At 46.1% G+C, this 121896-nt stretch overlaps 1 protein-coding gene across 2 annotated transcripts; it reads right to left on the minus strand.

Annotated features, from left to right (window-relative positions):
• Positions 1-30732: 30732 nt before the first annotated feature.
• BRINP2 (BMP/retinoic acid inducible neural specific 2) lies at positions 30733-119615 on the minus strand. 2 transcript variants are annotated; one of them, XM_081915078.1, is made up of 8 exons: positions 119412-119615; positions 71703-72043; positions 52970-53160; positions 47747-47946; positions 43393-43498; positions 41777-42013; positions 35812-36034; positions 30733-33178 (listed from the first exon to the last, which is right to left on the minus strand). In XM_081915078.1, the coding sequence occupies exons 2-8, from the start codon at positions 71966-71968 to the stop codon at positions 32065-32067; spliced, it is 2337 nt and encodes a 778-aa protein (XP_081771204.1). In that variant the 5' UTR covers positions 71969-72043; positions 119412-119615; the 3' UTR covers positions 30733-32064. The 2 variants fall into 2 exon arrangements, with proteins under 2 accessions (XP_081771204.1, XP_081771205.1); XM_081915079.1 differs by lacking the exon at positions 119412-119615 and adding an exon at positions 116970-116991.
• Positions 119616-121896: the final 2281 nt, after the last annotated feature.

Raw genomic sequence — 121896 nt, forward strand, 5'->3', positions numbered from 1 at the left:
CATGAGATCTCACCAGAAGCCACAGCTGCATGACCCCGGTGGGGTGGGCAGGGTGCCTTCAGGAGGGCCATTCTGTGGGATTCTGCCACCTGAGGCAACTGCTGCACTCTGCCTCATGGTTGGGCCAGCCCTGCCAATGAGAATGAGAGCTCAACCCACTCTGTACAACCACTGAGCCTCCACAGAGACCTCGAGCAGGCTTTGCTGCCACAGGCAAATACCGGTAACACACACTGACCAACACCAAAGATCTCATGCATGGGTTCACCCCACTCGCCTTCCCTCTCTTGTAAGCTCCTCTCAAAGGCAGTTTATTCACTTAGCAGAATCAAATGGTAAATATATTCCAGGATTATACTGAGGCATCTAATCATAGCCTGCATTTTTATCAAGGCTTATATATTGATCAGGATCTGTATTTTAAAATGAGCTTAAAGATTTTCAAATGTTTTATGCCAGGCAGAAGACCAGCTGCGTAAATGTTTATCCTCCTGGACAAGGGGGCCCCCTGATTTATAGCAGAAAACAATTCTCAAAGTCGTAAAAAAGGGAATTACAGGCTGAGAGCAAGGTTACACTGACCCTACAAATTAAGAGTTGGTAAATAGTAAAATGAGCCATATCTTCCTAAGGTTAAATGGCCAAGAGCAAATGGAAAAGCAGCTGGCTTGGCTGGAGAATGGGGTGTAAACAGAAGAAGAGATTTCTTCCTATTTTATTTTGAGGCTGTAAACTGTTCCTTTTTACTTTGAGAAGGTTTATTCTTCTAAAAAGCTATCTATGATAATGTATGAAATATATTAGCTTAAATGTAATTATGCAAAGGATCTAGAAAGAAAGAAATGTTAAATTCTTATTTCATAGAGTCATATTGCTGTAGGAGACCAGAGGGGCAAACGAGCCCAGCCCCCTGCCAGACAGAAGACGCCATCGAGCACTCCTGATATATGGTTGTCAGGCCTTTGTTTAAAGACCTCCAAAAGAAGGAGATCTTTCAATGATAAACTCAAGATCTCTGACATCTGTTTAAGATAAAAATTTAAAACTATTAACCATCTGTTTTGGAGGGCAATAGGGCAAGGAGGGCAAGAGGTGAGCTGGTAATTAAGGTTCCTTGTTGAGACAAATGTAAGATATATGACTACTTATTTGTCATTTATAGATAGAAGAATATATAGCTTTTTGTTTCCCATAAAAGGCAAAAGGAAATGGGTGTATCTTTTAGGATTGGTTCTAGCAAACAGCCAATGGGAATTTCAACCAGGCTGATTGGACAGAGGCAGCCAAAGGAGGAGCAAGGAGGCTGGGCTGAGGGAATATAAGTGCTGGCCATAACGGCAGGAGCCCAGGCCAGAGCTTGGTAACCATATACCACTGTGCCTCTCATTTATTTGTCTGACAAATAAATTATTATTTTAATTTCTCTATTGCTGCGTTGAATATTTCATTCCAGCTAAGCGTTAACCACAAGCAGGGTGCTACAATACCACTTCGTGCTGCATGTGAGCACTCGGCGTAATTACAAGATGGATCCATAGCTAGAGGCAGATTTAGAGGAGTTTGGTTAAACTGAGTGCAGAGCCTCGGGGGGGCCACTGGGGGCGCCACAACTATGATTTACAATGGAGCAAGAGAGATGGAGGGGTGCCGAATTTTTGCATCCCACGGGGTGCTGCTGAAATTTGAGACCCCAAGATCTGCCACTGCCACAACACATTCATAGTCAGGACCCAAAGAGTGGCTTTAGATGTGTTCAGTGCAGTTTTTGACACTGCTCTGTTCTTGAAACTGCAACCCCCTCTGTCCTGTGCCATCTCACAAGTTGCACTTTAAACTCCCATAGGTTTCACATGGCGGTGATGTTTGTATGTGTGTATATATTGTGTATAGATACATAAACACCTGCCCAAACCTCCCTTAGACTTGTGATCCTGGACAACATATTTTCCCACTTGCCGCATAACAACCTGCCTATGCATCCGTTGCCTGTTTTGGCATGTGCCCAACACATGCCAGGAGTTCTCTTAATAGGGAAAGAGACTTGCATGCTACCACATCAATTAATTTTCCATCCTGCCTTTCAGACTCAAGAAAAACCCCTCCCCACAAGGCAGCTTGTACGGCCATAAAACCTGCTAATGTTCAAAAACATAAAATAACAATAAGCAAAATAACCAAATAAGAAATAAAATGTAATGGTAATAACACAAATGCCTAACAAAATGAAAACATGCTGTTGTAATTCTAGAGGCCATCTGGGAAAGAGCTTGGCAGGCTTGCCTGAACAAGGAAATGTCCCAAAAAAGCCCTGCCACTCTTCACCTTTTAGAAAACTGGGGGTCAAACGACTCATGGTGGTTAACGCATCACTTGCAGTTGTGCGAATCTCTTTAAAACATTATGCAGGTGTGGGTAATAATAGTCCCTTTTCTCCACCGTGCATAATATGATGGTTTGTGCAGTTATTTATTTCCTTTTTCTAAAAATAAACCACTTCAAATTGCACCCAGAAGCAAAATGGGGAACCAGTCAAAGTCTCCTCGAATCACTACAATAGGTTGTCCGCAATGCATTGCAGTCAGCAGTGCTATGAATTGATCATTAACAATCTATCTAAATCCATCCTCTATATGCAAGTGAAACAGCAGCACGAATATTGTAGAGTGGCTTAGTGTGAGGAGCATGTGTGTGTAATATCTAAACATATCTAAACATGCAAAAAATGCTGACTGACAGCCTCCCTTTCCCACTGCTGCTTGAACCCGTCTGTCTTTTCAAAATTTAAAGCGAACAGCTGCCAGGCTTCCCCTTGCTTTCTACAGGCACAATCTAAAGCTTTAAGCATAGCAGAAGCCTGTCTTATTGACACTGAACATCCACAGGGCCTAGCTGAACTGAAGACTGATTAAGCCAGGGTCACTCCTGGAACAGAGGAATCTGTTCCAGATCAAAAAGATCTGAGCGTCTCTCTCATTCACCCTGAGAAGAATTTCCCATTGGTGTGCAGGCTTTTGTGAAGCTCTTTGCAGTCAATATTGTAAGAACCTGCATTAGCATAATATGAAATAACAACCTGGGGAATTTGTACTGAAGTGGTTAGTTCAAGCTCACTGCCACGGAGGAAAACACAGAGATTAGAGTTCATCTTTCCATAAAGCTGCTCTTACGCTGGGGAGAAAGCAACTTTGGCTGACAATGCTCAACAGAATAATTACTTAGCAAAGGGCTTGGTGCATAGTCTAAAAATATCCCGCTAGTGGCAAAGACCACATATCTAAATGCCAGGTGTGTTCTGCATCAACAGCCAGGTTGGTTTGCCCATCGGAGAGAAGCTACAGGCATGGTGTTGATCATTTTTGCAAGGCAGAATGATCTCCGCCCTATGTGTAACATAGCACAGGAGGCAATGTTCCATGTTGGCACATGATCCATGTAAACCCCATTGGCTTTTGCAAAAACAAGTCCCGCCTCTCTACCATCCTTAGAATTCTTGGAGACCTTGATCACATTTTGTATACTAGGGTGATCCCGTCAATGTTATGCACAGTATGCTATGTTTTCCCCACACAAACGTGGGATGGGGCAGAACACAACTTGCTTAGCACAGGAACCCCCAGTTACCCACATGCCAATGACATCAACAGCAGTAACTGGTTAGGAACGTAACATGCTGGGAATCTGACACAAGGAAGACTTGTGCCAGTAGATACCTTGTGTTTTTAATGCTGCTGTGATGGGCACAGACCTTGATACATTTATTTATTTTGGCAAGGGCTGGTTGGAGTGGGAGGTTTCGTTCACCCTCCATGCTCTGCCCCTGGTCCCTCCCGGTGGGCATATGTGCATTTGCACACATGTGTGTCTGCATGTGCCGCAGGCGCTGCCAAAGGATGCAACATTGTTGCATGGTGTGCAGCCTGGTTCTAAGCCTAGGCTTCTTGCTTCCATACCAGAAGTCTTGTCCATGTTTGATTTCAGGAATTCTGGTATCTGGGTTGGGCTGGGAGTGCATTCTGGGGCAATGCATGGAAAAGTGAGCATGAAACCAATCCATGCTGCTAGTGTGTTGCTCAGTGCTAGCCTTTGGATACCCTGCCTTCCTTGACACTGTGAAACCTGTGTAGGGAACTGCATGTACAATGGTAGTGAATGCAGTGATCTGGTACCTGAGATACAAGGTTCAAGCATGTGCACTATATGAGCAGCGGCGGAGGAAGCTGCTCAGGCACCTGGGGCAGCGTGCCCAGGGGTGGGGTGAGCCGCCCATAGGGGCAAGGCGCACCGCGGGGCCTCCGGAGTCCTCCTCCCTCCTCCCACTCAGCCACCCTAAAGCTGGGGGGAGGCAGCGGGTGGACCATTTGGACAGCGTGGAGCCTGTGTGCGCCGAAGCCACTGCGTCTCTCCCATGAGAGATGTGTGTCTTGGGAGCACTGCAGGCACAGTAGTGAGTGCCGGCCGGCATTTTGTCACACACCCCCCCCAGTGGTGACACCCAGGGAGGCTTGCACTCACCACGCACCCCTTCCTTCACCCCTGTATATGAGCATGCTCCTGGCTGGTTTTTACTCTATGACACACACATGCTAGCTAAAATAGTGATTTCCCTTCGTTGGTCAGTTTTGAAGCCTACATGCAGCAGGGGCAGTAGGTGAATCTAGCTAAAGCATCAACCAGGCATTAGACACCCCTTATGAGGAACGGCTAAGGGAGCTGGGCATGTTTAGCCTGGAGAAGAGGAGGTGAAGGGGTGATATGATAGCCATGTTCAAATATATACAAGGATGTCACATAGAGGAGGGAGAAAGGTTGTTTTCTGCTGCTCCAGAGAAGCGGACACGGAGCAATGGATCCAAACTACAAGAAAGAAGATTCCACCTAAATATTAGGAAGAACTTCCCGACAGTAAGAGCTGTTCGACAGTGGAATTTGCTGCCAAGGAGTGTGGTGGAGTCTCCTTCTTTGGAGGTCTTTAAGCAGAGGCTTGACACCCATATGTCAGGAGTGCTCTGATGGTGTTTCCTGCTTGGCAGGGGGTTGGACTCGATGGCCCTTGTGGTCTCTTCCAACTCTATGAATCTATGATTCTATGATTCTATGATCTCTGGCCCTGAGTTCTGCTGTGCTACAGTCCAGCAACAGTTACCTCACACAGGAACCAGCTGATGGTGTGCTTTATCTCAGTCCCATTGCAGAGCCGTGTTGAGGATTTGTGAAAATCTGGGAGAGGGGGGAGAAAAACCTGCCTCTAAGCCAGAGAGCACAAATTTCTCTCATACTAAAAATGCCACCGGCAATCTCTAAGAGAATCCAAGAGACCGGGCGAAAGAATTTCTCATGACTTGGAGGGTGGCAGAAAATGTAGGCCAGCAAGAGGTTAAGGAATGGCTCCCCTGGAGACAACATAAGGCTATTAAGAGCAAGAAGAAGGAAATACTAATGCATCAAACTGTGTGTGATCCTCCATGCATCTCTTGCCATTAAACAGTCTTCAACAGGAAAACAAAACACAAATTGCACGATTTTGATGAAGGAAGTTTCCGCAATAATCCTGTGGCTGGCAAGCGGGGGTTGGTTGCCAAGTGATTCCAGTTCCAAATCCTTTATTTGTTTCTAGTCCCAAGACCATTGCAAAACAGTATAGAAGTAACAGTACAGAAATAAGACAAGGTAGCAGAAATAATAATGAATAATTAACCTGGGCACAAATGAATTATAACATGAACAGTGCTGAATTTACTTGGCCTATTGTCATAAAAATCGATGACAGGAGATTCTTTTAGGTCAGAGCGTTTTCAAGAAAGACAGAATGACACAAATCTCTTCAGAATGTTGTTGTTTTGTTGTTGTTTAGTTGTTTAGTCATGTCCAACTCTTCGTGACCACCTGGACCAGAGCACACCAGGCACTCCTGTCTTCCACTGCCTCCCGTAGTTTGGTCAAACTCATGGTAGTAGCTTCGAGAATACTGTCCAAACATCTCGTCTTCTGTCGTCCCCTTCTCCTTGTGCCCTCCATCTTTCCCAATATCAGGGTCTTTTCCAGGGAGTCTTCTCTTCTCATGAGGTGGCCAAAGTCTTGGAGCCTCAACTTCACGATCTGTCCTTCCAGTGAGCACTCAGGGCTGATTTCCTTCAGAATGGATACATTTGATCTTCTTGCAGTGTGGTGTAGTGGTTAAGAGCGGTAGATTTGTAATCTGGGGAACCGGGTTCGCGTCTCTGCTCCTCCACATGCAGCTGCTGGGTGAGAGACTTCTTTGAAGTCTCTCAGCCCCACTCACCTCACAGAGTGTTTGTTGTGGGGGAGGAAGGGAAAGGAGAATGTTAGCCGCTTTGAGACTCCTTCGGGCAGTGAAAAAGCGGGATATCAAATCCAAACTCTTCTTCTTCTTCTTGCAGTCCATGGGACTCTTCAGAATACAACCATTCATTAATTAACAGTTAATAGCTAATAAGGACTTATTCACTCATTTCATTCATACATACCAGATGTCCATACCAGACCCACTAAGAAAGGTGATCAGTCTTTCTTAAGAGTCTGTTGGGCGGCTACCTCTGCAGCAGGTGAGCAACGCAACTGTGCCAGGGACTTCCCAGCCATGATATAGTTTCAGGTTTGATCCCCGTATTGTCTTGTATTGCAGCGGGTTGGACTAGATGATAGCTGTCGTCATGCTGATTCCCCAAATAGTTATGAATAGTTATTTGTCCCAACATGTCTTTTGAGAACAGTGGCTGCTGTCTGCTGGGCCAGGCAATCACATTAAAAACAAAACAAAACCAGCCAGCTCTTCCTCTGGGTCAACCCAGAGGTGACTTGTCTCAGCATGTCCTCTACATGTCCTGTGACTCATCCAAGCATCTGACACATCCTGCTTGTCCATCCTATTTTGTCCATTCTATTAACTAGTTCAACAGTCCATCTTTCCTGTTTTCTTCAGATTCAAACAAGCCCTATCTTCATCTTTATCTTCAGGACATGCACATCTCCATTCATACCATTAGGCTTACTAAATATATCTTCAATTATACCATGAGGTCACTTTTTAGGTCCCTCACTATCACACATTGTCCTGTGAAAGGGGAGGAAGTTATTAAAAAGATTAAAATGAAATAAAGCATAAGTGATGCAAATCTGAATATAAGTATGTCAAACCAGAATATACTTGAAATTCTGTATCTCCTTGACAGCATTATCTCTTAAGAATGTTTGTTCTCTTTTCAATTTCTCTTTTCCACCCAGAATATGAAACTCAACTTTCCTGAAAATCTGCCTCGGATTTCACTCTCTCGCAGGCATGTCCAAAGTCCATTTGGGGGGCTTAATCCGGCCCTCTGATCAGTTTAATCTGGTCCCCACGGGCAGTTCCTTCTCTGGATTCTAAAAAAAAGGTCAACAACTTCAATCCTAAAAAAAAAAGCTCTACACCTTTGGTCGGCCTTCATGCATGTTCAAATCTGGCCCTCTTTGAAAAATGTTTGGGCACCCCTGCTCTCTCGAAACATTATATAAAGGGCAGTATAGAATCCCACGTGGAAGGTCTTCAGCTTGGTGTAAACCACATGGATTTAAGGCTCTGGCATATTTCTGTACCTTCCTTCTAAGCCAGCTGAAGGTGACAGGTCTAAGGAGGCTTTAGCTAAAGCCACCCTATCCCCCATATTGATTTTGCAATATGACTCTTACATTCATATGTTTATCAGCTTTTTGTAATTGCAATATTTCAGAAAGGGGGGGTTGTTAGATTGACACTTCAATCTACAAGTTGTACTGACCACTTATTTTGTCTATCTGTTGTAGTTTGCCAAGTGTTACCTGGTAGTTACACTGGCAACAGTTCTCCTGCTCCCTTCCCCCTTTGTTTTGACAGATCGGGAGAGGCTCGGAGGTCACAGGCGGGCGGGCGTTGTCCAGGAGGGCCACAAGACGTGTGGTTTCTCTGCTGGGCAAGGTGCAAAGCCCTTATTTCACACCCTGTGAAATATAAATGTGCAGAGTTTTTTTAAAACTGGGCAATGGCGCACCACCTACCCGTGACTTCCGAGCCTCCCCCAATCTCCTTCCCCCTTTGTTTTGACTGATTGAGGAGTCACGGATCAGTGGCCATTGCCCAGTTTTTGATTCCTATTTGTAGCATTCCAAAGGGCATCTGTTTAACTATCTGTTTAGGAGCAGGGTGCTGGACCAGACCATTTTTTTATCTGATCCAGCAGTGACACTCTTACGAGAAGTGCTGTGCTCTTGGGGAAGTGGGTTGTTTTCCAGTCCTGGTCTTGGAACCTTGACCTCAGTACCCTCTGAAGCTGATCCTCCACAAAATATTCACTCTTGGGTTGCTTCCAAACAACCCAGTTATGGAGCATTCAACCTGATTTATCTACTCAAAGTTTGCAGGTAGGTTATAAAATGTTGGCTGTTTTTTGAGGTTCATTCTTCTTCACTTGCAGGGGTGCTACACAATATTGTGTTAAGCAACTGCTACCCCATACTTCCCAGTGCATTTCTATATCACTTTTTATACTGCCAAAAGTGAAGGAGGGTGTTGAGGTGTTGTTGTTGCACAATAGTGTGGGAAATTGCGGTCAGACATAACTATGCCTGAGTGCTAGTTAGTGCATGAAGGGGTTAATACAATAGAGCTGGATTCCAGCTGGTTCATGCTTTCTCCTCTGACAGAGAGGAAATGAAGCGCTCACTTCCTATTCTGTCTCTTTCCATGTCATGGAGCATGCCGAAGTGAACTCCAAACTTTGAGTACGTGTTTGAAGCCATCTTTCCATAATTTCTATCCGAGAGTATTCTGCCTTTGCTCTTCTTGCTGCTTGGATAGATGCATGACTCTGACATTTGGAACATTTTGTAAGTAAAGCATTTTAAACTAACAGTGTGTGGTCTGTTCATTGCAAGAGGGGTAGAAATAGAGGAGTGCTGTTTCTGGATTAAATGAGATTATAGAGTTTAACAACCTATATTCCCAGCGCTATACTGCTTCTTGACTTTTATGTGTTTAAACTCTGCTACTGGGGACTCTCTCCTGCTGGAGAGTAAGTTTAGCCCAAGGGTAGGCAGACTAAGGCCCGGGGGCTGGATCAGGCCCAATCACCTTCTAAATCTAGCCCGTGGACGGTCCGGGAATCAGCATGTTTTTACATGAGTAGAATGTGTCCTTTTATTTAAAGTGCCTCTCTGGGTTATTTGTGGGGCCTCCCTGGTGTTTTTACATGAGCAGAATATGTGCTTTTATTTAAAATGCATCTCTGGGTTATTTGTGGGGCATAGGAATTCATTCTTTTTTTTCTTTCAAAATATAGCCTGCCCCCCCACCCCCCAAGGTCTGAGGGACAGTGGAGCGGCCCCCTGCTGAAAAAGTTTGCTGACCCCTGGTTTAGCCCCATGTTTTGAATCCAAACACCCAGCCGATCCTTTTGTTATTCACCCCACATATGGGACACAGGGATCCATATTCCGCTGTCTGACAAATAGCATCAAATCACTACAATTGTGCAACCTGAACTTGCCATTATGCTGTTGAATCCCATAAAAGAGCCTAGAAGGAGTAGGCATCAATGCATGTTCAAATATTTATCGGCCCAGGAGATTTGTTAAAAATACCCTGAGGTTAGACTACCAGATCCCTCGCAAACTATGGATTGTGCTACACTTTAAAATTCAGTGTTTAATCAGAGGCAAGACAGCTGTTCCCCTTCATCCTCTTCCTCACCCCACCCAGCTGCCACCTCAAGTCCTTCTGTCTACTGGCTCCTGGGTAGAAGGAGCAGAGAGAGAATAGGTGGGGTGGGGAGCTGTGTCTGCCTCCATCTCCCAATTCAGAGGTTAATTGTAAAGGTACAGTGAGAATCTCTGCGTTGTGATCTGGCAATGCTGTGCTAAGGGCGTCTCTCCTTCTCCCTGCAGAGTCTTGAGTCAAAGGTGTTTCTTCACATGTGGCCATCAGCCCGCCATGGTAAGCAGCTTCTCCTTGCTTGGACGTTGGGGCAGCTGCCATCAGAGAGGCAGGGCGGAGAGCCGAAGCAAGTATAAATAGAACCACTCAAGCTTTGTAACAAGCACTTCTTAACATTCCAGTCAGGTTCTGAGACCTACAACAACAGCCGCAAAAGAGATGGGGAGGTGAAGAAATAGCAGAAACTCTCCAAGCGCTCTAGCTAGCTGTCAGCTGGCAGGTTTCTTCTATTGACAGTGCTGTCAAGACCCCCTCCTGGGAGAGAGGGGTGGCTAATCCGCCTTCCCAGCCTCTCCTCCCTCTCACTCCACAGCCTGTCAGGCAAGCGGCTCAGCTAATCAGCCAGTCACTTCCCTCAAAAGTTGCTTTTGATTCCTGTCCTGGGATGGAAACGTGGATGGCTAAATGGTTATGGTGCCCCTGGGCGTTGGGTTGCCAGCTCCTTTGCAGTGGCCCTGCTCCTGTGGCCTTAACAAGCAGTCTGGGTGGCGGGTGGGGATTTCTCAGAAAGGCTTTCCCACTGCCTTGCATGGCATCTGACTACGTCCTACTCAGAGCAGGCCTACTGAAACTTCCCATCCCAAGAAAAGTGTCACCTGCTAAATTCCTGCATCTCAGAAATTTGTAGAGCAGGTAGACACCTTTCTGTTACAGTGAAGGGCGAAATGTCCCCTTTTTGTTCTTCCAGACCTATCAGTGCAATGCACAGCTCTTTTGCTAGGTCTCTGCACCTCATTGTGCTGAGCACGGGGAGGCTTATTTCTGAACAAACATATACAACGCCATGTGTTTTGTAAATTTGTGTTTTGTAAACTGTCGGCAAGCACATATATTGCACATAAAATATGTAATTAAAACATGTTTTCAGCATGAACTGATTTTGCATTAACAGCTATATATAATTCATGAGGAAAGGAAGATGTTGGGGGGAAATGGCGTATAACTTTTACATTTACCCATTAAACTAGCTGGTGTTAAAATATGCCTTAAATGTAGGTAACATCCTGTTTTGACTGCCTTGAACCCTCCCCTCTCCCTTAAAAAATACTTCCTGGATGAGGTGGCAGTCTTGCTCTGTGGTCTGCACCACTTCAGATGGTAGGAGTGCATATGAGGAGCTACCTGTTCCCTTCCCCGTTCAAAAAGAAAGAGAACATCTTGGTGCTTCAAAAACTGGAAGGTCATGGAGAAGTTGCAGAGTCCGGGGCCAGCCCTCCCATGAGGCAGACTGAAGCAGCTCCTGTGGGCAGCAGAATCCCTGAGGGCACCTCACCTGCCGAAGAAGCGAGACATGGCGGCAGTGGCTTCAGGTGAGCTCTCGTGAGAGTCCCACGAAATCTCGTGAGATCTTGCGGGCCTTTGTGTGAGATCTTGCTGCTCTGCTGCTTCTCATTCCTCTGGTGAGATAAGTGATGCTTTGGCAGGTGGGTGGGTGGAGCTGGGAGCGGCACCTTAACATTTTGCCTCAGGCAGTGAAATGGGATGGGCTGCCCTTTGCCAGGCATAGTTTTACCCAGTGATTTATTTTTTAAAAAATGTGCCAGTACTCACCATGAAATTGTTACAGTGCCACATTTGTTGTCAGGAACTCAGCCTACACATGAGTAGGACGCTGGGGGAGGGGTGTCAGTACTGTGTACACTTGAGTACCCCCAGGAAAAAGCACTGGTTTTACCACCTCCTCTGCTGCTGGTAAGAATCAGGCCTGAGAGATGCTGCCAATCTCTGGAAGCAAGTCGACTTTTTATTCTGTGGCTCAGAGGTCAGCGTTGTTGTTTTTTAACTTCTCACAGCAGCTGTCTGACCCCAGCAGTCACCTAGTGCAATTTCTAAATCATCGCTTTTAGAGAACAGCCAAATAATGTTTGCTGAGAACGAATTGCCTGCCTTTGCTGCTTTGATATTATTTCAAAGAAATTAAGAAGCAACATTAAAAGCATTCTTTGACGAGAAGAGCCTTGCAGACATCCACTCTCCTTGCTGATTTCTCATCAGGGGGGCATCTCTAGCAGTTTCAGTAGTTACCAGTTTCTGCCTCAGTGCAGAAGTTACGTATCATTGTGTCTGTCCCCCCCCCCCCCCGAATAAGAAACAAAGCATGAAGAGTAACTTTTTACTGTACCAGCTTTCGTTAAGAATATCTTTTTTCTCGAATGGAAATGAATCCAAGGATTCCAAAGATCGCAATGGTATTCACTTTGTTGGTCACTGCAATGGCACCTTCTTCCCAGCAAAATGTCCATCAGCAAATGAGGGACTGAGGCCGAGGAAGAGACAGAATTGTTTGTCTAAGGCTACTGATGGCACAATCCTGGGCACGTCTATCCAGGAGTCCCACTGAGTTGTATGAGATGTTATCTGTAATAAGCATGTTCAGGATTGCAGCTTCAAGGACTTCATGCACCAAGTCCCTTCCACCTCTTAAATTCCATGATCCTATGAAAACCCACCATATACAGTGGTACCTCGGGTTACATACACTTCAGGTTACATACGCTTCAGGTTACAGATTCCGCTAACCCAGAAATAGTGCTTCAGGTTAAGAACTTTGCTTCAGGATGAGAACAAAAATTGTGCTCCGGTGATGCGGCAGCAGCAGGAGGCCCCATTAGCTAAAGTGGTGCTTCAGGTTAAGAACAGTTTCAGGTTAAATACAGACCTCCAGAACAAATTAAGTACTTAACCCGAGGGACGTGGGTGGCGCTGTGGGTTAAACTCCAAAGCCTAGGACTTGCCGATCAAAAGATTGGCGGTTCGAATCTCCATGACGGGGTGAGCTCCCGTTGCTCGGTCCCTGCTCCTGCCAACCTAGCAGTTCGAAAGCACATCAAAGTGCAAGTAGATAAATAGGTACTGCTCCGGCGGGAAGGTAAACGGTGTTTCTGTGTGCTGCTCTGGTTCACCAGAAGCGGTTTAGTCATGCTGGCCACATGACCCGGAAGCTGTACGCCGGCTCCCTCGGCCAATAAAGAGAGATGAGTGCCGCAACCCCAGAGTCAGTCATGACTAGACCTAATGGTCAGGGGTCCATTTATCTTTACCACTGTATTAAGATTGTGGTGATGTTTTATTTCGCCTTCATGGGACATGTCAGAGAGAAATTCTCCTGCCCCCTTTCTATGAATGGGGACTGCACAAAGGTGCTGGAATGGGGCGGTTGTCCAAAAGAACTTTCCACTGAATTGTGCCTCGCGAGCCAGAGCTCCTCAAATCCTGTTCTGCTGCCCTAAACGGCATGCAAAATTGACTCCCTGAGTCCATAATATCCCACCATAAAATTTATTCTCTGGATAGTGACGCCGACAGCAGCAGCAGCTCTGACAGTCATCAAGAGATGTATCATATCAGCTGGCAGCAGATGTTGGTGCTCTGGCTGGCTTAACTTCCCTAGCATGTTAAAACATACAGCACAAGAGCTGGGCTAAGTGGATGAATAATAACCCCCGCTGGTCAAAGCCAGCACACAGCAGCCCGCAAGCTCACAGAGAGACTTAAAAGGGTCTCCCGGATTGGCTGGGTCAGACGGCGCCCGGGGAAGGAGGATTTTTGCAGGTCATGAAGCAACTTTAAAGTTCAGACAAATTTTCCTGCACAGATTTACAGTTCCCTCTCGCAAAGGAAGGTGGGCACTCCCCACCCAGCCTTGCAATCTCGATCAGTTCTCTTCCCCTCCCCGCACATGCCAAAAATAGGGACGGGATTCAGTGGTGACAGAACACCTCTCTGTGCTTGTTTGTATTTTACAATTTGAGTTTTAGCGCAAGGTGACATACAAAGCTAAAATTGTTCTGGTATTCAATAAAAGAACTAGGGTGAAAATTTGATTGAAGTGTTGAGTTGCTTTTTTGCAGGGGGCATGTTCGGCTATTCAGGTTGCTCAGCTCATAAATATTCCAGGTCTAGGATTGCTTTCCCAGCCACTACCTGGGTTCCACTTAGAGACTTGTAGATGAAACTTTTCCTAACATAACTTAAAGGAGATGGAAAATTTCTGCACATCAGGCCGTTGTTAAAAGGACAAGAGCAGGATCAATGCTATCTGCAGATTCTACACCACCAGTGAGGCATCTGTGGCCTTCCAGATGTCGCTGGAGCACAACTCTTATTGCCCATAGTAGCTGGAGATGAGAGTTGGAGTCCAACAACATCTGGATAGCTACAAGTTCCCCACCACTGATCTATCTACATCAGGGAAATGATGTTGTCCCATCAGCCCCAACCACCATAACCAGTAGTCAGGACTGATAGGAGCCATAGTCCATCAACCTCCACAGGTTTCCCATCAGCAGTCTATCTGCACCATCCTTTGTGTGGGATGTCTCATGTAGCCAACAAGCTTAAGTCTAATTAAGGCATGAAGGGGTTAATATCACAAAGTAAGCTGTCCTGCCAGGCTTAGCTATGTTCCACCTTGGGAGGAACTAGTCTCCCCCCCCCCCCCCAGGAATTGAGAAGCTCAGTGTACGAAGAGGTTCTGAGCTGGTTGTTGCAGCTTAAGCCACATGGCTCTAACAGGCCATTCTTTAATTCCTATACTAATAATGTAGGAACTTTCATCACTTTGTAACAGCTAAGTTTCATCGCCTGTGCAACCTATTATGAAGCACATTAATCTGACCTTTGAAGAGTTTGCAAGTAAACCATTTTATAAACTTACAAAATGTGTGGCTTCTTTCAAATAGAAACTTTGGAAGGAACTTAGAAGGGAATATTTTAAAGATCTAACAGCCTATATTCCAACTCTTTACTGCTGCATATTTTGTGATTTTCAATCTCTGCTGGGATTCTCTCACCAAAAAGGACTTGCCCCAAACTTGGATCTTGGCATCCAGAAATTCTCCTTTTATGCCTGTTTTTTCTCTTCAACCAACACTTTGCTTGCGAGTATGTCTCAGTTGTATGCTTATTGATCTCGTTTCTCGAAACAGGGAACATGAAAACACTGTTTATATCTCCCAACTAAAGAAGCTGTGCGAAGGGGTCATGGTGCAGCCTTGCATTTTAAGATGCTGGACTTCTGAATACAGTTTAACAGCATAGCACTTATTTCTCTCTTCCATAGATTCACATTGGCCTCTTCCTGCTGTATTCTGCCAACAAAAGGAGGCTGTAAAAGTCGTTCAGATGGAAAAGCATTTAGTCCAAAGCCTTTAGACAACCATTCATTTGCAACCACCTACAACTTAGAATTAGCAAAAAGCTGGGAAATTAGGGTACTTTAAGGACTTAGACATAAGGGCCATCACAAAGCCTTCCTGTGCTTGAATTGCCACACTCTCCATTTTGTCCAGAAAGACATGGAAGTTGGTGCCTCTTTTCTGAAGGATAATTCTTCCTTCTTTTTGCCTTCAAGCATGGCAACGGTGGAATACCTTCATCGTAGACTTGTTTAGTTGGAAGGGACCTGGAGCGTCATCTAGACCAGTGTTTCCCAACCTTTTTTGGGCAAAGGCACACTTGTTTCATGAACAAAATATCGAGGCACACCACCATGCCAGATGGGGAAAGGTCACTTTTTACCTATGTAAAAAAAAAAAAAAAGTAACAGCATAGAAGGTAATGGTAAGCTATAGCTTGTTTAGCTTATACCTAAATCCGACACTGATTGGTCTCCCTTCCAAGGCACTCCAGGTCCCACATGAAAGCGAGCCCCCAGCAAGGCCTCGACGGCCTGCAAGGCGCTTCCCCTTGCGAGTGGGAAACGGACGGGCGGCGGCCCGAGCACGACCTGGCGCCCTCTCAGCTCAGTGAGCACGACCTGAAAGCTCTGGCCGCCTCCCTGCACGCCCTCCCGGACCTGGAGTACGGCGGCAGCAGCGCGCCTCCTTCGACTGGCCCCGACGGCAACCGCGAGCGGCCCCGTCGGCGGGCCTCGGCGGCGGACCTCCTGCAGGACAGCTCCGGCTTCGCGCCAGACTACGAGGGCTTCGAGTACCGGGGCGACCCTTACGAGGAGGTGGAGCCGCTGCGGAACCTGCCCGCCTTCGAAGCGTGCTCGCCGGCCTCGTCCGAGTCCAGCATCGACATCTGCTTCCTGAGGCCCGTCCACTTCACCAACGAGCCCGGCAGGACGGAGCGCACGCTGCAGCCGCTGCCCAAGAGCGCGGCGCCGACGCCGCAAGCCAGCGGCACCTACAAGCGCGAGGTTTTCCGCAGCAAAGGCAAGCAGCTGAGCCGCTCGCTCAAGGAGTTCCCGCGCAGCAGCGGAGGCGGAGGCGGCTCCGAAGGCATCGCCAGCAGCAGCGGCAGCCGCCTGCCGGCCCCGACGGAGAGGGGCTTCCCGGCCCACGGCGCCCCCTCCGCCGCCTCCCGGAGCTCCCAGCAGCACCACTTCCCGCCGCCGAGAGGAGCGGGCGACCAGCCCAGCTTTCTGGAAGTAAGGAGAGCAAAAGGCAAGGGCAAAGGCGCTTCCTAGCCAGGGTCTAAGCGTGCCTATGTGGGGCACGTTACAGCCCCGTGACGTCAGCGCCACGCAGGCAGCCAGGCAGGCAGACGGCGAGAGCCCCGCGCTGGGCGGCCTCTCCTCACCGCCGCCGCCCCGCCTCTCGCCGCCCCGCCTCTCGCCGCCCGACTCGCCCGCCTCCCTCCCACGGCACACCAGGCAACGTGTCGCGGCACACTAGTGTGCCGCGGAACACCGGTTGGGAAACGCTGATCTAGACCAACCCGCTGCAATGCTTTTGCTTTTTGATCTATCTTTAAGAAGGTAATGTCAAATGATCTTAAAGTGCTTACCATACTTACTTAACGCAACTTTTTACGTCTGATAACTTATGAGAGGTAAATTTTATTTATATTTTTATGAATATTTATTAGCATTTTCTATAATAAAACAAAAACAAAAGTAAACAAAAAAATAACAAACATACAAAAATACAAAACTTAAAAACAATTAAAAACACATAAAATTTCAATTGCTTATTTTATTTTAAATTATTTCTCAGACCTCCTCACACCTTCCCTTCTTGTATTCCAATTCAAATTATTAGCTCAGCAAATCCTTATTACTTATTTCTCAACTTTAACTTAATAATTTATTTTAACATATTATTATTTTGCTTTTTCTCTTTCCTCAATTTCCTCAATTTATTTTTGCTAACCTTATTTTCATTTAATTTAGTTCATTTTAAAAAACCAATTTTGCCTTATCCAAACTTAAACATCAATACTTATACATCAATACTCATTCTTAAAACATTTTTTCTATAGTCGACCAAAATTCCCTTCCACGAATTTCCCAATTTATGAGAGGTAAATTTTAAATGCAATCAAATAAAATATGTTTAAGGGCAGAACATGTGCTTCACCTTTGCTCAACCAATGGAGGGGCTGCCTCCTTCAGATACTATTTGCATACTTTTAAGCCATTTTGTTGTGGAGCTGTAGGGTTTGATGAATGAATCTCTTTCTGTTCCTGTACGTTTGCCCATAAATCTGTTCTCTTCCATTTGCACATTAAGCTACAACTTCTTTTAACTGGCACCAAAACTGACATTAAATACATATACTGTTAATGAATGAATGAATGCATGAATGATTTGGGACCTGGCTAGCTGAACAATTGTCTCCTTGAACAGGATGAACCTATTTCCATGATGTGTCCATCTGAAGAGGGCCCTTTGAGGTGCAGATAACAGGGATATAAACTCACGAGCTTCTTGGCGTCCAAAGGAGCCCTGGGCCACCTCTTCCCTGAGCCTTCAGTTGTCAGGTGAAAACTGTTCTTTGTGAACATGCTTTTCAATAGGCTGCTGGGTGATTTTTAAGCTTTTTGCTGTGTTGGCTCTGGTAATCATTTGCTTTTGTGATTCTTTCTTCTTCAGGTGGATTGTGAGCCACTCTGAGGACTTCATTTTGGTTAGATGGCATGGGGTAAAAATTAGTTTATGAATAAATAAATCTCTGTGTACTGTCTCATTTTGCCCCTAGGGTAGGATTGTAGATATAGCTGGTGCTGTTGTGTTTTTAGGTGTTCTTTGAAAGGCTGAAGTATTCAAAATTGTTAATGACATTTTGGGTCTCTCTCTATGTGTGTGCTGGCAGGGAACACTCAAAGCCTAGTTCTCACAGAGGCAGTAAAACCTGTGTCTCAGTTATACCACTTCAGACTACAGGTTGAGGCTCGTATGACTGAACGTTCCTCTTTGCACAAATAAGTAAATAAATCCCTCTGCACAAATAGTAGGTTTATCTGGGAAATAGCTAAAACTCCCCCACCCCGCCGAGATATACTAGCTCTCCATGCGAATGTCTTTTTATTTATTTGGTTCTGTGAAGGAACGTTCCATCACCTGAGTTCTTACCTATACTCTGAAATGGTGCAGCTCAGGGATCTTCTACTGAAGTGAGAACCTGGCAGGCGGAGGAGCCCAAATATATATATTCCACAGATGACATTATCCTGCAATATGCACTTGGGAGCTCCCACCGTATTTTGTGGGCATAAAGGTAAAGGGACCCCTGACCATTAGGTCCAGTCGTGGCCAACTCTGGGGTTGCTGCGCTCATCTCGCTTTACTGGCCGAGGGAGCCGGCGTACAGCTTCCAGGTCATGTGGCCAGCATGACTAAGCCGCTTCTGGCAAACCAGAACAGTGCACAGAAACACCGTTTACCTTCCTGCCGGAGTGGTACCTATTTATCTACTTGCACTTTGACGTGCTTTCGAACTGCTAGGTGGGCAGGAGCAGGGACCGAGCTCACCCCGTTGCGGGGATTCGAAACGCCTAACTTCTGATTGGCAAGTCCTAGGCTCTGTGGTTTAACCCACAGCGCCACCCGCCTCCATAAAAATACATAGGTCATCCTGTAAATAGAATTGCGTGGCCTGTTTCCCATCAGTGGTTAATAATTTCTGCTGTGATCTTATGCATTAATTATTTTTATCTGTGACCCTAAAGTATTAAAGTCAAACTGAGGGAAGAGAGTAAAAGAAACTGAAATGGGTGGGGTGTGTGTGTCACATTCCGCCCTGTCGCTAAAACGGCAGGTTTCTTTCCCAGCCAGAATATGGTACGCTTGCAAGGCTCCAGCATGTGTTTAAGCTAGGATCTGTCTGGCCTCCTAGATCATGGGTAGGCAAACTAAGGCCTGGGGGCTGAATCTGGCCCAATCGCCTTCTCAGTCCGGCCTGTGGACAGTCCAGGAATAAGTGTGTTTTACATGAGTAGAAGGTGTCCTTTTATTTTAAATTCATCTCTGGGTTATTTGTGGGGCCTGCCTGGTGTTTTCACATGAGTAGAATATGTGCTTTTATTTAAAATGCATCTCTGAGTTATTTGTGGGGCATAGGAATTCATTCATCCCCCCCTCCAAAAAAAATATAGTCCGCCCCCCCCAAGGTCTGAGGGACGGTGGACCGGCCCCCTGCTGAAAAAGTTTGCTGACCCTGTCCTAGATGACTGGTGAAGATTTAATCTTCCTTCTTGATGGATAGCAGTTGCAGTAAAAGGGACAGCTGCTTTCTGTCCCCTTAACTGGACAGATGAGTTTCTGAGACCTTGGCCAATCAGAGTGCTTTCCAAAACCTTCCTGACAAACAACCCCAGGTGCCCCGGCTGCTTAGCCTGCTTGCTGTTGCTGGACATATTTATTTTATTTCCCTACCTGGATCAATAAACGCAAGTCATCTTTCCGGCCCTCCAGTTTAATTGCAAGTGATGATTAAAGGCCTATTTGCTGAGGTTTAACTGCTTCTCCATCCAGAGTCATTAAACCTTCACTAGGGGCCTCACGCTTCAGCTGCCATGATCTGCTAAACACACTGTCATTTACCATTGTGCTACCAAGCTAGATCATCCAGGTGGCCGCAGTAACACACGGCTTGCACCCTTGTTCTTGCACCCAATTACAGGATAGATGCACAGAACATTTAAGCTGGTCAAGCTTTTTCTGGCACAAGAATAAGTAATGGGGAAAGTATAACCTGCCATTTGTTTTAAGCTACTGTTAAAGTAACAGCTTAAAGGGGAAAAGCCCCATATGGTTAAGTCCAAAGGCAACTATGGGGTGCGGTGCTCATCTCACTTTTCAGGCCAAGGGAGCCAGCATTTGTCCACAGACAGCTTTCCGGGTCATGTGGCCAGCAGGACTAAGCCACTTCTGGTGCTGAACACTGTACTGTAACAGAAACCAGAGCGCACGGAAACACCGTTTACCTTCCTGCCACAGTGGTACCTATTTATTTACTTGCACTGGTATGCTTTTGAATTGCTAGGTTGGCAGGAGCTGGAACAGAGCAACGGGAGCTCACCCCGTTGCGGGGATTCAAACCACCAACCTTCCGATCGACAAGCCCCAGAGGCTCAGTGGTTTAGACCACAGCGCCACCCACATCCTGTTCAAGTCATAGGGCCAGCTAGAAATAAAATCAAGGGGAAAAGAGGGAGGATTCTGTGTTACTGGAGGAAAAATGTTGCCTTAGGAGGTGCTTCTAATATTTACCCAAAACTGCATGTGAACATAGAAAAGGACACTGTTATTCCTCTTATACCTAGAGCTACTTGAATTCTGAATGCTTATATATGCAGAGTTAGATGTACTGCAACATTTGGATTCACACACAAATCTTCTTTCATATGTATACAGTAGGTTTATAGTCCTCATGATTTCAGGTGCACCTTTAAAAATACTTCTCACTATCCCCTACATTTTGGGGGGATCTTAAAAAGCTGCTTATAAAGAATTTTAAAACTATATTTTTCTGCACATTTTATATCATTTACTCTAGTGGCAACGTAACTTTGTCTAGTAAAAGTGGTAAGTTACATTGTGGGTTTTTTCCCCATTTCTGAAGATGTTCTGTCCTGTGGCTTAGCCAGAGCTATCTATGCTGCGATTCTGGGAGAGTGCAGAAACACCCCCGCCCCCAATGTAATATTGGATGCAGGATTCAGCTTCCTAGAAGTTCGGCTTAAAATTTCAAAACAGCACATTTGTAGCCTTTATGCCTGTAAAAATGTATGTAATGCCTGCTGAAATTTCAGAAGTGTAAAGTCTATTGTAGTAAGATTTTCTGTGATTGGGCAGTTGTTTAGCTCCTTATCAACAAGTAAAAATATAATAAACAATAATGCAAATTATAGTACAAACTGCAGATAAAATTAAGCAAAATATAAGTTATGCAAATGTGTTTTATTTGCTTAATTTATACAAGTTGCAGGATTAAATTTTCTTGGAACAAAATGTCAATTAGCTGGCAGAGAAATTTTAGCCAGCTCTACTAAGCTCTACTATGAGCTTATTTTATATAACATAGTACAATGGTAGCTCTGTTTTTGAACATAATCCATTCCGGAAGTCCGTTCATGTTCCAAAATGTTTGAGAACCAAAAACTGAAAGCGGAAGCCTCAATATGGAAAACTCAAAATGAGAGCCGCGTTTTCTGTTCTGTTTCTGAAGCACATTCAAAAACTGAGGCATTTACTTCCAGGTTTTCGGTGTTCAAGTTCCAAAATGTTCGATTATGGAGGTGTTTGAAAACTTGAGGTACCACTGTACACAGTGGTACCTCGGGTTAAGAATTTAATTCATTCTGGAGGTCTGTTCTTAACCTGAAACTGTTCTTAACCTGAAGCACCACTTTAGCTCATGGGGCCTCCTGCTGCCACTGCACCAGAGCACGATTTCTGTTCTCATCCTGAAGCAAAGTCCTTAACCCGAGGTACTATTTCTGGGTTAGCGGAGTCTGTAACCTGAAGCGTCTGTAAACCGAGGTACCACTGTATAGGCTGTGAGGTGAACTGGAAAGTAAGGGATGCACAATATCTCTCTCTCTCTCTCTCTCTCTCTCTCTCTCTCTCTCTCTCTGTCTCTGTGTGTGTGTGTGTGTGTGTGTGTGTAAACACTTGGTCCTGGCAAGTATTAACCACTCTCAATTCCAATCTGATAATTGCCAATGTATTATATTATTTATATATATTATGTATATATTATGTATGTATTATTATGTATATTATGTTGTTTTTATGTTGTTAGCTGCTCTGAGCCCGGCCTCGGCTGGGGAGGGTGGGATACAAATATTATTATTATTATTATTATTATTATTATTATGGTGGTGGTGGTGGTGGTGGTGGTGGTGGTGGTGGCAGGTTTTTTTAAAGACAATAACCCCCAGATTCTGAATTAACAGAGCTCTGCTAAATTTCCTGCAGATTTGTTTTTTTGGTAGAATACATTTAAAGCAATGAAACTGAAATTTGTACCCTTCTGGTGCAAGAGTTTGAGATGCTAACTTTCACACTTTTTATCCTATGTGGGCCCAATGACTGGAAGAGATCCACAGTGTATTGAAATAATTTGTGGGAACATCGTGGAGAAGATGCAGGATATGTGTGCAATAAAGCGTAGGGTTTCAAAATCAATCAATCAAACTTGGTTTAAGGGTGGGGTCCAAGGGTGAGCACGGTTTGAATTTTGCGTAGTTTCTGATAGCAGGCTAAACAGAGACCATTTTGATGTATAATGTGCAGTTGAAAGCTGACACCCTGAGGCGTTGGGATTTTTTAATTATTTAGTGAAATATGAAAAATAAAAGTTATTCACTAGTTAGTATACATTTTGCAGTGTCTGTCCTACATATTTTCCACGATGCTCCCACAGATTATTCTTACTGGGCAAAAGGGTACTAACTTCTATTTTAATAATTATTAAAATTATTATTATTATTATTAAAATTATTATTTTAATTTTAGAGCTGTTCATTTAAATGTACCCTTGCAAAAAAAAAGAAGGAAATTTTGTATGAAGAATTTAAAGTAACATTCTGGAGCAGTATTGCCCATCTGAAAGAAAATAAAAACAAAGAATGCATGTTCCACATGGAGTTGCAATGAAGTGAGATTATTGTGGTCCTTGCCTCGCAGCCTAATAGCCCTTGCAAGAGAGGTTCATTTCAACGACTGGCTGGTCTTATTTGATCATGGAATGTGAATTTCTTGGTAGAAACTGCTTTGATCTCTCCAGTGCAGAATATGAGCAGGGGAAGTTCAGCAGGGAATAAAGCATCTGAGCAGCTGCATAATAATTATGTATCATCTGAGTGCAAAAAGTGCTTGGCGTAAGGCAGGCAAAGGCGATTGCTGTGCCCACATTTAGAAATCAGAAAGAGTGGCACATCCAAAAACCTTCAACGAGAAATTCCAGCCTTGGCCTAGTTTTTTAAAAAGAGATCACCTCTGTCTGCCTACCTGAGCAATGGCGTAGCAGGGGGGGCCGGCCACACCGGGCACAACATCTGGGGGTTAGGGCTAGGGGGCGCAAATCCACGGGTTAGGGGGCGCAAATCCACGGGTTAGGGGGCACAAATTACTTGCCTTGCCCCGGGTACTGACAACCCATGCTACGCCACTGTACCTGAGGACTTGGAACAGAGTGGGATTGTCTCTGGCTCCTTATTTTATACCCTTCCCTGGTTCTCGGGACTGGCCTTCAACCACAGTTCCTCCCACAGCCCCACTGCACCTGCCAACCGACTCCATCATCTCTGCCCCACAGAAACTTCTAGAACCCCACAAGCCCAACCTGAGCAGAGCCCCTCCTTCTGCCCCAACTCCCTAGCATATATTTGGCATTCGGTGTTATACTGGCTGGAGGTTCTGAGTTTCACAACATGCACCCCCACTATACCTAAACCAGCCACCCACATATATACACCCCTCCATTATCACACCCCCCCCCCAAAATATGCCATAGACTTTTAAATGTCGTGGGCTGCATTCATTAGGATCAGAGTACAGTGATACCTCGGGTTACAGACGCTTCAGGTTACAGACTCCGCTAACCCAGAAATAGTACCTCGGGTTAAAAACTTTGCTTCAGGATGAGAACAGAAATCTGTGTTAAAAAAGAATGTTTATATTACAGTATAATGAGAAGGATGGAAAGAATTGTGTTGATGAACACTTTTATTGTGTAAATAGTGTTGTCTTTTCTTTACCTCTTTTGATTATTTTTACTTCGTATCTTTGTTATTTCTTTTTTCTTTTCCTTTTTTTTGTTCCTTTATAAATTTTCTATTCTCTACATAATTTTCTTTTTCTTCATATGTAAAGAGATAGCATATGTTTGTATAGATATGTAAATTTTTAATCAATAAAGAATTAAAAGAGAGAGAGAGAGAACAGAAATCGTGCAGCAGCAGTGGGAGGCCCCCATTAGCTAAGTTAAGAACAGACCTCCAGAACGAATTAAGTTCTTAACCCGAGGTACCACTGTAGAAGCATTTCCTCCTATCTCCTAAACGCCCCTCCTGGACTCCCTTCAGATGCAAAGAGGACAGCCTTGTATAGCTTTCTCTTTTTCTCAGGATAGGGGAAGGTGCAGTGTGAGGTGTGCATTCTTAGGCCCCAATCTCCACCTCCATTAAAACAAGTCCAGGCAGCATGTCATGGAAGAAGTAAAATGATTGCTCTGGGCTGCACATTACGCCACTCAGGTTTGGGGTTTGATGAACTCACATGGGCTTACTCTCTAGAGGTCAGTGCCCTGCATGGAGAGGCAGAGCCCGGGGTACAAGGAGCTCATCTATTAGTCTCACACCATTGTGCAACTTAAGGGACGCAGGTGGTGCTGTGGATTATACCACAGAGCCTAGGACTTGCCAATCAGAAGGTCAGTGGTTTGAATCCCCGCGACGGGGTGAGCTCCCGTTGCTCGGTCCCTGCTCCTGCCAACCTAGCAGTTCAAAAGCACGAAGTGCAAGTAGATAAATAGGTACCGCTCTGGCGGCAAGGTAAATGGCATTTCTGTATGCTGCTCTGGTTCACCAGAAGTGGCTTAGTCATGCTGGCCACATGACCCGGAAGCTGTACGCCGGCTCCCTCGGCCAATAAAGCGAGATGAGCGTCACAACCCCAGAGTCGGCCACGAATGGACCTAATGGTTAGGGGTCCCTTTACCTATTGTGCAACCTGCAGTGGAGGTTTTCCCACTGACTTATCCATGTAGCCCCTCAGCTTGTCTGATTTTCTTTTAAAAAATGAAAATTTGGTTTTGCTTAGTCATCTCAACGGAAAAATCTTGCCATGGTTCAACCAGGACTTTTAAAAATATGACTGCAGATGCTATAGCTTAATTTTTCCATTGTTGAGTTCTGATTAAATAAAACAATTCTGCACTGTGTTCATGCCTACTTGGTGCATTATTTTGTCCCAAGCAAAGGAAAGTGTGCCTACTGGAATCATCTATGATAATGTAGGTTCAAGACCCAGCCTTTTCTGAAGCTAATAATACAGCAACTTTGGGGTTAAGCATTTCTACAGCACTTTTGAAACTATACTGAATCCTCTTAAGATGAGGAACTGATTCAAGAAAATGATTAATTGTATTAGCCAAGCTGTGCATCGATTTGGAAAGCACACACGGCATTGCCCAGTCTTGAATTGCATCAGCCACCAGGTAAGGAGGTTTAGGGATTCAAGGGAGGCAACAGTAATGAATGCATTTTAAAATGGGCAGGGGCAGCTAACATATCACAGCATGGTTTGGCATGGCCAATCTTAATCTGAATTGTGCCTGGAGTTCACCCATCACTAGTCCCAAAGCCTCCGCAGCCTGATCCAACCCTCACTACCTGAAAGCTACACCTATTCTGTGCTACCCGTGGTCTCCTTTGGGAAAGGCTAGTGGTTCAGGCCCAGTTGCAAACCCCAGCATCTCCAGGCAGAGCTAGGAAAGCCCCACCTGCTGCTATCAGTGCTGACAATATTGAGCCCAATCGGGGTCAGGTAAACTGAAGAAGTTGCTGTGGACTACAACTCTCATCATCTGTGAGCATTGGTCTTCATGCCTGGGGCTAATGGGAGATGCAGTAACAACATTTAGAAGGCCACAGGTTTCCCAATTCCTGTGCTAGGTGGACCAATTGGTCTGACTTTGCATAAGGCCGCTTCTTGTGTTCTTGTCTTCCGTGTCTTGTGGGCACTCAGCAAAGTGAGGTCAGGACAATGGTATTCCTCGGTGGGTTGGAGGAAAGGCGTGCAAGACCCTTTAGGCTTGAAAGAATTTCCATCCCAATGGAAGCTCCTTCCAGTAAGAGCTCCTGAAGCCCGCCCTTCCTTCCTTCCTTCCTTCCTTCCTTCCTTCCTTCCTTCCTTCCTTCCTTCCTTCCTTCCTTCCTCTATGCAGGAGTACTACATTCTGCACAAATCCCTTGGAAGTTGAACGCCCTCTCAAGAGAAGACCTGATTTGGTGGGTTTTTTGGAGGGTTGCAACAAGCAAGCAAACAAGCAAGCAAACACTCGCCTCTAAAATGCCATTGGGCACAAGGAACATTTAAGGGTCTTGATTCTTGTCTTTTTCATAGAATCACAGAATGGTAGAGTTGGAAGGGACCCCAAGGGTCATCTAGTCCAACCCCTTGCAATGCACAAATCTCAACTAAAGGCATCCATTATAGGTGGCCACCCAACCTCTGCTTAAAAACCTCCAAGGAAGGAGAGTCCACCACCGCCCAAGGAAGTCCATTTCATTATTAAATATTTCTTACCATCATAAAGTTCTTCCTGATGTTTGGTCGGAATCTCCTTTCTTGTAACTTGGAAGGCACTGGTTTGAGGCCTACTCTCCAGAGCAGGAGAAAATAAGCTTGCTCCGTCTCCCATGTGACTATCATATCTCCTCTCAATCTCCTCTTTTCCAGGCTAAACATAAACCCAGCTCCTTCAAGGACTCCTCATAAGGCTTGGTTTCCAGACCCTTGGAAATCTTGGTTGCCCTCCTCTACACATGTTCCAGCTTGTCAACATCATTCTTATATTGTGGTGCCCAGAACTGGACTCAGTATTAGAAATACTTTAGCTGCTTTGTGATGGCTTTATGTTTTATTGTGTTAATTTATGTCTAAATCATATTTCTATTATTGTCACAGTCAGCCTGCCAGCTTTGATAAATAGATAGATAGATGATAGATAGATAGATAGATAGATAGATAGATAGATAGATAGATAGATGATAGATAGATAGATGATAGATAGATAGATAGATAGATAGATGATAGATAGATAGATAGATAGATAGATAGATAGATAGATAGATGATAGATAGATAGATGATAGATAGATAGATAGATAGATGATAGATAGATAGATAGATAGATAGATAGATAGATAGATGATAGATAGATGATAGATAGATAGATAGATAGATAGATAGATAGATAGATAGATAGATGATAGATAGATAGTTAGATGATAGATAGATAGATGATAGATAGATAGATAGATAGATAGATAGATAGATAGATAGATAGAGATAGATAGATAGATAGATAGATAGATAGATAGATAGATATAGATAGATAGATAGATAGATAGATAGATAGATAGATAGATAGATGATAGATAGATACATAGATAGATATAAATAGATGATACATAGATAGATAGATAGATGATAGATAGATAGATAGATAGATAGATAGATAGATAGATAGATAGATAGTTGATACATACATAGATAGATGATAGATAGATAGATGATAGATAGATAGATTAGATAGATAGATGATAGATAGATAAATAGATAGATAGATAGATAGATGATAGATAAATGATAGATAGATAGATAGATGATAGATAGATAGATGATAGATAGATAAATGATAGATATAGATGATAGATAGATAGATAGATAGATAGATAGATAGATAGATGATATAGATAGATGATAGATATAGATAGATAGATGATAGATATCCACTTGAAATAAATGTTAAGAGAAATCAGTGAAGTCCCAGCTTCTCTTCCAATGGAGAAGAAAACATGAACAAGAAAACACAAACCTTGATCCACACACACATCAACACTTAAGGCTCTCCAAGTAGGGATTTACATGAAGGTATCTAACACCCTGGGACCACCCAAAACATTTTTCCTAGGCAATCAGACTGAGCTTTGGGACAGAGGCAGACCTGTGTATGGAAAGAGCAAGCCGGACCTGGAAGCTTTCCCAGGGGGGTCAGAGAGTATCACCTGATCCACTGTGACCTATTGTGCAAGGTAGTTTGGTACGACTGGTCTCCTGGCATTTTCCACCCACCTCTGGGAGACAGTGTGCAGGCTGAATCTTGCCTGACGTTGCCCACTGTGGGTTGGTTTTCTGACACAAGCACTGATGCATGAAAGTTCAGCATGTAACATTGGACTATTTCAGTGCTTCAAATGGAAAAGCAAAAGGAAATGCAAAAGGAGAGACTTCCATGAGCTAGGATGCAACAGAAGGAGTCACAAGCATTCCAGTAAAAAAATAGCTAGTAAACATGTGAATAAATTGAGCGCGGTTCCAAGGAAGTGAAAAATATTGAAGGGGGCTGGATAGAACTTGAGTAGGGGCTCATTTTGCCACCTGGGCCACCCCCGAGCTAAAAAAACTCAGCAATGGAGTTCTTAAGAGGGTGTGAAATCCCTTACCTGGTAGTTTCCAAGAAAAAGCCAAGTAGCTATGAGGCTTGCTTTAATTACAATGCACCCTTTGTTTATAGGAAACTGAACGGCTGTGATGATCTATCAGGATCCTTCATGATTCCATGGACTGTTAACACAAACATGTTCTGCAAACAGTGCAAAAACATTCCCCCCCCCCCCGGCACTCCTAGAGAATTTTAATTGGACGCAGTGCTGTGTTCAATTTCATGGCAGGCAGGTGAGCTCTCCTGGGGTGTAGCTGGAACAAGCAGCAAGTGTGTATTACAAGGATACAACTAGAGTGTGCAGCTGCCTGGCAAAGTCACAGCAGCGGGTCATTCTTGGCACACACACACACCGTAGCCGCTGTGTGTACTAGAAGGGGAATAACCAGGATATGCAGCAAGAGAGCAGGTGTGTTTTCTTGTGAGATGGTTAGGTCCTCCGGCATCGGCTAAGGGAGCTGTTTAATTGCTAATCTCAGCATATCTCAGGGATTTCAGCTTCAACTCAGAGAAGGTGAAGTTTAGCTTGCAGGAATACAGCAGAGTACAGAAGACAGGACAGAACAGCAGGGTTGCATTCTGGCCCCTGCTACATATTGTGGTGGTTAGGGAGTAAGACAAGCCACAGAATCAATTGGGAGTGGGGCTTGTGGAAGATTGCAGTCAAACATAAATAGGCATGAGTGCTAGTTAGTGCATGAAGGGGTTAAGACAACAGAGCTGGATTCCTAGACTCAGCTAGGTCACACTCCCTCTTCTCTGATGAGGGAGGAAGTGAAGCCTTCTCTTCCTGTTCCCTCTCCCTCTATGTCATGTAATTGTGCCTAAGTGAGCTTGCAAGCTCAGAGCATGTGTTTGAAATTATGTTTCTGTGTTGTCTATTCTATTCAATAATATTCTGCCTGTGTTCTCCTTGCTGCTGCTCGAATAAATGCATCAATCTGACATTTGGAAAATTTTGTAAGTACAGCTTTTAAAACTTGGCAATGTGTGGTCTCTTCATTGCAAGAGGGGTAGAAAGAGAGGAGCCCTGTTTGCAAGTGGACTAAATGGGATAAAAGGGTCAAGCAACCTATATTCCTAACACTATACTGCTGATTGTGCTTGTGACTCTACTGCTACTCAAGGCTCTCTCCTGCTGGAGAGTGAGTTTAGCCCTGTGTTTTGAATCTAGGCATGCTGCTAATTCTTTTATTATGTACCCCACACTCATGGGTCACAGGCTTTCGTTTTTTCCTCCCACAAGACTCTCATTGGCTTTTCATATTAGGCCTGGAACATGCCATAAAACTGTAGCTGATCAGGTGGCTGTTAGAACATTCATTTACTTGCTTTGGCAAAATGTTACCAGATGGTTGTGGATAAATTGGCAACTCTCAATGTCACCTACTACCAGAGAGGTTGCTTTGAGGCTAAAAAAAAAAATCCCCCTTGATCTTCTTGGTGAAATAGTGGGATACACTGTGTGAGACGATATTTATCTAGCTCCCTTATCATTATTTTTACATTTTTCACCCAGTGCCCAACATTCAGTATTAGTTCCCTGGAAAGGTAAAGTTGTGCTTCCACATTCAAATGGTGCTAGTTTACTCCAGCAACAACTACATCTCTACTACTTTAGGGGGGAGTAAACTGACAGTTCAGAGGCGAGGTGCCTCGCTGCCCAAGTTTCTGCTGGAATAAACATTTGCATGAGTGTAAATTTGCAAACACATCTACCCCATACTACATATTTATATCATATCATACTACTCCTCGAAAGATTCCATCAACCGTGTCTCGAAGATTTTTACACATCACTTGGGAAGACAGGTGAACTACTATCAGTGTACTGGAAGAAGCAAAGATCACCAGTGTTGAAGTAATGATTCTTCAACATCAACTTCGTTGGACTGGTCATGTTATGCAACTACTCTATTCCGAACTTAAAAATGAAAAGCGTAATGCTGGTGGTCAACAAAAGAGGTTTAAAGACTGTCTCAAGGCAAATCTAAAAAAAGTAGTATAAACACTGACAACTGGGAAACTCTGGCCTGCAAACGCTCTAGTTGGAGAACAGCCTTCACCAAAGGTGTCATGGGCTTTGAAGATTTTTGAACTCAAGACGTGAGGGAGAAATGTGTTAAGAGGAAGGCACGCTTGGCAAATCCACACCATGATCAACTCCCGCCCGGAAACCAATGTCCCCACTGTGGAAGGACGTGTGGATCCAGAATTGGCCTCCACAGTCACTTACGGACTCATTGTTAAAACTGTGTTTATGGAAGACAATCTTATTCGGCTGCGAGTGATTGCCAAAGAAGAGAAGAAGACATATTTCTTTGCACTTGCACACACACACTCCAACTATTAAAGAAGCCATTTAGTCAATTTTGATTTGTTTACTGCTTTCCCTTTTTCCCCCTCCAAAAAAACCAAACCAAACCAAAACAACATAACAATTTCTCCCTCATCCCACCCCTTACAAAATATATTAAAACAAACGCTTGGATAAGATGTGTAACTCAGCTGGAGGAGTCAACTGAAAATGAACATCCCACTCAAATTTTAAAAAACACAAAAGCAGAAATACTTTTTTTTTTTAAGCCAATCAGTTAAAACCAATACATAATAAATAAACGCTTGAAAGGCCAATCATCCATTGGGCTCTGAATACCCATTTAAAAACTGCCTGTGTGCCACTGGGAACACTCTTCAAAAGTGTATTTCCCCCCTGGTGAAATTAGCTTTGTGTGACGGGACCATGTGATGTGAATGGAACAGAAGAGGGTGACATGTTCCCTGGGGATGGTTGAGAGAAAGGGGCAATTTAGGCACACTTTTCATGTGCCAAACGCTACCACTCACCAGTTACTGAAAAGATCTCACCCCAAAGGGGTGGATCAGGAAAGAAAGCAAAACTGTGGATCCCAGGTGGTGGTCAGGCAGCTGAAATCAGGGCTCTGCACTGTGTCCTTAAACTCATTCCTTTAAGAGGAGCAAGATTCACTCATTCCTTTAAGAGGAGCGAGAAACGGACTTCCACTAATGTCCAAGAAAGCGTGCTTGGGGTGGCAGCTTTAGAAAGTAATGCGGAGAATGTGAAGGCGATGACATTGTTAGAAACACCCATAAAAACAATACAAAAGTAAACTGGGCCAGGGGAGTCTAGGGCCAAAGAACGGTTCTCCTAAGTGGGTGTTTTCGAAGCACTTGACAGAATCCTCGTTCAATCCTTTCGCTGCTCCTCTCGCTGTGTTTAAGGGCTGCTGACCAGATCACAAAGGCCAAGTCTTTAGTGCCATTCCCACAAGTTCAGCCCTCGGTCATGTCTCTCTCCCTCTCCCTTCTATGTCTCCATCTCCTGGTTTCTTCGTGGGCCTGTACATTTTCTTGCAAGCTCCACAAACGCAGCCTGCAAGAAAAGAGAGGGTGGAAGGCAGACTCCTCGGCAACTGAAGCAAGACGTTTGCAGCAGCAGCCCTGCCATTTGGTCTCTTCTTAGCTGCTGTCGTGCCAGAGATTTGTGCCGCATCTCATCCCCTGGTTTGGTGCCACAGAGTCTGCAAATGCTGGAGTCTTCCAGGCTGGCAGCTGGCTGTCTCGCCGAAGAGCACGGCTGGCATGAAAGTAAGGCCTTTGGAAGTCTCGGCTTCTCATTCCCCAGTCCTCCCCTCCGGGAGCTACAAGGACAGCCCTGCCCCACTCCCAAGGCTAGCTGCACAATTTACCAGTCTCATACTCCACTGGGTTTGGCAATTTGGCATTGAAGGCCTGCAGGGTGGACTGGATGCGACTTACCTCGTTGTTGGCCAGCTTGAGCCTGTGCCGGAGCAAGCAAGAGAAAAGATCCAGGCGGGTTTTCCCAGGTGGAGAGAGGCGGTTTACCCGGTCCCTGATCTCAATCAATTGCAATATAGCAGAGTCTTGAGACCCTTGAGTATACGGATAATCCAGCTGGAGGACAAGGTCCCGAATGGCATCAGACTCAAAGGGCAGGCTGTAGCCAAAAACCTGCAAGGTATTGATCCTCATGTAGCCTAGGTTCTTAGAAGAATCCATCTCCAAAGGCTCATAAAATATGGTTTCGTTTGAGCTGTCGTTGAGAGACTTGATGCGACTCCTCAGGTAGACATGGACTGTCTCAAAGAAGGTCTTCCACTTGCTGCCTAAAGTGAGGGTCCAGTTTTGGCACTGGCCAGAGGCATCCACGTTAGTCCTTTCCCAGTCGGGAAAGCCAGTTTCATTGGTGGGCATGAACCAGCTCTCTGAGTGGCTGCCCCCAAATGGGTTGACATAGATTGCCATGACTGGCTCCAGGGTGCTGTTCTTGGTGAGACAGATCTGGAGGGAGAGGGCCAGCATGAGGTGGACCAAACCTGGCTTGTACTTGTTGCTCTTCAGGGTTACCAGCATCCTCTTCCTCCAGGAGGGGTCAAACCAGGTCCCCAGGCGCATGTCATTGCTGATGAAGATGGAGTGCACTTCAATGCGGCTGTCCCGCTTCTGCAAAAGGTACTTGAGCTCCAAGTCCTGAAAGTCAGTCTCCAAACCTATATAGTGCTCCAGGGACTCGGCCACCTCTGGGCGGCACAGTCCCAGGGTGAGCACATAGCCATAGTTGCAGGACCCACACTGGGTGGCGTTGTCCTCTGCACAGGCGGCACATCCTGGTCCTTCGCCCAAGGCACATGGGATAGTCCCCTGGCAGGAGGGCTGGTCATGGGGGCAGCTGCAGCTGTGGCTTTCTTCCACAAACGTTCCTGGCACAGAGGTCTCACTGCAATAGAGGAGGGACTGAGCGTGGCTCCACCAGTAGGTCAAGGGCCTGACAGAAGAAGGCACAAAGCAGACGAAAAGTTAACTTTGCATCAACATAGCAAAGACGTGTATAATTAGTTTGAACCATTTCCCATGTTTCAATCACCCCCTAAAAAAAACCACAAAATCCTTCTGCAGTAAACCTTAGTACTGCATAAAGTATACACACTTTCCACATAGAAAATCAGGGGGCTGGAATTCCACTTGAGAGGGATGCATGCATGTGTTCTGTAATTATGGAACCTTCTCCGCAGGTGGTAAACTGGCAAGTTGCCAGTGGCTGGTAGTGTTTGATGGAACTCAGTCACCTGAAATCCCTTTATGTAATTATGGGAGAAGCCTGCTCTAGGGATGAAAAGGAGCTGGCCCCTTTCCCCCTGCCTTTCTGTGCCGCATATAGGAAAAAGGAATCAGTCGTGATAAGTGTGAGCAGCAGGCTTTGAGCTAAAATGTTCGCATTGCACTTTTGCATAAATAAGAAACAATTACTCTTGTTAATTATTATTTTAGACTCACTAAGTTGGGGAGGAGGGAGCAGGGTGGGGTGGCCAGGATCCTGCCCTCCTGTTAAAAAATAAAAAAAAATCAACCCTACCATTGGCAGTTGTGGCCTGGAAATCAATGAAACTGAGGTATACAGCAGCTCCTGGGTTGCATAATTCAATCCCTAGTTTGGGGGCATGTCAGGGAACAGGGGAGCTGTTGGCTCCTTCAGATGGGCAGTGATGTGTGTGTGCATGTGTATATGTGTATATCTATCTATATCTATCTATCTATCTATCTATCTATCTATCTATCTATCTATATCTATCTATCTATCATCTATCTATCTATATCTATCTATCTATCATCTATCTATCTATCTATCTATCTATCTATCTATCTATCTATCATCTATCTATCTATCTATCATCTATCTTCTATCATCTATCATCTATCTATCTATCTATCTATCTATCTATCTATCTATCTATCTATCTATCTATCTATCATCTATCTATCATCTATCTATCATCTATCTATCTATCTATCTATCATCTATCTATCTATCTATCTATCTATCTATCTATCTATCATCTATCTATCATCTCCATCAATATCTATCTCTATCAATATCTATCTATCTCTATCAATCTATCATCTATCTATATCTATCAATATCTATCTATATCTATCTATCTATCATCTATCTATCTATCTATCTATCATCTATCTATCTATCTATCATCTATCTATCTATCTATCTATCATCTATCTAGCTATCTATCTATCATCTATCTATCTATCATCTATCTATCTATCATCTATCATCTATCTATCTATCTATCTATCTATCTATCTATCTATCTATCATCTATCTCTATCCATCTATCATCTATCTATCTATCTATCTATCTATCTATCTATCTATCTATCTATCTATCATCTATCTATCTATCTATCTATCTATATCATCTATCTATCTATCTATCTATCTATCATCATCATCATCATTATCTATCATCCATCTATCTATCTATCTATCTATCTATCTATCATCTATCTATCATCTATCTATCTATATCTATCTGTCTATCATCTATCTGTCTATCATCTATCTATCTATCTATCTATCTATCTATCTATCTATCTATCTATTTATCTATCATCTATCTATCATCTATCATCTATCTATCTATCATCTATCTATCATCTATCATCTATCTATCTACCATCTATCTATCTATCTATCTATCTATCTATCTATCTATCTATCTATCTATCTATCATCTATCTATCATCATCATCATCATTATCTATCATCCATCTATCTATCTATCTATCTATCTATCTATCATCTATCTATCATCTATCTATCTATATCTATCTGTCTATCATCTATCTGTCTATCATCTATCTATCTATCTATCTATCTATCTATCTATCTATCTATCTATTTATCTATCATCTATCTATCATCTATCATCTATCTATCTATCATCTATCTATCATCTATCATCTATCTATCTACCATCTATCTATCTATCTATCTATCTATCTATCTATCTATCTATCTATCTATCTATCTATCTATCTATCATCATCATCATCATCATTATCTATCATCCATCTATCTATCTATCTATCTATCTATCTATCTATCTATCTATCATCTATCTATCATCTATCTATCTATATCTATCTGTCTATCATCTATCTGTCTATCATCTATCTATCTATCTATCTATCTATCTATCTATCTATTTATCTATCATCTATCTATCATCTATCATCTATCTATCTATCATCTATCTATCATCTATCATCTATCTATCTACCATCTATCTATCTATCTATCTATCTATCTATCTATCTATCTATCTATATCTATCATATGTATGTATGTATGTATGTATGTATGCAGCTCCTTCCCAGTCTGTGTAACATGTAGAACATCACTAAGCCTCTTGGGGGCTTCAGATTCCATATCAGATACTAGTTCCCATGACAGATCCTTCCCACTTGGACTCCAAAAGACAACGACCACAATCCAAACAGAGTTTAGACATGCTTCAGCACACAGAACATAGTGGGCTGGAGGCATCTCTATCTTTGTACTGGATTGTGCCCAAGCAAAGCTGTCCCAAAAATATACCAGACCTCTCCTTGGGAAGTCTGAAGTGAGGTTGCCTGTGGCAGCGTTTGGCCAGATTGAAAAGACGCCGGACAATCCGATGGGTCTTCTTGGAGAGCATCTTCAAGGTGCTGCCCAACTTCTGATAGCGGTGCTGAATATCAGGATCCATTGCCCAGTACTGGGAGATGGCTGTTAAGTTCAAGAAGTGGTCCACAGGGAACTTCTTCACCAGGGACTGTAGTTCCTCTGCCAAGACAGAACAGGATGTCAGCAGGAAGGATAACACTGGAAAGCAACACTCAACCCCTGGAAAGTCATCACTCCTTTAAGAAAGTAGAGGACCAAGTGCTAATTCTTGACCTGGACTGTATTGCTTTGGGGCTCCTCCAAGGGAAAAAAATCCCTGGCACATAACAAACTCGAGTAACAGTGGAAATGGGACAGTTTTATCATTTGATTCCAGGAGGTTGTGGAATCTCCTTCCTCTGAGGTTTTTAAGCAGAGGTTGGGTGGCCATCTGTCATGGATGCTTTAGCTGAGATTCCTGTATTGCAGGGGCTTGGACTAGATGACCATTGGGGTACCTTCCAACTCCACAATTCTATGGTTCTATGAGTCACCTAGGACTCTAATCCTTCTCTCCCTTTTCACAACAAACAGGTTGCAGACTGGGCTACAGCACAGCCCTCCTCTCCCTGTCCATGCTTCTTCTATGCAGAGACTCTTCCATGCCACACTTTGTGACATACCCGTAGTGCACTCTCTCAGCAGAAGCAAAAAAGGGCTGCAGGTGGTGCCCTGGGGAGAGCAAGCCCCTAGATCATTGGTTCTCAACCTGTGGGTCCCCAGATGTCGTTGGACTACAACTCCCATCATCCCTGAGCTCTGGCCTCGCTAGCTGGGGCTGATGGGAGTTGTAGTTCAACAACATCTGGGGACCCACAGGTTGAGAAAGGCTGCCTTAGATGCTCCAAGAAAAAGATGCAGAAGGAGCTTGAGGTTGTGTGAACGACCTGGCTGTACCCTAGGGGACAACTGCAAAAATAGAGGGCTGCGCCAGCAACAGGCAAAACCAGGTAGGTGTGAACACAGTTACTTGTTGTTTCCCAGTACATTTTGGTATCTGTTATTCAGAGGCAAATTATGCAGCAGTGATATACAGTGGTGCCTCGCAAGACGAAATTAATCCGTTCCGTGAGGCTCTTCGTCTAGTGGTTTTTTCGTCTTGCGAAGCAAGCCCATTGACAGCTTAGCGGATTAGCGCTACAGCTGTCAAGCAGCTTCCAGCGATCAGCTGTTAAGCGGCTTATCAGCGGAACAGCTGATAAGCGGCTTAGCGGCTTAAGAAAAGGGCGAAAAAGCGAAAAAAAACCGCGGGGGGATGCAAGATTTTTTTCGTCTTGCGAAGCAACCCCATAGGGGAATTCGTTTTGCGAAGCACCTCCAAAACGGAAAACCCTTTGGTCTAGCGGGTTTTTCGTCTAGCGAGGCGTTTGTCTTGCGGGGCACCACTGTATATATTCCCTGCTAACGCTCCATTTGGGGAAGGACTGTGTCTTTAAACCACTATCTCACAGTGAGGATGACAGAAGTGAACGCAAGGTTGTTTCCCATGAATTGCTACTTCAGAATATTTCGTATTTTGAAAAACTTGGGGGGGGGACTGATTAAATTATATAGCAAATATAGAACAGAGTGGGTAGCTCAGTCTTTAGAGCAGGAGACTCTTAACTCACAGCTGTGGGTTCAAGCCCTACTTTGAGCAAAAGAAAATTCCTACATTGCAGAGGATTGCACTAGATGACCCTCATGGTCTCTCCCAATTCTATGATTCTAGGAAAACCATTGCATTTCTCTACAATTGCCGCTCCTGTTCTGTGGAGCAACATTCCTTGTCAAGACACAACAGACACCTACTTTCTGGAAACAACTGAATAAAAAATTTTGCCCCGACAGACGTTCCCAGCTGGGTGAACGGGCATCTTTTCTTGTTTCTGTGTGTGTGTGTGTCCCCAAAAATATACTGTATCTGCTGTTTTCAACTGTTTTTTAAGCTTTATGGATTGTATCTTGTATGCGTAGGCTCAGAAGCTGACTGCATGTGGCACACCACATCCAGCACCACTTATAAGCTGGGCTCTGCCCATGGAGACCAGCAGAGGAGACAGGAAGGGACTGCAGGCAAACACGCTGGGAGGCAAGAGCTACAGGCTGCCTCTGCTTGCGAAGCCTTGACTTATTTTGCCTCTCCTTCGGCCGCTGACAGTCCCCATGTGCACAGGATGGCAGCGTTAATCTCCAGCCATACAGCCGTGGTGAAATAACTGCTGGCTTACAACAGATTTATTAAATCTGACATCCCATATTAGATTGTAGGGATGGTGTGATATATATATCACACCATCACCTTGACATTCTTTGGAAATTCAGACAATATTGGGAAATAAATTATTGGAAAAACAATTTTTGTCGGATTAATGTTATTGAAGATGAATCCAATATTTTGTCTCTTGTTTTAGGAGTTGGGATGTCTGCATGCTTTTTATAAACTCTGTAAGTATCCTGTATTTGAGGCTATTGTATTGACTAACTTTGTTTTTAGATTAACCCATATTTACGGTGAATAAAAATGTCATCAGCCCATCCCAAATATGTGCAACTGAACTGAATATATTCTTTTTCCTCCTCTGTTATCCTTCCATCCACCTCGCTTTGCAGCTCCCTCCTGTGTTGAATTTAAGACTGTAAGCTCCTTGGGGCAGGGCCTGTCTCCCCCAACCCCCAACCCCCGCCACTGTTGCTCTGGTAAGCACCTCGCGAAATGATGGAACCATATAAATAATAGAAAACTAAGATACCATTTTAAAAAAACAAATGTAGAAATTTACAGTTCAATTTTTTTTTTAAGAATTCAGCCCAGCCCCACTCATAACCCAGATTAATTTCCAAAAAAGTGTGAGGAATATGTTAATAACTGGTGTTTTTTGCAAGGCTCCACTCTTCCGTGATGGAGGATTCATCCACTGTCTCCCTGTATGAGTTACTGTACTCCTCTTATCTCTTTCCAATCAACCTCTGTTTGTGGAAAGGAATGGCAAGTTCTGTTAACTCTCAGATTTTCATTTCAGCCCACAGCATAGCATGGGAGGGCAAGGGAGCCATGACTCTTTTGGGTGCAAATTTCTGAGGGGGCACAATCAGGTCCTCCCACAACAAGCTCCCTCATTGAAGCCAGAGCTGCAGGAAGCAAGCGCTGCCCAGGCTGGGCCTTTGGGGTTGGGGTGGCGCTGCCTCCTCCTCCTCCTCCTCCTCCTCCTCCTCCTCCTCCTCCTCATGGCCAGTGAGGGGGCACCCTGGGACAGCTGGGAGGGAGGGGAGGGTGCCGCTGCTGCCCACTGAAGAGGAAGGTCAGAAAGCACTGCCAGAGCCACGTGCATTGCCCAGAGTGCCTCTCTGCAAAGGCAGGAGGGTGAGGCAACACAGTGGTGTTCCTGTTTTCGTGTTTCTGTGCCTTATCTCTGCTCCCAGGTTGGGATGAGTTTGCAAGGAGATACTCCCTTGATTAGACACTGGTTGGTGAAGGGACCATTGCCCGGTCAATTGGAGGCGGCGCAACACTTGCCCCGCCCTGGGCGCCGGCAACCCACGCTACGCCACTTATTTCAGCCCCATAGTACCATTGAATCACATACTCAGTAATTAGAAGAACAAGGTTTGCTACTTTAGAATTCGCCGTTTCCAAGAAAACGTTAGCCTTACAAAATCACAGATTGCAGCCCCTACTCCTCCTTGCCAGCACTGGCTGGCAGGACCTCCCCATTTTGTTTCCCCAGCTATCACTAAGATTTTGGCTTCTATTGGGTTTCTTTCTTACTTTCTTTTCATTTTTTATAGCTTTGCTGTCATCTGTCAGGCCTCAAAATCCTGCAAGCCCTGAAGGAGCAAGTAGAATTCTTTTAGAACAGAGGGAAGCGGAACTCTGCTCCAGCTATTGCTAATTAGCTGCACTTTTACTGCCTCTCTCCTGCCTTTACCTGATGACTGTGCCATCACTTTCTTGGGAGCTGCAGAAGTCTTGCATTCACCCAGTACAACCAGTGCCTTCCCCTGCCTTCTGTCCTCCACCTCTCCACCCTCCCCAGATCCTTAGTGGTGGGGGTGAAGAAGGGCTTCCTTGGTGCCCCCTTCATTTGTTGTTGTTTAGTCGTTTAGTTGTGTGCGACTCTTTGTGACCCCCTGGACCAGAGCACGCCAGGCACTCCTGTCTTCCACTGCCTCCTGCAGTTTGGTCAAACTCATGCTGGTAGCTTTGAGAACACTATCCAACCATCTAGTCCTCTGTCGTCCCCTTCTCCTTGTGCCCTCCATCTTTCCCAACATCAGGGTCTTTTCCAGGGAGTCTTCTCTTCTCATGAGGTGGCCAAAGTCTTGGAGATCTCAGCTTCAGGATCTGTCCTTCCCAGGAGCACTCAGGGCTGATTTCCTTCAGAATGGATACGTTTGATCTTCTTGCAGTCCATGGGACTCTCAAGAGTCTCCTCCAGCACCATAATTCAAAAGCATCCATTCTTCGGCGATCAGCCTTCTTGATGGTCCAGCTCTCACTTCCATACATCAACTACTGGCCCCCTCCATATCTCCCACCAAAGTAAGGGCTGAAAACGTCTCAGCCTCAAAAAGCCTGCTGAAAAGCACACACACACAAAAGACTTTTGTGCTCCACACAAAGTGACAGCAGATTTGTCAGGAAAAACTGGAGGAAGCCCAATGAGTAACAGCAGCTGGAGGAACAGTTACCATCTTTCTCCAATTTGCTCACTTAAGAGCTTAACAGGTGACATGAGAGCTATGAAAGGACCGGGGGTGGAGGTGGGGGCCTAAAAATCCAACAAAATAGCTTCAAACGTTCAGCAGTAGCTGCGGGAACAAAGGGGTGATGAAACACTCCTGTCAGCCAATAGTGTTTTCCCCGCAGACTTTCTTCATGATTTCAGCTACCTTTAAAGCACTTTTTTTTACTGAAAATTATATCAGCAGATGAGTCGTCGTCTTCTTCTTCTTCTTCTTCTTCTTCTTCCTCTTCCTCTTCCTCTTCTTCTTCAGCTATTATTAAAATAATTGCTTTGCATGTGTATTTATCTATTTATTTGCCTTGATAAGGTTCATACTTATCTTCTGATCAATTTATTTTTGGTTTTATAATACACCGATTTAGTGGTTATATGTTTAAGCTGTTCTCAGCAGCTGTTTTACTTGTAGTGTGATCATGAACATTTTGTTTTTCCTAACTGACCATGCTGGAAATATGCAGAATTAACCTGGGGACTGGAAAAGATCTATTTGTACTGAACACATTGATGACACATTTGAATTAGCCCCACGACTCTAAAAAATAATGCTGTGTCTACCTTCTTCTAACATAAAAGTTTAGGAAAAGCCACTGCTGTTAATTTACTTAAGGAAGCCCTCAGAGCCCCAGAACTGCCACTCTCCCTCAGGTTCAGCTGGTCGACCGCCAGATGTCAATAACCATCAATGGTCAAGCACTTCCTAGCTGGCTCTTTTTACAAACTATAGGTTCTGGTTTCCAACTGAGTTTAAAGGAGGTTCCCAAAATTGCTTCCAGTTCCTCCTGCTGTCTTTCTCCCTTTCCAGACGTTTATCTTCAAGCTTAGCTCCATCACCACACACTCAGCCAATCTTTGCCTCCCCACATTTTCCTAGTCTTCTCTGGTTCACTTAGTAAATTTGCCTGCCCTTCTTGTGGTTTTTGCAGTGGCTGGCATCTCACAAGACCTGCCTTCACTGCTTCCTTCGTCTTCCGGCTCATCTGCATTCTCTGCCAGGCTGTTCACAAGAGAGGTGCAACAGTGAATGGCTCCTTGCCTCAGTCACCTGTCATCCTCCTTCCTTGCTGAGTCAACTGGATGTGGGCAATCATCCATCCATTGTCCCGTTCCCCATGAGACCCACGTTTCCCAAGCTCACCTGATTCCCGAAACTGTTGGTTGTGGTTCTCCCAAACTCCTTGGATCTGAAAAAGGCTCTGTTCCATAGCCTGGATGTCAGCCTCGGGGCAGTTGCATTGTGGGAAACCGAACCCACAGTAACACCAGCAGTCATTCTCTCGGCATATCAGCTCCCCCTCCGAATTGCAGGTGATGTAGCTCAAGGCAGCAGCCACAAAGCGTTCACGCAAGTACTCGGGCAGCAGGGCTTGCAGGCCTGCAAAAAGTAGGCAGAGACATTACAGGCCTCAGCTCAGCCATATCTGCATTAAGGAAAAACAGGTACTATGGAAACTTAGGAGCCATCTCCTAGCGGCCGAGGGGGTGTTGACCCCCCAATAAAATATTTGAGGGTGATGGGCACTGCCATTCAAATGGTGTGCTTGCACCGCATCATGTGATTGATTACATGGGGCGGGGCTTACCTGGGTCCCCACAATATTTTATTCAAGTTGGTACCCCGTATGGAAACCGAAGAGCTACACTCACTTCCCTAGCAGATTTTTTCGACCTATGGAACACCCTATGGAACAATGGCTTCTTTCATGATATCTGCCCTTTAGATGTTGCAAAAGAACGTAACTCCATTGATTTGTGAGTTTTATCTGTTTGTGCGTATACTGAAAAGTCCCACACCTCCACATGCTTAAAGTGAGTTGGCTAGAGACTGAGGACAAGCCCTGGTGACTGTGCACACATCAAAAGAAGGTGAATTAAGGGAGGACTCTGACTTCCACAGCAAGCTCCAGCTTCTCTGGCTAAAATGGACCTCATGGGAAAGTACTGGACATGGCCTCTGTCTGAATATGCTATCTTCAGCAAGATTTAGACAAAACTAGCCCAGTTGCCTGCCGGAACATTGCATGGGCAATATACAAAATTTACTGGAGGCAACACATATTAACAAAATGATGTACTTCATGTCTTTGGTCCATGATTCTATAGCATCCATTAGTGTGTTTGTTTGTTTATAAAAAGCACTGAATGGATGATATTCCAAACTTCTTGTTGGTTCTTATAGATTATGGATTTTCTCCACATCTTCATAAAAATATGCAGAATCCTCAGTATTTAACCCCAATTTACCCCTGTAACATACACAAGCACTGTGTGTTCTTCAATGAAAGAACACACACATTCAAATAACTTTGTTTCTGTGTATGTGGTGCAGTCATATGACTCACCCAGGTGGTCGGCAGGCCTGCAAGAGTTTGCATGATCCAGCTCTTGACTTAAAGGCGCATCCTCTGATTGATTTTGAGTGTGATCAGAGCTGAAGGTAAGTTACAGATATAAATGAAGGGATCCCTATGCAGAATCTGCCTTGGGCCAGGAAACAGTTCCAGCCATGGCAGCTGGGCTTAAGCCTTCAACTCAGGGTGCAGAGTGATCTAACTCAGTTCCCGTTCTGAGGCCTTCTGCCATGGAAAGAAGGTGAAGATTGTGAGCCAAGAGCAAGCAACACACCAAGACAAATGCATTTTAACTTAGGATTGCGATTTCCACCTTGTCAGCAAGTTAGAAGATGAGTCCAGTTAGTGTCCAGTGGATAATGTGGATGCAATTCCAGACAGGTGGAAGGAGAAAAATCCTTACCGAGAAGTTGAACTTTGTTCTCAGGGCTCTGGACAAGAACAGAGCTCACAGAATCCAGGTTGTCGTAGTTACTGCAGCCAAGTGGCCCCGTTCTGGTTTCAGTGACCTAAGCAATGGAAGAGGGCAGCTTTACCATAAACAACTGAAATGCAAAGATAAAAGGACCTTTGCCCATCCTTAACATACCTGCTCTGAACATTAGGTTGAATTGTGTGCATATGTTTTGATGACAGAATTTGGTGCTAGTAACGCCAAGGTTGCAGGTTCGATACCCATATGGGACAGCTGCTGAAGGAGCTGGACTAGGCAATCCTCATGGTCCCTTCCAACTCTACAATTCTACCATTCTACCTGGAAAGTAGAGCCCTTTCCCAATGTTCTCTTCGACCCTCACCTTCCCAAAAGGCTGGTTTTCTCCCAGTGGAGAAATAAAAAGGTAAAGGTAAAGGTACCCCTGCCCGTACGGGCCAGTCATGACCGACTCTGGGGTTGCGCACCCATCTCGCTTAAGAGGCCGGGGCCCAGCGCTGTCGAGAGACACTTCCGGGTCACGTGGCCAGCGTGACGAAGCTGCTCTGGTGAGCCAGCACCAGCGCAGCACACGGAAACGCCGTTTACCTTCCCACTATAAAGCGGTACCTATTTATCTACTTGCACTTAAGGGTGCTTTCGAACTGCAAGGTGGGCAGGAGCTGGGACCGAACGACGGGAGCTCACCCCGCTGCGGGGATTCGAACCACCAACCATACGATCGGCAAGTCCTAGGCGCTGAGGTTTTACCCACAGCGCCACTCGCTGGAGAAATACTCCATGTATTTTCAAGATCCTCTATTGCTCTGCTCACATTGACACCACGCCCTCCTCACAACTGCATTTGTTTTGGTCCTTAAACGAAAACCCTCCATTCAAGTCCTCCAAGAAAGTGTGTGTGTGTTTTTGTGTGCGCGTGTGTGTGTGTTAACTGTGAGCGTTAGCGTGACTTCAGCCTAGCCACCTCACATTTTAGTAGTCATCTCTAAAGCCACAAACAATGGGGTGAACAGAGAGGCAGAGATAGAAACACGTTCCAAGAAGGCGAAAGTGTGTATCTCCACGTGCACAAGACTTAAGCTCCAGATGGAGGGAAATCAGGCAATCTTTAGAAGCTTAGCCAGGGATATTTTGAAACTACTATTTAGGCTGGCTTGCCGGGAGCTGGGGTTAAGCCAGGCATAATTGCTTGTATACATTGATTTGCATTTTTGTATGGTTTGAGTTTCGTATGGTTTGAGCCATTTTGCACACAGAAGCGGTCCTACGACAAAGCATGGAAGCAGATTTTGTGTGCCGTTAAGGCCAGCAGAGTGAGAGACAGAGAGATATGTGCCACTGGGCACAATCCACCAGGATTGTCTCCTGTGCAAGTCTCATCAAATTGAATGGGAGAAAAACAGGAAGAGTGTGGATTCTTGCACAGCTCATGTTTGTTTCAATTGAGCCTCGCAGGCAAAACATTGCTGGTGGATGGGACCCATGTTCAACTAGCGGGGGAGGGGGGGAGAGGACATTTGGATTTTCTACACTGGACATTGAAACCTCATGAGCTGGCCCTGTTGACACTGAATTACCCTCAACATCCTCAAACTGTGGGTGGGTGTATAAACACAGAAATCCAACAAAAAGTGACATTAAATGCGACAAAACAGAGAGAGAGAGAGAGAGAGAGAGAGAGAGAGAGAGAGAGAGAGAGAGAGAAAGAGCTTTGAAACAGTAAAACTTGAGCCAAGCACTCCAGGCTTATGAGAATGCAAGAGGCCACTTTGCTTCTAAAAAGGAGGAATAATTGTGCAGTAATTGGCTTGCTGATGGAGAACAGCCCTGCCTCTAGCCACCGCCCCCCCCCCCATGAAAGCTCACCATCATTAGCATGGCCGATTTCCCACAAATAGCACAAAGGCGCCAATTGTGGTCTGACTCCCTGCTTGCTGCCCCTCCTGTTTCCTTGGCGGGGGGGGGGAGTGGAATGGGAGAGGGGAAGGCTGACTAAAGCGATAGGTTTATAATTGCAGAGCTGGGTAGCAGATCTCAGGGATGGCAGCCTTGCTTAAGCAACCTGCAAATTAAAATCCAGGCATATGTGATGGGGCGGGTGGGCAGGCAGGCAGGCAGGCAAGCAGGGGGAGAGTGGCTAAGCGGGGGGGGGGGGGAATAAAAGCAGAGTTGTTGCACAAAATGAAATGGAACAGGAAAACAAGCGTCTTTTCTGGTCTGAGTCTGACTGTTGCAGTACATTGTTGGAGGGAGCTGGGAGATTGGAATCCTGCCCCCCCCTCCAAAAAAAGGAAGATAAAATCAGTTAGTGGGGCTGGGAAAGGGATTTCTTGACTTTGCCTCTGGGGTGCAGTCTTGGGTGAGGCTGATCAGCAAGTGCCCTAGCAGGGTCAAACAACTGTTGACCCCTGTCCTTTGGGCTCCCCCCCATATGTTTTCCACATCTGCAAGCCCTGCTGATCTCTCCATCTCATAGGAAGATGGTGCCATTTTGGTTACATAACGATCTGCACTCAAAGAACGAGGTCATGATTAGGATGTAGGAGACTTTTCCAATATCCTGCCACACTGTCATGTGACGGAGGAACCAAATCTGGAATGGGATGACACAGAAAGGAGCAGGCTTAAATGCTCCTCTATACCTGGGATCAACAGGGGCAGGCGGTGTGCTCAGCACCTACAACCCCATTACCTTCCTCCGTTTAATGGGGACAATTTCACAGCAAGAATGAAACCTGCTCCATCCCTCATACAAGACAACGTGTCCTGATGGATGTGGGTCCTTCAAAAGCGTGAGATGGTTTTTCTGTGAATCCTCCAAGGGTCCCTTGTGGTACGTATCTTGCTTATCCCACGCACAATAAACCACCCTCAACAACAACAAAAAGGACATTCTGTGATATAAGTAATAACCAGTGCCAAACCTCCTCTCTATTATACTCACAGCCCATACTCATATCCCCACCCCCACACAAACAAACACACACACACACAGACCCCAACCTGCAGTTCCAATTTCAAGCAGCAAAAATAGGACAGAAAGGCAATTTTTCAGTGTGTGAAGACCTCTGAAGGCAGCCCTGTTTAGGAAAGCTTTTAATGTTTGATGGACTATTGTATTTTAATATTTTGTTGGAAGCCAACCAGAGTGGCTGGGGAAACCCAGCCAGATGGGTGGGGTATAAATAATAAATTTATTATTATTATTATTATTATTATTATTATTATTATTATTATTATTATTAGTGTCAGCTGTGCAGTTTCTTTTCCTTCTTTTCCTCAGACCTCCTTCTCTGCAGTGGCCTCCCAGCAGAGCATTTGGGGTGCGGAGGAATGATGGCTACCGCACAAGCCCCCCTGCATTTAACGGCGAGAGTTGCCATCTCCCCCATTCCCCAGGAACCAAACAACCTCATGATTGAGTTTCATTCTGAGAAATGACATGCAGTGAGCCCTGGGACAAGAGCCAGTGCTACCACCATTTTTGGCCGCAGCGGCTGCCGCCCATAACAAACCCCCTCAAATGCAAAATTTTGCTCCCCGCAAATCACCCCTGTTACAAGTCCTAAGTCTAGCCAAAGCTTCTCAAGCAAGACCAGTCCAAGATGGTGTGCATGAGGGGGAGGAGCAAACATAGCCCCCTCCCACTCATTCCCAGTAACAGCAGAGGCCTGTTCATGCGGAACCTTAACCTGGGCAATCTTCTCCCTCTTTCGAAGATGTTTTTAAAATGTTTCTAATGTTCCTCTGTTTTGTTTTTGTCAGGTTGATGTTGTTTAAATGCTTAGTTGGGGTTGGCGGTTATTTTAATTTGGGTATAACTGTGAACTGTTTATTATTGTTACTGTTATGGGTTTCTATTGATTTATTGGTTGGTTTGTTGCTTGTATAGGATATTTTGTTTTTTAAAATATTTGATGCTTTGTTGTGGGTTTTTTTATATGTTGTAAGCTGCCCACAGTGGCTGGGGAAACCCAGCAAGATGGGCGGGATATAAATTTATAAATATTATTAAATTATTATTAAAGAAGAGGAAGACTCAGGTGAATTGGGCAGCTGCATAGGGGGCCTATGTACCGACACGTAGCACTGCATCATAGTTATCACTGCTAAATTTACACCTTCACATATAAATTAGCACGTGCATTTTTAATGCAAATCTGTGGCCTATTCTGCTCTCTCTCTTTCCCCCCTGATGCTGAAGTGGTGACCCAATCAAGGGCCTAGATTGCAGCAACACGCTCTACACAGAGATGCCTTGGAAGCCAATGGCTTCATGTGCTAGGGAACATCCCCCTGCTTTTTGGATCGCCTCCAGGGTTACCTTGATGGCAGCTGTTGCTATCTGGATGTGATGGAGGCGCCGCAGAGTGCTCTCCCGGTCAATGAAGTACGAGGCTGCCAACTGGTGCAGGGTTTCCAAGGAGACGGTGGCATTGCTCCCCCCACTTCCTGCCAGGCCGCCGGCTTCCGCTTTCCGACTGAGCTTGCGCTTGTCCACAAAAATGGTCAGGGACTCTTCTCCTGCAAAGGCATGAGGCACAGTGTTTAGTGAGCTGCACATCAGGACCCAGATGCTCTGGGCTCAGTGTCCCTTTTGGGTGACTGTCCAATCACCAGCTTAACGAAAGGACAAAATGCACATCTCACAGAAGAGCATCAACCAGAGCCAGATCCCTGGAAAACGTTGAAAAGTTGACTGCCATCCCATCACGATCACCCCTTGCCTCTCCTTGTCTGTTATGTGAGGCTCACGGCTTTGTTTTCCGGCAGACTCGCTTCACCCACACTCTCCACAAAGCTAATTCACTCCCCCTGGCTCAAGTCCTTCAATGGTCACCAGTCCATATCTGGAGTCCACAGGTGGGCAAATACCTTTAGCAGGTGAGTCAAAGACTAGCACAGAGGCAATACTGGTAGGGTATGATCTGGAGGTCAATAGCCTGCCGGTGATTTATGGAGTCCCTGTGACCATATCTGAACATCTGGATGTATTCCTGGACTCGGAACTGCTTCTGAAGAAGCAGCTTAGAGTTGTTAAGAGCACAGTTTCCCATCTTGAGCTAATGTCCCAACCACCCCTGGGTTAGACAGATCAGACCTTGCTTCAGTAATCCATTACCTCTTCTCTAATCCAGTCCTGGTTTGACAACTGCAATGTACACTAGATGCGGCTGCCCTGGATGGTAACGTTGAATCTTCAACTGGAGCAGAATGGTATTGTCTATCCCCTAACAAGTGTTAAGTGTTAAGTGCATGCTCAACCTGTTCTGTGCCAGTTACACTGGTCACCAATTGGTTCCCATGCCCAGTTTGATTTAAAGCCTTGCATAGCCTGAGATCTTCCTACCTCAAGGACCATCTCTACTTTATACAAACCACTCACTAACTGGGAGCTAATCTGCAGGCTTTACTAACTGTTCTGGCCTTGTGACGGGTCCAGACAGGGAGAGCCAAGAGATGGACTTTCACTGATCATTCCCAAATGGTAGAACCTTCTCCCTGAAGAGGTTAAGAGAACTACCTCTTTATTTTATTTTCACACTTCTTGTACCAGGCTTTTGAATTTGCCTGTCTGTTTGAAACCACAGGGACCCCTGATCATTAGGTCCAGTTGTGGCCGACTCTGGAGTTGCAACGCTTATCTTGCTTTATTGGCCGAGGGAGCCAGCGTGCAGCTTCCAGGTCATGTGGCCAGCATGACTAATCCGCTTCTGGCAAACCAGAGCAGCACACGGAAACACCGTTTTACCTTACTGCCAGAGCGGTACCTATTTATCTACTAGCACTTTGACGTGCTTTTGAATTGCTAGGTGGGCAGGAGCAGGGACCGAGCAACGGGAGCTCATCCCATTGCGGGGATTCAAACCGCCGACCTTCTGATCGGCAAGTCCTAGGCTCTGTGGTTTAACCCACAGCGCCACCCGCATCCCTTGGGATAGAATTGTTTTAATAAATTAATAAACCTGGTGTCCTCCCTCAACTATACGGATAGTTTTGACAGAGGAACGCGGCAAATCCAGAAGTTCTGTATCAGGGACTGGCATCTGATTGGCTCCTTGCTTGTCACCTGACTCTCCAGATCAAGAGGATTCTAGGCTGTTCCAGCAGTGTTCTATAAACATAACTCAGTCAGTAGAGCATGAGACTCTTAATCTCTGGGTTGTGGGTTTGAACCCTACATTGGGCAAAAAGATTCATGTACTGTAGGGGGTTGGACTAGATCACCCTTGTGATCCCTTCCAACTCTAGGCCTGCCATCCCTTCCTTTGACCAATCCCCTTGGTGGCACTGGGCGGAATGAACCAACTCCTGATCCACACAGTTCCTGAGCCCCATAATGCTTGTTGGTGCCCATATATTAAGCTTTATAAAGCACCCTAGGTGTCTTCTATGGAAGGTCCATTTAAGCCAACTCTCATTGAATAAATTAAAAATGATTATGATTATGGCTATGATTGTGATTTTTATACTGCCCTTCATTAGAAGATCTCAGGACAGTTCACAAGATAAAAAAAAACAAATAATTAAAACAAAAAAAAAACAAAACAATAACCCCCCTCCCACAAACACATTTAAAACTAAGGATATCCTCCTCCTGCCTCTGGGCAATTTCTACACACACACACACACACACACACACACACACACACACACACAAAATCAGATCCATTTATAACTTGAACATGCTAATTCTATATATGGATGTCAACAGCAGTTCCACAGTGGACTTTTAATAGACCTACAGAAGATCAAAACACAGAAAACACACGTTCAGACTAAGGAGGGGAGAAGAAAAAGCAGTCTTGGCAAGTGAGGAGGTATTATTTAAGCCAATTGGTCACTTGCACAGCAAAATGTCACTAATTGTCTTTAGCTGTCTGGCAAGCTTGTTTTGTTGCTATTAGTAGACATGACTTATGGATTTCTAAAAATCCATACCGCTACTTTAAGCCCTGCCTTGAACTACGGCTTTAATCAATAATAACAAAGTCTTCACGCCAATTTGTATTAGTGTGAGAACTTTGTTGCCAGATTCTGGGGAAAGGGCGATTCAGCGGACCCCAATGCCCTACGTGAGGTTCCCAAAGTTGCTCGGTGTGACAAGAGGCGTGGGGAGATACATGGGAAGACTGAGAAGGGGTGTGGGTGGCTTCAGCAAAGAGAAACAGCCCACCACAACACCACAAAGAGCCAGGATGGTACAGCTCATCCATGGAGCTCCCTCACCTTTGGCAATGTGCCTTCTCTCAGCCGACCCCAGCGCAGGGCAGTTATGGGGAGGGCTATACAATAACAGAACACACTAAGCAACTCCTGTGACTGCCCACTGTGGCTTTTTTCATGGTAAGTAAACATTTCATCTGCTTTGGACCACAGTCTTGTGGTTGGTCTGATGGAGAGTTAGTGGTGGGAAGACCTGGTCCTTGGGCTTGTGGAATCTGTGCTGTCCCATGGAGCCAAGGGGGCCTCTTTGTAATCTGCCTGTGCTGGTGCACACAATGCACTGGGGATCAAGCTTACCAGACAAAGTGTCTCTCACCCCACCAAGATTGTCAGATGAGGCCAACCTGGCGATGCTGCAACTTGCAGAGGTTCGCTGCAGCGCTTCTCAAAGGATGTGGCAGGAAGATTCAAGAACAATCCAATATTATAGTTCACGAAGGATTCATGTTGTTATGTAGATGCATTATTTTATACTTTCTGGATGCCTCGTGATGATATTTTAAGTAGTTGTGTTTTCTGCTATAAATCAAGGGCTGCTAGGAGTGGTTTCTTTTTTGTTTTCAGATCTATTTTTTATCAATTAAAAATTTGGTGTGGTGTGAGCCAATTTTTATTCCAAAAGTGTGGCCCAGAGAACTTTTTTTGAGAACTACTGCCTTCCTGTGGAACTGCCTGGGCTCCAAATGCAATTTCAGTGCTTGAAGAAAACACATTTGTGGAGGCCTTTCCTGACCATGTAGTACCAGTTGGATTTATTTCCTTTTAGTTTCCTACCATTGACTTAATTTGAGATTTATTATTATTTTTTGTATTTTTTTTGTACACCACTTGGCTATTATGTATGAAAAATGGTATATAGATTTGAATAAGCAAAACAAAATACGACCAGCGGTAACGAGTGCAGGATGGGGTGGGGGACCCACCAAAGCCAGGGTGGCAGTGATACATGCCCGCCTCTGTGACTAAGAAGTTATGGAGTGGCTCTTGAGTGTGGGGAGCCTGGGTTTTCCCCATGCCAGGCCAGTTTTATCCACCTTTGAACTTTTCCATTCAGCATGATCTCCCCACTGAGTGCCCATATATATATGTATGTGTAAAAATCAGTAGGATTCAGAAGCTGTGTTGAAGTGTAGGGCTCTTGGCCACCTTCCCCTAGCTGCTGCCCTAGAGATATTTCAGACTTCACCTTCCCTAAGCTTCGGTCTAGGCTGGCTTTGGTAGTTGTGGTCCAAAACATATGGAGGGCACAACTTTGCAAAAGGGCCATCTTGACCTTTGTGTAAACAACTCTGGAGTCAATGTTTGTTTCTGTCATGCCCCCCAATCTTTATGCTCCTTCTGCTCCTGATGCTTTGAAATGTGTGGCTGCTTCTCCGTGGCAGTTCTGCCTTGAGCTGAAAACATGTGTGTGGCCATAATCCTTGGGCTGGGAAGAGGAATTTGAACAATTTTAACCCTGTTGTATGAGCAGCACTATTGGTTGCTGAGCTGTGGTGCCAGCATAGAGGCCTCCCGTGAGGTTCAGCCTGATCTTTCTTTTTCTTATTCCCCTTGCTGACGAAGCTGTGAAGAGTTGCCTGCGACACACTCATGGCACTGCTGCCTGTGGGCTGCGTGTCAGTCTGCTGAGATGTGGCACCATGATGACCGGGGGGGCGGGTGATGTGGTATGACTGTAACTGTTGTCAGGGGAAGGTGCCGTGACTTGGAGGGTCGCAAAACTATTGTTCAAGAGAGTTGTGGGCATTACCACCAGGCATACTGCTTGCAGTTCGATGGTTGCCATCGTATGGCCAACTGTGCACTGGGTGCCAGCCTAGGCTCTGGCACAACAAGGACATTTTGTACAATGGATACAATGGACTTCAACTGCATGGCCGCAATCGTTTGCACACTTCCTTGGGAGTAACCAACCCCCCTTCCCACTGTATAATGGGACCCGCTTCTGAGTAAAGATACAGTGCATGGGACTGTAAGGCTGCACATCTATGGATAGTTACTTGGAAGTAAGCCGCACTGAACTCAATGCAACTTAATTCTGTGTACACATGATGAGGGGCTTTTGTTCCCACGTTGACAATCTGCAATCTCACAACCGATACACACCTTGAACTCCTTGAAGAGGAAGAGTAGGACATAAATTAAACGCATGAATAAATTAATAAAACTGTTACAGTAATACAGAGCTTTTGGTGTGCCTGGAACACATGTTTTAATATAAAAACACAACACTTAATTCAGGTACTCGGCCGATGTGGCTGAAGACTATAGTTTTTGAATTTAAGAGAGAAAACACATGGGAAGAAAGGGGACCATTCACCTCCAAGTGTGGCAGAGAGCAGGAAATGGGTCCCGTATTTTTTAATCAGGTTCTCGGTGATCTGCTGGAGGCTGGGCCGACGCCCCAGAAGGCGAATGTTGCGGATGAATTCTGGAGCCAGGGGCAGAGGCAAGCTGAAGAAATCTTTCCTTTCCAATGCCAAATTATTCACCTTCCAGCGAGCAAATTCTCTGGAGGAGAAAGCCAAGAAAACAGTAATGGCAAAGTAAGCACAATTATAACTGTATCCAGGACCCAGGCCTGGTTTTTCTTAATATAAAGAAGGAGCACGTTTCCAGCACCTAGGAATAAGGGGATAAAGGACCCTCTGAAGATAACTCTGTTGTGAGTTAAGTATACACATGGGGAGGGGGGTCAACAGGGGCGAGGACACTAGTTCCACTTCCATTACCACTCCAGCCATCCTCACAAGTTGGAGGGTGACGTCCCAAAGTGGGGAGCCTCCTATGCACGTGGGGGCTCCCTGACACAATTCGGAACCCTGATTTTCCAGGTTTCTAAAACACACAAGGCGCCCCCAGAAGTAAAAGACGCTCCCTGCTTGAAATGCTCACCCTCCAACTCAGGGGCAGCCTGTCCTGTTTCAACGCCTGAGGCAAAACAGGGGCTGCCTCCCCACTGCCTTCCTGGGGTTGTGTGACTTTGGCCCCCAGTGGGAGGTCTGTGAAATCTTGCCAAAACCCAGAAGCTGCAGCCACTGATCCTTGCTTCCCCAGTGGCAACAGTGGTAGGGCTGCACGAGAAGTGAGAAGGGGTGGTAAGAAGAGTCTCACAAGATCTCACCAGAAGCCACTGCTTCTCCTTGCTCCTCTGGCTGCAGGGGTGGCACTGCCCCTTGGGATTCCAACCCCCCCACCCCAAGATGGCTGCCTCAGTCCACCTCAGGCCAGTCCTGCTTCAAGTGGGACTGGGGGAGGGATGAGGACCAAGTTGCACACTAGTCTCTATGGTCCACCTCTTCCTTCACCGACTTCCCTAACACAAAGACAGAAAGCTTGAAGAAGGCTGATGCACTAGAGAATTCTGCACAATATTCTGAGCGTTCTGGGTTTCTGTATGAATCCAATCTTAAGCACAGGCCTTGCAGTGTGAAGATTGTAGGCTTAATTTAAAATGTTCCAGAGGGGGAGGTGAGCCCTGCCAAAGACATTGAAAAGCTGTTCTGATACCAGTTCACACACTTTACTTACCTGCAGTGGCGTAGCGTGGGGGGTGCAGGGGGGGCCGGCCGCACCGGGCGCAACATCTGGGGGTTAGGGTTAGGGGGCGCAAATCCATGGGTTAGGGGGTGCAAATTACTTGCCTTGCCCCGGGTGCTGACAACCCACGCTACGCCACTGCTTACCTGACAGTACAGACATCTCCGGAAAACGATAAACAACAGCAACTGAAAATATTACATGCAAAGTGTTCTGAAAACCAGGGGTTTACAGAAAACACCCTGGGAAAAAATGCAATTAAGACTACAGACCTAAGTATACTTACTAGGGATTAAGTCCCATTGAGCTCCATTAGACTTTTCTGCATAAACACAGAGCTACACTCTAAATTATTTTCTGTTTTCCTTTCCTTTCCTCGAAATTCCTCATCTGCTCCCCCTGATCAAAAACCTCCCAATTCACCTGGACATTTAAATTTTGCAGCTATTATCATTTCCCCCCCTCGTGGAGAGTTGCTTCACCAGCCCAAACAGGACAAGCAACGCTGGTAAGAGGCAGAAGATAACATTCACAATAACAGTTCGACTGAGAACCTGCAATTGTGTTTTTGGTGGGCTTCAGGTAAAGATGTATGGAACACCACTACCAATAAATTTCCTTAGTCTTACTGAAACATTCTTATTGCTTCCTTAGGAAGTCCTTGGATGTTTTGCCTAAGCAGGAACCTCCAAATTCCCATCAATATTTTTGTTTCAGACAAATGTGACGGCAACTCTGTTGAAGACTTCATTTTTGTGCCTGGTACCTTGACAGCAACGCTGATTGCTACAACCAGAAATGAGTGATTCCAACAGCTTGTGGAAACACATAGTGGCACTAGGCCAAGAGCGCTGGCGGAATTCAGTTCACGTCAGTTTGATCCTATTCCTTCAAGGAATATTTCTGATCCATACCCCATCTGTATGAACCAGCTTTCCAGATGGATAGGACATTAGAGAGATTTATACAAGGCAGTCTATACACCACAGTAAACACTGGCAATCTGTAGATCTGATAAAGTGCCCCAAATTATAAAAGGAGGTAAAGGGCATATATTTGCACGGCTACTCTTTTCCTTCCCCCAAAGGCAGGATAAAATAGGCTAGCAAGCAAAACCACTTAAGAGTAACAACAAGACGACTTACACATCTGCTTCGTCCTATGTTACGGTTGTCAAGCTAAACCACGAAGACATTGGCTTGCCTTTTAAAGGGTTTGATACAACTACAGAGGTGATGCTCTGGATCCTGCTTTGCTTCCATCAGTCCCGCCTGGCATGGCCAATGGGCAGGGATTGTGGGAAACATAGTTGAACAACACCTAGAGGGGCAAAGTTTCCCCATCCCTGCTCTCTTGGGTTCTTACAGGAAGAAAAGAATGGCTAGAGACCATGGGATTTGCTATTTCCTCTGCCTATTGATTCAACTGAGGAGACAATGGAAACTGCAAATTCCATGCTGCCTGGTGGGAGATTAGGCTCTTGAGCAAGCTCAGGAACATAATTTACAGTGAAGGAGAAACTGAAAGGCTTCCTGCATTTTAGTGATGCCTCTCTGCTGCTAGTTACTCCTACCCCATCTGAAAGGAACCATTTTTGTCTTGGAGAGGGGGGTGGGGAAACTGGCAGGGGAAGAATGTGTAGTCCTCTATTTGACAGGTTCATAATTGTGTCTACCTCTGCCATTATCAGTACAGTTCCATTTGAGTCTGAAATGAAACCCGACTATATGGATTTCCATCACCACCACCCCCTTGCCAAGTCCCAAGAAGCCAACCTGACAAAATCTCCTCTCCTTTAAAAGCCCAGCGGCCCTGCTGCCCTTTTTGCACATTGACACCTTAAGGGACACGGGTGGCGCTGTGGGTTAAACCACAGAGCCTAGGACTTGCCGATCAGAAGGTCAGCGGTTCGAATCCCCCCAACGGGGTGAGCTCCCGTTGCTCGGTCCCTGCTCCTGCCAACCTAGCAGTTTGAAAGCACATCAAGGTGCAAGTAGATAAATAGGTACCGCTATGGCGGGAAGGTAAACGGCATTTCCGTGCACTGCTCTGGTTCGCCAGAAGCGGCTTAGTCATGCTGGCCACATGACCCCAGAAGCTGTACGCCGGCTCCCTCGGCCAATAAAGCGAGATGAGCGCCGCAACCCCAGAGTCGGTCACGACTGGACCTAATGGTCAGGGGTCCCTTTACCTTTACCTTACCACTGTGACTGGAGTTGTATCTTCCTTCACACTAGAACTTGGCTTATAAAGAAAGGCCCCCATTTATGAAACAGCTTTTACACTAAGAGCCATTTCTGAGTTTAGTTTTAAGTCTTTCTGTGTGCAAAATATAGGCTTTATTCCAGATGATTCACTTTAAATTTTGATTATTTACTTCAGTTTGACCTTGGGGCAATCTCTCTCTCTCTCAGTCTGACCTGTCTCACAAGACTGCACTGAGACTGGGGAGGCAGAGGCGTACCTTGTGTATGGCACCTTGAGGGAAGAACGGTGAGGCAAAAATGTAATTAACAAAAGCGGTACCTGTTTTGGGCCACCTATCAGGCCATTCTTTGTATTGAGATCTCGGCCAAAGATAAACGTGTTGACACTCAGCAATTTTATACATATCAGTTTAACATCTGCTGCCTGTGGAACAAGTCATGAGCTACGTGCCAACCAGACCTCCACTTAAGAGGCCTCACATATTCTTCACACTATGATGGCTGGCATGGAGATGATTTCGGCAGCCTGCTGTGTCCCCTAACAATGCCGCTGTAAACAATGATCGGCCAATTTCATTCTAATCTTGACAATTTCACTGTAATTAAAACCAGGCTGTGGCTTGCAAACACTTTAATTAAGTCTGATTGGGAAAGATGGAGGAGAAGCAAGGGAGTATAGCATGACTGGCAAAGCCAGCAATAACACAGAGTTCTAAGACTTCTGAGCAGGCCACCCACGCAGCTGCCAAACTAAGTTTTAAACCAGGGTAAATGTGGAGTGGAGCAGAGTTTAGGCTCAAATGACAGTTGCGAGATTGCAAACCCTAAGTCAATTTCTCCAAACTCCTGGTAGTTGAGGAACATGTTTTACTTAATTGTAACTGAATGCACAATTCACTCTTCAACCTGGAAAACTTATTTCTAAAATGCTAAGAATAAAAATTAAATCCCACCAATTTTGGTTTCTGTTCAAGCCACTGAGATTCGTCCTGGGCACAAACTTTGTGCAGATTGCAGTTCTTCTGCATGATTGCATCTCCAGTGCGCTCACACACAATACTGAAGGTGGGTTTATTTATTTTTCATACAACATAGTTTGATAATTACTACCACATGGCAGTGGCAGCAACAAAAAGAGCATATCTTTTAACCAATACAATCTATTTGGTGAATCTCGCAGCAGAGCTCTTTTTAAATCTTAAACTGGCTGGTGCAGACCAGGGTTGCATCATTGACAAAGGACCAGTCAATATCCTGCTATGAAAAGTCTCTGCCATTTTGAACCCATGCCAGTACAGTGGGTTTATCTATTTGCTCATTTTCACTAAAAATTCTTCAGGGCAACTTACAATTTATTTATTATTTTTAAAGTGCATTAGAATAAAACCCTCAAAATCTTATTAAAATCCTTTTAAATATAGATTGGGAAATAGTGGAGAGATCTGATGGATTTATTATTATAATTTTGCTGCTGTTACCCATCCTGTGAGATGGAATCTAAATCTAAATAAATAGATAAACACATCTATTTATGTATGTCACTGAATGTACAAAGTTTAGTGGTTATTGACATTCACATGGGAATGCTAACCAGCTGCAGATTAATCTGTTTCCCCCCCACTTTTGGATACACAATAAAACATTGACAATGACGTTTAGATGACTCTCAACATTCACTGATTTAAATGTGGTGTTTCCATTCCTCTTTTGAGTGCTTTGCATGATAACCAATAAGAGACACACAGGAGGAGGCTGGGCTGGTGGGCTGGTGTTCAGAGACATTATGGCTGGGTACACATTATCATCTTCTTTGGCTCCAGTGTGCTCCCACTCCTGCTGTTTTGAGCCATTTACACATTGTGTTAGCTACAATACATATCTATCTTGAAAAATATATGCAGGTCCTGCTATCCCAACACTTGTTAGAAGGAACTTCAGTTATCCAAACATGAGGAACCTCACTATACATACTTCAGATTCAGATATCCAAACAGCAGGACCTGCATGTAGTACTAAAACCAAATGAGCAGCTTAAACAATCCTAGGTTTTTGTGTTTTGCTGGTTTGGGACAGCCATGGTGGGAGGGAGGGGGAGAGATTAGACAAATAAGACAGCATCTTCCTTGCTTGCTTGCTTTTTGCAAGGTTTCAGAATGTTTTATTGGGTTTTCTCATCCCCTTGGAGTCAAAATTTTGTGGTCAGGAATGCATTAGAAATTCCCCCATAGGAATAAATGGAAACCATAGACTTGCTATGTGAATCCTCGGCTAACAAACTATTTCCCGAGAATGCCTTGTATTCGTCTTCTTTTTTATTATTATTATTATTATTATTATTATTATTATTATTATTATTATTATTTTATATCCCACCCTCCCCGGCCAAACTGGGCTCAGGGCGGCTAACATCAAAGTATATAATACATTAAAACATAAAATCCAGCAAATGACTGAAATACAGCTTAAAATCAGAATAAATCAGATGGCAACCCCACAATTTATAACTATAACTATAAGGGATGGGAACATTAAGTGCTCACCAGGCTCAGTTATTTGTATGAGCCACGGAGAAGAGTTAGAGAGGCCACTTGTATGCAAGGTCTTGTAAAAAGAGGGGAGTCAGACTGGACCCTGACCAAAGGCCTGGCGGAACAGCTCCATCTTGCAGGCCCCACTCTATTTTGAACTTAAAAATAGAAAGTGTAATACTAGCGGTCAACAAACGAGGTTTAAAGACTCACTCAAGGCAAATCTAATTTTTTTTAGTATAAACACTGACAATTGGGAAACACTGGTCTGCGAGTACTCCAACTGGAGAAAAGCCTTTACCAAAGGTGTCATGGACTTTGAAGATGCTCGAACTCAGGACAAAAGGAAAAAACGTGCTAAGAAGAAGGCACACTTGGCAAACCCTCACCGTCATCAATTCCCGCCTGGAAACCTATGTCCCCACTGTGGAAGAACGTGTGGATCCAGAATTGGCCTCCACAGTCATTTACAGACTAACTGTTGAGACCGTGTTCATGGAAGACAATCTTACCTGGCCACGTGTGATCACCAAAGAGGAAGAAGAAGCTTGTCTAACAAACTATTTCCTGAGAATGCTCTGTGTTCGGATAGAGAGACCTGCGTGTACTGCTGCTTAATGCATTTGCCTGAAACCAGCTTCCATCGCATTGAAAACATGAGCCACATTCACTTCACAGCGAAGCTGAGGTGTGTGTGTTTCAGACAGTCATTGTGCATGTGCAGGTGGCAGGTTCAAGAGCAGGAGTTGGTTCCAGATGTAGGGAAACCAAACAGGTAATGTGCATTGCATGGAGATATCCCCAGCGGCGTAGCGTGGGTTGTCAGCACCCGGGGCAAGGCAAGTAATTTGCGCCCCCTAAACCCTAACCTGCCGCCGCTGCCAGCTTCTTCTTGCTGCTGCCTGGGCTGGGGTATTTACGGTAAGGTAGCCACGATGGCGGCAGCGGGTGCATGTCAGGTGATCTGAGGCGAGTTGCCGCTGGCGCTGCTGCCCAAACGACACCGCTTGCCTGGAGGAGGAGGCGGGCAGAGAGGCGAGAAAAATGCAACATGGCCCAGCAGCTGCAGCAGCGGCGGCGGCGGCGGGGCTGTGAGGAGGGGCTGCCTGGCGCGCCCTCCGCTGTCCTGACGCGCGGGGACCGCGGCAAGCGCTGAGAGCCGCTACCTGCTGGACACCTTCAGCCTGGACGCGCACACAGCTCGTCGGTTCCGCGAGACATGGGGCTCTGCTACAGCCTGCGCCCGAGGCTCTTCGGCAATTCCGGAGGCGGCGAGCTCGCCCCCCCAGATGTTGCGCCCGGTGTGGCTGGCCCCTCTGCACCCCCCACGCTACGCCACTGGATATCCCCACCCCCTCTTTGATGTGTACAACAACATGCAAATGTGACTTGAAACACACCAAGGGGAATGCCCTTGCTGCACTTTAAACTGCTGGCATATACATAACCTGTAATCCCAGATACCATGGGAGGAGGCTGGTACCTTCCTGCCTTGCCCTTGAGCTTCTTGAAACAACAGGGCCAGGGATGGAAAAAGATTCTGGGCTAGGCAAGGCCTCAGCTGGATCCAACAGGACTCTTGGGTGTTAATACGTCAGTTCTGACATCACCATAGAAAGTTGCCAAAGCTGTGGCCAACCCTAGTGGAACGCCTTTGTTCTCAACTCCTGGAAACACTCACTGCTGAACAAGCCACTAGGAAAACTGTAGCGGGAAAGAGAGAGAAATGAGACCATCAAAAAGTAGCAGTGTTGGTCTGAGTTAAGTACTGCATTGCCCTGTTAAAAGGCTGTGGCAAAGGTGAAGAAAGGGAGGAATCTGCAGTGGATAAGGCTGGCTTAAGTTCACCTGCGCTTCTGTCTCTCCGAAACAAACAAAAACCCCACTCACAAAGGGTTAGCAGCCTGCCTGCTGCAGAGGAACAGAAAGATTAAGGCTGCTCTAGTCCCACAGGGTTGACTCTTCCTGCCCCATTTCTGTTGCCAGAAACCTCTCAAGAGAGGCTGTGGGTGTCCCACAGCAGAAAGGGTGGGTGCGTGAAGGTAGAGAAGGTGCGGGGAGAACCCAACTCTCTCAAGGCCAGGGCTTAAGAGAACAGACCCAGCTCAGGCACTGGCGCCAGTGATGCTGTTGTTGTTGTCAGACTCACTGCCTTTCAGCATCTCTTTCCTCCCTGTGTGCATTCATTTCCCCAAGCCACATCCTGGCTATTAGGGTTTCCGTAAGCTGGGGAGGGGCCAAGCGCACCATTCTTTCAGGAATAATCAGGTGGGCTTTGGTGATGCTCATTAAAGTGAGGAATTGACAGGGCTGATTAGAATGAGGCAGCTTGTGAGCAAGAACCGTGAAAAACTGCCAGGCTCAGAACTCTGCAGAAGCTCGTCCATCATGACTTGAGATGCCCCCGTGCCTCTACCTTCCCACTGGCTAGAAATCTGCAAATGATGCCAAATCACATCAACCTACACAAACAAGAGCAGCAGAGCGGGGGAGGCTGGAAACAGAACTTGAGCAGGGCAGATAAAGTGCCCTTTAGGGAAGTTGACAAATACAAAAAAAAAATAAAGAATGATTGAGTGTGGCTCAATCCTCCTCATTAGCTCATGTGGGTTGCCCAGTAAGTGTACGGCCAAGAACACAGTAACCCAGACCCAAGAGGGGCCTAAAACAAAATGTTGCAGCGTGTCTTCTCCCCTAAAAAGAGTGCTCTAAGAAGGGAGGGTTTCAGCCATTCCCTGGAAGCAGAGTATTCCAATTCCCTCTATTTATCTCTCTCTCTCACACACACACATTCTGTTTTTTCTTTTCTAGTTATCATTCAATATTCTGTAGCTATTAAGCATGCTCAGTCCTTAAGCCAGGGGGTTTTTTTTGGGGGGGGAAGCTGCCTTCTGGATAGTTTTTTTTGGGGGGGCGGTATTCGTTTTGCACTGCAAACATTGCTGTTCCCCCAGTCGTGCTGATTCTTGCCTCTAGTTGTAACTTCCCCAAGTTCACCACCACATGGAGAGATAGGAACATAAAAGCACCAACAGAGGCAGCTGATACATGTAGCGTCACCAAATTTATTTACTCCTTCCAGGGACAGACCATCCTGAAGGAGGCCTTATATGACTGAATATTCCATGGAATGGCTGAATGTCAGGACACTCTGTTGCTAGGTCTACTGCCGTCCAACTTGCAGGCAGTGATTTTCTGCATGGGGGGGGGGGGGAGAGACACTTTTGTGTCCATGGAGTAGGGTTACCAGACGTCCCCATTTCCTGGGGACAGTCCCCGGATTTACGAATAAGTCCCCTGATTTCATCTAATGTCCCCGGGAAACGCAGCAGCGGCAGTCTCAGCAGCCGGGAGCAGTTGGCTCTGGCTGACTTCAGGAGCTGCTCGGAAGTCCCCATATGATGGTGTTGCAGGGGCTCAAAGATGCAGCTTCTGGGCTGCCTCCAATTTCCCTGACCTCAGCATCTAAGCTGTGAAGGGAGGCTTCATGCTGCCTATCGGAGCAGCCTCCCAACTCCTACTTGTGTGCAAGCAGGGGGGGGGGCAGGGATCTCTCAGTTAGGAAACGGGAAGCCTTCCTTCCCAGTTGAGGGATCCCCGCCCCCTCCTGCTTGCATGCAAGTAGGAATGGGATTGGGGCTGCTCCAATGGGAAGGGAGGAATTACGCTGCCTGAGTCTCGCCAGCGCCGCTGCTCTCAGCCCTCCTTCTCCGCCTTCCATGCCTGACCCACTGCACACCACTTCCCTACCACCAACAACAAAGAACCAACTGCTTGGGGGCTGCCCAGGCTCATGAAGAAAGGAGATAGAAACCTTGGAGGAAGGGGAAACATGGTGGTTGAGGTCAAGGTGGCAGCCGCCCCTCTGCCACTGCCATCGCTGCAGCACCAATGTCTCGAACATACTTTATTTATTTATTTATTGTGTCCTCCGATTCACTGGGGAAAAAAATCTGGTAACCTTACCATGGAGGCTCCTCCTGTTTTTAGGACTCTGAACAATTTGGAAGGTGACAGAACCTAAAACCAAGGGTTGGCATGCCCATCCCTGCTGCTGCTTTCACACTCATTTTCTTTATTATTCTTACAACTTTTGCTACTTTATTTACACATCACCTTATATCTGAAGGGCTCAAGGAGACTTACATATAGCAAACAAATATTAAAAACAAATATTAAAAACGTAACTCCTGGAGAGGGCTTTAGTCTACGCATTATGCGAATCCACCAACCCCAGATGTCAAATCTTTATTGCTTAGCCAAAGGCCACCATCAGTCATATAACAATGCAATGGAAAAAGCGGGACACGCCTCAAAATAGGATTAAAACATATGAATAGCACAACCCACTGAGATATCCAATATATATCCAATATATTTTACATGATGATAGCTTTAGCTTTCATTATGAAAGCAACAGGTTCTTGCCAGTTTGTAATTAGCCCAACACTTTAACAACAGAATTGACAAGTCCTCCTACTACAGGAATTCTTCATCTGCCCTTCATTATTCTAAATCATGCAGGCAGTCAATCACATGGGATTCTACCCATTCTTTTTTAATAAGCAAAACTACAACTAGAAAACTAGCTAGGTCATATACAATCCTCCTACAGGTCTGGTGGTTAATAATAATAATAAGAAGAAGAATAATTTTATTATTTATACCCCCACCCATTTTTCCAGCCCACCCATTTCTCCAGCCACTCTGGGCAGCTTACAGCATATTTTGAAACATAATAAAACACCAGACATTAAAAACTTCCCAAAACAGGGGTGCCTTCAGATGTCTTCTAAAAGTCAGATAGTTATTTATTTCATTGACATCTGAAGGGAGGGTGTTTCACAGGGCGGGTGCCACTACCGAGAAGGCCCTCTGCCTGGTTCCCTGTAATTTCGCTTCTCGCAGTGAGGGACCCAGTGGAAGACCCTCGGAGGAGGACCTCAGTATCTGGGCTGAGTGATTGGGGTGGAGACACTCCTTCAGGCGTACTGGGTCGAGGCCATTTAGAGCTTTCAAGTTCGGCACCAACACTTTGACTTGTGCTCGGAAATGCACTGGGAGCCGATGAAGATCCTTTAGGACTGGTGTTATATGGTCCCTGCGGCCACTCCCCGGCACCAGTCTAGCTGCCACATTCTGGAATAGTTGTGGTTTCCGAGTCACTTTCAAAGGTAGCCTCACGTAGAGTGCTTGAAATTATCGTTCCACAGATGTGCCGAAAAAGATAAGAGATAGGTCAAAGCCGATCGCCCTAGCACACCCTTTCAACTAAAATCAGTAGCATCCGGTAAGGTTGGCCAGAGCCATTTTACCACCCTCCCAACACTGGAGACATTTCACCTTGTCTAGATAGGGCTGGAGTGGAGCAGAGCAGAGCAGATGGCACGAGGGTGGCTCTCTAGCTCTGCACCACCACACCAGGCATCACTCACTTAAATGATCTGGACAGAGAATCAATGATTCTGCCATTTTACACGCTGTCCAGGGACTTCTAGTTCTTCTTACTGCTGGTGCAATTATTTTTATTATTATCATCAGTCCAGAGAAAAGCAGAGTGGTGTGGCACACCGAGCCCCAACCACCATCTCAGGACCATTCAGTATGCTTCCCCTCAATGAGGTAATGCACTGAGCCACTGCTGCTGCTTGTCTTTGATGCCAGAAAATGGCAGGTTCCCTTCTCTCTTCAGCTTGTGAGGATTGATCTTGGCACTTGCTTCCTCCCAGAGGAGAGCAGGGAGCTTCTGGGACAAGTCCCCAACCGCCACCCGTCTTGGCAGCCGGCTCGCTCCTAGCTGCAAGACAGTCACAGAACAAGGAACCGATTCCATGCCTCACTTGGTTAACAGGGCAATGCTGCTTGGCTCAGACTCAGATGCTTACAGAAATACAAAAATATCAGCTTCCTCCTGATTAATAGTGCTTGAGAGCTGATGTAGTGTACTAGCTGAGCAACAATAGCAATGAATCAGGGTGCTTGTGGTTTCCATCTTGCCTTGCCAGGAACTCACAAGGTTCCTTAGGCAAGCCACCCTCTCAGCTTATCCAACTGCAATATGGGGTTAATAATATGATTCCACGTGGGTGACACTGTGGGTTAAACCACAGAGCCTAGGGCTTGCCGATCGGAAGGTCGGTGGTTCGAATCCCCATGACGGGGTGAGCTCCCGTTGCTCACCTTCTGGTCCTGCTTCTTATGCCTGCTATGCTGCCAAAAGAAGAGTCCTACCTGTTCCAGACTGGGTGGTGCTGTGGTCTAAACCACTGAGCCTAGGGCTTGCTGATCGGAAGGTTGGTGGTTTGAATCCCTGCAACAGGGTGAGCTCCTGTTGCTCGGTCCCAGCTCCTGACAACCTAGCAGTTTGAAAGCACATCAAAGTGCAAGTAGATAAATAGTTGCCGCTCCAGCGGGAAGGTAAATGGCATTTCCATGTGCTGCTCTGGTTTCGCCAGAAGCGGCTTAGTCATGCTGGCCACATGACCTGGAAGCTGTCTGTGAACAAACGCCGGCTCCCTCGGCCTATAGAGCGAGATGAGCGCACAACCCCAGAGTCATCTGCGACTGGACCTAACGGTCTGGGGTACCTTTACCTTACAAGGCTATTGTAGGGATTACAACAAGATATGTGAAATGCTTTGTGTGCTCAAAGGTGAAATATAAATACTGTTATTATTAAGCAGACAGGCTTATGCTTGTCTTTGCACCACTGCTGTGGCTAATGTCCTCCACTGACTTCTGTATTCCCATTTAACTTTTAACTCCTGTCCCAAGAAAACAGCCCTGTAACTAAAGCTAAAATGGAAACCAATATTTCTCCAAATCTGAAGCTTCCCTTACATGAAATTGCAGTATTTAGAAGCAGGGTATTTTTAAAGCACCAAACTGGGCTCTTGCCGCAGGGCACTGACAGCCTCACAGGTCTGCTGTGAGGATGAAACACAGATACAGGGCAATTTGCCTTGAGCTTTAGACAATAACATGGAAAGACATTTATAGAGAACGAAGCTTGTGCAATTTGAAAAGGTTGAGTGTTAAACATTTTTGAATCCTGATCAACAGTAATTACCAAACCTGAATTATCCTTTTCTTGTTTGTCCAAACCCAGGCTTACGGTTTCTGTCCCCAAGACAAACTACGAGAAATATACCCAGAACTAATCTTAGTTATAGCTTATGATTTTTCTGAAGTGCTATGCATTCTAGGTCAGGCTTCATCAAACTCGCCCCTCCAGATGTTTTGAGACTACAGTTCCCATCATCCCTGACCACTGGTCCTGCTAGCTAGGGATCATGGGAATCATAGGCCAAAAACATCTGGAGGGCCAAGTTTGAGGAAGCCTGTTCTAAGTGGTGGGGCCTTTGGAGACTGTCAGCTGGTACAGATTTCAGCTGCTGGTTGGCACTGAGCTACTGGAATATATTACACCTAAAATGGTACCAATTGAACTGGCTGCCATTGCCATTGCTGGTTATAACCTTTAAAGCCCTGAATGGTAGGAGACTAGCCACCTGACCCAAACCCACCAACCCACCATAAGTCTGTTCCTTGAGTATGGCATTGGAGGGCTTGTTTATGTGCCCACTGGTAAAGACAATCCGGTTGATGTGTACTCATAATATAGTCTTCTCAGCAGTGGCTCCACAGTTTTGGAAGTAGTTCCTTCTGAGATTTGGCAGGCCTCATCCCTGCCAATGTTTAAGAGGACCTTAGGACTCCCTTCCCCTTTGATGGCTTTTAGGGGTTAATGTATATCGGAGTTTTAATACTGAAGTAGTTATGGAATGTCTATTTCATTATAAATGTTAATCCTGCTGTGATTTTAAATACTGTTGCAAGTTTGTAACTAAATAAATAAATACCCTGGAATTATCTTCCCATGGAAACAAATTCAAAATGGAAGCTTCTGATCTGGGGAAACCATCTAAACTGGAACAGCTTCAGTGCCTCCCAGTTTCATCCACAGCCCTGTCTCCTTTCCCTAAACAGAACAGTGCCAGAGTCTGGCACAAAAATAATAATCACAGTTGCCATTTCCTCCAAAGCAGTATCTTAACTGCACATTTAATTTATCTCCCTGTAAATCTTTATTTTATTAGCAGTCCTGGCTTCCTTACAGAAGTTCTGCAAGAGATGAAAAATTAACCATTGAGATCTTTTCTCTTGGAGTATCAAGAGATGCACTGTATTGGGAGGTGGTACTGTATCAATTGTGTGGTTATCATCTAGTGGAGGCACAAGGAATCTTTTTGAACAGGTCAACTCAAAGGAAGTGTGAACTTCCAATCTGAGCCTCTATAGGATGATGGCAGACTGAGCTTTTGTGGATGATTTAGTGTGCTTCCAAGAGAAATGAATTCCTATTTAAGATCTTCTAGTCACATCAGCCACAGTTAACCTCTGGACAATTTGTTTTGGCTTAGGCCAGGCATGTCCAAATCCTAAAAAAAGAAAAGCTCAACAACTTTGGTTGGCCCTCACACATGTTCACTTCATCAAATCTGGCCCTCTTTGAGAAAAGTTTGGGCACCCCTGGCTTAGGCACTTCAATTCAGAGACCATTCCAGAAATCCTGTTTTGAATCGTGGCTATCCTAATATCACATCAGCCAAATTTGAAGTTTCTTCTTCAGAAAGTTCTGAATAGAAACACTTGCACTTTGCCTTTCGGTTACGCAAATAAATGTTTGCAATGCCGCATGCCTAACTATTGGCATTTGCAACAAGACGTACCAAGCTGTGAAAGGAAACCTATAACTGCAGGGCAAAGGACAAGGGACACTCAAGGCTGGTCGATTCATGCTGGCAAACATATTCAACCCTCATTTCAACTGTTTACCCAGTTTGGAGCTCCAGTCCATCACTGCGGACATTATATGTTCTGCAAATACACCAACAGGGTGCATTCCTTCAACAACCCAGGTGCCCACCAGTGTGTATCATTTTTAAAAATTTGGAGCCACACTTGAGTAGCTTATGTTATCAAGGGAAAACCCTAGGGATCTGGCCCATCAAACCACTGTTTCAGTGGCCCAACAGCCCCTGGTAGAATCAGGCAGAATCAGGCCCAAGACATTTTGGCACCTGAGGTGGACCACAAAATGGTGTACCACACCCCCCCCCCCAGAAGAAGCTACTACTGTATTTAATAAGTTAATGTACTGTATGTTGTTAAATTTATTTATTTATTGAGCAATAATTATATACCACTTAATTAAAAACAACAACCCTCTAACAAAAAATAACCCCCCAAAAACCTCATCAGAAAATACCAATGAAATAAAACTTTATAAACAAGGCGACATAATCAAATTATCAAAATGTAGATAAAACCAACACTTTTACAAACAAATATAGATAATAAAATTACATACCGCGGTAGGCTTGCCTAAATAATTTTTTTTAAGCAGGCGCTGAAAACAGGGTAATGACGTCACCTGCTTAATAAATGACTCAATGGCGAAGAGGACCAACCAAGCACTAATAATGATTTAATACCGGCAATATTCTCAAAAGTCAGAGTTAGGTTTATATAGGGCTAATTTTGATATGGTAAATCTCATGTGCAGCCAGGCCAACTGCGTTGCTGCTATCTTGCACCTCTGTTGTATTCAGTCCAGCCAGTCTCTCTCCTCCTGCAGTTCAGGCTGTGAGTGCCTGTTCAATACTGCTTTGTAAGAACCTTAAATCACTTTGTTCAAATGGAAGTGTCCACAAAAAGATCCTTATTTTATGTTTTATTTATCATTACATTTCTGTTACTGCTGTTACTAATAGTACTTTGGCGCAAGCTTTTCCGTTGTCATTGTATTTCAGGGTCCTGATGGAAGTAGCTTGCACCGAAAACAGCTACCACAATTAAGAGCACAGAGAGGTGACAGGCACGAGAAGAAAAGTGAATTTTTAAATCCCTCCTAGGAGGGAGCACAGCTGACAGCTCCCCTGTCACCAAAGGAATTGTCAATCTAAAATGATTGCTTTTCCAATCTAATTTTGATGCCTGGATAGTTCCGTTGCAGCTTGCCAAAATGAGAAAGTCAAGTGAGTAAGCAAGCAAACTACCACAACCCATTGCTGTTGTTGTTTTATTAAAACAAACAAAAACAAACCAGCTGAACCACTGATCCTGCCTCGTACAACCGGCTTTGCTCATTTTCTCCGAGAACAGCCACTGAAATATTTATGACAATCTTTCCTAGTGACATCGCCATGAAGTCTATTCAAGCCAATCCCCGAAATGTTAACAATCAAGCTGTAGCCCAGCAGCTCTTTATGCCAGTTCTGAGTCTGATAAACAGCATTCCAAATGGGGACATTTCATGGGTTACACTTTAAGCCTCCCCCAACCCATGCATTGTGTTCTGTTTTGTTCTCACAGGGCTTCAAAGATCACCCCTCCTTTCCCCAGCGGCAGTGGTTCTCATACTGTCGGATGAACCTCCCTAGCGGGATATCGTCTCTAGAGCAGGGGTATGGAGCCCTTTCCTGAGGGCCACAGGGCCTTCTGGGCAGCTTTCCAAGGGCCAGATGCTGTCAGGGACAAAAGCAGGCAGGGCAATGGATGTAAACTTGACCACTGTACAGTCTCACACCCCTCTCCATCCTCCCTCCAGACAAGCAAGGGGCATAATCAGAGTTCACATAATGACCAGGCTAAGGCATTCAGAGCTCAAAACTGGAAGAATGAGGGTGTGTAGCCTGGGGAGATTTATTCAGGCCAGATTCAGATGCCTGGAGGGTCAGATTTAGCCCCCCAGGCCTGAATTCCCCCAACCATGCTGTAGAACAGACTTTCTCAAACTTGGTTCCTCCGATGTTGCTGAGCTACAACTCCCATCATCCCTAGATAGCAGGGATGGGGAAAGCTGCTGTAGAATATTGTGTGCACACAACACTCCAGGGAGGGATAAGATCCTGAAGCTGGTAGTACGTTCCCTTCCCACCAGCAAAGACAAGAAGGGGATCCATACAGATACAGAATGGATTTATAGAAGTGACAACATCTCCATTGCCCCATTATCTGAGGGGAAAGCTACAGCTTTGTTAAGGTGGTTCCCTATGTATAGTTTTAAGACGGGCCAACAAGATTGTATTCCGTTCCTCTCCTAAGGCTAGTGTCGAGCTGAGTATCCCAATTCCACAACAGCAGGCGTATGAGCATTGGAGGCAACCATCTTTGCAAGCTCATCTATAGAGAATCTGGTGCTGAGAAGGGGTGTGAGTAGAGCAAGTTTAGAAGGGGACCCTGAGTTCAAAAGATTTGAGAAACACCTCCTCTATATAGGTTCATGGCCAAAAATCAGAAGCAAAATGCAAACCCAGTCCAGATTTAAGGAAGTGCCCGTTTATCAATATGAACGATAAGCATCTGAAACCCTACTGAGATGGAACAATTAAAAGGTTAACTTCTGTTGGCCTTCAGTTCTGTGGCTGAGTTGCCATAATGGTTCGGTTTGGTCTGAGCCAACCTTTTTCCTGGATCCAAAGAAAGGGGCATATTTCTGCTGCTGCTGCCTAGCAACATAATATCATGCTATCCAGGACAGGTTTTGCCTCTGGGCAATTGCTGCTGACTTCTCCCTTCCAGCAAAAATCTCCACTAAACCGCAGCGTAGCTAGGAATGGATAGATTTGCCCATTGTACACATTTTGTCTAATGCACACATTTTTAAAAACAATTTTTTCCTACTATAATGCATTTTTGTATGTTTTCCCCTACCATGCACTATTGTAAGTACTCTTCCCAAATATGTACAGGGTTGGAGAACCTCATCACAAAATTCAGAGAAGTGTGGCTTTTCAAGGATTGCTGCATTTCAATTTGTGATTGGTTTGGGACATGCAAGTTAAGCAGATTTGCATTAAAATGTGAACGTATTTCTCCATCATCCCTAAATGTAGTGAAGTAACCAACCCATAGATGTGAGGACAGGGTGAGGACATAAGCCTAGATGAAGGGAAAGGAGTAGAAGTTGAGAACTTGATTGTCCCTCTGTTATAGTTCACAGAGGGACTAACATCTGATCTCCATCAGGGCCAGCTTCACACATTTTGGTACCTGGCAGACTATCCAAAGGGCACACTTCCCTCCCACAAAGTAGCACGGCAAAATCTCCTCCTTCAGCTCCTCTTAACTTAAGTGAACAAGAGGCCCTCCTTTGAGTCCTGCCTGCATCAATGGTACGTTCTGTGGTGACCCAAGGCACTGTCTTCCCAATCCCACTGTGTCCCAATTGTGAACTCCCTTCAGACTGTTCCCCTCATTACCAGCTTTTCATTGCCTCCCTCCAAAAAAAAACCCTTTACCTTGTTTTGTTAGGAGTTTGTTTAGGGGCGAGCTGAGATTGTGTTTGTTTAATCTAAATGTGGTGAAATATTGTACTGGTTTGCTGTCTGCTGCCCTGAAATCCTCTTGAGATGAAGCTTGGCCTAGAAATAAGGGACTCAATCCATTTCTATATACTGTAGATTCCGGCGTATTAGGCGACTGGGCGTATTAGACAACCCCCCAAACTGGCAGCTGCAATTTGGGGGTTCGTCTTATAAGCCCAGTCACCTAATTCTCTGGGCAGCTTCACGCTGGGAGAAAGCCACCCCTGCTGCTGCTTCAGAGCCGCAGTAGCAGCTCCGTATAAGACCCCCGACTTTTTAACCTCTTTTCCGGGGTTAAAAAGTCGTCTTATACGCCGCAATCTATGGTAACCCCTTTCAGTCCATAAGGTGAGATGTCCTGGTGATGGAACTGATGGAAAAAATCCCAGCCCGTCTCTTTGGCTTACCTGTAGATCCTGTACCTGGTGGCGAAACCCTGCCGAAAGCGCTCCATGAAGTCAACATACTCTGGGGCTCGGTGAAAGGGTCCTCGGTCAGTGAGCAGCCAGTCCAGTGGCACTTGGCTGGAGGAGGCGGTGGAGGCATGCTGTTCGTGTGGTGTGGCAACAGCTGCAGCCAGCCCCCAGCACCCCAGAGTCAGGACCAATACTGAGGACACCCATGGGACCATCAGCCAGAGCCCGTTAAACTGAGCGCTGCGCTGCCACCTCATGCTTCTCCTGCTCGGTTGGCTTCTTCATTCTCTCACCACTCCTTCCCTCTCGGCGCTCCTTCAGGATTTCCTGCACTGAGAAGGCACAAGGAAAAGAAGATGGGTCAGGACTTATCCAAACAAGGTGCTGAGCAATGCCTAGGGCACAGCTGCACAACCTCGGGACCCACCAAGCTGAACGCTTGCAGCTTGTCTTTCGGAAGGGTCAACCCCCTTTTTATTAAACAGAGTAAACAACACAGGGTCCAACCAGTACATTGAACTCTGCCACCTGAGGAGGGCAGATGGGAGCCAACCTTCACACCCATTCAAAAGCGGGAATGGCACATGCCCACTGCTGAAACAGCCATCCAGGGGCAGCGAGTGGCAGCACTGCTGGGTCAGATCCATGAGGGGCCTTTGAAGTTCCTGGGGGCACCACGCTTGATTGACTAAAGCACACAGATCCCAAGTGGAGTGCTTACTTGCCCTCGTGGTCTCCATGCTGCAAGTGCTTTGTACATTTGTTGTTCATCCGGGGCCATCTGGGGTAAAAAGATAGGGTAGAAGCAAAGTGCCAATGCTCCTATGCTTTTTCCCCTAAGGGGGTTCAGGTGCTACAGCTGAGGGAGAGCTGCAGTGAATGTATGAAGCCCCCTGGTCCATCTAGCCTCACCTGTTCCAACTTTCTCCAAGACAATGGGACCTTTGAGTCCTGTATGGCCAGCCCCTCCAAGAGACTGCAGGTCTCCAAGGATTTCAGCAAGAGTCGTCCCAGCCTGGCTGGTGCCTGAGATTCTTTAACTGGAATTACCAGAGAATGAACCCAGGAGCTTCCACATGCAAACCAAGTTCTCTGCTACTCATCTGCATCATCTCCATATAAATATAAATATCCCAGGCTAGACACCTGAAGCAATGCTCACTCAGGTCATAGCAAGCACTTAGCACTTGCACAGCGTAGCTCGAAGAATCATTACACTTCCCATACATTTAACTCAGTCATCTGTATAATTTAGGCTGACAACTGACCAGGTGTGGCCTCTTGCCTTTTAAGAAATGGGCAAGTGCAGTTTTTCAAAGCATGGGAGATGGCTTTTAGGACTTTTAAGATGTTCCCTCCTCTGAATGCCATCATACCAGCTGTTCTTAAAGGCACAGCTACAGCAGCTTCTTCAAACAGCTCACAACTCTAGTTGTTTGAAAATTAGCAGCCCTGCTTCTAATAGGCCTATAGCACAAACCAGGGGTCGGCAACCTAAGGTCCATGGGCCACAAGCGGCCCATAGGGGTCCTTTAACCGGCCCATGGACCCCTGCCGCCTGCTCGGTCGGCTCCCGTGTGCCATGCTAAACCGGCGTGGAGCAGAGCGGGGACCGCCTTCCGCAACGCTGGCTGGCTTCCCATTGGCTGCAAGAAGCTCCTGCAGCCAATGGGAAGCTGTGCACGCCTCCTCCAGGCTGGAAATAGTGTTTGCGCATGCGTGCGCACCGCGGTGTGTGCAGGACCGTGAACGGGCTCAAGCCACAAAAACTTTGCCGACCCCTGGGATAAGCCAATATTATAACTCAGGACGGACCCATTGACACTCAACGGCATGACTAGCTTGTGTCCATTAATTCTGTTGTGTCTACCCTGAGTATGATTTGATTGGTGCCAATCAATTGCAGGTATGTGGGCTGAGATGCCCCCAGCCACCTGGTAGTCTCAAGCCTTGCTTATCCTGACACAGCAACAGAACCACTGCATTTCTCAAACAACCCGCCAATTTATCCAGCATTTATCCGTCACAAGCGGCTTCTCTTCCTCTTCTGGGGCAAAGTCCTCTCTACCTGCCAGCCATCTGCCACTTAGTTATGCCCCACTTGTTCTGCAAGAGGGCACCTGCCATGCCCCCCACCTCCCAGAGCACCAGCCTTTTTAAAAATAAAATACTGTCAACCCCAATTCTGCGCATCACGCGCCCTGCAAAAGCGAAGGGCTTATTTCTTTTGTTCTAAGGCCTCAGTTGCTGAGGAAATGAAATGCTGATTGACAGCAACGGGAATAATTTGTCAGGATCACAGCGCCAGTTGCCAAACCAGCTAGACAAATAAAATAAATAAATCCCAGACAGACAAAGCAAACAAACACAATATAAACAAACAGCTGAAAGAGCATCTCCCACTCCCAGTCTGGGGCAGCATTTTCCTGCCCCCTGCAGAATTCAGCTCCTATTTCAGAACTAAAATAGATGTGTAGATTATTTCAAGGAGGCTGGTGTGATAGCAACTTTGCTTCACATATAAATCTCATCCCGGTTGTAGATGAGAAGCATTTTGAAAATCTGCTCACAGGAGTCTTTCGTTCCGAGTCTGTGTGTGATTCTGTTCTTTTCTCAAAGTACAAACATTTTGTTTTCCCACCCACTCCAGATGAAACAAGAGCAAGAACAGAATGAATTCTGGGACCTTTACCACCATCACTGCTACTATTCATTTATTTATATGCACCATCAATATGCAGAGTGCATAGGCAGAGTAAGATTGGGGGTGGGAATAGTCCCTTGCTTTAGCAGCTTAAAATCTGAACGGAACTCTCTACTCAGGTGACAGGCTAGCAATCTCAAGATGTACTCCACCCCTAATGCCCTTCAAAAAAAGGGCTATAACTTTGTCACATCTGTTGTTTCTTTGCTTGCAAGAAGACCTGCACCAGCAGCTGGTACTTCCAGGAGGCTGGAGAAGAGACTTACCATCAATACCCTCCCCGACATTTGCCTTTTGCTGCTGTCAGTCTCCTCAGGAGTAGGGATTTGGGAGCCAGCTGTATGTCATCTTCAAGCCCTCCCCTCTGAACTGCATTTAAGCCAGACTCCTTGGAGTGCAGCAAGGCCAGCACCACAGACTTTATTGTTGTTTAACACCTGTTTTGCTTTATATTCTTAAGCCTACATTTATTCATTTGGGGAGGGGGGCAATATTGAATTGATTCTGTGTTTGCCAAATTGTTGATTTTTTCCTGTATTTATTTCCCCACTGGGGAGAGGCACTGCAGTGATAACTGTACATGGGGCAAGGGCAGACGTTGCCCTGGAGACAATGCTGCCTTGGCGTTCTCCTACCCTGGCGTACGAGTGGCACACAGAGCCCGTGACCAGTGGGCCCTGGATGCTGTTACCATGTGGCATGCTTTATTTGCAGGGTGTGTTTTGCCACCGCCACCCTCCTTTTCTTTCTTTTTTTCTTTTCTTTTTTGAAGATAATCTTTATTGATTTTATGATTACATACTATACATATACACATTACCTTACATTTACATTTACTCCGAGTTCACTTCCCGCCTTCCTTCTTCTGGCTTTTTTATGTCGTCTCTAAGTTTTTCACATTGTCTTTATCGATTTTGTATATTGTTGTTCTTCTTTCAACTTTATCCGTACAGTGTCTCTATACAAATAAATATTTCTGTATATACATGTCTTAAAGGTAAAGGTAAAGGGACCCCTGACCATTAGGTCCAGTTGTGAACGACCCTGGGGTTGCGGTGCTCATCTCGCTTTATTGGCCGAGAGAGCTGGCGTACAGCTTCCAGGTCATGTGGCCAGAATGACTAAGCCACTTCTGGCGAACCAGAGCAGCACACAGAAACACTGTTTACCTTCCCGCTGGAGTGGTGCCTATTTATCTACTTGCACTTTGATGTGCTTTCGAACTGCTAGGTTGGCAGGAGCAGGGACCAAGCAAAGGGAGCTCACCCCGTCACGGGGATTCAAACTGCCGACCTTCTGATCGGCAAGTCCTATGCTCTGTGGTTTAACCCACAGCGCCACCCAAGTCCCTATACATGCCTTATTGTTTGTCTATATTCATTTACAGATACAATTAGTTACCTTGATTGTATTTTACATTTAATTCATATTGTCATTAACATCCAATAAAGTTTCTTTTAATTTCCCATTATGAGGTTTATTTCCATTCTACTGATTTCACTATTTCACCTTATCCTATCCTACCTTATCCTTTTCTGGGCTGGATGTGTGTCTAGGACGTCATGGAGTCGTACCAGAATAGCAGCAGCATAGCTGCCACTCCATCCTGGTTTAATTGGTATGCAAGCTTGCTTTGGGGAAAAGTAGCAGGAGAAAAACAGCAACACGATTTCTTGTTAAGAACATGGGATAAATGGAAAGAAAGAACGAAATTGAGCAAATCCCTGTATATTAAAACAAAAGCTGCTGCAGGCATTGGCCCAAAAGCCGGTGGGGGAAGCTGCCTTGAGAGGTTTTTTAGTCCGGATTCAGTGGCTAGCAAGCTGTACATCAGAAAAAGGTCTCCAACTCTAGACCAGGGATGGAGAACAATGTTGTCGGACTACTGCCCCCATCATCCATGACCACTGACTTTGCTGAGTGGGGCTGATGGGAGTCAGAGTCCAACCACACCCAGCGAGAGTCCCACTGGCTCTCTATCCCTGGTCCAAACAGTTTGAAGCTGTTAGGAACCAGTTTAGTCAGCTGACAGGTTAAGAAGGAAGGCCTGACAGTTCTTTGCTGCTCTCAGGAGAAAAGAGTGGCTTGGTCCCCCCCCCCCCGCCCCCAACGGCTGCCTCACCTTCACTTTTGATCAGATTAGCGGTTTCATCAAGCCACATTTGTTCGAGTGCAGAACTGTAATCTCTGTCATGGAAGATTTCTGTCCAAATAGGGAATGAACGATACAGAAAATTTCGGACATTGAGAAAGTACAATATAATGTGTCAGGAGATATTAATGAGAAAAGGTTTATCAGAGCCTTCCTGCAGATATAAACCATCATGTTTTTGAGTATTTAATAAAAAATTAACTAGTTTCTAAAAATCTGTTCTGATTCGTTACCTGTTATTTTTAAAATTCAGAATGTCCATTCTGTTTTGGGATTTTTTTAATGTTTCAAACTGGGAGCTAAGGAAGACACTAAATCAAGACCTGGTTGTTGTTGTTGTTGTTTAGTTGTTTAGTCGTGTCCGACTCTTTGTGACCCCCTGGACCAGAGCACGCCAGGCACTTCTGTCTTCCACTGCCTCCCGCAGTTTGGTCAAACTCATGCTGGTAGCTTCAAGAACACCATCCAACCATCAAGACCTGGTAGTGATGAGCAATTTTATTTTAAAAAATGTAGTTGGTCCATTTAATTCTGTTATTACAACTTCATTTGTTTGGTTATTAAATTCATTGCGATCCATCATATGTGTTGCTCTGTGATTATGTACTGCAATTCATTCTCTTTGTTCATTATTTTTGTTTCCTACTTTTTCTCAGTGCAAGACCCGAGTGCTCTCCCACGGCCAGTAATTCCTGCTACTATTAAAGAAATGCATGCCAAAGTTGTAAAATAGTTCCAAATACTATACATTAATTCATTGCTCACTCAGAACTCATTCAGTAAGTTTGCTGAGGCCCTCAGATTTTTATGAGCATCATCTGTTTTAATTGACTGTTGCTTTTTTAGTTCATTGTTTTCAATCTGCTGTTAGTGCATTAATTTGTATGATTGTTATTATTAATTATTTATTGTACTATTTTGTTTCTTGTTACTCTGCTAGCCCCGCTGTTGAAGGTGAAGGATAGAAATAAATAAACAATACTATTAAATTCTGACCCACCTACATGCACATCACTGGGCAAATGTTAATGTCAAATGATGTTTTTCCCCATTCCATCTTATTCAACAGGAAAGGGGGAGGGGGAATCAAGGCGCTTTAACGAAAATTGACTCTTGCTCCCCAGTGGAATATTCTTTAGTTTTACCCAGCCATGTTGCTTCAGCAAGAAGTATTTCAATCAGCTCTAATTGATTCACATGCTGTATTCTGGCTTTCAAACAGCCCACTAACCTTTATGGGCTCCTTGGTTGGAGCAGGCCCCCCACAGAGCAAGAAGCATCACCCCAGGGGGAGCAAGCAGAGCTCTGCCAGAAGAGTAAATGCAAAACCTGCAAACAGGGTCTCCATCACCACCTTCCGTAATAAAGTGCGAGAAACAAGACATGTCAATCACAGCATGTGGCTTGCCATTCTAATGCAAATATAGCAAATGCAGCGCACCTTCCAAGGCTTGGTTGGCAGGCTATTACTATAAGGGTGGACTTGGGGTGCATACAAGCCTACAATGATCTGTGCAGCAGCCTTGTTGTGAATGAGTGCGCACAAAACCTTTCCCTGTAGCTAACAGAGAAATCCATGATGCCAGTCCTTTCCCTGCCTTGCCTGAAGGCAGGAGCTGATTTTCCCACCCCCCAACCCATCCCCAGGATCTCCCTTTGTCCTGATGATGGCTCTGATTTGGCCATATTCAAAGTGAGTCAGAGGGCAGAGGGCTGCAGCTGAGGAGAGCCTGGTACAGTACTGGAATTTGGGGTGGGGAAGGGGAGGGGAGCTGCTGAACACAGGGCCATCTTACCCATAGAGGCTAGTGGCACAGGGTGCCAGGGCCCAAGTTCTGGAGGGTGCCAGGGAAGAGGCGGAGGCAAGTAATTTGTGCCCCCTAACCCGTGGATTTGCGCCCCCTAACCCTAACCCCCCAGATGTTGCGCCTGGTGCGGCCGGGGCCCCCCCTGCACCCCCCACGCTACGCCACTGCCGCCGAAGGAGCCGCCCTCCAACCGCTGCCCGCCTCCTCCAGCCCTGCTGGCACCGCCGTCTTCCCTACAAAACTCCCGGGAAACGGGAGGGTGGGTGGGCGCCAGAGGGAGCTTTGCACCATGGCACCGGATATGCTCAAGAAGAAGAGGTTAGGAAGAGCTGTTTCTTAACCCCTACTTGACTCACACAGGAGCAGAGTCGGGGGGCAGGCACAAGAGTGCTGGGACTTCCATGGAAAACATGGCTCCTCTTTAAATAAATAAATAAATGCCTGCCAAGATGCCCCGGAACTGGGTAGAACTATGAGGAAGTGGATGGAAAACAGTTGCTGGAACACTAGATATTATTTCCATATGTTGCATTAACTCTGCACAGTATGTATGGCAGGCTGTTCCTGGAGCCAATTTTCTTGCTGGCTGTGCAGCATAGCCCTGATCCAAAAGCCCAAAGAAAAATGCCAGTCCTTGGCTCCCATGAAGCTCTAATAATACATTTTGGATGTGACTGGTAACTGTCCTGCTGTTCTCTTATAAAGGACCTCAAATGGCTCTGCTAGCGCATGCTGTTCATGACCTCCCTCCACCCCACTCCTCCTGCCATTTCAGTTCTGGGCTCTACTAATGCATGTCAATCAGCACTTTCAATGCACTCCCTGCTATTTCATTTCTGGATCCCCACCTGGCTCTTCCGCCGAATCTCCATCAAAGCCTTCATTACCTCTTGCTGCTCCATCTCTTCCTACACACATACAACACGGCCATTGCCACTGGGTGTTATTACTGGCTTCCAACATCCCCACCTATCCCTGCTGCGAGTCTCCTCTTGACCACACAGCCAAAACACCTTAACCTTGACCTGCCACATGCTGGCTAGTCCAGCTCCAGCCAAGTACAGGATGAGAGGAACTATTTCATCTAACACACAGCTTAGGGAGCAATTTCTAAGGATGTTTCAAAATGGGGCTCGCACTCAAACATAGCCAATAATTGAGGCCGGCCAGATATTATGAAAATGATTTACAGGTGGTACATGACCCCAGTCAAGCTTGCAAAAATTTACCATTTGCCCAATAATAAATGTTGGAAATGCAAAGAAAATGAAGGTACATTCTTTCACCTTTGGTGGACGTGCCCAAGGATTAAGGCTTTCTGAGAAATGATTCATAATGAAATGAAAAAGGTATTTAAATATACATTCCTGCAGAAACCAGAGGCCTTCCTTCTGGGCATGGTCGGCCAATTGGTGCCAAAGAAGGACAGAACTTTCTTTATGTATGCTACAACAGCAGCAAGAATACTCATCGCAAAGTACTGGAAGACACAGGATTTACCCACTCTGGAAGAATGGCAGACGAAGGTGATGGACTATATGGGACTGGCAGAAATGACTGGCAGAATCCGAGACCAGGGAGAAGAGTCGGCGGAAGAAGATTGGAAGAAATTTAAAGACTATCTACAGAAATATTGCAAAATTAATGAATGTTAGAATGATGTCGGATAGAAATTAAGTGGTTTCCAGCTGTAATGCTTTAAGAGAAATATGGGGGGGGGATTCAGAAATAGGTTAAAATTTATTAATAAGGATTTGCTGAACTAATAATTTGAATTGGAATACAAAAAAGGGAGGTATGAGGAGGTCTGGGAAATAAGTTAATGAAAAATAAGTAAATGGAAACTTTGTGTTTTTTAATTATTTTTATTTTTGTATTTTTGTTATTATTCTTTGTCTTTTTACTTTTTGATTTTTATTGTATTACTATTGAAAACCTTAATAAATATTCTTGGGGGAAAAATAATAATTGAGGCCGGCCAGCACCAGGTGGGCCACGAACCAGGCTGCATGTATTCCATTCTGCTATGGCATGGGTAGGTAAACTAGGCCCGGGAGCTGGACCTGGCCCAATCGCCTTCTACTGGCCCGGGAATCAGCATGTTTTTAGATGAGTAGAATGTGTCCTTTTATTTAAAATGCACCTCTGGGTTATTTGTGGGGCCTGCCTGGTGTTTTTACATGAGTAGAATGTGTGCTTTTATTTAAAATGCATCTCTGGGTTATTGTGGGGGATAGGAATTCATTCATTTCCCCCCCCCCAAATATAGTCCGGCCCCCCACAAGGGACAGTGGACCTGCCGCCCGCTGAAAAAGTTTGCTGACCCCTGTGCTATGGCCTCAGGGTACAAATGCCAAATGGGACATCAAGGACAGAAGTTGGGATCCTGGAAATCTCAGCTTTCATTAAATATTTTTCTAGCATTCAATAAGGGAAGAGGTATGAGTAGGCTAAATACTTTACAGAAGGGTTAGCCAAAGTAGTAGTAGTAGTAGTAGTAGTAGTAATAATAATAATAATAATAATAATAATAATAATAATAATAATTTATTATTTATACCCTGCCCATCTGGCTGGGTTTCCCCAGCCACTCTGGGCGGCTTCCAACACAATATTAAAATACAGTAATGCCTCAAACATTAAAAGCTTCCCTAAACAGGGCTGCCTTCTGGTGTCGTCTAAAAGACTGGTAGTTGTTGTTCTCTTTGACATCTGGTGGGAGGGCGTTCCACAGGGCGGGTGCCACTACCGAGAAGGCCCTCTGCCTGGTTCCCTATAACCTCGCTTCTCGCAGGGAGGGAACCGCCAGAAGGCCCTCAGCACTGGACCTCAGTGTCCAGGCTGAACGATGGAGGTGGAGACGCTCCTTCAGGTCTACTGGGCAGAGGCCATTTAGGGCTTTAAAGGTCAGCACCAAGACTTTGAATTGTGCTCAGAAACGTCCTGGGAGCCAATGTAGGTCTTTCAAGACTGGTGCAGGGCCTTCCACATGTCTTGGGCTCCAACTCGAAGCTTTTCCCCTTATCGTTATTGGCTGGCTTCAAATATAAACAGAGTAGCAAGGGGAGAGGGGGAGGCTTAAAAAAAATTCCTCGTGGGTTGTCCGCCTTATTAAACCACCTTTTCCAGGCTGCTTTACTCCCCACAGAAGAATCTACGCGTGGGTGCGAAAACAGATGGTGAGGGAGATTTTTAATTGTAAAAAACGGCTGCAGGGAAAGGGTTAAGCAAGCTAGCAAGCATACACACATATGCACCATCTTTCTGGCCAAATCTTTCATGGGCTGTGTTAAAAGTTGAACAAACACAAAAACAGTTGGGAGACTCTCCACATCACTTCCAGCTTCCTCCTTAAATGCTGTTCAGCCAAGCCTGCTGAGAGAGGATGGATACAGGAGGCCTGTAGGGCTTTGCTGTCTCTGTCAAGCGCAAACTGCTGCCTTTTTCTTTTTTTTTCCTTAAAAAGTCCATGCCTAGGGACCGCTTTTTTCATTAAGAGCCTGTCACCTGTGCGCTGCCACCAGAACGCTGCCTTGCGCTCTGGGCACCAAACCCATGCTGCCAGCGCCAGAGAACCACTGTCTGGCGGAGACAGCTCATTCCAAGCTGAAGATTCGCCCTGCTGTTTTTCCTGCTGCTGCCGCCGCCGCGCATGCAACCAGGGAGCGGCTCTCACCTCCTGTGGGGCCTGGCGCAATGAACTCCCCTGGGGGCTCTGAGGCAGCCGAACGGAAAATGTGACAAACAATTCAACACAGCAGTGATCATCTCTCCCCCGAGGGCCCTGCAGCACCGGCCACCGAGGAGAAAAGGAAATAAACTCACAAGCTGTACAATCCTAGCAGCTGACAACTGGGCTTCCATAGGGTGGTGCTCTGGACCAGACCTTTGCAGGTCCAGGAGAAAAGCCAAAGGCTTGCCACCTCTTTATGGAGAGCTGAGTGGGTGGGCTTGGGGCTCAATCATGTTTTGACATCAAAGAATCACAGCAGGGCAATGGTGAGCATTTTAATAATAATAATAATAATAATAATAATAATAATAATAATAATAATAATAATAATAATACTATTTTAAAAAAATTTTAAAGGGGGTTTCTGGAGGGCACATATGGGAACTATAAATCTGAATTCTGAATTTATTGTTATTCACGTTTTATACTGTATTTTATGCTGTTTTTTGTTGCATCAATTAAGTGCTTTAGATTTGTTGTTAGCCACCCTGAGCCTGGTTTTCTGAACCGGGAAGGGCGGGGTATAAATAAAAAAATATTATTATTATTTTTAAAAAATAATTTTTTTATTAAAATGGGGGGCAGAATGAGATCTTGGGGATCCACAGAAACCCTTTGGTGCCATGACATCGCAGCAGAAGACCCACAAAGACAGTTAAACAGCAACAGCCATTTTTCCTGCGTGGGTATGGACAACCCAATTCACTTCATTTCAGCTATAAGGAAAGCCTGTTACAGTTGCTAGACAATCTCAAAAGGCTCAGATTTTATTTAAATTTCAGCTCAGAGCAATTAATGGTCTCCCTCATAAACTCAGAGAGATTTCACTCTGTCTTTTAAGCCCCACAATTCCAATGTGGAAATCTTTCATGCACAGAAGTTGAACCCGGCTTGCAATTTTAAGTGCAAAATGGAGCTTTCTGATCAGCATCTCTGTAATTACCAGCAGGCCTAGATGAAAGGATTGCGCTATTCCTAGGTTTGACCTCACAGCCCTCCAAGGGATTTAAAACACATTTTCCTTTCCTTTGGAGAGGAGTCTTCTCTATCTTAGCCCCAAGTCGGCTCTTTAGTGAGCACAAGGGATGTTGGAATGAGAGGGTAAGAGAACATGTCTTATTCCTCTAATTCAGGCATCCTTCCTTGGGCTGACAGTTCCCCTGAAACAAAGAGGAAGGGCTGTGAGCCTTCCCAGGATGTGTTGTTGTCATTTAGTCATTTAGTCATGTCTGACTCTTTGTGACCCCCTGGACCAGAGCACACCAGGCACTCCTGTCTTCTACTGCCTCCCAGAATTTCATCAAATTCATGTTCATAGCTTCGAGAACACTGTCCCATCATCTTGTCCTCTGTCGTCCCCTTCTGCTTGTACCCTCCATTTTCCCCAACATCAGGGTCTTTTCCAGGGAGTCTTCTCATGAGGTGGCCAGTATTGGAGCCTCAGCTTCAGGATCTGTCCTTCCAGTGAGCACTCAGGGCTGATTTCCTTCAGAATGGATAGGTTTGATCTTCTTGCAGTCCATGGGACTCTCAAGAGTCTCCTCCAGCACCAGAATTCAAAAGCATCAATTCTTCGGCAATCAGCCTTCTTTATGGTCCAGCTCTCACTTCCATCCATCACTATTGGGAAAACCATAGCTTTAACAATACGGTAACAATGTGTTGTTACTCAAACCATTAAAACACACTCATACTCAGTCAAGAAACACTATTTGGGCCATTTGATTTATACTGGGACATCGGCACGCCTTTCCATTTGATTTATTAGTTGTTTTGTTACGCTTGCCCAATGTTTCCACATTTCTGCCATCTGGAGGGGCATTCGTGTGCTACTGTGCAACAAAAACTACTGCTGATACAAATGAAATGGAAGTGTATAGCCACACGAATAGCCTCAACACCACAAATCATGATATATGATCCATAGAAAGGGATCCAAGCAGCCCCAACTTAACAAAAGACATATCTTATTAGCTGCTAGTACAGTTCCAGCTTTTCCTGACACCTTCCAGAAGCTCCACCGCTTAGGACCCCTCTCCACTAGCTAGTTCCTCCACAGGATGAAGGTTAAGGGTATATGGTTGCCAGAGGCACAGCCCCACACTTATGGGTGGTGCCTCTTAGGGCAGGCAGTGGGAACTTCTAGGTTGGAGCAAAGCTCACTGGGGGTTACAGCACTCATTGGGATCAGCACCTGGTGGGTCAGAGGACAAATACTGGCTCTGCCTGGTTGTTCAGAGAAAAGGCTTTACTAACATGAGTACAAAGCAAAAACAGAAGTCCTCAAACCAAGGAGAGAAGAGCATGCCATCCCTATGAGATGCCAGTATGGTGTAGTGGTTAAGAGCAGTAGACTCGTAATCTGGTGAACCAGGTTCGATTCCCCGCTCCTCCATATGCAGCTGCTGGGTGACCTTGGGCCAGTCACACTTCTCTGAAGTCTCTCAGCCTCACTCACCTCACAGAGTGTTTGTTGTGGGGGAGGAAGGGAAAAGGAGATTGTTGGCCGCTTTGAGACACCTTCGGGTAGTGATAAAGCGGGATATCAAATCCAAGCTCTTCTTCTCTTCTATGGCTCCAGCCTTCAACCTGAGATTTTAGCTCTGCCCTTGAAGGCTAAAACTTTGAAACTTCAGGCTGAACTCTCATGACCTGTCCATGCTACCTGAATACCAACCCATGAAGCCAAGGGTTGGGTGGAATGAGCCAGGGAGCAAAAGGCCAAAGTGGAGAGTAATAATTTCCTCTGAATTGTCCACCAGCTTTGCGGTTCCTCAGGGGTCAAAAAAGGGAGAGTTCGCTGTTGCTTGCCAAAGTAGGGCCAAAGCACCACCCCGGGAACATCAGAGGTTGAGATGCTGCTCCATCACATCTAGGGACTGGTTTATGGGCTGTGGAAGCTGACGGAATCCACCAAATGACGCCTCAGAGCTACTGGAGCTGGGTGGGGTTGCTGTCTCATCTCCCTACTAGAAGTTAGCACCAGCTCTGTTTGAGCAAAGAAATGACCTCATCAGGTTCGGGTGGGACTGAAAGAAGGCCTGCTTGCGTATTGCTTGGGAGAGGCAAATGTTTCCCTGCCCTGCCCTGCCCTGCCCTGCCCCCCCCCCCCACTTCTGCTTCCATGGACAGATGGTATTAATGGGGATAATCACCTTCCCTCTCCATGGAGGTGCAGATTGCAGCTATAACAAAGGCGGCATTTTTCCATCTCCGCCAAGCTAAGCAGTTGGCTCCTTACCTCTCTCGCCCTGACCTAGCCACTGTGATCCACGCGACGGTCACCTCCAGACTGGATTATTGTAACTCGCTCTACGTGGGGCTGCCCTTGAGACTGACCCAGAAACTCCAGAGGGTGCAGAATGCCGCAGCGAGACTCCTTACGGGGTCTTTGCTGCGAGATCACATTCATCCGGTGCTATACCAGCTGCACTGGCTCCCGGTGGAGTACAGGATCAGGTTTAAGGTGCTGGTTTTAACCTTCAAAGCCCTATACGGCCTAGGACCCTCGTACCTACGGGACCGCCTCTCCTGGTATGCCCCACAGAGGAACTTGCGGTCTTCAAATAAAAACATCTTGAAGGTCCCAGGCCACAGAGAGGTTAGGCTGGCCTCAACTAGAGCCAGGGCTTTTTCGGCTGCGGCCCCAACCTGGTGGAACGCTCAGTCACAAGAGACAAGGGCCCTGCGGGACTTGACATCTTTCCTCAGGGCCTGCAAGACAGAGCTGTTCCACCAGGCCTTTGGCCAAGGCACAGCCTGACCCTCTCCTCTGGCAATCTTTGCAGAACTTTAGTTTATGGTTGCCATCAATTTTGATTTTAATTAATTTTTATAATGTTTTTAGAATGTTGCACTATTTTAGTGTTGTTAGCCGCCCTGAGCCCGGCTTCGGCTGGGGAGGGCGGGATATAAATAAAAATTATTATTATTATTATTATTATTATTATTATTATTATTATTATTATTACTATTATTGATGGCTCAAGGCAGGGGTGGAAACTTTTCTGAGCACAAGGGCAACCTTTCTGGGAGTGGGGGGGGGGGGGCTGCATGCCAGGGATTGGCAGAGTCTAGTTTCAGCCATGCAGAAACAAGAGGTTCCTACACAGGTATCTCTTCACACATTCCGGCCAGGCAAAAGTACCCACGGAGGGTGCAGAGGAGGGTCACTATGAGTTGTGGCTTGGAGGAGTCCTGCATTTGGTCCCCAGACCAAAGGTTCACCCCACTGTTCTTAAGAGATGGCCCCACAACTACCTGTTCCAGCTGCTTTTTCTCTTTGCCCACCTGATGATTAAAGAACAGGCAGTAATAATAATTAATAATAATTTATTATTTATACCCCGCCCACCCAGAGTCTGGGAAACTTGGTAGCAACCCTACAGAGACAGACAACCAGAGCGTGTAAGATTTAGAAGTGAGAATTATTTCCAATTAAGCTATAGGATTAACTTTGCTTTTCATTACTTATAGTTTTGTCTTACTCTTATGCCTCGTACAGCACATTATACTCCAGCCTCATTATTTTTGCATCATTAACATTTATTATTTTAATCTCCCCCCATTTGTCTCCATTGTATATTTTGCACGGGCGATTGCTCATATTCATGAACATCCCCATCAGAGTGTTACAGTTCTTGCATTTTCCTTACAGAGTGACCATCCTTCTTATCATTATTTTCAGTCTAATATGTATCTGCTGCCATCTTAATTGTAACCGGGACCCAGGACCAGGAAGGAGCTGCCGCAATCTATTTCATTTAAAGGGGTGATTTACAACCCAGTGAGCAATTTGATCATCTGGCCATTGATTTTGGCAACCTAATGGGAAGTTGAAAATCTGGTCCTAAGGAAGAAAAATTGGGCTTTTGTTCAGGAGTCTGTTGATGATAACTATTTATAACTTGCTGGACAATTTGCCTAGGCATAAAGCCTAGTCATAGATATTTTCAGACACTTAAATCCTTTAACACTTGTGCGTTGCCAAGAACACAGTATAAACTACATGTATGTGGACTAGAAACAGGTTGCTAGCTTAATATGCAAACAGCCTGCTGAGATGATTTGAACAGGTCACTGGCAAGAGTTGAATGTTGTTGTTTTTAGCTTATAGAACTTCCTCACAAAAGGAGGAAAAACAGATAAAAGGGGGAAGAAGTGCAGGCTAGCAATTTGATGCCTGGACATCATGTGGATACTGCAAAAAAAAAACTTGCATGCATAAGGAGGACCCATACAAGCTCCCATAGTCAGCCCCACGGATTGTCTGCAGGGCTGATCCAAGACATTTCTGCACTAGAGGCAAACCACCTAATTCCGCCCCCATCCCTGGCCAGTGAAGGACTGAGTGAAGATTTACATCAGGAACAAGGGGGGAGTGGAAATAAAAGGCCACTGGGGGGGGTGAATCATGCCAGGAGGGTGCAGAGACCACGAGACCGGAGAGGGCAGCTCCCACCGTTTAGGTTTGCTTTTGTCATGTAGAGCTGGACCATAAAAAAGGCTGGTCGCCGAAGAATTGATGCTTTTGAATTATGGTGCTGGAGGAGACTCTTGAGAGTCTCATGGACTGCAAGAAGATCAAACCTCTCCATCCTGAAGGAAATCAGCCCTGAGTGCTCACTGGAAGGACAGATCCTGAAGCTGAGGCTCCAATACTTTGGCCACCTCATGAGAAGAGAAGACTGGAAAAGACCCTGAAGTTGGGAAAGATGGAGGGCACAAGGAGAAGGGGACGACAGAGGACGAGATGGTGGGACAGTGTTCTCGAAGCTACCAGCATGAGTTTGACCAAACTGCAGGAGGCATTGGAACACAGGAGTGCCTGGAGTGCTCTGGTCCATGGGGTCACGAAGAGTCGGACACGACTAAATGACTAAACAACAACAACAAGCTCTTGTGACTCGTGGAAAACTGCTCCTGAATCTGAGGGTTTCTAAAGCAATTTGTAGTATGGGATGGACAAAAAAATAATAAAATCCACTAAAGGAGCACAAGAACCCCATGGGAAGTAGCTCCTTGATCCAGGCCCCCAGGAAAAGGACACAAATGTCTGCATCCAGAACAGACTCCCAATTCGCTACCCTCCCCCAGAATCTTAAACAAAGGGATAAATGTTCCTGACCAATGGAATCTAGAAAACAATATGAAAGTCTGGGGGGAAAATGATTCCAAAATGCTTTACATAAAGCCCCTCATGCAAAAAGTACTCAAAAGCAAATAAAACTAGACTGTTTACAATGCCGAATATTTTAACACTTTAAGAACATTTTGTCAAATAATGAGTATGGCCTTAAATAGTGAGTAGTAAGTCTAGTTGTCAGGTGTTTCATTCAACCTAGTTAACATCTTCAGTGGCCTAAACGTTGCAAATACTCAAGGAATCTTTCAGGTTCTGCTGTTGAAAACTGAAGTTTGCACTGCTGATAAAGACTGCTCCGACTCACAAGTTACTAGGTAGATATCTGACCACTGTGGAATCTAAAGCAGTTGCCCTGATTCATACTTTCCTTGCCCACTACCAGTATTCAGAGTTTATAGCAGCTGCAATTATTCAATGCAGTCTGACCTCCTGACCTCACTAAGCCTATGAGCTACCAAGTACCTAGCTTTTCATCTACATCTTGAAAATATGCAATATTATTCCATAGCGAACCCAGAATAATACAGTATTTATTTTAATGCCTTTATAACATGTGACGTTTCACATTTTTGGCCCTGTCCGGGTCGCAACCATGGTCAGTACTGTCCCACTCTTATACTACTGCTAGCAATAAAGTCTAGTTAAAACCGAGGTTTTCACAAAACCTGGTGCCTTGGAAATCCAGTCCCTTTATGAGGTTAAACTGAGCATTCAAAATTACTAATGACCTTTATAAATGTTGCTTTTAAACTGCTGCAATTCATCCCATGGCTTTTGACAATCACTTGCCCAAGGCTCTGCCTGTACCTGTTTAAATTTGCCGTTTGTACGTTGGGAGCATTAAGCCTAAAGTGCCTGAAGTGTTATCTTGAGTTGCAGGAGTGTGTTGGTGTGCACCAGCACATGGTTGGCAGGGGGGTAGGGGGTGGGACGGGATGGGATGTAATCAGAAAGGTAAAGCACATGCAGAAAGTACAGGCAGAGATGGCTACATTCCTAACATTGGCCACCCACAAAGGTTGTTGGTGATAACACAGACATTCTGGCATCGGTAAGCAAATGAATATTCCCCCAGGCTTGCAACCTCCAATGCTTTGCAATACCAGCCCCCATCAGCTCCACACACATGGCACCAGATTGGGGCAGCCCGGCTGGCAGAAGTTTTCCAAGATTTCAGACAGGAGCTTCTTCCCACCCCAACCTGGAGATTCGAGGGGTTGAGCTACATCCCTTCACCCAGAGGTCCTGCCCATCCTTGCCGCCTGGTATCTTGGAGATGCTACCACTTGAGCCGAGGATCTCTGGCACACAAGCCATGAGCTCTGTTGCTGAGCTGTGGCCCCTGTCCCCCTTTGTGCAAGGATCAATGCAGAGAAAGTCGTTGGCACGCTGGCATGAAATCCATGCACAGCTGCACCGCTGCATAAAGAAAAGGCCAAGGCGCTGTTGGGGCTGAATTCTCAATGCCATAGCATCACTGAGCAGACAATACACAGGACTAAGACTCTTTTGCATGGCAAAAAGCTTCTTGTGGTGTCCCACAATGATAAAGGCAAAACAGTTGTTGCTTTTAATTACATTTATGTACCACCTTTATGTGGGACGTGAGTGGCGCTGTGGGTTAAACCACAGAGCCTAGGACTTGCCAATCAGAAGGTTGGCGGTTCGAATCCCCGCAACAGGGTGAGCTCCTGTTGCTCAGTCCCTGCTCCTGCCAATCTAGCAGTTCGAAACCACCCCAAAAAGTGCAAGTAGATAAATAGGTACCGCTGCGGCGGGAAGGTAAATGGCATTTCCGTGTGCTGCTCTGGTTCACCAGAAGTGGCTTAGTCATGCTGACCTGCAAGCTGTACGCCGGCTCCCTTGGCCAATAAAGCAAGATGAATGGCGCAACCCCAGAGTCGGCCACGACTGGACCTAATGGTCAGGGGTCCCTTTACCTTTACCTTTTTACCACCTTTATCTTCCAAGGATCTCAAGGTGGTGTACATGGTTCCCCTTCTCCCCATTTCATCCTCACAACAACCATGTGAGGTAGGCTAAGCTAAGGATTGTCTGATGTTTGCTGGGGGGGGGTTAATACACACACGTACACATATACATATGAGAGAGAGAGAGAGAGAGAGAGAGAGAGAGAGAGAGAGAGAGAGAGAGAGAGAGAGAGAAAGAAAGAAAGAAAGAAAGAAAGAAAGAAAGAAAGAAAGAAAGAAAGGGAGAGCGCTACTTATATTTCATTTAACAGTAAAACCATTACGCTGTTTTCTGTTAATCCTTGTGCTATTCATAGCATTCCTATTCTTTCTCTGTGTTTGCTAGATTGAATGGTTATTTTTTCTGAGCTCTGGCATTATCAGAGTCATTGTTTTCCAGGCTGAAATATATTTTGCCACACAACCTGTCGTGATAGAAGGAAGCAAGGGGTTCATTGAAATCTGCACGAAGCAAAATGCTTTCAGGAAAAAGCAGCAAAAAACTAAAAACCAGAACAGCAGCTATCTTTGACATCAGATGCAGAAGTTGCACATGAAAACAACAACACGGTACATTTCACACTTGTAGCTCTTGTAGCATCTTTCTGTAAAGTTTCCAGAAGCAGACATTATCCAATCAAAGCGCTTTCATGAGTGGTTAGGTTCCTCTAATGGGTCAGACCCACGTAGTTGTGATGTCCACACAACTAGGGCGCACATTATATCCAAAAGCCAAATAGAGATGCAACTTTGAAGTGTGCAATCACTCATTACTGTAATATACATTTTGAAAACTGTGTTCACTGTAAGTTAAATTGAGCAACAACAGCCACATTTTTTACAATGCAGAACATGGCAGGATTAGCAGCAGAGATCAGCTAAACCCGTGCTGCGAACCAGATCCACAGTCTCCCATTCAGCCCCGATTTAAACAACACATTACGACACAGCACAGGATATATAACTAAATTAAGCAGTGATGGAAGTAAAATTGCTACCTGCTGTTTCTTAGGCAAGACACTTGGGTCTGTGTTCCTCTGCCTCTAGGGCTTCCCACTTCTTGCCAAGTCGACTGTGTGCCTCCTCCCTCCCTCCCGCTGCCGCTCTTTGAAATCCAGGGACACGGTTCTGGCATGGCAGAGGAGTTGGTGACCTCATATTCAGACCACAGGTGGACATTCTTCCTCAGCAGCACCTACATTTTGGGCCGATGCTCACTAAGGTTTGGCCATTAAAAAAACCCAACCACATGAAATGCTGTTACCATACATCACCCTGCTATGAATATCTCTACCTCTCTCTCACACACATACACCCAGAATCTATTTTCTCCCTGGCTTAAAATGTGCCCTTTTTGAGGACCAAGATAAAAGTCTCCTTTGTTTGACTGGAGCCCCCATAAAAGCCCTCTTCCCCATCCATTTTACCAGTCCACCCCCCTTTCTCCACTTGTGCACACAAAGAGGAGATGCACGCAGTGTATACAGGCTTTTGGAAAACAGCCAGCCAGCCAGCACCTCAAAATTGCAATTTTTATTTATAGATCTTAGAACTGCTTGGCTGGTGGTCACACTTGCTTGGCAGCTCATTAACGGCACAGTTCGGCTTTTCAAAGCCTGGAATACAGGTGGGTAGGGTGGCAAGACACATCCCTGATGAGGAGAGCTAAAAATGACTGCCGCGCTGGCTCCCAGGGTGCAGGGTCCTGCCAGTTTGCTCAGCCCCTTAAGGCCAGACTAGACAGGACAACAGTTACACAAAAGCAAGTAGCATGCATGTTCTCTGATGTAAAAAGGCTGTCGCGGGGCAGTAGGCCATGTTGCCTTTATAAGCTTTCAAATTCTGAAAATTCTAAAAAAGTTGTCACATGACTTGGGAATTCAAAATATATTTTGGTTAGATTAATATGATTTAGTTTTGCTTGGTAAGCAAAATGTGTGTAAAATTGCATAAAGGTAAAGGGACCCCTGACCATTAGGTCCAGTTGTAGCCGACTCTGGGGTTGCGGCGCTCATCTCGCTTTATTGGCCGAGGGAGCTGGGGTACAGCTTCCGGGTCATGTGGCCTGCATGACTAAGCCGCTTCTGGCAAACCAGAGCAGCGCACGGAAACACCATTTACCTTCCTGCCAGAGTGGTACCTATTTATCTACTTGCACTTTGACATGCTTTCGAACTGCTAGGTTGGCAGGAGCAGGGACCGAGCAACGGGAGCTCACCCCGTCACAGGGATTCGAACCGCCAACCTTCTGATCAGCAAGTCCAAGGCTCTGTAGTTTAGATCACAGAACCACCTGCATCATTTGCGACATGCTAGTGTATCAATAAAGCTGCTCTAAGTGGATTCTGGGGAAAAGAGGGAAGTTTTAAAAGAGGATGTCACCCCATGCTCGGGCTTCCTACTCCTGTGGGGACCTGTTGCGCAACAATAAAGAGAATGGTCTCATGGGCGCGTTTGGCGTGTGCAGGTTTCCTATCAGCTCAACAACTCTGGCTCCCCCCAAAAGTATGAAATAAAGTCAAACCATTTTTGCAGGCAAAAAAAAGAAAAAAAGAAAAATAAAAAAAATAAATGTGTGGGGAGGAGGCAATAAATTTTCCGCACCAGGTACCTTGCTTTGCCACTTCATGGTCTACTGACCGCTGTTTTGCTCCAATTCTCTTGGCTGGAACTTCCTTCTTTTACTGACCACATAGACCCGTGGGGAAGGATGCACAGACCATATTTAACTTGAATGATGGTGCCTGGAGGCAGCGCCCTCACATTTTGCATAACCAGGAACAGATGCAGTCCTAGAGACTTCCAATGCCACCTTTGTCATAGGGGAACGTTGCAATTAAGTCTTCCACACCAGGAAATGGTAGCTATCCTATTCCAAAGGACTTGGAAATGTTAAGATTAAAACATATGAATTTTTTAAAATAATTGGGGCAAGGAAAAAGTTTGCCCCCTGCACCAATTCCAGGACAAAACCACCACCACCACCACCTGGCTTTATGTCTGTGTGCGTATATCACTGGAAAGTGTTTAGAGCATTTTATGTGCATTATCATTGCATAACCTTGTAAGGTAGGGCAATCTTATTATTATCCCCATTTTGCAAATGGGAGCTGTGAGAGAATGATTTCCCAGAGGCCAGCGAGAGGCCGCCTAGTGGGTTATGGCCGAGGCAAGGTTTTGAGCAAGGGGATTTCTTACATCCATCTCTGTCTCTCGGCCACTACAAAGCACCAGCTTGAAAAGCAGTTGGTTTGACATGCTTGTTCAAAGCAGTGATGCGCAATCCTTCCAACACACTTCAGGCATTTCCTAGTCCTACAGAAACTCCTTTCGCTTCTCTGAAATTCCCCTGAATCTTTTGCACAGCCAGGAAGCTTCGAAATTGTATTCAGTTTTTGCTTTAGACAAAATGTTCAGGACAGTCTGCGTCACTGGAGCAGATTTGAGCAAGGCTTTTCCTCTGCTGGGCTCTACCACCACAGAGGCCCCTTCTATACTTGCTGAAGCTGCAGGTGAAAGAGACTGTAAAGCCTCAACATTGGGCATTGGGCCATAGCTGTCAACTTACAGATTTGAAAATAATGGACCAGCAGCCTTGAAAATAAGGGATCAGCAGCCAAAATAAGGGATTTTTTTGCCACAGGTGTGTTCAACTTCTGAGCCCCTCCGAGCCAAAGGCAGAAAGCCCAGCCAGCAGCCAAACGAAGCCTCAAGTGGTGGCTCCCACAGCGCAGCAACCCAGCAAAGGGGATGCAGCAAGGAAAACCACCGCCACCTCTCTGCTGGGAAGCGCTGAGCAAAGGCGAGTCCCCAGGCAACGCGGCTGATTTGATTGGCACAAGGCATGCAAGCTCCACCCCCCAGTCGTTCTTGTTACCATAAAGCACCAATGCAGCAGCAAGCAAAGGCTATAGCAGCTAAGTCAGCTGCTGGTGGCTGGAAAGCCAGGCAGGATGTTTGTGACTGTTGCCATGGGAAGAAAGGGGCAGTCCATTCTGTACTGAGCACCGGACGTTAGCTCAGTGTGTGTGTCATATGACCCGTACTGGAAGTACATGGGAGGAGTTTGATTCTCACTGCTGTTGAGTGCAGACATGTTTCTCTGTACTGATGTAAGAGACAGAAATAAAGGATGTAAATAGATTTCTGTCTGCTTCTTTCCCCTCCCTGGGGGAACCAAAGGGGAGAGAGAAGGAACGGTGTGTTCTTCTCACATATCCGGGAAGGATCGCCGAGACCTCGTCTGTTTATCTGCCGGGAGTTGCGGGCAGGAGGGAGGTCACCAAGGAATTCTGCCGGTGCCTGGAGCCGAGGCACATTCCTCTGACCGGGGCAGAATTCTAACAGTTCTCAGACTCCTTATTGGTTAGCAACGCAGCCGAGCAACACAGTTGGAGCCTCTCTCCTCCCTGGCCAGCAGGGAGAGAGGGAGAGGAGCTGCTTCCTTTGAAACCCGGGAAATTTACGGGATATCATCAATCCAGGACAGCAGCGGGACACGGTGCTGGGATAAGGGAGTTTCCCACTAAATAAGGGATGGTTGACAGCTATGCATTGGGCATTACAGGGGTGGAATGGCAGCGATGGGTCCAAAGCTAGAATCTTTCCTGGAGCGGACGAGACAAAACAGGATAAATTAATAATAACTACCCCAGACTTTCCTCCCTGACAAGTGATTTTGGATGTAGCTCCATTCTGCCCCACTTCTCCTGGTCTGGGTTCTGAAAGGGATCCTTGTAGTGCTCTAAAAAAACAACAACCCCAAATTGGCGTTGCACAACTGAATCGTCATACCACATCTGCTATCCCACTAAATGCAGTGATCTTTTGACCAGCAAAAATACAGGCAGGACCAGCAAACCTTGTTGGTAGAACTACCCAATTTCACCTCTTTCCATCAGCTTTCTCACAGGGCCATGGGCCAGCGGCAGCTGATGAACCCAGAGGCTATGGGACAAAAAACCAAGCAGCTGGTGGAAGGCAAAACCAGGGGTAGGGAAAGGTGAAGGCAATGGCAGGTGTTAGGTAGAGCACCGCAAAGTTGCAATCCTATTCACACTCATGTGAGAGGAAGCTCCACGGTGGGACTTGCTCGCGAGTAAAGCACAAAGGACCATGGTCAGGCCACATGGATGCAGACTCCAAGCAGGAAGAGTGTGTGTAAATATTTGAAAGTGGAGAAAGAGGAGGGGGCATTGGGCTCTGGAGCAGACAGGGGTGGAGGAGCTCCCATGGCTTCAGACCTCTGGGCTGACAAGACTATTGTGATGACACCAACTCTCCCTCTTACTGCGCTTAAGAGGCTCCCTGTGTGCCTAGGCCCCTCTGCACACAAGGCAGGCTGAATTCCCACTGTTTAGGCATGTGGCCATTCTTCTCTCTGCCAAAACACATACATGCAAACAAACAAACAAATAAAATACCGCATTTACTCAAATACAATGTGAACTTTTTTGGCGAATTTACGTCATGAAAATTAGCATGCACATTAGATTTAATGGCACCAGCAAATACTTTTTTTGTTTCAAGGTTCTGAAAATTGAGGTGCGCGTTAGATTTGATGGTGTATTAGATTTGCGTAAATATGGTCAATATGTGGGTTCCACTTACCCTTCGAGCACAATGCCCCTTTACTGGACAATATGCACCTGTTGGCAGTCACTATCAAGAGCACCGCATTCCTGTCCCTCTTTCTCAAGGCACCCAACCATATGCAACTCTGCCCCTTCTGCTTTCAATACGGTAAGAACCATGATTTATATAGTGCAATTGCACTGCAGAGAGCTCAAAGCATTTCATGTTCACTGCCTTCCTTACAATGACCTTGCAAAGTAGGCGGCATTATTGGGCTCATATTGCAGGTGGGGAACTGTGAGAATCCCCAAAGCCATCCACTGAGTTCATGGCGCAGGTGAAATGTGGAACAAGCACCAGCAGACTCACAACTCAGGTCCATCCTGGTGACACATCAACTCTCACGCTGCTCTGAGTCACTTTCAGACCCAGTGAGTCCCAATCCCAGCGACAAAAGAAATCTGTCTGCTAATGATTTTTGTTTCATTTCAGACTAATAGGAAGCAGCGGGGATGGGGTAGCAGAAATTAGAGGTTTAAAAAACCCCCGATCTGGTCTTTTTCTCCGGCGGCTAATGCAGGATTGGTCCCCAAGCGCTGCTCTCCCCTGCTTTCCCTTGTCCATTTCTAAACGACTGTAGCAACAGGGATGCGTCTGCTTCCCCAGGGAGCTAATTCCACGGTCTAGTGACTTGGACTGCTAGGAAATGGTTCCTGATAGCCATTTTATGCCTTTCCTTTCCTTAATTTCAGCCTATTAGTATGGTTTTTAGAGTGTCCCCGTTTTCCCCAGTCTCCAGCCCAGATTCTTAGAGCTGTAATTTGGCCTCCCCAAGTTGAAATTAAAGAATGAAGAGCAGCATCTAGATTCTGTCGCCCTGCTATTTCTAATACATATATTTTTATCCTCTTTTATATAAATCCTCTATTTCCTGTCCGCCCAGCTGCACTTTCTCCCTTGTCACAGCACGACGCCCATCTGTTCTCCTAGAAATAGGCTTCAGATATTTCCGACATCATGTTGGATGCTGCTCGGTCACTTGAGAATCCAGCAGACAAGAAGAGAACAGCTAACACTGGCCCTCCCTGCCTCCCGTCCCCAGGAGGTATGGCCATCTCTGCAAAGGGGAGCCTGAAAGGCAAAGGAGGAGGGTGCCAAATCCAACAGATGGCACGTACGCTGCAGCCTGCTGGAGAGAGCTCCCCGATGGCTAGCTGAGGAACAATCAAGGACCAGGCAGAAAAGGATGAGTTGAGGAAGAGCAGGATCAGGTGGCGAGGCAGGGGAAGGACCCATAGCCCAGGGGTAATAGAATATGCATTGCACGCACATGGTCCCACATTTCATCTCTGGGGGAAAGAAGCTCTGGTCGAACAACTGGAGAACTTCTCTGAATGCGGGAGAGGCGACAATACTGCAGGGTGCTGGGAACGTTCTCCCACACCAGAGCCTTTTCATGCAAATGACCTGGGAGTGGAACAACAAGGGAAGGCCCCACACAACATTTACTACGTATATCCTGCTACTAACATCACAAGTACCGTATTTTTCGCTCTATAAGACGCACCAGACCACAAGACGCACCTAGTTTTTGGAGGAGGAAAACAAGATAAAAAATATTCTGAATCTCAGAAGGCAGAACAGCAAGAGGGATCGCTGCGCAGTGAAAGCAGCAATCCCTCTTGCTGTTCTGGCTTCTGGGATAGCTGTACAGCCTGCATTCGCTCCATAAGACGCACACACATTTCCCCTTACTTTTTAGGAGGGAAAAAGTGAGTCTTATAGAGCAAAAAATACGGTAACTTCTATTCAGCAGCAAATGTCCTTTGTAATGCCAATTGAAAGATCCCTATTTTCAGGCTCAGCTGAGAGATTAATGACAAGTAGCCTCTGATTTGCAACATGAGTGGCCTCTTTAAATGGCACACCCACACCCACCCGCAATATCAGACGAGCTTCCTAAATGGTTCCATGCTGAAATGAATCTCAGGGCAGGGGCCAAGGCTTTTTTCTGATAAAACAATGATGGGAGTTCACTCATCTCCTGCGCACTGTCAAGCTTGGCTCACAGGTTAGATGCATTACTGTTTGCTTCCACAGGGTCTCCCCATCTCTCATTTGCACAGCCTGGATGCCCAGAATCTGAACCTATAAGCCAAAGTCTTCCGACATTTTTAATCGGGGGAAAAAATATTGGGAGGCTGTAAATTTAAATCAAGGAATGGTAAGAGAGGAACTACTTAACCTTTCCCCCCTCCTGCTATCGGGCTACTCAATATCTCCTCTCTCATAAGCTGTATTCCCAGAGCCAGCGGGTGGTGCTGTGGGTTAAACCACAGAGCCTAGGGCTTGCCGATCAGAAGGTCGGCAGTTCGAATCCCTGCAACAGGGTGAGCTCCCATTGTTCAGTCCCTGCTCCTGCCAACCTAGCAGTTCGAAAGCACATCAAAGTGCAAGTAGATAAATAGGTACCACTTTGGTGGGGAGGTAAATGGCGCTTCCATGTGCTGCTCTGGTTTGCCAGAAGTGGCTTAGTCATGTTGGCCACATGACCCGGAAGCTGTACGCCAGCTCCCTCAGCCAATAAAGCGAGATGAGTGCTGCAACCCCAGGGTCATCCGTGACTGAACCTAACCATCAGGGGTCCTTTTACCTTTACCTTAAGTGAGTTTGACAGTAAAACAGTGAGAGGGGCAAACATCGGCTCCTGCGCCAGCCCTCCACTGAACCTGGCGCCTCCTCTAAGCTGCATTTAAGTTCAAAACAAAACAAAACAGAAAGAAGTCCAGAAACTTTCCACAGGTCTAGCTTGACCCTGAAAACTAGGCCTCTGTCGTGTTGCTATACCTCACGCCGACATGTTTCTTGCCTCTCTAAAGGCAGTGCAACTCCCAATACACCATCTGCAGTGCAGGCAGCTGGAAGAACATGGCCAGAGAGCAGGCAAAGTGTGTGAGCTGTGGGAAATGGGAGCACATGTCCACCGCAAAGCGGCCACCCCCAACAAAGGAAGTTCTGTGAAGACGCTTTCAAGGTCCAACACCAGTCCCCCCCCACTCAGAGCATTCGGCAAAGTGACACCTTCCCCCTGTGGCTGTGTTTCCCAATCCCGCAACAAATTCTACGGAGAAGGCTGCTCGAAAGAAAAACAAAAGGCAGAAAACAGCCACTATTTGGATTTTTATGGACTGTTTGGACTGTATTTAACAAAGACACTGCAGAAGCAGAGCAACTTCTGCTCATGCGATGGAACTTTTCCTTCCTTTGAACTCCCCACCCTTTGCTCTCAGGGTCCCACCAATGCTCCAAAGCAGATTTGAGGTTTGTGTGGAGTCACATACATACATACATACATACATACATAATTTTATTTGTGTGCTGACTTTCCATAGTTCAAACCATGCTCAAGGAGGCTTACAACATGAAAAAATACATAATTACAACATAAGCAGTCATAAACAAGAAATGAAACATCAAAAGATACACAGATCAAACGATTTCCACATAAAGCATAAGCTCTAAAATAAAGATACAAAAACTAATAATTTCAATTAACAGCAGCAATTCCCTCCCCCCCCAAAAAAACAATACCCCAACCCAAGAGTCTGTTCAGCAGCCTCAGCTTTTGTAGCTGGAGTCAGTCTGGGCCCCGCCCTCCCAGGCCAGAGGGGGGGAAAAGCCTGCAGGGCAGGGAGAAGGTCTTTCAGGACTCACAGCCAAGATGTGGGAGGGGAAAGGAAGTTTCATAGCGAAAGTGGAAGTTGCTGGACTGATGCAATGACTCTGTTGGATCCAGCCCTTCATATTTTGGAACTTTTTCCACAATGGGTGGGAAACACATTACAGAAAACCTTTGTCCATATGTTTCTCATAAGAAGCAGAATCCCAAATGGAGGACAAGAAATATTGTATGGATGACTAGCCCCAGATGATGCATTCACCACTTTGGAGGGCTGAATGAAACAATACATCTTCTGTCAGTATGGTGCAATTTACACTGCCGTGATGCTTACGCTGTTTTGATGCCAGATAAGGAATTTCCCTTGGCACGGGGAAATCAGAGCACAAATTTGTATAAACGGGAAAACATTATTTTCCTACAAGCCCTTTTTTTGGTGGGGGAGGGGTTGAAGCTCTTATGTGCAGTTCTAGCTTAAAGGAGGAAGGCTGGTGCTATAAAGTCCTGTAGAGAGCCAGTGTGGTGTAGTGGTTAAGAGCAGTAGTCTCGTAATCTGGTGAACTGGGTTCGCTTCCCTGCTCCTCCACATGCAGCTGCTGGGTGACCTTGGGCCAGTCCCACTTCTCTGAAGTCTCTCAGCCCCACTCACCTCACAGAGTGTTTGTTGTGGGGGAGGAAGGGAAAGGAGAATGTTAGCCGCTTTGAGACTCCTTAAAGGGAGTGAAAGGCGGGATATCAAATCCAAAACTCTTCTTCTTCTCTTTGATGACCTTCTTTTGTCCTACTGATGTGGCAAATGGCTGGACTACTCATAATTTGCCTGGATAAGGTGTCAACTACACCCATGACAAAGGGACGCGGGTGGCGCTGTGGGTTAAACCTCAGTGCCTAGGGCTTGCCGATCGCATGGTCGGCAGTTCGAATCCCCGCGGCGGGGTGAGCTCCCATCTTTCAGTCCCAGCTCCTGCCCACCTAGCAGTTCGAAAGCACCCCTAAGTGCAAGTAGATAAATAGGTACCGCTTTATAGCGCGAAGGTAAATGGCGTTTCCGTGTGCTGCGCTGGTGTTGGCTCGCCAGCTGCAGCTTCGTCACGCTGGCCACGTGACCCGGAAGTGTCTTTGGACAGCGCTGGCTCCTGGCCTCTTAAGTGAGATGAGCGCACAACCCTAGAGTCGGACACGACTGGCCCATACGGGCAGGGGTACCCTTACCTTTATACCCATGACAAGAAGAGATGAGTTGCAGCTAGGATTTGGGCTTTTACAATTGTTGCTTGGAGGCATTTATCTGCAGCTACTGGGTTTTAGCATAATGGAAATCCTGTGCTCGTTTCATATGACAATACAAACGTATTTTGTATTTCATATCCAGTAGATCTGATGACATTTGGAGAAAGAAGCAGCAAATAGATTAGACTGCTAGAAATGAAATCACCCATCAGTTGCGTGGCCAACACATAATGCCCACTGATACATGTTTTTTAGTACTGTGGAGACCTAAGAGTAGGTTCAGTGGGCTGTGTTGCAAGGCAGGTTTCTATAAGAATCCTGGCATGTGCGGACAGCAGTCTGTTCCCATCAGCACTCTAGGAGCTTAGCATTCTGCAGTAGCTGAAGCTTCCAGACCAGACCAAAGGGCAGCTCCACATTTAAATATTGCCTTTTAAATACTGAATATATCTACTTTTTGACTTTGCTCCACTCTTTTTTAAAAAAAAAAAATTTGGGCCCTATGCCTCCTAAAACCAGGCTTGTTTTCTCCTGTACAGTTGTAGACCACCAGCACCATCTGGTTAAGAAAACAAAGCCAAGAATGTGTCCTTCTGCATGGGTTTGGCAATGACAGGTTGTGATACTTGCAAGGTTCTCATGGCAGCCACAAAGTCCTGACTCACCCCTGTCAAAGCAATCATGGCATTAATATTGAGGTCCCGCCATTCCTCTAGGGGTGGTACATCAACAGAATCCCCTATCTGACTGCGCAACAAAAGATATAAACCTTCAAAAATGGAAACCAACCAGATAGATGAAATGCCAGCACCACCATCTCCAGGGACTGGAACAATGATGGTACCAGAAGCCGGCTTACTCCATGTGATTCAGGATTCCAGCATTTTCAAACACTGTGGGAAAGAGGGCCTCCAATTCCACACATGGCCCAATTTGAGTTCAGAAAAGAGACAAGGTTGAAGAACGCAGCAGCGGGGGAACAATAAAAGAACCTCATTGCTGGCTTGGTTGGGCTTTAAGGTGAAAAATAGCCGGATTAGAATGTCAAATTGCTGAATCCTGCAGACCTGAATCATCAAGTCCTTTCAAGCTGTGTGCTTTCTTCCTACCCGGCAGCTGCTAATTAACTCCCAGCTTCAGGAAATATATCCTGAAGCTGCAATATATATATATATATATTACACACACACACATCGGGTTGTGTGTTGTCAGCCAAATAATCAAAATGAAATCACTCTGCCTCCGGAGCCAGTGGGAGAGAAAACACCAATATTAGAGACTGGTTGTGGTAGGCAAATAGACTCAAAAGGGGCTCACACATCACATGCACACCTACCCCCCCTTGAGCTTCCAGCTGAGCATCCCAGCAGGGGCCGGAGAACACTTTCAACACAGGCTGTATTACCCAAGTACAAAGCCCTGAATCGACCCTGAAGAATGCACTTCCGCATTCTCTTTGAATGAGGTTTCATTTGAATATGCAGCAACCCTCTGACAAAGGGTTTGCCTCAGCAACTTTTGGATTCATTTAAAGCTGCCTTAGCAACTGTAACTCGGGCCAAAAATCAAAGCAGGCTGTTTGTTTCCACGTTCTTTTGTTTTGCAAGCAAAAGTGGGATACACCGACTCTCAGGACCCACAATGACAGATCCTTCGGGATTTGCAGGAAGTGGGGTGTTTTCAACCTCACAGGTAGGATGGCCAGATGTGAAGACATGATTGTTGTTGGACTTGACCCCCCAATAGCCAGCTGTCAGGGATGATGGAAGTTTTAATCCAACAATGTTTAGTGGAGCCACAGGTTCCCCATGCCTCCTGCAGACAAAGGAAAACTTGCGGGCTTCCACCAGACATCTGGCTGTCTATAAGAACAGGGTTTTGGACCAGACAGGCCTTTGGCCAGATCCAACGGGGCTCTTTATATGTTCTTTCTCACGAGTGCAGTGGCTGCCATTTCCCCACCTCACAGATACGTTTAATTGATCTTTTAATTGGTGCTGAAACACTTTCCTTTCATACTTTTTTTAAAAAAAACAAAAACTGAAATACCACTTAAATGAAGGTGTTATATCACTGTGATGCATGTTATTTTAATGCATTGCACTGCTACAGCACTATAACACTCTTAAATGACAGCCAAAAAAGCCATTCCTAGTCACTGCAATTTCAGCAGTGTAGTTAATATTGGTGAGTAGAATGATCAAGTCCCTAGCTCAGGGAAGCCATGAAAATATATTGTGTTTAATTTTTCGAGCCAGATGTTATAGTTCCACAGGTGTGGACCATTATCCTGAACCTTCCTCATATCTAGTTTATTTCCTGGGGGTGGGGTAGGAATATATCAGCTGACAGCTCCACACACAAATTCTTGTGCAAGCTTGCCAGAAAGGGGTGGGTGTGCCTGTGGAAACTATTGTGCAAGCTAATGCTGGTGAGAGCAATGGAAGAAGCAGGTGGCACCTTGTATTCCTAAAAAAAAGTCATCTGAGATTCTTGGGTGTTCAGGACCATGAGGTGGAAAGCACAAACGTGCAAGGACAAAACAAGGATCTAGAAGAAAATGTGGAATGCTGCTGCTATCCAATGGAGGGGAGTGCCAGTCTTCTTGTCCCTGCCCAGATCAAACAAGCAGGTCAGCTGCCCCTCCACCCATGATTACCTGTCTGCAGCTCTAGCTGAAGCCAGATGGCACTGACCACGCTATCTGAACCTGGGTGTTCCTCCATCACTGGGTCCACCCACCAATGTTGCGAAAATACTAAAATGACGCTAATGTGCGTAAGTAATGCAAGAGAACAATCCGGAAATCTCATCTGTCTTTTTAACAGCTCCGTGGCAGTGAAAAGTGGTACAGCAACGGCTTCTCCCATTCTGCATTTCCTTCCACCTGCTGGAAAAGGTAAAAAGGTAAAGGACCCCGGACAGTTAAGTCCAGTCGTGAACAACTCTGGGGTTGCGGTGCTCATCTCTCTCTACTGGCCAAGGGAGCCGACGTTTGTCCGCAGACAGTTTTTCCAGGTCATGTGGCCAGCATGACTAAGCCTCTTCTGGCGAAACCAGAGCAGCACACGGAAATGCCATTTACCTTCCCGCCAGAGTGGTACCTATTTATCTACTTGCACTGTGGCATGCTTTCAAACTGCTAGGTTGGCAGGAGCTGGGACCGAGCAACGGGAGCTCACCCTGTTGCGGGGATTCAAACCACCAACCTTCCGATCAGCAAGCCCAAGAGGCTCACAGTGGTTTAGACCACAGCACCACCCAGTCTGGAACAGGTAGGACTCTTCTTTTGGCAGCATAGCAGGCATAAGAAGAAGGATCAGAAGGTCCAACTGCCACTTACCTTAACTAGTTCCAGTGCAATGGAAGAGTTTGCCATTGCTGCCGGTCACATTAGGGCAGCCATGAATTGTGCCCTACTTATCAGAGGACAGTACTTCATTTGAAAGGCTGTCAGGCCCAAGTCCAATTTAAAAGACCATCAGGAGGCAAAACCAGCAAGGGCGGAATGACCTTGAAGTTGTCCATTGATACTTAGCACTTGAACAACAGACTGAGCAAGCAGTCAGGTCAACTGGACCCAGCCTCTCCCACTAGAGGTGAGATGTATTCTATTTCTATTCAATTTATGGTGGTTTGCATATGTGCTTGTGAATTGGCATATACAAATCTGTGGCAATTCTGTGCCTTCTTTTTTGTGATGTTTAAGGGACCACCCTCTGATCCCCTTTCTGCCCCAGGAAATGTGCCTCACCCTCAGTAAAACCCTCCCTTCCCACTTTGCTTCTGCAGATAGGACAGTGACCACAGGGCGGGAGAGCTATAGCACCTCGAAAAGAACACAGTAGAAGTGAATGGGGCTTCACTCGTTAGCTGTACCCTGATGGTTTGTCTGGGGTGTAGGGACTAAGCCAGGAGGGAATAGCAAAACTATCTTCTCTTGCAGCAGTGCTGTTAAATGGAACAGGCGTGATTTCTGAGTTGCAACTTGGCAATTCTAGAGATAGGCTGGAAAGTGAGACTCCAGAAGCCAGACCTTTCTTGCCTCAAGGGGCACAAGAGCAGTTGTTCCACAGTGCCTGTGGCGGTATAAATTCACCTTGCTGCAATAAAGTTAATGGCACGCACTGCGCTTCCCTTCTTTTTGCAAGCTGGGTTTCCAGTCCATTGCATGTCCAACAAGGTGTCTGGCCCCTGGTTAAAGTATTCTTAATTGACTGCAGAAGCTGATTCAGGAAATGGATGTAGCATGACAAAAATCAATGCTAATCGCCCTGACAATTAGCTAATGCCTTAATAATTGGAAATCCAGGCAGTGCCGTGGTATACTGTACATCTCCAGGGATATCAGTACTATCACCTTCAGAAAGGAAGCAGGATCATACCTAGCCTTTGGAAAATTAGAGCTTAGAACTGCCTGCTAATTTTAAAGGGGGGGGGAGTCGCACCCAGGATAATGATTGGAAGGAATTTTAAGGGAAGCAAAAGGAGTTCTGACTTGTCCACTTAAATTTATGAGGGGGGAGCAGCAGTCTTCCCCCGTGCTGAAATGGCCTCCAAAGCTAGCCTTAAGAAAAAAAGTTGAGAACTTGAAGATTCCTTACCCAAAACATTTTGGTGACTCGTGGAGAAACCAAAATTGCACACAGACCCTACACACCTTAACTTGAGAGGTACAGCCCACCAGAATGCTGTACAAGGATAAGATGGATTGCACCCTATTCAGAGTTGTCTCCCACTTGACCACCTTTCATGGCCTCCCTGTCTTGCCTCATGAAAAAGACTCCCTCAGAGGCCATTCAGCTACTTTTGCACAAAGCAATCCCATGCGGCAGAGGTCCGCAGGAAACAAGGCAACTGCAAGGACAGGGCCAAACAGCCTGTCTGGGAATGACGTGAGAAAGAAGAACCCACCTGATTGGCCCCCCACGTTTGCCATGTAAGGTAAATACAGCATCATGAAAAAGTCGCCATGGCTACAACCACCTGACAGACGTTCATTTTATACTACTACAGTCGTACCTCTACAATGTATCCCTCTAGATACGGAATCTTTGGGTTACGACCACGGCAAACCCGGAAGTGTATACTTCCGGGTTTCATCGCGCATGCATGCACAGAAGCGCTTAATCGTGCCTCACGCATGTGCAGAAATGCTCAGTCGTGCTGCACGCATGCGCAGAAGCACGCCTCTATTTACGTTACTTTTGGGGTGTGAATAGTTCGTATTCAGAGGGTCTGCTATATTAGGTTCTGCTGTTTAAAATTGACCGCAGTTATGAAGGGGGTTGAGAGAAAGAAATTGTTGACAGGATGCATGAACTGTGGATTAACCAGCCTCATATACATAGCTGTCAAGTGTCCCTTATTTGAAGGGACAGTCCCTTATTCCAGTGCCATGTCCCGCTGCTGTCCCTTATTGATGGATGTCCCTTAAATGTCCCTTAAATTTCAAAGGAAGCAGCTCCTCTCCCTCCCTCCCTGCCGGCCAGGGAGGAGGGAGGCTCCAACTGTGTTGCTTGGCTGTGTTGCTCACCCAATAAGAAGTCTAAGAACGACTGGGGGGTGGAGCTTGAATGCCTTGTATGTGGCTAGTTAATGCAAGCTGAGGGGGGGGGTTGAATGCTGGACGCCATTTTGTTGCACGTGCTGCTGCAAACTTTGCAGTGGAAAGCCAGGCTGGGGAGCCATCTTAAGTTGAGGCTGCATAGGCCTTGTGGTGCATGTGATTCAGATTCTATTGAGTTGAACCTCTGGTTACAAAGTTGGTTAGACAGTGTTCTCGAAGCTACCCAGCATGAGTTTGACCAGACTGCAGGAGGACAGGAAGACTGGAGTGCCTGGAACAGGTGAGGCTGCAGGTCCCTTATTTTGGCTGCTGGTCCCTTATTTTCAAGGCTGCTGGTCGCTTATTTTCAAATCTGTAAGTTGACAGCTATGATCATATAACCAACATGCTTAAGTCTATTGAGTTGAACCTCTGGTTACAAAGTTGGTTAGACAGTGTTCTCGAAGCTACCAGCATGAGTTTGACCAGACTGCAGGAGGACAGGAAGACTGGAGTGCCTGGAACAGGTGAGGCTGCAGGTCCCTTATTTTGGCTGCTGGTCCCTTATTTTCAAGGCTGCTGGTCGCTTATTTTCAAATCTGTAAGTTGACAGCTATGCTCATATAACCAACATGCTTAAGTTAAGCCAGGAGGAGAGGAGGGGGGAAAGGCTATTGTTCAAGCAATCTTTCCCTGCATCTGGTAAGATTCTTAGACGGAGGTAGGAGTAATTCAAATGAGACCCTTTCAGGTGCTTTGCAGGATTCAGCTTGCACCAAGGCTTCCTGCAAAGGAGAAGGGGTGTAATGGCTGGACCCCCATCCCTGCAAACACCAAAGATAGCTGTTACTGAATTCTACCCTCCATCCTTAGGTGAAACACACAGGTTATTTTGGTTGGCAGAGAACAGGAATAAAAGTGCAAACAGGCAGTCCTCATATAAACAGAGGGAGAGATTACCGTATTTTTTGCTCTATAAGACTCACTTTTTCCCTCCTAAAAAGTAAGGGGAAATGTGTGTGCATCTTATGGAGCGAATGCAGGCTGCGCAGCTATCCCAGAAGCCAGAACAGCAAGAGGGATTGCTGCTTTCACTGCATATTTTTCACTTCAATTTTTTTTCTTGTTTTCCTCCTCCAAAAACTAGGTGCGTCTTCTGGTCTGGTGTGTCTTACAGAGCGGAAAATACAGTACTTTTAGGTACCGGCAGTATGTTAGGTTGAAAGAAAAAAGTCAATGGAAGTCCAATTGAGTAGCTCTCCTTAGAGGCCTCCATGCTCCTTCTGAGAATCAAGTCCCATCTTCTGGAAATACAACATCCACTTCCTCCAATTTAGGATCCTGCCACACATATTGAATATATGTAATTGGTTATTTGAAAAATCCTGCCAGCTGCTGCTATCAAATATCATGTAGCTCTGGTTTTCTCTCCCTCCGGTGGTTGAATGTACTTAACTGTGCAGGTCAGTGAGAAGGCCACAACAAGGCTGGGTCTTCCTGGCTTGCTGCCGTCCTCGAGTGTCCAAAACATGCTATGTGAGCTGGCATTATTTAAATAGAACTCTTGACCCATGACATGGTCTGTGGCGCCCAGTTTGTGCTCATATCCAGGTTGCAGCCAAGCGCACCTGAGCCCTGTGACCCCACACAATGGAATAAGATGAGGCCATCTCAGGCTTTTTCAGTTGTAAGGAGAGCTTGTTTCATAAATGGTTAGTGGGTGCTTCAGTGTTTGCAGGTCACACCCTACCTGTGCCTTTGCGAGACTGGGGGGGGTGCAGGTGTTGGGTAGACAAGAAAAAGCTAAACAATATGAATTCAGCCAGCCAAGCTCTAGATCTGCATTTCTGCAGTCAAGTAAGTTAACCTTCAAATTATTTTATTTTGCAGTCAGCTAGCAAAGAGTCATGGAGGGACTCCATGCAACTGAGTGGTGTAAAATGGGGTCTACTTGGAGGGGAGTCTCAGCACTAGAAACAGGACCCAACAGCAAGTCCAGAAAATGAAACCTGGTACAATATAGCAGCTAAGAAACTGGGCTATGAATTAAGGCAGCCTCAGTTTGAAATGGATTTCTGCAATGAACTTATTCAACGGCCTTAAGCAAGCCACTCAGTTCGCCCCAAAGCCATTTGAGATTGAGAAAACCCACCTCCATTGCAAGTAGGTTATGTAAGTTGTGCAAGGTATATGAAGCACTTTGTATATTGTAAAGAGCTACACACAAATGCCATGAATGGTTATGGGGATGATATCACTGTCTCAAGTTCTTGTGTCCTAGGACTCGTGTAAAATTGCCATGTCTAATTTTAAGAAGCCTCGTTTTAAGAAAGGTTGCATAGAATGGGAGAAGGTAAAGGACTGGAAGAAGTCTGCTGTTTGCCTAAGGCTAAAGACTGGCTTCAGCAACCTACCCACCCACTTCAGGTTTCTGCTTCTTCCGAAGAAACCATTTCTCAGCAAACTCCTAACAGAAAAACATGCTTAGACACAGGAAGAGCGCACAGACTGAGAGGGAAGGCTGGCCCCTGCTGGTTGACAAAAGGCATGGCATCATGCGCCTTGCTCCAGCTTTCCGAAGGATTGTTCCTGAGACCCAACAAATCCCGCAAGACTTGTTGGGATTACAGTGCACAGCTCACGGCTTTGAGCAATGCAGTTTGCCCTGTAATGTGGTAGAATATATTCATCAGAGCAGCACTTAGGTATTATTAAAGGCAAGACAAGGGCGACACATTGGCGACAGCAATTTAAGCAGCAGCAGAAACTCCAGAATCCAATGGGTTTGGAAAGTTTGGTTATTCTATTTGTTAAAATGGAATGTAAATCCCCAAAATTCTGCAACTGGAATTAACTGAAGAAGCTACAGTAGTGTAATGGATAGAGAGCTGGAACAGGAAGGGCCTGAGTTCAAATCTCGATGCTGCCACAAAGCTCTCTGCATCGACTTGGGCAAGGCCCTTTCTCTCAGCCTAATCTGCCTGACACAGCTGCTGCAACGGTCAAACGGTTTCAGCTCGTCCATGTCACCCTGGCTACCTTGGCAGAATAGGAGCCAAGTCCATGAGGCCAAGGTCCCTTCAGTCCCCCCAATACAATACTTGTGGGGCGCCTCCCCAAAGTTGATGGGCATTGCCATTCAAATAGTGTGCATGTGCCACGTCTTGTGATCAATTATGTGGGGTGGGGTTTACCTGCCCCCCCCAATACTCCTTTGTAATTCTGCGCATCTCTACTCTGATATCCTTGGCTAACCAACTGTTGTCCCTTTGTAGCAGAACTCTGCCTGTTCCCCACAGTTGCCTCCTCTGCAAAGAACTCATTCTCTGGACATGATGAGGTGCCCCTCCCCCTCCAAACCCCATCTTTATCACCAGGCCTTTGGTTTAATTCCTTAATCTTCCTCTCCAACTGTAATTAAGCTTAAATCCCTGTAACTGCATTTGCTCACATTTATCCTTTCATCTTCTTGCCTCTCCTACCCCCTCCCGCCCTCCCTCCCTCAACGTCCATTTTAGATTGCAGGTTCTGTGGAGGCAGGGACCGGTCCATTTCTTTATTGCTTACGAAGCTCTGTAATGTGTCATGCAGATTGATGGGCACTATATAAATATAACCCTCAAGATGATGCAAATCTACGCTCTTCATTCCGTTGTTGAATTTTATTGCAAGGTGTTCAATCCCAGGCATCTCCAGGTAGCTCTGGAAAAGACTTCTGCCTCAAGCCCTGGAGGACCCCTGAAAGTCACCCACAAAGCTTTCCCAGAAAGCTCCCCCAAAGACTTAAGGAGCAAAATAGGGTTGCAAGGTCCAAAAGAGGACAGGCTGTTGCTGCACCCTAATACTTGTGTAAAAGTGAATTCCAGAAAGTGCATTTTGCCGTGTAAGCTATACCTGCTGAAATTATGTCTTCTATGCAAGTATCAAGACAGAGCCTGTCCTTTTTCACACCTGGCCACCTTTTCTCATGCCTCGGTTCCTCTTTGTAGAACAGGAACAGCACTGCAGGAATTGACATTGCAGGATTGATGGGAGGCTATGAACACTTTTGTGAGGATAAGTTCCACAGAGCTCGGTGGCTGCATTCACCAAGTCAAACTGTGGTTTAGTGTAAACGCGTATATTCGTCAGGGAGGAGACTGAAGATTCTTCTAGGTAAGCCAAGGTTTGGCTTTGTGTGTCGTCTGAACCCCAAGATTGCGGTTAAACTCTGTCCTGCTTGAACACAATCTGTAGCTTCTAGTTTGGATGACAGACATTGCTGAGCTAAACTGGGAAGTAGCGAAGCAGCTCCAGTCTTCTTTCTGGAAGTCAGCCCCAGAGAGGCTGGCTATCAGCGCTGGATCTAGGGTGGTGGTGCATGAGGTCCCGCCCCCCCCCCCAGGACGCTAATCTAAGGGGGTGAAAAATTGAAATATGCATTTGGGGGTGCCAATTTTTGGCCTCACACATATTAAGAGAGATTGCCAAAGTCCACCCTTGCTGAACTTAATGGGCAAACCAAACCAGTGGAACTTACTTTGGAGGAAGCATGCATAACACTGGGCTGCACATGACAGAGTTCTGCCCCCTGCTCTTAAGACTTAAGATGTGGTACAGATGTGCAGCTTGAAAAGCTGGGAAGGTTGTTCCCTACACCACTGCAATCTTACGTTGCTCAACAGACAAGAAGGAGGGGGCAGAGATGTCTTTCCCTGATGCCCATTACCTCCTGTTTCCCTGAATCAAAATTCAGTTCACTGAAACTGCTCTCTGCCAATGCGCAACGGCTGCCTAAAATGTACACCACTCATCTAATAGCTTTCCATGCTTCCTCTTGTCCCGCTGCTTCCCCCCCATGGAAAACCGCTCCTTAGCACTCAATCAGAGCAAATGGCCATCCAAGTTTTCCTCGGACTGAAGTGTGTTCCAATCTAGAAGTGAGTGGGAATGCCTTGAAGAATGTTTAAAGGAAGATGGCATGAAGGTGAACTGGCAAGTAGAATGAGCCTATGACCAGCAGTAGACAAGATGAGGTAAGTGATGGGAAGGGATGAAGAAGGATGGTAAAGGAAAAGAGATGTAGCAAAATAAGGAAGGTGAAAGGGGATGTCAGTGAAGGATAGGTTGGGAAGTCCATATAAGCTTATGACAAAATGATGAATGCATGTAAAATATAATCCAAAAAAGGTGTAAATTAAAAAAAGAAAATAAGTTTGTTCCAATCTATCGTGAAGGAGTGGGTCAAGTGGAAAACCTGCTCAGACCTGTACTTTCTAAGCGTGAGACAAGCAGAAGTGTGGACCAGCCCTTAGTTGTGGCTTCCATTTTCTAACTGATGGAAGGTGGCTGAGCACATCAAACAGGAGTATTTCTCAAGAAGCTACAGGATGCTGATGGATCATGTCTGGTATCACACAGCTTCACACGCCAACGATGGAAGGATGCTGCAGCCTGAGTAAGCAGTAATGTAAACACAGCTTTAGGGATGCAGTGGGCCACAGAGATGTAAGTGCTGTCTTTCCGGAAGAGAGGGAAAGTGGTGGGGTGGAGAGAGAGAGAGAGAGAGAGAGAGAGAGAGAGAGAGAGAGAGAGAGAGGGGAGAGAGAGAGAGGTTATACGCATGCAGTCGTCATGCCAAGGATGAACTGAGCAGCAGCATCTCATCCTAGAAAGCCCAGGGAACCCTGAACTCCCTAGGCCTTGCAGTGGCTCTTGTTTGCGTGCCTGGGAGCAGTAGGCCTCCTGACACCTCCCCCAAGGGGATGGAAAGCTCCACAGCGAATTACTGGTCCCTCCTGAGAGAGGATAGGAAGGAGTTGGATGACGCAGGAAACTCATTTATTTTGCCCTCTGGCAATGCTCCGTAAACATCTTGTTTTGAAGGCGACGGAGCCTTTCCGAGCTGCCTCTTCCAAAAGAAAAATGCCAGTTCATTTAAATACCAGCAGCCTGAGCGCAAGGGAATAATGTTAAGGCTGCTGGACCTTGCCTCTTCCCTGCCAACAGAGTAGCATGCACTTCTAATGCCAACGCATTAAATCCAGCACCTGAGCACATGCAGTTACACCAACACCCTAAGCATTCACGGTAAGTATTCCTAAGTTCCCTTCTTCTAAGGAGTTCAGGTGGGAGAGTCAAGTGTGGCTGACCCAGTTTCAAATCCCCACCTAGCCATGAAGCTCACTGGATGATCTTGGACTGGTCATGGTCCCTCCAGCTACCCAACCTCACAGGGTTGTTGTGAGCAAAAAGTGGCGCAGGGAGAACCATGTCCACTGCCTTGAGCTCATCGGAGAAAAGGGAGGGTATAAATGGAATGAATAAATAAACGAGTGGTTTCCCTGCCTGCTATTTTATCTACGCAATAACCCTTCAAGGAGGGTTGGGAAGAGAGATGGTGCAAGTAAACATTTGAACCAGAGTTTCCCACCACATGCTTCTCGCTCCCTCCCATCTGGGAAGGGGTTCCTTTTAGAGAAAGCAAAGGAGATCACTTTTGTTCCCCTTTCTCTCTTGAGACCCCATGTGATTCCTGAAGAGCACCACTATTTCTAGTCAACTCAGTGACCCCCCAGCCCACTTGCAGATATAGAGACCCCACAGCAGAACCCTGGAGAACAACACAATGCTAGCAACTTACCCTCACAAAATGTTAAGAAGGCATTCCCTAAAAGGGAGAAAATTGGGGCAAAGAGTGGTTTTCCAAAGATGAGCACCAGAGACTAGGGGCAGTTTAAAAGCATGGCCATGGTGCACATAGGATGAGGAAAAAACAGGCAGTGCAAACGGGTGGAGAAAAGGGGGGCTTTACTCCAGAGGGGGAGGCAGGGAGCACATGTTCCCATTGTTGGCATCCTATATTACAGAACAACTACAGTTTGTAGGGAGTCTCTGATTTGTCTGCCTCAAAGCTAAACTTTTGTATGATTTCTCCTGTCCCAGCTGAATAAACTAATGCAATAAACAGAGTTGTTTTCCACCTGAATTATCTCACAAGCTTTGTTCACTATCTAGTGAATGACCCAGAATATGGATTCTCCAAAGATTGAATGTTGATTAGCAGAAATCCAATTCCTTGACCTCACACTTGCACTGATTTTTATTTTTTTTTAAAGTTTACAACAAGGCCAGAAAACCTTTTTTTAGCCTGAGAATGACATTCCGTCATGGATAACATCCTGAAGGGGCATAAACCAGTGTTGGGCCAAGCCAAACTGTGGACACAGCAAGAAATATAACTCTTATCTTTGTAGAGCAGGTTGCATTCCAGCTGTACGAAAACCAGGTGTTTCTGCAGAGGTCCTTTTGAGGAAGGGTCTTAGCTCAGTGGCGGAGCATCTGCCTAGAGAGACTCCTGCCTGAACCCTCAGCCACTCTGGGCAGCTTCCAGCAGAATATTAAAATACAATGATTCATCCAGTATTAAAAGCTTCCCTAAACAAGTCTGCCTTCAGATGTCTTCTAAAAGTCCGATAGTTGTTTATTTCTTTGACATCTGATGGGAGGGTGTTCCACAGGGCGGGCGCTACTACCAAGAAGGCCCTCTGCCTGGTTCCCTGTAACTTCGCTTCTTGCAGGGAGGGAACCGCCAGAAGGCCCTCAGCACTGGACCTCAGTGTCCGGGCAGAATGATGGGGGTGGAGACGCTCCTTCAGATATACTGGGCCAGACACAATAGACAATACTGAGCTAAAAGGACTGATTGTGCAAGGCAGTTTCCTATGTTGCCACAGGGCCCTATGAACAGGTAACTCCATCCTGGCAAATGAGGCATGTTGTCATCACAGTTCAAAGACCCCAATTTAGCCAAGCAAAAGCACTTGGGGAGGGTGGCAGAACCAAATCAGTGAGGATCATGGCTGGGTGGGGTGGGGGTGGGTATGGCCTGGAGGATCACCCGTGGCCCACAGGCCCAAGGTCCGCACCCACAGGAGAGCCTTAAAAAGCTCCAGGGTTCAAGGTCAAGGGGCCACTTAAGTTCATAATTGCATTCCAACTGTACAACACTTGACTATCCAGATTCTACATAGATTTCTACCCCTTTGTGCTCTTTGCTGTCAAATATATGGGATTCAAAACAAAGCATAAATAAAACGACCCCATGTAAAATTGGCAGTTGCACTTACTGTACATCTGACTGATTAATATCATTTCTATTAATTGCAGAACCCGAGTTCTCTTGATGCATAATTTAACTGGGAGGTGGTAGGGAGTGCAATACGAACAGCCAGGTCTGTAGGCCAGTATTTTAATGATCTGCACATTTAAGCTCCTCTTTAACACTGTCCATTTTCCCGGTGTTCATGCGATGGAAGCACAATCCACGAGGGAGTTCTCCTGCACAAGCTCCATTGTCCTGAGTGAGAATTACCTTGCATTGCTCCCATTCTGTTCGAGGAGAACTGTGCAGTAGAATTTCCACGTGGCTTGAGCTCCAAATCTGTAATACGATGTGTGTGTGTAACAATCTAGCAGAAGCATATTATTATTATTGACATTTTGGGCTGTCATTGTCAACCTGATTATGACTTTTAGACACCCTTGTACTATTATTATCCAGATTGCACCTTTCACAGCTGAGAAGCCCGGACTATTTAAGACTGACAAGAGGCTGATGCTTACAAAAAGAGACATGCGCGCACACTACATTTTGCCAGAGGTACTACTGAAGGTGTGGGCAGGCCTTACCCCACCCTGATGCTTCAGACCACAATCACCTATATCTCTTATCTACCCGTTAAGTCACAAGTGCTATAATGAATTAAATGGTCCTATATACTGACTGCTTATTCATCTTTGAATGTATCCAAAACAAAGCCTTTGGATCTTGCTGAATGTGGCTCTCCACCTCTTGAAATCCAAAACTGGCATCCATCTGGTCCCTGTACCTAGAGAAGAGTAAGCACACTTTGGTGTAGTAATTCAGTAGACCTAAGCCATAAACTCCCAGGGAACAATTGGTGCACTTTTTCATAGATTACAGATAGCTGAAGACTATTTCTTTCTCAATTCAAACTGTATACATGCTATACACTTATATCTTGGGGAAAATATTTTTGGAGTGTGTAAGAAGGTCAATCCTTCAGTGCACCACTGTTTTTGCAAGAGCCCCCATTAAATATATGTATCTCTCCCTATTGGAGATACAGCAAGCAGCCTTTCTTTGTAGGCAACTGTTGCATTTCCACATCTGGAGTGCCTGAATCGTCCAATCAGGCCCAATGCAAGACTGTGTCAGAATAGCCAACGCCCCAACAGAGGCTGCCATTGTAAAGGAACAGTGAACCAATCAGAGAGATGCAGCAGGCGGCTTAACTTGAGAACGAGAATTTGTATGGGAATGAATAACTATGGGGAAATAGGAAATTTGGCAGGTGCTGCATGTCATGCAAGGATGAGAGGAGCCTTTCCACCCAGGGCCCTCCGTTCTACAAGGTTATCAAGGTATGGTGGACCCATGCTGTGATGCAGAGGTCTGAATGCTCTTGCAACAGTCCTGAGAATCCCGGCTTAATTTTATAAAAATGAAAATAGAAAATTAGCTTTCCTTGTTGCCCCAAGGTCAAATGTGGCCCTTGGAACCAAACAAGTCCAACGGATGGTAACACCAGGCCCCAGTCCATCTATCTGGCAGATGAGACATTTGTCCCAGGTGCAGGATCAGCCAGCAGTTTTCAAGCCAGCATGTGAGGAACAGCAGCCAGAAACTGTGCAAGAGAAAGAGGCAGAGGGGGAATATCTGTGTTTGAGGATGGGTGATTGAAAAAGAAGGGGTGCATCGCACAACATTACAAAGACCACAGGCCTGTGTAGTTTGGGGAAAGAGAGCACCTACCCTCAGATAAATCAATGCTTTGGGGGCACAAGACCAGATTCAACAATGTATAAGGAATTCTCTGTCAAACTGGCAGGCTTTATTACTGTCTGTAAATGTTACATCGTCTCCAAAGCCATCATGGAAGCAGAGAGAACCACAAGAGACTGGTCAGCTTTGCTCAACCACACACACAAAGTATGTGTGATGAATAATCACATATGCTGCACTGTTTCAAGCTGTAGGTCCATTCATCCTCAACTGCAAAGTGGCTAGTTATTTTTTTAAATTTATTTTATTTATTAAATTTGTGTACTGTCCTTCATCCGTAGATCTCAGGGAGGTTTACAGCATAAAAATACAAGATAAATACACAAAATGCATAATATAAACTAGAATAAAAAGAAAAAAAAAACACAAACCAACATCCCCTACCCACCCTCCCGGCCCCTGCTATTAAGGAACAGGGAAGAATTAAACAACTGATTTGGTCTTGGCAGAATTGGATGTGTACCCATTTCTCTCATGCCCTGGCTATTTTTTGCAATATGAATACTTCAGTTATTTAGAGGGATTTGCCAACACCTGCAATACCTATATACAAGGGATACCATTTATTTCACCAAAAAGATAAACCGAAATCCTTGCTGAAAGTTTGTGCCTATATGAACCCTGGCATTAAACACCCCATACCTGATAACAGGCAGAACTGGTTTAATATCTGGTTTCCATCGCATATTGTTTTCCCCACCCCACTCTTTGCCTTTAACTCTAGATGCACAATAGACCGAAGTTCAACACCTCCACCTGCATCTCCATGCTGAAAAACATCACCTGTTGAATACCTGCCTTATAGCTCAAGCATGTTCAAAAGCTCTGGCGGGGGGGGGGGCAGGGACAAAACAGGAACAGGACTTACTGCACTGTCTGCCACTCTCATATACTTTCGGCTAGGGAAAGAAGCAGGCAGCAGCCAAAATTTCTCCCTGACATCATCTGCCATCTTCTCTCCTCCCACTTCTCAGCTACGGGGCGTCAGAGCCCTTGCTTTGGGAGATCCTGGCTACCAGGGTATTTGAACCCTTTGCCCTCCCTCCACCTGCAACAGCACAGGAGAGCTTTACAGCCACCCACCTCTCCTCCTTCCATTAAGCTCATACTTAACAGAATGCCTGGTCTGAAGGGAGGCAAAACAACCACTGCAAGCACTTATGCTTAACAATAGCCTAATGAATTAATTGAAAATGCCCACTGGAGCTGACTAAACCCATGTCATCATGTGTACTTTACTCTCATTTTACATTTATCCCCTCCAAAAGCAGAAGGATGCAAGCCACGTCCCTATTAAGCGAACACCAGGGCTCTGGGTTTAACAAAATGTGACCACTTCACACATTTTTAGATATACGCCTTAGTGTGCTGTCAAGTATTTATATCGTCCAGGTGTACTCATCAGGGAAGGGTTATTAGCCTCGTCTTCTTATTAAGTGTACACTTGGTGGCAAGCCCAGGTATGCCTAGTCTACATAATGTGTGAAATGATCCTTACATTACATGAAATAAGAGCTGCTGATCTGGTACTGAGCAAACCAATTAAGAAAGGAACTTACATGGAGTCCAGCGGCAAGCCCTGCCAAACACCATATGAATATCCACTTTAAAACGGGTATTTCCTTGTAACCCACAAAGCTTGTATTCACATTGCCATGCCAACAACTTGAGCTTCTTTTTAAACAGACACAAAACAACTGATTTAAAACAAGAAAAAACCCTTCCATGTTCAGAATTTTAACATCAAGACTTTATTGCTCTCTTATTCTCTGCCGACAACCAGAGAGGGCTAATGTGCAATGTTGGGTGTAAATTTAGTATGGGCAATAAAATATATACATTTCATCCAACTTGCTTATCAACTATGCTCAGTGCTAGCCTGCAGAATGAATTGTTATCGATGGTCTCCACAACTGTGGCTTTCAGGAGGTGGCTGTTCTCAGGGCAGAGGCGTATGTACTGAGATTAGACTCAGGATTTCCTCTGAACAGGGCATCTGATCTTTTGGCGTGGCGGAAGAGGGATACAAAAGATGGTTAAATCTGTAGAATCCAAGTGGTTTTACTTCCTTAGCAGAAAAGAAGGGGAGATTTCTTATTCTAACTGAAAGCAGATATTTCGGTGGATCCTATTTTGTCAGCAAAGAGCACTGCTGGGGGGGTGAGCTGATGGGGAAGGAAGATTCTGTCTTCTGAACTGAATTGGGAAGGGCTGATTTACATGGTATCTTAATACTGAGGAAGGAGATGGAAATAGCAGCCCTGAAACTTAGAATGTAGAACTCATGAATTGCATGCTGCCACATGTTCAAGGGCTAACAACCAACCTTTCTGCCACTGCCCCTTCTGGGAGGGGGGGGGGAAAGTTAATTTCATTTGGCCAAACTTCCATTACAATTTGTTTGGGAGCTATAAAAATGGCCAAAACCCTCACCACAACAGAAGATGCTAGGGCTGAAGATTCACCTGGAAGCATGCCCCACCCTCAGGTCCTGACAGGTCCTAACCCATCATGGGGGGGGGGGGAGATGGAGGCTGCAGCTACCTGGCCTGGCAATGGACATTCACTTTGCTCATGCTCCCAAGCGCTCATGATTACAGGTGCCACGACTGAGCCGTCACATCTGGCTCTGAGCTCCGAGCGAAACTAAGTGCTTGCACCCTTCTTTCTTCCCTATGGCAAATAGGAATCAATCTTAGAATGGGGCTGGGGTGGATACCCCCCCCAACACACAGATTCCCGGCCTGCTTCCACCCCCACCTCCAGTGGCCTAGCGTGGGTTGTCAGCACCCGGGGCAAGGCAAGTAATTTGCACCCCCTAACCCGTGGATTTGCGCCCCCTAACCCTAACCCCCAGATGTTGCGTCCCGTGCGGCCGGGCCCCCCTGCAACCCCACGCTACGCCACTGCCCACCTCCAATGGAAAACATGCCCTGCAGACACAGACCTGGCAGGCGATGGGTGCCAGCTAACCGGGAGCGGCAATGAACCGTGGACTCGATCCGCCGGCATGTTCCCCCATCTTCCGCAGCCAACTGCGGCCCGATCCCTACCACGGCCGGATCCCCAGCCTCTCCGGGAGCACTGGGACCACGCAGGTGCTGCTGCGCAAGAGCCCTGCCAGCTGCGCCCCCCCCCCTTGCTGGGGGCACCATCCCTGGGACTCCAAGACAGACCGGTGCGCCATCCCTAGGCACCCCACGCTGCCCGCCCCGACGGTGCCCAGGTCGCTTCCTCTGCCCCGTGCCCTCTTTGCCCCCCGCCGGACCCAGCCCGCGCAGCAGAGTTCGCAGGAACTTTGGAGACTTACCCCGCAGCGCTGGAGGGCCGGCGCGGAAGGCGGGCGGCGGAGAGGCGCAACTCCACGTCGCAATCCAGAGAGGCCGCCCACCGCGGGATCCCGGCGCCGCCGCCTGGCTCGCCTCCTCCTCCTCCTCACGGCCTTCCGGGAGAAGTTCGGCGCGACGGGCGGAGGCATGGACGGCGGCCCTGGGCAGCTGCCCCGCGAGGTCCTGGCCGGCGCAGGCTCCGCCGGGCCGCCGCGCGGGCGCTGCCCGTCCGCATCCCGGGCGGCGCGGCTCCCGCGGAGCGTCGGGGTTGCCTCCGGCGGAGAGGCGGGCGGGCGGGCGGGGACGGCGGAGCTGGGGCGGAGTGGCGGGGCAGCCGGCGCCTGCCTTCCTTCGCTCCCTACCTGCTGCTTCCCTTCGGGCTCCGCGGGGGAGGAAGAAGGGGCCCCCGGCTCGGGGAGAAGAAGGCGCCCGGCAAGCGGCAAGCCCCGCGGCGCGCCGCCGCCCCCCCGCCCATGCTGGGGCTCTTAGTGCGGCCGCGGCTCTTCCTGGACGCCGCCGGCACCTCGGAGCGCCTCACCTGCCGGCTCCCTCGCGGAAAGTGGCTCCCGGAGCACAAGGCGGCCGGCCTCCCTCCGCCGCCGCCCGCCTCGCTTGGAGGGATGCGGCTCTCGCAGCCAATGGGGTCCTCGCTCGGGCTCCCTGCGCGGCCCTGATTGGCCCGGGAGCCTCGCACCGGGCGGGGGGGGGGGGGTTGGCCGTGGGTCTCTCTCTCGAGCTGCGGCTTCGGCTGCCGCTTCTTGCCTGGCGCGGCGGCGGAGAAGAACTTCTCGCTGCTGCCGCTGCCGCCGCCGCCTTGTTTTGGAGCGAAGAGCTGCTCCGGCTGGGATAGGGCCGGCGACGGAAGGGTTAAGTCTCGCCTGGCTCGACCGCAGAGGGATCGGAGAGCGGGGGGAGATGGGGGGTGCGGGGGGGTCCCTGCTCTGTCGGCCCCTCCTGCTGCTGCTGCTCCTGAAAGATCGAAACAGATTTCAGTGGCGTAGCGTGGGTTGTCAGCACCCGGGGCAAGGCAAGTAATTTGCGCCCCCTAACCCGTGGATTTGCGCCCCCTAACTCTAACCCCCAGATGTTGCGCCCGGTGCGGCCGGGCCCCCCTGCACCCCCCCCCCACGCTACGCCACTGACAGATTTGGCTTGGGAAAGGAGCCCGCCGTCGAGAGCAGAGCAGAGAGCAAACGCGAAGCATCAGCCCGACGGATCTTTGCAGGCAGGAGGAAAGCGAGGGCCAGGCGGCGAGAAACTGCTAAAAAAACCTCTCGCTCTCTCCAGGGAGAAAGGAGGGCATCGTTCGCTGGTCGGGGCTGTATTTTTCGAATTTATTTTTAGGAGGGTGTTCCAGATGCAGCCTTGCTCTTGTTTGCAAGGGGAAGCCTACAATCAGGAAATTCAAGCACCCGAAAGAGAGAGAGCAGCGAAATGTAGCCCCAAGTGCTGTGAACTCCCATTGGGAGAAGTTTGAGCAGGTGCCTAACTCTCCCATAGACATTAACGGGGCTTAAAATGGGTTAAAGTCGTCTGGACATGCCCAGGGCACCTAACACAAATCCATGCTTCTCATCCTTCAGTGCACACATTCAGATGCTACCCTTTCCAATACCTTTCTGGTCGCACATGTTCTAAAATCACAGGTCCACAAAAGCGCTACATTAAATATGCCTCACCACCATTTGTTGTGTGTAATATCAGGCAAGTCCGTTCCGGGGGCTTAATCCTGCCCGTCGGTTGTCCCTGGGGCAGTTTCTTTCCTGGGGTAAAATCCTAAAAAAAAAAAAAACCTCAACAATTTCAATCCGTAAAAGAAAAGGTTAACAACTTTGGTCGGCCCTCACGGCCTTTCACTTCATCAAATCTGGCCCTCTTTGAAAAAAGTTTTGACACCACTAAACCTCTTGTGGGTCTCCTTGATTTTGGTGTAGCATGGGAGCCAAATGGCTGAGGTGTGTGATCTGAAAGTTGCTGTTTCAAATCTTAACTCTGCCATGAGTTCATCAGCTGGTGTTAGGCATGCTACTTGTTTGCAATATAAAAACATTTTCCAAGATCCCAGGATTGCAAATACGACCGTTGCAGAGGGCTGGACTAGGAGGCCTTTGGGATCCCTTATAACTCTACAATTCTACAATTCCTTAATTTGCAGTATGGGGTCTACCCTACAGGGTTGTTGTTTTTTTAAAAAGTTTTTATTAACAATTTCAACATAACAAATTATCAAAACATATCATATTCATTATTTTCCCCCTTTTCTCCCCTTCAAACCCTCCCTCCCCCCCAGAGACTTCCCTCAGCTCCTCTCTCTGATTTCTCAGGACATATTATTCTCTGCATGTTATAAAATTATACATATCCTTACATTATCTATCTACCATGTTATCAACTAATAAATTTGTGTATGTTTATTCAAAGCCTGCCAAGGAGGTCCAATTCATTTTGTTGTCTTTTTACATAAAT

The sequence above is a fragment of the Podarcis melisellensis genome (genome assembly GCF_964234715.1).
Source record: "Podarcis melisellensis genome assembly, chromosome: 6".
In the NCBI taxonomy this organism is placed as follows: Eukaryota; Metazoa; Chordata; class Lepidosauria; order Squamata; family Lacertidae; genus Podarcis; species Podarcis melisellensis.

Excerpts from the sequence above, each read along its gene's own strand:
- BRINP2 (XM_081915078.1), bottom strand. The coding sequence starts at position 71,968 with ATGAGGTGGCAGCGCAGCGCTCAGTTTAACGGGCTCTGGCTGATGGTC. Across the intron at positions 53,161-71,702 it reads ACCAGGTACAGGATCTACAG|AGAATTTGCTCGCTGGAAGG; the intron begins GTAAGCCAAAGA and ends TTTCTCCTCCAG. Across the intron at positions 43,499-47,746 it reads TAGCAACAGCTGCCATCAAG|GTCACTGAAACCAGAACGGG; the intron begins GTAACCCTGGAG and ends TCCATTGCTTAG.